This window comes from Microtus oregoni, unplaced genomic scaffold (genome assembly GCF_018167655.1).
Source record: "Microtus oregoni isolate MIOR12 unplaced genomic scaffold, Mior012 000001F_ref0000356, whole genome shotgun sequence".
Lineage (NCBI taxonomy): Eukaryota > Metazoa > Chordata > Mammalia > Rodentia > Cricetidae > Microtus > Microtus oregoni.
In genome coordinates, this window is record NW_024543060.1 from 8072399 (window position 1) to 8216577 (window position 144179).

At 39.7% G+C, this 144179-nt stretch overlaps 2 protein-coding genes across 2 annotated transcripts; both read right to left on the reverse strand.

Annotated features, from left to right (window-relative positions):
• Positions 1–16026: 16026 nt before the first annotated feature.
• On the reverse strand, positions 16027–32428 carry Adamdec1 (ADAM like decysin 1). Its single transcript, XM_041663199.1, has 14 exons — positions 32212–32428; positions 30268–30386; positions 29449–29525; positions 28317–28395; positions 27931–28007; positions 26189–26375; positions 25928–25987; positions 24271–24342; positions 23835–24004; positions 23390–23471; positions 22588–22718; positions 20117–20291; positions 18172–18257; positions 16027–16951 (listed from the first exon to the last, which is right to left on the reverse strand). Exons 1-14 carry the CDS (start codon positions 32258–32260, stop codon positions 16945–16947), a joined length of 1371 nt encoding a protein of 456 aa, XP_041519133.1. The 5' UTR covers positions 32261–32428; the 3' UTR covers positions 16027–16944.
• An 18550-nt stretch (positions 32429–50978) lies between these two features.
• Adam28 (ADAM metallopeptidase domain 28) lies at positions 50979–108643 on the reverse strand. Its single transcript, XM_041673984.1, has 23 exons — positions 108592–108643; positions 102510–102613; positions 98186–98262; positions 97384–97462; positions 95742–95818; positions 93848–94040; positions 91290–91361; positions 90206–90277; positions 87839–88008; positions 86151–86235; positions 84513–84643; positions 82446–82623; positions 80789–80878; positions 78910–79105; positions 73323–73425; positions 70311–70470; positions 67330–67410; positions 66960–67038; positions 55713–55821; positions 54722–54800; positions 53902–53976; positions 52540–52586; positions 50979–51105 (listed from the first exon to the last, which is right to left on the reverse strand). Exons 1-23 carry the CDS (start codon positions 108641–108643, stop codon positions 51084–51086), a joined length of 2331 nt encoding a protein of 776 aa, XP_041529918.1. The 3' UTR covers positions 50979–51083.
• Positions 108644–144179: the final 35536 nt, after the last annotated feature.

Consider the following 144179-nt stretch of genomic DNA (forward strand, 5'->3'; position numbering starts at 1 on the left):
AAAGAATATACCTTCTTCTCTGCAGCCCATGGAACCTTCTCAAAAATTGACCACATACTCGGAAACAAAGGAAACCTTCACAGATACAAAAAAATATCAGTGTCCACCTGTGTCTTATCAGATCATCACGGATTAAAGTTAGAAGGCAACAACCACGCTGCCCCCAAAAAACCGACAAACTCATGGAAACTGAACAGTCAACTACTGAACCACACCTGGGTCAAGGAAGAAATCAAGAAAGAAATTAAAGTCTTCCTTGAATTTAATGAAAATAAAGGGACAACATACTCAAACCTATGGGACACAATGAAAGCAGTGCTAAGAGGAAAGTTCATAGCACTAAGTGCCCACTTAAAGAAAACGGAGAATGCATACATTGGGGACTTAAAAACACACCTGAAAGCTCTAGAAAAAAAAGAAGCAGACGCGCCCAGGAGAAGTAGAAGACTGGAAATAATAAAACTGAGGGCTGAAATCAACAAAATAGAAACACAGAAAACAGTCCAAAGAATCAATGAAACAAAAAGCTGGTTCTTGGAGAAAATCAACAAGATCGACAAACCCCTATCCAAACTAATTAAACGACAGAGAGAGAACACGCAAATAAATAAGATCAGAAATGAAAAGGGGGACATAACCACAGACACAGAGGAAATTCAGAGAATCATTAGATCTTACTACAAAAGCCTGTATGCCACAAAACTGGAAAATACAAAAGAAATGGACATTTTTTTTAAATAAGTATCATATACCAAAGCTAAACCAAGACCAGGTGAATGATCTAAATAGACCGGTTTCTCGCGAAGAATTAGAAATGGCTATCAAAAATCTCCCTTCGAAAAAAAGCCCAGGACCAGATGGTTTCAATGCAGAATTCTACCAGAACTTCCAAGAAGAATTAATACCTATACTCCTTAAGGTATTTCACAATATAGAATCAGAAGAGTCATTGCCAAATTCCTTTTATGAAGCTACAGTTACCCTGATACCAAAACCACAAAAAGACCCAACCAAGAAAGAGAATTACAGACCGATCTCACTCATGAACATCGACGCAAAAATCTTCAATAAAATACTGGCAAACCGAATCCAAGAACACATAAGAAAAATTATCCATTATGATCAAGTAGGCTTCATCCCAGAGATGCAGGGCTGGTTCAACATACGCAAATCTATCAATGTAATCCACCATATAAATAAACTGAAAGAAAAAAACCATATGATCATTTCACTAGATGCGGAAAAAGCATTTGACAAAATTCAACACCCCTTTATGATAAAGGTCTTGGAGAGAATAGGGATACAAGGGTCCTACCTAAATATAATAAAAGCTATTTACAGCAAGCCAACAGCTAACATTAAATTAAACGGAGAAAAACTCAAAGCCATCCCACTAAAATCAGGAACACGACAAGGATGTCCACTCTCGCCATACCTCTTCAATATAGTGCTTGAAATTCTAGCAATAGCAATAAGACAACATAAGGAGATCAAGGGGATTCGTATTGGAAAGGAAGAAGTTAAGCTTTCGTTATTTGCAGATGATATGATAGTGTACATAAGCGACCCCAAAAATTCTACCAAAGAACTCCTACAGCTGATAAACAGCTTTAGTAACGTGGCAGGATACAAGATCAACTCCAAAAAATCAGTTGCCTTCCTATACACCAAGGATAAGGAAGCAGAGAGGGAAATCAGAGAAGCATCACCTTTCACGATAGCCACAAATAGCATAAAATACCTTGGGGTAACCCTGACCAAGGAAGTGAAAGATCTACTTGACAAGAACTATAAGTCTTTGAAGAAAGAAATTGAAGAAGACACCAGAAAATGGAAAGACCTCCCTTGCTCTTGGATTGGGAGGACCAACATAGTAAAAATGGCAATTCTACCAAAAGCAATCTATAGATTCAATGCAATCCCCATCAAAATCCCATCAAAATTCTTCACAGATCTGGAGAAGACAATAATCAACTTTATATGGAAAAACAAAAAACCCAGGATAGCCAAAACAATCTTATACAATAAAGGTTTGTCTGGAGGCATTACCATCCCTGACTTCAAACTCTATTACAGAGCTACAGTATTGAAAACAGCTTGGTATTGGCATAAAAACAGAGAAGTCGACCAATGGAATCGAATAGAAGACCCTGACATTAACCCACAAACCTATAAACACCTGATCTTCGATAAAGGAGCTAAAAGTATACAATGGAAAAAAGAGAGCATCTTCAACAAATGGTGCTGGCAAAACTGGATGTCAATCTGTAGAAGAATGAAAATAGATCCATATCTATCACCATGCACAAAACTCAAATCCAAATGGATTAAAGACCTCAATATCAGTCCGAACACACTGAACCTGATAGAAGAGAAAGTGGGAAGTACTTTACAGCACATGGGCACAGGAGACCACTTCCTATGTATAACCCCAGCAGCACAGACACTAAAGGGCATCATTGAATAAATGGGACTTCCTGAGGCTGAGAAGCTTCTGTAAAGCAAAGGACACCGTCACTAAGACAAAAAGACAACCCACTGACTGGGAGAAGATCTTCACCAACCCTGCAACTGACAAAGGTTTGATCTCCAAAATATATAAAGAACTCAAGAAACTAGACCGTAAAAGGCTAATCAACCCAATTATAAAATGGGGCACTGATCTGAACAGAGAATTCTCAACAGAAGAACTTCAAATGGCCAAAAGACACTTAAGGTCATGCTCAACTTCCTTAGCGATCAGGGAAATGCAAATCAAGACAACTTTAAGATACCACCTTACACCTGTCAGAATGGCTAAAATAAAAAACACCAATGATAGCCTTTGCTGGAGAGGTTGTGGAGAAAGGGGTACACTCACCCATTGCTGGTGGGAATGCAAACTTGTGCAACCACTCTGGAAAGCAGTGTTTCGGTTTCTCAGGAAATTCGGGATCAACCTACCCCTGGATCCAGCAATACCACTCTTGGGAATATACCCAAGAGAGGCCCTATCATACAACAAAAGTATATGCTCAACTATGTTCATGGCAGCATTGTTTGTAATAGCCAGAACCTGGAAACAACCTAGATGCCCTTCAATGGAAGAATGGATGAAGAAAGTATGGAATATATACATATTAGAGTATTACTCAGCAGTAAAAAACAAGGACTTCTTGAATTTTGCATACAAATGGATGGAAATAGAAAACACTATCCTGAGTGAGGTAAGCCAGACCCAAAAAGAGGAACATGGGATGTACTCACTCATATTTGGTTTCTAGCCATAAATAAAGGACATTGAGCCTATAATTCATGTTCCTAGAGAAGCTAAATAAGGTGAATCCAAAGACAAACACATAGGCATCCTCAGGAATATTAACCTTCATCAGGCGATGAAAGGAGACAGATACAGAGACCCACACGGGAGCACCAGACAGAAATCTCAAGGTCCAAATCAGGAGCAGAAGGAGACGGAGCACGAGCAAGGAACTCAGGACCACGAGGGGTGCACCCACACACTAAGACAATGGGGATGTTCTATTGGGATCTCACCAAGGCCAGCTGGCCTAGGTCTGAAAAAGCATGGGATAAATCCGGACTAGCTGAACATAGCGGACAATGAGGAATACTGAGAATTCAAGAACAATTGCAGTGGGTTTTTGATCCTACTGCACGTACTGGCTTTGTGGGAGCCTAGGCAGTTTGAATGCTCACCTTACGAGACCTGGATAGAGGTGGGCAGTCCTTGGGCTTCCCACAGGTCAGGGAACCCTGATTGCTCTTCGAGCAGATGAGGGGGGGGAATTGATCGGGGGAGGGGGAGGGAATTGGGAAGCGGTTGTGGGGACGAGGCAGAAATCCTTAATAAATAAATAAATTAAAAAAAAAGAATTCATGACAATCTACAGAACACACATTTCTAAAATAGCAAACCTAAATAAAGGATCTCTCTGCTTTGGGGAAAAAAAAAAGATTCTACCAAGGAACTTCTACGACAATGTAGCAAAATACAAAATTAACTTAAAAAAATCAGTAGCCCTCCTTTACACAGAAGATAATTGGCCTGAGAAAGAAATCAGAGAAACATCACTCTTAACAACAGCCACAAATAGCATAAAATATCTCAGAGTAACTCTAACCAAAGAAGTGGAAGATCTGTATGAACTTTAAACCTTTGAAGAAAGAAACTGAAGAAGACACTAGAAAATGGAAAGATCATCTATGCTCTTAGGTAGGTAGAATTAACAGAGTAAAAATGGCAATATTACCAAAAGTCATCTACAGTGTCAATGCAATGCCCATCAAAATTCCAGCAAAATATTTCACAGACCTTGAAAGCACAATAATCAACTTCATATGGAAAAACAAAATCCTAGGATAACCAAAACAATCATGTACAATAATGGAACTTCTTGAGGCATCACAATCCCTGACTTCAAGTTCTACTACAGAGCTACAGCATTGAAAATAGCCTGACTTTGGCATAACAACAGACAGGAGGACCAATGGGACTGACTTGAAGACTCAGATAGTAATCCACATATGTACGAACAGATGATTTTAGACAAAAAGCAAAAAATATAAAATGGAAAAAGGAAAGCATATTCAACAAATGGTGCTGGCATAATTGTATATCAACATATAGAAGAATAAAAATACATTCATATCTTCTATGAGGTTAAGTGTGGTTGGCTTTATGGTTAGGTCTTTGATCCATCTGACTTGAGTTTTATGCATGGCAATAGATACGGATCTTTCTTTCTAGATATTCCCTCTACTTAGAACAATTCCTCTGGAAAACTTTACTCTACAGGATGCACTGCAAGAATGTGTTGCAAACAGTGCTGTTGAGTAACTCAGGTACTAAATAAAACACAAATAATAGAAAATGGAGAATCCCTTTCAATCCCAGTAGTTTCTGGTGTATTTCTTTTCTTTATATAGTAGTTACTTTGATATAACTTAAAATGTGTATAAGCTGATTGTGGCGGTTAATGAGAATCATCTCCATACACTCATATGTTTGAATATTTGGTCCCTATTTGGTAGGACTGTTTGGGAAGGATTAGGAGGGATGGCCTTTTTGGAAAAGATACATCACTGGGAACAAGCTTTGAGGTTTCAACAGATTCATGTTATTCTCAGTGTGTTCTCTTTCCTCATGCTTATAGTTTTCAGCTGTTTCTACTGCCATGCTTTTTCTCCATCATCATGAACTCCAACTCCCAGGAACCATAACCTTGATTAAATGCTTTCTTTTATAAAAAAAAAAAAAAGAAAAAAAAGAAATTAGAAATTATCTTTACGTCACAGGTTATGAGTAATGAAGTTTTTAAAGAATAAATGACCAGGCTAGCATTTGGCTAAAATGTAAAAAATCACCATTAGAAAAACAAACATTCTGGGCAGTGGTGGTGCACGCCTTTAATCCCAGCACTCGGGAGGCAGAGGCAGGCGGATCTCTGTGAGTTCAAGACCAGCCTGGTCTACAGAGCTAGTTCCAGGACAGGCTCCAAAGCCACAGAGAAACCCTGTCTCGAAAAACAAACAAACAAAAAAAAAAGAAAGAAAGAAAAAAAAAAGCAAACAAAATCACACTAAGTGAAAAAAAAAAACAAGAAAAAGAATAGCAAGAATAGTTCTAGTTTCCCTGAGAAGGTCAAGGAATTGAGAACAGTTGTCTGTGAGCCACAAAGTCCATGCACAGTACTATCAAATTATGTTTTTTTCCCTTTCCCTAATCGTGCAGAATGGAGTGAACAGAATGATTCTTCTCAATAGGGAAGACCCACATGTTTATAAATCCTGACAGACTTACAGAGCTTCCTCCTGTGTAAAATAAGGATGTGGGGCTGGAGAGATGGTTCAGTAGATAAGAGAGTGCGTTGCTCTTTAAGAAGATTCAAGGTTAGTTCTCAGCACACACATCAGGTGATGTGCAACTGCTTATAGTATATAGCTAATTCTACCTCATAGTATAGCTAATTCTACCTCTGGGGATTCTTACTACTTTTCCTGGTCTCCCAGAACACGCTTACTTGTATGCATACACAGACACACACAAACACGCACAGAGATAAGTAATACACTAAATAAACAAAACTAAGAACAGGGAGGTTTGTTAAGATAACAAAAAAAAATGCGTTCATGGGTGAAATTTCACCATTCATATTTTTTTCTGTTTATTTTGATTTTATTTTTGCAATAGAAACTTGCTATAAAGTCCTGGAGAGCCTGATAGTATGTAGCCACAGCTCGTCTTGAAATAGAGGTAACACTTCAGTCTCAGCCTCTTGAGCTATTTATAGTTTTGAAGCAATGTGTATCGAGAGAGCACAAGTTAAACTTAGGTGTTCCTTTGTCCAAACTTTAGAAGTCTAACCAATGAGATTTAAAAAAGAAAGGGAGACTATAAACAGTCATGCGACAGCATCAAACATACCCATTTATGTGAGATGGATATTTCAGAAGAAAGCTGAGAAGCTTGCAAGCACTTCTTTGTAGATACACTAACTAGCAGCTCCTCAAATCTGAGAAAAGACATGGTTAAACAGCTGTAAAACTTCACATACTCATGATAGCATACCCGCCCCAAACCACATGGAGACACAGCACAATGGATGGAACTATCAAGAGACAAACATGGAATGAGGAAAGCAGTAAGATAAAAACAACTTGTGGTACAGTCTGGTTCCTCTGTGAGATAAACATATTTCATAGCAGAACTTTGTAGGTCAAAAGAGAAAGACAAAGGTATTTAAGCACTAAAGGAATAAAATTGACACGTGAGGATTCTATTTTTGGGAAGAACTGTTTTACAGAAGTGAGAGAGAAATTCATGTATAAACAAATGCTAATGATATTAGTCCCCTCCCTTATAAGCCCTTATAATATGAAATGAAAACACTAGAAATTAACCAGACACAAAAATGAAGTTCTTAGCAAGAATGAACACATAGATAGCTATATAAATGACATTTTTTTGTTTTTACCATTTAAGGGGTTTTAAGAACTTAGACTTTTCTCAACAATGAGACATGTCTACTTCTGGCAGCACCAATTACTTCAGAGGGGTTGATAGACATTGAAAAAACTCATTATGGAATTTGCCTTCAGTGTGACAAGGCTTAGGCATTTGGTCAAGAAACTGCTCTTGTCTGGACTGCTTGATTAGCTGTTGAAGATAATCTCTCTAACTGAAATATATCCCTGTATATCTAGAATACTTAATTAATGTGACGTCCCCTCCCTTTTGTGTGCTATGATTAATATTTAATTAAATTATTAATTAATTAATTAATACTTAATTAAAGGGACGTCCCCTCCCCTTTGTGTGCTATGATTACCATTAATGAATAAAGAAACTGCCTTGGCCTGTTGATAGGGCAGAACTTAGGTAGGCAGGGAGGACTGGACTGAATGCTGGGAGAAATAAGGGTGGAGAGAAATGCCATGAAGTTGCATGAAGCTGGAAACAGACATGCTGAAACTTTGCTGGTAGGCCATCACCTCGTGGCAATGCACAGATTAATAGAAATGGCTTAAATTAAGATGTAAGAGTTAACCAATAAGAAGTTATAGGTAATGGGCCAAGCAGTGATTTAAATAATATGATTTCTGTGTGATTATTTCGGTTCTGGGCGGCCGGTTCGAACAAGTGGCCTCCTCCTACACTAATGTAATTGAAAGTTTGATTATTATAGGTGACTACCTATTAATCTGTATTTCTTAACTATACATTATATTTTAAATGAGCTGCACAAACACAATACCTTAAGCAAGAGCAGAAATACATATACAGAGCATAAGAAAATCGACCTTAAATTTGTATCAATAAACCAAGATCCATACCAATGCAAAATATTTATCTCAATATCATATTCCACTTTAAATGAAAGCAAAGATGTATAAACAATCGTTTTGGGAATTTGGTCATCATTTTCTCCAAACTGCTTCTGGTTGTTTGTTGGGCAAAGTATTTTAAAGGTTCTTGGAGACCTTTCAGGGGGTCTTCTTCCATCAAACTACATTAATCTGGAAGGAACCCACAGGTTCCCAACCCCTGTGAAAACAAAAGCAGAATCTCTTTTGAAAAACTCAAATTTTGCAGTCAAGATAATTTAAAATTTTTTTTGTTGGTTTAGCTTCACAGGCCCTGGAATTAAATATCTCTCTACAATCAAAAATTCAAAGAAGACAGTCCAGATTCTTTGTGTATTTTCCATATTTCCATGGCTTTTTGCTCTATCACTTTTTAATATTTATTTTATTAACTTTACTCCTTTAATATATGACTGTCTGTACTCTTTTATAATACTTTTATTGTCTTTTTAAAGACTTTGTTTTATTTAAAACTTTTTCTTTCTATAACTGCCTATACCCATTTTTCTTAGCCTATGTACATTTATTTTTTAAACATACTGTGACTCATTTAGAAGTCCTTTATGTCTGAATTTTTCCCATTGTGTAGCTATAATCCTTTTCAGACCAAGAGCATTTTTTAAAATGTTAAGGAGGCATGGCTAGACCTAACGCTGAGGCTTTTCCTGTTGGCTCTGCTCCATCCAACATGGCAGAGGTATGTTCATCTCTGCAAGCCATGCTTACCACCCCAGCTCCAGGCATGCAGTGGGTCTATGTCACATTAAGCAACTAATAGTACACTCCTCACAAACCCTATTTAAGTGTAGGACCTCCTGAAAGGGCCAGAGCCATTCGTGCTGGCAGCACAAACCAGGAAGCTGTCTCTTAAAGAGTTCTGCCTCTGCTTACCACCAGCAAACCAAGTCTATCTGAAAATACACAGTTACCAAGAAGCTCCAATTGACTCCCATTTTTGTGGGTTCAGAAGCCATTTTTTTCTAAGCTTTCTTCGGCTTTATGTGGATGTGCATTGCTGAATGTTTGGCCCCATTTTGTAAATAGAAACTACTCTTTCATTCCTGGCTACCCTGACCCAAACAATCACACAGAAACTATATTAATTACAGCACTGTTTGGCCAATAGCTTAGGCATATTCTTGGTTAGCTCTTACATCTTAAATTAACCCATTTCTGTTAATCTATGTATCACCACGAGGCTGTCATCTAACAGTAAACTTCTGAAGACTTTTTCCTTTGGCAGCTACATGCCATCTGCCTGACTCTACCTTCTTTCTTCCTGCATTCAGTTTAGTTTTCCTGCCTATCTCTTTTCTGCCTTGCCATAGACCAAAGCAGCTTCTTTATTAACCAATGATAATAAAACATATTCACAGCATACAGAGGGGAACCCCACATCAGTGAAGTTCACATTAGCTTAAATTAGAACTATATATATATTTACTATGGTAAATTACTATGTTGATTACTATGATATATATGGCAATATATTTACTATGGAAATATATACTCTGTTTCCTTCATATATATATATATATATATATATATTCCATAGTAATCACAAAAAATAATGAAAATAGAACCCAGGTTCAGTTCTCAGCACCCACATGATAACTCAGAACCATCTGCAATTACATTTCTGACACCCTCCTCTAATATCTGTGGCTACTACATGCTCACAGTGCACATATAGAGAAGCAGGCACAAATATACATATGCATGACTAAAATTAATTCAAATAATTCGCTATTAAATTAGCACAAGGGAAAATAAGAACAGAAATTAAGGATAAAATCTAGCAAAAAGTGGCCATAAGTACATTTCTATTAGTAATTACATGTGAGTGAATATATTCTTCAACCAGAAAACACTGATGGTTGAGAGAACAAATGAATTAAAAGCAAGATCCAACTCGATGTGCTCAATGCACAGATCCACTGTCCCTGGAAATCAAGAGGAAGGGTAGTTTAACTATAATGAAGAAAGACTGTGCATTGGAGTTCCACCAGAAAGCTCAATCTAATTGCAATAGAATATGCATTTCCTGGATGGACCATGTGTCCATCCAATCTTAGTAAATCTGAAAATGCTGAAAATATATCAAATACCTTTTCTCATTGTGATATGTAAATCCAAATTTACATAGAAATGAAAATCTATTTGGAACCAATTATTAAACAGAAAATCAGAGAATAAGCTGAGAGAAATGACAAGAAAATGTAAAGCATCAAAATCTAAGAGAGTTCTAACATGTAGAGACAGAGCTGCAAAGAAGTTCCAAAAATCAGCAAAGTGACTCTTTACCTGAATAACTAAATAAAGAAAAATATCTTAAGTTGCAAGTAGGCAGAGCAGAGGGGTCTGCAGCACGCTGTTCCCTTCATTTTTCACAGTAAGTTAGTGATTTTCCCACATATGCCATACACTTTATGTTTTCAGATAATACTTTTATATATTTTCGGATCTAAAATTAGGAAGGCCAGACAATTAGGGATTGAAATCTCCAAAATACATTCAAAATTGGACACTCCCCTCCTTAAAACGGTATAATCACCTCAGAGATTTGTTGTAGTACCAGAAAACTGACCAATACACTACGTTAAGTTTTGTAGTAATGAATTATGTAGCAATAATCGGATCTATTAACAGATATAGCCTCAACTATGCTGAAAACCACGTTTGACATAGTGCATGTATTCTGTATGATTTTCTTTGCTTGAACTTGAAAAGATAGACTTAATTTACAGTGATAGAAATAAGGTCAGTGCTTTTCTGGGACATGGTTGAAGCTGAGGACGACTGGGAAAAGATGGAAGGGAACAGATGTTTACAGTGGTCCATGTGCTGATTAGGAGAGTAGGAAAATTTCTGTAGATGATTACAAAAGGAAGTTCTAATTTTCCATTTATCTGTGTATCTCTATCATCTTTCTGTCATCTATCTATCTACCATCTATCATCTATCAAACATCTCTGTCATATAGATATCTACCAACTTTTTCTATCATCTTTTTATCTATTTTGTCTACAATCTCATTTATCTGCTATCTATATTTATCACCTATTTATAACTATCTATCATTTATCTATCTGTGAATCATATCTATCTATCTATCTATCTATCTATCTATCTATCATCATCATCTGTCTATCATCTGTTTATCTATCATATATATGATATGTCTTTCTATCCATTCATTCATCTTATCATCTATCCATCTCTATCTATCATCTATCTATCTATCTATCTATCTATCTATCTATCTATCTATCTATCCATCCGTCTATCTATCTATCTATCTATCTATCTATCTATCTATCTATCATCATCTGTCTGTCTATCATCTGTTTATCTATCATATATATGTCTGTCTATCCATTCATTCATCTTATCATCTATCCATCTCTATCTATCATCTATCTATCTATCTATCTATCTATCTATCTATCTATCTATCCATCCATGTCACAAATCACAGTGAGGGAGCTAGGAAGTAAGAGACAGTGCTTTCTACGATGCCCCAAAATGTGTGAAGATCTTCAACTCTTTGTCTACCTAGTGGTCATTAAATTGTTCACCATCTCATCCTGAGAATGATATCAAGAGACAGGAAAGAGACATCTCTGGAGCTGCCTGCAATATTTCAGCACAAAACTCTACTAAGGATGAAAAGCTGACTGTTCCCTGCTCACCTTTCCCTAGAAGTCCGCATTTTGACAGCACGTCTGCCTTTTCAGCAACAGCCTGCTTTGGAGTGGAGTTCAGTTCTTTACTTTGACAGCAGGTGTCACAATTGCCTAACAAAAGAGAAGCATGACACATGCTTCTTCATGAAAAAGAAAGGCAATGCCAACTACAGCTTTAAAGCACACCTACCCGCACCACTAACACATGTACATTGCAATGTATAGGATGCCTGTCCAGTAAGCACAGGGACCTGGGTTTGATATTTAGTACGGGGAAAACTGGTGAATGTTCTTTCATGGGACAGTAGCTCTACATCCATTTTGTACAAGTAGCTGGGCCAGGAAAGTGCTTTGGTATATCCCACATGTATTTGTTATTTATCCTATACCTCAGTTTATCCAATGAAAAGCTGAAATATTTAACCCTAAATTAATGATAAACAGTAGTTTAAGGATAAAAAAATTATTTCCTCTGTCCACTAGCAATAGATGTGAGGCATCCCCACAAAACACACACCTGTCTCTAGATTAAAAAGTGGAAGGAAACCGGGCAGTGGTGGCACACGCCTTTAATACCTAGCACTCTGGAGGCAGAGGCAGGTGGATCTCTATGAGTTCGAGGCCAGCCTGGTCTACAGAGAAATCCTGTCTTGAAAAAACAAAGCAAGCAAAACAATAACAAAAAAACCCAGCAATAATAAAAAGCAGAAAAATCCATACTTTGCATTGAAATAGTGAGATGAAATTAAAGATCAGGAAACATTTGGACAGTGAAGCAGAGGGGATGATGTTCATGACAGTCTGTACCTGGAAGGAAGGTGTCATGTGGGCTCAGATGGTCACTGCATAGCAGGACTTGGGGAAGGCAGAGCATCAGGATACGAACAAGGCTCCTTTGCCTGGATCAGGCTGGACAGGTTTGGCATGGCTACCCTGCCAAGAGATGCTTTAAAAAGTCTTGGTGTCCAAGTAATATGACCAATCTCCAGAAGGACTGGAGGTACTAATAAGGTCACGAGATAGACATGTGAATGAGCAGAAGAGTCAAGCGGGACCAGAAATGGATGTGTACACATGTTTTGATCATACACCAAGAGGATTCAAGGGAAACAGACTACTTATTCTTTCAACAACACTGTTAGAAAGCTGGCTGTGTGTGGGGGGGAAAAAAACAAACACTGGGCTTTCACGGACACCGCACATGGACGTTTATTTGAAATGTGTTACAGACATCAGTATAAAATGCAAAGAATGCGATTTCTCAAAGAGCAACAGAAAGTCTTCCCAGTGAAGGAAGCAAAGCAGATCTGGTTCAGGACAAACACACATAAAAAGAGGAAAAAACAAACCAGATTTCCGTAATGTCAAAATCTGTGAACCTCGGAAAGATGGCCTTAAGAAAATGGAAAGGTTAGACTCTGCCTGGGAGAAATCACTCATGCACAAGTAGCTGATTTGTCTGAGATACTAGGGGTCTGCACTGGAGACAGAGGACTTGTGTCTAGGTCACCAGCCAACAAATGGCCAATCGGCAATAAGTTCACAGGTTGGTGGGAAGGAAAGTCATAATCAAAGGCACTGTCTACAGAAGAAAAGTGAGACAAAGAAAAAAAGTCACTCCCTCCTCTCTTCCTGTTTCTCTTGCCCTCTCCTTCTCACTCAAAAAGACTTTAGTTTTACTTTCTGAGTATTGTGCCTGCATGGATGTATATCTGGTTTCCACATGTGTATCTGGTTTCCTATTGCCCACAAAGGCCATAAGAAGGCATCAGACCTCCTGGAGCTGGCATTAGTGGCCAGGTGTGCTGTAGGAATTCCTACCACCAGTAGCCTTTAAGTTACCTGCCCACTTGGGTGTTGCTTCTTATACCATACATGCCCATGTAAAGAGCACCTCCGGCTTCTCTTCTGCTGTCAGATTCAGTTCCAGTTCCCCATTTGTGCAGAGGACTGTAATCTGTGAGTCTACACCTAAATAAATAGCCCTCTATTATACTCAGTTCTAAGCTAGTGTGGGATTTCTTTTAAGTGTCCATCCTCAGAGTTGGAAACCACTATGTGGGTGCTAGGAATCTAATCTGGGTATTCTAGGAAAACTGCAAATGTTCTTAATCACAGCTGTCTCTCCATCCACCCCACTCCTTACCCCCAAATTCTGCTTGCTTTTTGAAACAGTTGTTTAGAGTATCTGGAAAGTTTTATGCAACCCAGGGTGCTTTGAACCTATGGTCCTCATATCTCAACCTTATCCTGAATTGTTTGGCTTCAAACTGAGGTTGGAGAAACATGTACAAAGTAATGAGTTGCTTTCCTTTTGAATGAAAACCAGGAGAAGAAGGTAAACAGACCCGATTAGTCCCTGGGTAGACTAATTTTAATTCCCAGAGGAGACAACAGTATCATTTTGACAGTGCTTGCCTGATAAGTGAGTCAGGAAGTTCTATGAGGTAGAAATCCCCCTTACATGATTCAGTGGATTTTCCTGCACCTAGATGACTGGCTGGCTTGACCAGGAGAAACACAAAGGCCTGATATTTGGGGGAGGAATTCTGGTCCCTTTTAGTCTCTCCACAGGAATTGATTTGTTCTTCAAACCTTTCTACAGATGCTCAGTTTCTCTAATTCACCCCTTTTAACTCTTTTAATATCCACATATAGTACTTGATCCTTCCCTTTCACACTTTGGACTTAGAACAAAACAAACATACAAAAAAAAAAGAACTGTCTTTTTGGGTCTTCTGGTCTCAGCTCACCTTTCTATGTCAGTTCATAGAGTAAGGGATCAGATTCTTTCTTATGAACCCATCCCTAAGAAAATCTAAATAAAGGGCTATTCTAGAAAAATAAACACTTTACTATCCACATAATCATAGCTATAAATATAAACTATTACCAAATGAAGACCTGCACTCTATAGCTTATGTGTAGCATCTTTGTGGCAACCTGTAGAAGGCATGGGTATCCAGTGGGAGTGGGCATACGTAAGTTTATAATGTATGTATGTATGTATGAGGTGTGTGTATGTGTGTTTATATGTGTGTGTGTTCATGAGTGTGAGACCTTGTGAGTGTCTGTGTATGAATGTTTTAAGACTATCTGTGGACATTTCTGCTTCAACCCCCTGGGCACTTCGTAGTCCCATCTGGTACTCTTAGAATTCACCACATATTGTCAGCATCAATTGTTAATTACTTTCCAAATACTGTAGTTTGGGCAGTCCATCCATCTCTAGGGAGAACTCTATCAGACAGAAATTAGACAGTGGCCATCTTAGGTTCAGTGTTGAGGGAATGAACTTGTGTACTGTGTTTGCACTAGGTTTTTGATGACCTTAGACATGTCACTTGATCTTTTGGATCACAGAGTCTCCTGTAGAATATTCCTGCATAACTTATTTATTTAAGTATCAAACTAGGCAAAAATATAAAAAAAATGTAGAAAATTTAGGCATTTTACAGATGTTTGACAGTGTTTTGTGTGTTTTAGGGGGAGGGGATGTGGAAATAGAATTGTGCTCATGAAAAGCAGTTTCTAAACGTTAAAAATACATCACGTATAATCATGAGATTGCAAGCTACTGCCAAACACCAAAAGTTAATCCTGCAGATGTTTCGTCTTGCAACCTGTCAAGCACTCAGAGAACGTAATTCCTAGTCTCAGCAATGACACTTTGAACAATTTTATGACCTAGCAATGATTACCTTTCCTATATAATTCCATAAATATTACATTATTGGTTTGGTGATGTGTCGTTTGTGTGCTTTCTTTTTGCCGTCCAAACATCTAAGCTCGCTTTCTGTAAAAGTGGATGGGGCAATGTCTCAGAGGTCTCTACCCTACACAAAAACCTACAGGCAACCGAGTAAAGTTGGGAGTGGGCTAGGTGGCCATGCCCAGGGAAGAGCACATTCATTGATTGTGTAGTGCAAAACAGCTAGCCTTGCAAACATACATACAAATAGCATAATACAGACTCAACAGGCTATATTTAGTAATGTCTGTGGATATACAAATGCACATATGCATGCCATAGCAATGGATGAAAAAAAGAGATCACAAATTTGGAAGGGAGTGGTGAGGGATACATGGAAGTTTTGAGGGGAGGAAAGGGAAGGAAGAAATGTTGTAATTAATTAAACTTAAATGTGGTAATTAATACAATCTTAAAAATAAACAAAAGCAAAAATGGATCTTTCCATGGTAAGACTTATTGAATAGGACATTTTAATCCAGCATGTTCTTAGAACTTAGATTTTTAAAACATTTGGGGCTAAATGTGACATTTTATGCCAATATTTCATCTTGAATTGTATGTTATTAAGTAGAATTAGTAAGGAGCTTCCTACCACACCTCTGCCATGCTGCCCACTTATATCTAGGGTGGGAGGTAATTGAGGTGAACAATAGTCAGGATCTTGATTCATGTAAATAAGTTTGGAAATTTTCATTTTTGAAAATGACCACAAAGGATTCACTGTTTTTATTGATAGCACAGTTTATTACATCAACCAATAAATGAGGCCTTAGCTTTCCATTTCCACTAAGTTGCAAATAATAGACTTCTTAAAATAAATCTTACACATGACAGTGAGAGAAACATGAGAAACTATATTTGATCACATGGAAAGTGTTTGGATCTAATCAATATTCCATGAGATAGCAAAGCAGGGACAGGAGTTGGACGAAGTGAGGGACAGCAAGGGACTGGGGCTCTGCTCTTCCTATACTAGGAGAGGGATTCAGTGTTAAATCACTTGTCCTTTTGCAGTTTGGGATCAACTCAACCATTCAGTGGAGTGTGTTGAGGTTTCAGCAAAGGTTCATTTCTTTTGTTTCCCAAAGACTGAAACAAAAACTACACCTTCAGGGTTCTCACATTCACACCGCAGATAAAACCTACACATATAGGTAACATCTCACATCTGTTTACCTGTTGACTGGAATGCAGAAAGTAGGAGAAAAAGAGAAAAGCAAAGGTCTTTCTTCAGTGTCTAGTAGGGATTGGCTCCAGGAATACACAGGTACCTAAATCTTTGGACTGGAGGTCCCTTATAAGAACTGGAGTATATTTGTTTACAACTATTGAAAGTCTTCTAAATGTTTTGTCAACTCAAGACTACTTCTAACACCTAATAACTTCGACAATGAAAATGCTGTGCAAATAGTTGTTACACTGTATTTTTTAGGAGAAATTGAGAAACTGTCTACACAGTCACTAGAGACACAAGTGTGATTGGGGATATTACTGTCCAGTGACTAAATCTATGGATTCACACGCGACATTCAGAGGCAAGTCTACATAAAAGCATAAAGTGAAACTAGGCAAGACTCCTGGTGTATCAGGTTCTAGACTTTGGTCTCGGCAGAGCAGCTTCTCAATGAAGTACACACTGGATCATTTTCTAATTAAAGAAAAACAAAACACAGAGGTTGTGGTTATTATCTAATAAAATATTCTGGACTGCCACAAATGGATATTTATAGACTTCAAACAAGGCCAGCAACCTCACTGGGAGAACACATCAGTAATTTCATGGCACAAGAAGGGAAGGAGTTCAGTAACTTGTCTTCAATCCCACAGTGTTTTGGCAGAATTAAGACTGGAATTTAAATATCTAGATTCTAAGCTCATTTATATGTTCTTCCATCGATGCTGAACTTCCTATTTTATGTAGAAAGGAGCATAGGTATCTGTCATACCAGCCCTCGAAGGAACTAAGGTTTTTGGTTGGTTGTTTGCTCTGCATTTTGCTTTTCTGTACATCTGCTTCTGGTCTTGGCATGATTTCCAGAATTCTCTGCCAAGCGGACCCATAAGAAGGGTCACTGAAGTATTCAACATGCTTAGTAAATAGAAAAGGAATCCTCATTTTCCTTTGACCTTTGTTCCTTCCCTGAGGAAGTGATACCGAATGGTGTTGGAGTTGGTTATTGTATTTCACTGTCCCTGCACTTTTCATTCCTGGAAATGTCTGAGAAAAGGGCACAGAACAATTCTTCCCCTATCACATCTCCCGAATCCCAGCTTTCTGATACCTGTTGTTGCTATAGTCTTTATGTACAGAGACCACTTAATACTCAAACAAAAACCTAATGCCATATGCCTAACCATTGGTTTCCCTACCCCAAATCACACAGATCTTCAGGCCTTCCCAAAACAATACCTGGATTGTAATCCATCGAAACACTATGAAAGGAATAAAACTGTCAAAGCTTACATTGAGTTTTTAAAGATTATTGATTTCTGACTAACTAGCAAACAATCCCTATCATCTCCAATGGAGAATAAATTATGCTCATCAATCAAGTCTTGTTAGAAGTACACTTTAATTCTTTTCATGCTAGCATGTTAACTATAGGAAATGAAACCAATTTTGGCAGAAGTCCCTGGAGCTCTAATCTCATCAATGTCGGAGTAACCCATTTTCTCATATATACATGACCAACCACACAACCTTAATTTTGTGTATACTGCTTTCTTTCTTCTCTACAAAATTAAGTCATTTAAAAAGTTCAGGTGAACTTTGTTTTCAGTGTGTTATTGAGCCCAGGAGGACACCTTTTTGAAATCTAGAAGAAAAGCAGCAAGTCATTTGGGGAATGTGGACAAGACAGTACTCACGTGACGTGGTTGGATGCTTCTTCTCGACAGTCAGGTTGGGATTTCAACCTACATGTCAGGGGCTCACAGCAGAGATTGGTACATTCCTACAAAGAACAAACAGAACAGTCCCCGAGTTTACTACAACAGCAAATGAAAATTTCACTTTTGAAAGTATCATATTTTATTATTTGAGAATTTAATAGAATATATTATGATCATATTTAGCCCTGCTGTACCCCCAGGGGGATCGTTTCTCCCAGATCCACCCTGTTCCTTTCCATTTCTTCTCAACTTTGTGTCCTTTCTTTTTTCTTTTGAGACATCTCTCTATGTAGTACTGACTGTCCTAGAATTTCCTATGTAGAATAGGTTGGTCTTGAACTCATGGATTTGCCTGCTTTTGCCTCTTAAGTGTTGCCACCAGGCCCGGCTTTTTTTTTTTTTTTTTTTTTTTTTTTACTTTTAATAACCCATATACTCCTAAGTGAGGGGCTGTCTACTGCAGTGCAATCTAATGTGATGGGGGTAGCCAATTGCTTTCTGATTGGACACAGGAGGAAACTCATGCCTGGTACTGGAAACCTGGTCAAGAATCCGTGGCTGAGGAGTTTATAAGATCGAAGGCTAAAGCTTCTATTGTTTATCCTGCTAGAGGGACAAAAATTAAACTTCCCTGTAAGTTCTTATTTTTAGTGCAACTCTCAGACCTGATCATAGAAGTTTCTCTTTTTAAAGATATCCACTCTATTGTACCAATTCCAGAGGCCTTAACCAGGGAAAGGCAATTACAGGAGGAAATGCTGTGCTCAGGGAACACTGTCATTAAAGACCAAGAGGAGAAAAATAACAAAGAATTTCCTCAAATAAATTTTGTCTGGAAGGTACTGCACTTAAATCTACTGAAAATTTCAAGGATGAACCTTTCTGAACTATTCAAATGATGCTAAAATAGAGGAAAAGTTTCAATTAAAATTAAAATTTGTTTTTTAACCTTGCCTGGATAATAATGTTATTGAAATGTGTAATGATTACCTCCATAGAATAAATTGGGGTCAACTCTTAAAAATATTTGATAAGTGTCTAAGATAATAGTAAAATGACATCAAAGATAATATCAATGAATCGTTACTAGTATCAAAAAGAAAACCTTAGACAACACAAAAGAAAATATGAAGGTACTTTCAAATAAGTAATCAAATCCTGACACAACTATATGAAGAATCTGATACACAATTCAAACTTCTGCACAAATGTCCTGATTCTCTGAAATCTAAGATGCTTTCTACATTGTCAAAGAACTGTGAAAAATAATGGCTAAATCACAAATTCACATGGATTCACCAATTCCTAAAGCCTTAAAATTAGAAATTTCCAAATGTCTACAAGGAATGTGGCATGCTGTGGGCAATTACTCCTTTTTTATATTTGGCTTTGTGTTATCATGCCCTGAACAGATGTTGGTGGGTTTTATCAGTGGGTCGGAGGGTGTGTGCATGCACACTTTTCATGGGGTAGTTAACTAAAATCAAAAGCAAAGCACCAAAGCACCAATTTCATCTCCTGAACAAATTTCTAAAGGAACGCTGCAAAAAATAAATAAATAAATATAAAATAAAGGAGTCTAGAGAGATAGCTCAGCAGCTAAGAGCACTTGCTGAACAGTCTTGAGGACAAGGGTCCAGATCGCAGGACCCATTTTTGCCAGTTCAAAACTACCTGTATCTCCGGTTCCAAGGGGTCTGATGCTCTTTCTTGGGTCTCCATGTTATGTGTATGCACATCAACTCTCTCTCTCTCTCTCTCTCTCTCTCTCTCTCTCTCTCTCACACACACACACACACACAAAACATAAAATAAAATAATTTAAAGAAGAAAATGGAAAATTAACGTATATAACTTTTACCCAGTCATTCTGCTTTGAAATCTTGATAAACACAACTTTAAACATCATTTATATTCATACCTCAGGAGATCCACAGTCGCAGTCTTCCCCTGTTTCCAGAACTTGGTTCCCACATGTCAATTTTATGAAGTTTTTAGGATTAGGTGCCTGCAGCAGACATCTCCCACCTCTAGAGGAAAGGAACCCTTTAAAAAGTGAGCGACTGGCAGTACTGAAATCCTTGGGGAACTTTGAACTGTAACAGAAAAAAATAGATCAGCGTTACACACAGTACAGAATCTTATAGGTAATAAGTAAATAGAAAAATCTACTATATCTCACTGTGGACCAAGTTCAGTGGAAACACCAAATGCAGCCACTGTCTGGAACATCTCTATGCTTCCTATGGTGGCTAGTGAAGTATGTGTAATATTCTAATTGAATGTTTTCTCTTAGTACTCAAAGTTCTAGCTAGAACAATAAGACAACCAAAGAAGATTAAAGGGATACAAATTGGAAAGGAAGAAGTCAAACTTTTGCTATTTGCAGATGATATAATAGTATGCATTAGGTCACCCCAAAATTTCTACCAGAGAACTCCTACAGCAGATAAACACCTTCAGTAATGTGGCAGATTACAAGATCAACTTAAAAACGATCAGTAGCCTTCCTATATACAGATGATAAATGGCCTGAGATAGAAATCAGAGAAACATCACCATTTACAATAACCACAAATAACATAAAATATCTTGGGGTAACATTAACCAAAGAACTAAAAGACCTGTATAACAAGAATTTTAAGTCTTTGAAAAAAGAAATTGTTGAAAATATAAAAAAATGAATATCTTTTGGATAGGTAGGATTAACACAGTAAAAGTGGCAATCCTACCAAAAGCAATCTACAGATTCAGTACAATCTCCATCAAAATCCCAGCACAATTCCTTACAGACCTTGAAAGAACAATATTCAACTTCATATGGAAAAAAAAAAAACTAAGAATAGCAAAACAGTCCTCTACAATAAAAGAACTTCTGAAAGCATTGGCATCCCTGACATAAAACTCTGTTATACAGATACAGTAGTAAAAACTGCTTGATATTGGCACAAAAACAAGCAGGTGGACAGATGGAATCGAATTGAAAACCCTGGCATTAATCCACACACCTGTGAACACCTGAATTTTGACAAATAAGCTAAAACTAAACAATGGAAAAAGAAAGTGTCTTCAACAAATGGTACCAGTATAACTGAATGCCAACATGTAGAAGAATGCAAACAGACCCATATCTATCTCTGTGCGCAAAACTCAAGTCCAGATGGATCAAAGACCTCAACATAAATTGAGCCACACTGAACCTTATTGAAGAGAAAGTGGGAAGTAGCTTTGAATGCATGGGCACAGGAGACCACTTCCTAAATATAACCCCAGTAGTACAGACACTGAGAGCAACAATTAATAAGTGGGACCTCCTGAAACTGAGAAGTTTCTGTAAGGCAAAGGACACAGTCACTAAGACAAAACAGCAGCCTTCAAAATAGGAAAAGATCCTCAGTGACCCCACATTGGACAGAGGACTGATCTTCAAAATATGTAAAGAACTCAAGAAACTAGACATCAAATTACCAAATAATCCAATCAAAAATGGGGTGTGTACCTAAACAAAGAATTCTCAACAGAAGGATTGAAAATGGCTGAAAGACACTTAAGGAATTGCTGAACATCCTTAGCCATCAGGGAAATGCAAATCAAAATGACTCTGAGATACCATCTTATACCAGTCAGAATGACTAAGATAAAAAAGAGCAAAGAGAACTTATGCTGGAGAGGATGTGGAGTAAGGGGAACACTCCTCCATTTCTGGTGGAGTCATATTTGTACAACCCACTTTGGAAATCAGTGTGGTGATTTCTCCCAAAATTGGGAATCCGTCTACCTCAAGACACAGCAATAACACTCTTGGGCATATACCCAAAGGATGCACACTCATACCACAAGGACATTTGCTCAGCTGTGTTCATAGTAGCATTATTTGTAATATCCAGAACCTGGAAACAACCTAGGTGCCCCTCAGCCAAAGAATGGATAAAGAAAATGGGGTACATTTATACAACAGAGTACTACACAGCACTAAAAACCAATAACATCTTCAAATTTCTTGAAGTCTTGGGAAAGTAACTGGCAATATGAAATAATAAATGAATATGTTAAAATAGAAGCTCAATTGGTTATGGGGATGGAGATATGTTTATCTTGGCTGTCTTAGACTAAAATTAACATCTTAACCAGGATAGTCTTTTGGGGAAATAAGATACCAATTCAAATTAAAAGAACCTTAAGTTAAAATGATGTCATTGTCATACTAATAAATTCTATGATGGTATATTCAGAAATCTTAATGAATTTGGTAAAATGCATTAATGAAGAAGCTGCAGGTTAAAAGAATAGAACAGCCAGTCTTTGTGAAAAGGTGCTCCTACCACATATGCACAGTACATTTATTTGGGAATGGAAATGTTTTCTCTTTACTTTGGGACAATATCATCTTACCTCAGGTACTGATTCATCACACAGCTGCCAGAGGGACACTTGGTACTATAGACAACATCCTTCATACCAAGGGCATGGCCCAACTCGTGTGACATCACTGCTGCGAGAGTCACGCTATTCTTTCGTTTAGCCTGGACAAATAGAAACACCTTCTTGTTTTGTTCAGTTATTTCTCAGTCTGTGTCTCTGTGTAATGTCTAATATGAGTAGTTGGGAAAGGAAGAATAGTGTATCCTTAAGCCCATTTTCCAACTATAGCTTTTAGTATATCTGAAATGGTTGGCTCCTAAGCATACTCAGTGCTCTAGCTCAATTGGTGAATACTGAACTATATTATACCCTGAATTCTCAGTAAATGAGGGTTTGATTAATTGCATTCTTTATGCAAAGTACTATTAGGTGCTATGGTATGGCCACATCTATAAAACTGAGGTTGTAATTCTTATGCCATTGGTAGCAATGGCCACATGAAGGCCTTACATGAGGTTTTTCCTTGTCTGACCTCTGAACAGCTATAGCAAAGGATTCATTTAGGGCTCTCTGAGGCCACAGAAGGACCCTAACTCCTCTTTTGGTCTCAACCTTGTGAGCCTCATTCTTTGATATAAACTGAAGTAGAGGCCTTTGGCAAAGCTAACATTTTATCATCCAATGACTCTACAGTGCAATGGTCAAAACTGGTTTAATGTCTAACTTAATTTATCAATTCAGCTGATGGCCATGGTGATTCCTCTGGTACAGGGTATGACACTCATCTTCACAGCGATGGAATCACAGGGTGTCTCAGTAGAAGTATACAAACCTCAATAACGGACACTGATGATGTAGAACACAAGGAATTTGAAGCTGCCATTCCTACACGCCCTTGGAGGAAGCCAGATCCACTGCGTAAGAGTAGAGAGGTCCTATCACAATCTGACTCTGGAAACCAGAAGCTTGGGTAATGATATTATAAACATCCCTTAGTGTCCCCTAGCCTTCTGTATGTTAATGAGGGTCCAGCACAGATTCTACTATACCACAGGCCCACAATTACAGGTGAATATTTTGCATCCAAGATTGTGCTTTATTGATCTGATAATGACCTTCACATAATTTGTGGGTCTATTGCTAATGGTAGTAAATAGTGATCAAGCCACTTACAACTTATTCAAGAGATATGACTGAGCAGAAATTCTTGTCAAGCAACTTTGGAGATAACCACCCATTCTGCCTTTGTATCCCTGCCCTGGCAAGAAGAAATTCACCTGAGAAGCTGGGCATGGTTATGGAACTTCTTTTTTCCCACAACAGAGTAATGCCATCTCATGAAGCTTCGGAATGTGGTACCAATGTTAGGTACCACCTTTATCTTATCACTGTCAGACCAGATTTCCATATCCACCAAAGACACTTGAGTATCAATGGTTCTGAAAATCTGTGGAAAGAACATTTTTTTAATTGAAAACATTTAGGCTTAGTTTTAGCATCCTTGGGAACCACAGGTGATGATAAAGGGATGCAATAAATATCATAAATTTCCATCATGAAAACAGAAATTTTAGAAGATGCCTTTGTTACTGTGTATGATTTTCACCTTGATGAGATCTCACCCTTAGGTGAATCTTAGCCCCATCCAGTGTCTGTCACAGGGGAAGCCCTAGGCACAGGTGTAGAAACACACATACATGACAAATGCCTTACCACATTGAGCAAGTTCAGCACCTCAAACACAAAGCTTCTTATCCGAGTCACATTCCCATTATGCATCTTATACTGAAAAATACAAAATCAAAATAGAACATTAAAGTGAGAAGGCTGGTGGTAACAGGATTAAATAGAAATTTTACATGTTTTAACATAGTTACCATCTCATCAATTCATGGCTACATTATATTAGATTCTATTTCAACAAATTCTACCTCAAATATTGATGGAGGAAGGTCATTGGCTAATAAAGGAACTGCCTTGGCCCATTTTATTGGTTGAAAGATAGGTGGGAGGAGTAGGCAGAACAGGACGCTGGGAGGAAGAGGAAGTGAGGTCAGTCTCGACAGCTCTCCTCTTGGGAGCAGACGCCTGAGAGAGACGCCATGCCCCGATCCCGGGATGAAGCTCCGACCCAGGATGGACATAGGCTAGAACCTTCCTGGTAAGCGCACCTTGGGGTGCCATACACAGATGATTAGAAATGGGCTAAATTAATATGTGAGAATTAGCCTAGAAGAGAATGGGCCAAGCAGTGTTTAAATGAATACAGTTTGTGTGTTGTTATTTCGGGCATAAGCTAGCCGAGCAGGCGGCTGGGGTGTTGGGGACGCAGCCCCGCCGCTCTTATTACTACAAAATATAGAGGTTTTGATAAGATAAAAGTTAGGCATTCATAATAATGTCTTTCATCTTTCTCTTTGTTTATTTGGCTTGGTTTGGCATGAGGCAGACCACAGTCAAGATTTCATTAAACTTATGATCTTCCTGCTTCAGCATTCCGAATTTGGACTTTAGGATTAGAACTGGGTTTTCTTATTTATTTTTAATTTGACTACATTAAATTAATAGTTTAAATATCTTGCATTCACTAAATGTTAATTCAGGCTTGATTATGAGACAACATAAAGTCTAGCTTCCTTATATTTATATTTTTGTAAATTGTGTATAGCTTTGGGTTCCTATTTGCATAATACCTATTAAATTGACATCTACATTTTATAGTAAACTATTAAAACAATCTAATACTTTAGTAAAATATTTTTCTTTGATGTTTTTATGTTTCATTGCTTATAGGCACGTGCTGGTTAGTTTTTGTCGACTTTCCTCTTATAGGAATCACCTAAGAAGAAGAACATCAAATCAAGAATAGCCTTTGTCTCACTGTGGGCATCTCTGTAGAGCATTTTCTTGATTGCTTATTGATGTGGGAAGCTTCAGCTCACTGTGAGCTGTGCTAACCCCAAGCAGGTGGACCTGGGCTGTCTATGAAAGGAGGCCAGGAGAGCATGCCAGTAGCTGTTCCTGCATGGTCTCTGTTTCAGGCCTTGTCCTGAGTTTCTGCCTTGGATTCCCTTGACAATGGACTGTTAAGTTGTAAGGCACATAAGCCTTCCCCTCCCCAAGGTGCTTTTGGCCATGGTGTTTACCACAGCAACAGAAAGCAAACTTAGTCTATAGTACTAAGTCTATTACCTAAGATAAATATTTGATGACTGATTCATAATAAGTGGCATGGGATGTGTGAAAACTGTTGTCAACAAAGCAGCCAAAAAGTCTAGGTAAACAGAAAACAAACAAGTCTAATGGTTTCTTTTAATCTGACTCGTCAGTTGGGAGAACTAGGAAAGGGGCACCCATCCGTTGTACTCACAAAGGCGTTATCCAGCACCAAGAAGAGGTTAAGGTATTTCTGAACTTGAAGGGGGTCTTCCTGTTTTACAGATAACAAGAGAACCTCATTAATAATCATCTCGACTCACACTGATTCAGGTACTTACATTTTCTTCCCCAAAATAAATTTAAAAAGATGTAAACAGAGACTTTACATATATTAGTTGTTTCTGAATAAACCTGTGCACATTATGTCCTTGCTTAGACAGCCAAAATACATAGGCTTTACAGCTATACTCACATTTGGGCTTTTTAATGACCTGGAGATTCGAAGATGGCCTCGTTTCCTGCCAGCATGCTCATCAGCATGCTTGTATTTAGCGGTGCCTGGTTCCCCCTGGCTGTATGGAAGGACGGCATGTTCCCCCTCATCTGTGCCTTGCAGAGGCTTTATCTGATATCTTTGATCATGATGTGTGAAGTACCCTCTGTGGGATATAAGACTGTGTTTTAGGTAATGACGTGACTGTACCAGGATAGCTTGTTCCTCAGCTTAGCCACACAATCCAGTGGGTTAGGGATTAGTATGAACAATCCAAACAGTATGAAGACACAGGGCCTGCAAAGGTCTACACCTGATTGGGTCCTAGAGCTTAAAGGAGAATAGGCCACACGTCCCCATCTCTATCTCAGAAGCCATCTCTTTTGATAACCATTTGCAAATGAAAATTTAGCTTTCTCCATGGGAGTCTCACTGGGGAAACAAACTATAGAAAAAAACCTCATCTTTATCACTGGAGGTTCTTACTTCGTAATGCCATGTTAGGGTTACATGTACTTTGCCCATATATATTTATAGTTTCCAGCTTAGTGGTTTTTTTTTTTAAACAGGATTCCTGAGGGTGAGAATGAGTGGGTACCCACTGGTCTGGGTATTCAGATGAATGTAAATGATTCTTGTGTCTCTTCTTGAACTTCTTTCCTTCTCTTTTTTGTTGTTGTTTCATTTTGCTTTTTAAAATCCTATCCCTAAGTATTAGTTTTTGTTTTATTATAGTGTGGCATAGTATAATTATTCTTTAGAATCCTGTTTATTTTCTAATGAGAGAAAGAAAGGAGGGAGAACTGGATGGATGGAGATGGTGGAAGAATTGGGAGGAGTTAAGTGAGGAAAGCCACAATCAGGACACAGTATATGAGAGAAAAAAAAAGGCTATTTTCAAATAAAAAGAAAAAAAGGAAAAAAAAAGAAAGGAAGTCTATGTCATTTTCCAGAGTAGCCGCAAGAATTACTAAATGAAGCAATTCCAGAGTAATTGGAGTTAACACCTTGAGTCTATTAAATATTCTCCTATTGTTTGCTTTTTTATTTATCCACTATTCCTTGGCAGTTCCTATGGATAGAGTGGAGAAAGCAGTAAATGACTATTTAGACACCCAGAACCCTAGAGAGAACGAACACCAAGAGGTTCATTCAGAACAGCTGCATAACAAATCGGGACCAAGAATAACTTAAAGACTCTTTTCCTATGAAGATAATCAGCTTAGAAACAGGAAGTTGTTCGATATGTTGACATATTGTAAAGCCAATGTAAAGGCCAATAAAACTATGTCCTTGGAGGGATTTTTATAAAATAGAAAAAGTGATGTCATGTTCAGTATGAACCATGCTAGGAATCAATTACATGATTTATTTCACATTTTAATCACATGAGACATTAAAAAACTACACATACGGCATGTTAGTTAAGAAAACATGACACAATAGGTTCCAGGAGTGAGGTAAAAGCACTTGGTAATGGACACAGATGTCACTGAGGCCCAGTGTTCTGCTTTTACAGAGCTGGGGCTGACTCCTGGAACAACAGGTAATGAAGTGACTGTACCAGGATAGCTTGTTCATCAGCTTAGCCATGCAATCTAGTGGGTTAGGGCTTAGTATGAACAATCCAAACAGTATGAAGATGAGAGAAGACACGGGGAAGTCTCAAGACTGTGTGACAGAGTCACTTAGTACTTAATATGTTCTATGACAGTTCTCACCTCAACCCATCACATGTACTGATACTGGCAAGAGAGTCCCTTGCATTCAGGATGTGGCCTTCGTAGTAGCAGGGTTTCTAGAATAGAAAATATATCGTATTGTATAAATTTAGACATTTCACATACACGTGCACAATAAGCAAATAAAGAAACAAATATTTTTGAATGACTTTGGTTAAGTATGTAGGGATGTCTAGTTGAGTGTGTAGGTACATTAGCATTGTGTGTACGAGTGTTAGTATGTTCGCTCCTCTCTTTGAAAAGCTGTCTCCCTGGCCATGGATAATCCCTTCTCTTTCAAGTCACTTGCTGCATTTAAAGGCCATCCTCGGACCTATGTATTTTACAAGATAAATGGCAGATTCCAGGGTGGATTCGGAGCCTACCCCATCCTGAGAGCGTCTGGTCCCTTCTTCTCCTTTGGGTGAGTAAGATGTTTCAGTGTCCTCTGGCCCCAGAAGACGCCTGTGGAGAGCAGAAAGGTACACAATGCAGTCCTGATTCCAGCAAATACTGATTTCTTTGCATTCTCTTCTGTACTATGGGAATAACTGTGTATACAGTGGCACTGCATTGACTTTTGACCATTGATCTTTTCCCAACATTGGGACTTCCCTACTAAAATAAATCAAAGCATGTAGTCACATTTATCAGCCCCAAAGGGAGAAATTCACTCTATTACTTTTCCTTTGGGGATTCCTCTTCCACCATGAGTGGTTAGAGGGCTGATGTGATTCTTTGGAGCAAGGACACAGTTATTGCAGGGGGCTGAATCACAGATGTAGACAAGAGACCAACTAAGGAGGCTTACTGACTGTTAGAAAACTGTGGTGCCCCTTTCTTCTTCCCCTAGAATTTATTGCTAGGTTGTGTTCCCTGATTCAGGCTTAGGGATAATTCCTGCATATGTGTGGGTTGGGAAGGGGTCCTCTGTACGTGTGTGTTTGTGTGCAATTGCATATGGTGTAGCACACACATGGAGATCAGAAGACAAACCCATCTGTGAGCCCTCGCCTCCCACCTCTTTTGATACAGGGTCTGGTGCTTGCCTCTTGTCTCACTGTGTAAGACAGGCCAGCTTCTGAAGATCCTACTGTTCCTGCCTCTTATTGGGCATCGGATCCCCTGTGGACATTTATGGGAGATTTCCTGGGTGCCTTATTTTATGTGGGAAGACCAAGCCTGAAGTGAACCCCAAGACACCATTCCTGGATATGGGTCCTCAGAGGGCGTAAGAGTAGGCAAAGTTAGCCGAGCAGGAAACATGTTTGCATTCCTATCTGTGCTGCTGACTGTGGCTGAGACACAGCTGCTTCAAGGTCCTGACACTGTGATTCCCTGCAATGAGGAACTGCAGCCTAGAATTGTAAGCCAAAGCAACCCCACTCTCCCGCAGTGTGATTTTTGCCAGGATATTTTTATCTCAGCCACAGAAATGAAGCTACAGCCAAGGAGAAGTTTCCCAATCTTCTGAGAATATAACCAGTGGCTGGGTTTTCAGGAAGTAATTGTCCTTACTTGGTTCTCTTTAGGTCAAAGATAATTTCTTCTCCATTTAGTATGATCTGATACTGAACTTCAGGAGCATATCTTTCCTGAAAATATTTAATGATACAGTTATAAGCACATAATTCTCGGTCAATATAAAAATTATAAACATTAGAACATGTCAATTACGTACACTATACCTTGCAATAGCAAAGATACAAAAATTTAAAGTATTTCTCCTACATTTTATCTCTTTCTTATATCTAAAAATGTAATCTGCACATAAAAGGACTTCCTAAATTATAGCCACCTGACAGCTACACACATCAATCTATCTCTAATTTGTTACACAGAAACTTGCCATTAGCAAGTCAATGTATATTATCTTATCCTGTGTACCATAATAAATTACCAACAGGACACGAAATCATCATCTCTTGCAATGTATTTCCACTGAAATATATTTTAAAATGGTTTTAAAAATCCACTAAGAATTAAATAAAAAATATTATGAAGAGGTAATATCGGCAACATGGTAGAACACCTTCTACATTGTAGAAAAGCGTAGTCACTGGGGAATTGGTGGGTAAAGAGAAGGCAGAACTCTGAAAACGGAAAGTCTCCTTCTAGAACTGTTGCTTGTCTTTCCCACACCAAAGATAGACAGCATGGCAGACAGGTCTCTGAAAGGCAGTCAGGCTCAAGAGGGAAGTTTGGGGGTTCCCTTTCATAGATTTCTGAGGAAGTCGGGATGTCTACAACAGGAGTCGACAGCCAACTCTCTTTGATTCCCAGAGAGCAAGGAGGCTGGGGAACAGGATGCTCAGATGATGGTGAAACAGGACTTACCTCTTTGCCATAGCTCTCTGTCTGGTTGCTCTCAGTTCCACTTCTGGGTGAAATGTTTAGTTTTTTAGGATGAACTATTTCATGGAGCTTTACCTCGGGGCTTGACTTTGTATCTATCACTAGAGAAAGCCAGCAAACACTGATGAGAAAGGCTGACAGGGCTTGGGTTTGTTTGGCTGATTGCTTTGTCCTGTGGATGTGAATTAACCATTCAAAACAGATTGCTCCCTTGCTTCAGCTTTAATGACAAAGGATTGTTTCCTGTCTCCCTAACCTCTAGCATACCATGGAAAACTGTGCACCTCTTTGTACAGAAGTAGCTCATAAGAACATTGATTGGTAAATCTGGACTCTGCCTGTCGTAACTGAGCGCATTCCTTTGAGGTCCTTTTTGATTGCAATTTCTCTGACTACTCTCTCTCTCTCTGAATATGAAGATACCCACGTGCAAGTAATACTTTACTTAGGAGAGACCCTATTCCCAGTGATTTCATTCCTCTGTGGGCAATAAGCCAAGCCCATCTTTCTTTACAGTTTTACCCTCAAAACTGTAGGTTTCACAGGCTATAAAGCTCTTATTAACCCTTCCTCAGAGAAAATTTAAAGGAACAGAGAGCACGTGGGGAAAATTTTTTATAGTAAAAAGATCTTCTTCTTGTAACTTTAAGTTGTGCAAGGTAGAGAGTTTCTCTTATTTGCACACGGTAAGGGAGAAAGGTTTCAGAGTCAGAAGACGCGACTTGCTGTCCTAGGTAAAAGGCTTAATGACAGTCACTTTGCCTTTTATCCTTTGTTGTCTACATAGATTAGTATAAAAGCTGCACACATAAACTCTATGAAACTCTAAAGCACTGTTGTAGGAAAACACAGACACTGTTTTTTTGAAATTTTGCAATCGTTCACAGAGGTCAATCATACCATTGGATGCTTGTGTATCCACAGCTTTGAGACACATTCTTACTCAGGACAGCGATCAGAGTTCATTAGAGGTGTGACACTTAACTCAATTATTGTGCAAACCGCAGCCATAACTGCTACCACAGAGTTCACAAGGACTGACTAAATGGACTTAAAAAGATTTAATTAACACGCATGTTTCTCTGACACAAGTATTGCCAATGTTGTTCTACTTGATAGTCTCTTTGGGAACCTCACTAGGGCATAACAATGTAAGAAACATAAGATGCACAAAAGCCAGCCCTGCACTGAACAAGTAGAGAGTGTTTTGAGCTTAGGTAAACCCCTAGCTGCAGTCTTTCTGCTGTTTATGAATGGAAATATGCAGACTCCCAGCGTTTGACTTTCTAACACGATTGCAAAGCCACCCCTAGAAAGATAACCAGCGATTGCATCGGTGCACTTAGAATATACATGGTGTAGCAAAAGAGCTTCTAGTTAATTGTTATCAAGTTGTTAATCTCTCAATAATCAGCTTCAAACGGAGAAAGAGCTACAGTTCCACAACTTTTCTTTTGATTATGTTCTACTATAGAGAAACTTTTCCTATTACTGAGAAATATCCCAAAGTAACAACTCATAAATACCCTTGATTAATGACTATATTTATACAATTTCACTTCCTAATATAAATGTAAATCAAGCAATAACCAACATTTGTTTCATCTATTTGAAAAAATGTCACATCATATATATACATGATTTTTATTGAGTGAAGTATATAAAATTTGAAAACGTATACAGTGGGTTTTAGAATACATGTTTCACATGTGATCTAAAAAATACCATCACCCATACATATGTATGCATAAACTATTGTGAATATATGTAAGTATATAGCATACTTCACTAGAGAAAGACATAAGAAACATACTCTGCAAATGGTACTGACTTTTACATTATGAGTGAAAAGGTAATTTTTTTTCCTCATGGAAATAATCTGGTATCAAATAATCTGATTTTTTTCTACAAGATATCCATACTTACCTTGGGTTTGAATGATGAGCCACAGGACAGAAAGCAGGACCCACGACATGCTGGCCTCTGTGGGTAGCTGGGAGGTCCCAAGCAGCACACAGTTATGCTCTCTCCAGTGGCCAGTTCGATCTCCCTCTAGTTCTCTTTAGATGTTGAAAGGGAACATAAAGTCTCGAGAATTTAACTTGTGAGATTAAGGGATGTTTCCTAATTGTGTTGCAGACTGGCCAATGAACTGCAGCATCAAAATCCGGAGAATGTTCCTCCTTGAGAACAATGTTTACATCTGTTGGGAGGCTCAGTAAGGGTTCACAGCTGGGAAGCTGCTTGCCTTGAGTTCTGCCCTGATAGCAGTGTGAAGATGAGATTCAGGGACACTTAATTACATAATTACTTAATTACGTAAGCATTTGCAAATGTATAAAATGTCACTATTGTGCCCACATTTTAAGAAACTAGCAAAAAAATCATGCCGTCTTTTAATTTTTTTCTTTTATTTTATAAGTGTGGGTACTTTGTTTCCCTGTATTTCTGTGCACCACAAGCATATGCGGTGCCTACTGAAAAGACGGTGGTCTTGGAAATGAAGTTCCAGATGTTTATGAGTTGCTTTGTTGGTGCTGGGAATCATTGAACTTAGGTCCTCTGCAAGAGCAGCCAGTGCTGTTAACCGCTAAGCCATCTTCCCAGTTCCAAGAGTATCCTCTTAAAAGCATAACACCAAGCAAAATCTTACAAATGTTAATAATCTCTCTGTTTTTAAATGCAAAAGGAGATTCTGGTAACATCAACTACAAAGTTTCTCTTAAAGTTTATATGAGGTTACACAAACTCGTAGGCACAAACACACATACAGAACTGCAAAGAAACCTACATACATAAATACTCTGAACAGTGTTAGCTAACCCATCCACGTGCATATGAATCTAACTTAAGAATACAAGTGGCCGTCCAACAGCAGGAGATGAGCTTTGTTGACGTCTGCATAGCTCGCTTTTATTCACCTTTTATGCAGTGATATAAAGAAGGGACTAGATTGTCCATCCTACTGCATAAAGGCTTTAAGGTGTTTGTTATTTTTGTATAGCATTGTACTGTAAGAACCTTTATGACGTTAAATAGCAACATGACACTTGAAGGACCTTTGCATATCGCCTTGTGCACATGCATTACTTGTAGTTATGTGCATTGCTTTGACTCTTAGGATTAATTCCTAAAGATGACAATACACAGTTGAAAAGGAAAGAATGATCAACTGGAAGTTATTGCTCTAAAATGACTCAGTGCCTTTAGGCAGTTGGCCTCACGTTGAACTTCCACTTAGAAGACTTCCCAGCCTGCAAAGCTATGTCTTCTAACCACTGGCCATACCCTGTGTTGTCACACTTGAATCTGTCTGTCCTTGTGCATCTTCTTCCTCCTCTTAAACTGACGCTGTGCAGCCCTATATTTCCTTTTACTGGCCCCAAAGATAAGCATTCCACTTTTAATCCTTCTTACTTCTCATTAAAATATTACTAATGTACAATAATTTGTCTTTTAGCATAAAATGCAAGCAAGTTCCTGTAATGTCTTAACACTTATCTGTTTCCTATCTTGCATGATAGTCTCAAGTGTTTTAGTATCAAGGAAGTTGAGAGAAGAAGCAAGAGAGTACATGGGAGATGCTGGATGGAGGGAAGGGAAAGGAGAAAATAATGTAAATATGTTTTAATTTCAGAAGTTAAAAAAAATACAACAGTAACAAAGATACTTACTTCAAAGTTAAAAGGAAAAAAAAGAAAAGAAAAAAACCAAGATGTAAGTCTGAGAAACATTTATCTCATAAAGCTGTCACACTTGCTGACTGATTGGCTGAAGCAGCTAAGGGACACAGAGGTCTGGAATGGACTCCAGCCCTCAGCTTGACAACTGCATGTGTTTTATAGCTGACAACTTCCTATGTGGTTCATTGGTAAGAGCTGCAGTCTGTCAACCCATCAAAGATGGGAGCTACATCTCTTGGCATGTCCTTGAGAGACAGCATTTTGAAGATCACAGCTTAACAACATTCATTGAACAGACCGTCCATGCAAAGACTCTGAAAACAACTCTTTCATCGATCCTGTCGATGTTTACTAGAGGGATGAATATCAGTCTATAAATTAAAACTGTGGAAATAACAGTGAAGAAATTGTTTACTAAATGCATCTGGAGGGGATGAGAAATGGCATATGTGTAAAATTTTTATTGAATCTGATTTTCAAGAATCAGCTAAACATAGACCTTAACTTATGACCATAAAATTAAGGAATTTTAACCAGCATCCTGATTACAGAGAATTTTGTTCCAATAAAGTTTGCGACATTTCCAGAAATTTCATAATAAACTGTTTTGGGTGGTTTGGAGTTGATGTCTAAATATTGTCTATGAAGAAATTGAAACAATTTTCACACCCATAAAATTATAATAATCCCTTATATATTGAAAGACTTTCACTTTTTTTTAATTTTCTCATTTTAAAAACAGCTATGGAGTATAAATTCAAAGACTATTACTTTCATTGTATATATTACCGAAGAAATAAGAGATATACTCCAGTCTTTATGGACTATCTTAAATATATGTCTCTTAAGTCATTAAGGTGCGAGAAAGGGTAATTGATATCAAAACCAAAGGATTGCAAATATTTGATTGTAGACAGTTTTCACAATGGTTTCAGTTGTCTCTAGGATGAAGTCTATACTAATGCTATTTGAGTGGGCAGGAATTACTGGAATGGCTGACAGGTTTAAGGCAGGAAGGATCATCCTTCCTCTGAAGTAACTGCTCAGTAATTTATTTGCTCTTGACTGGTGTTAGGATGAAGACAGACCCATTGCCTCAGCTGATAAAACAGGACATTAGAGTTACTCTATAAATTTTTCCAAGCTGAACTTGTCCAAACACCGAGGGATCCATAAGATAGTTGTGTCAATGATGATCATAGCCAGTCACTGGACAGCCAGGTGCAAAGACTACTATAATAAACTTGAAAATGCGTGCATTTCTCAAGAATGCTCACTTCCTTTTCTTTGGGCATGCCGTCAGAAGTGGGACAGTTCGATAACACAGTGGCCTAATTTTAGCTTTGCAAGCAGTTTCCATAGTTCTCTAGCTCGCAAAGAATGAAGAAACTCTTGTTCGCGAAGGCTTACTAACGTACATCCCCATCAGCCAACAGAAAATGTACCTCCACATTCTCCAGCTTTTGTTATTCTAGTAATACCTATTCCAAATGGGGCAAAGTGATATCCCAGTATAACAGTCTTGGTTTCCATTTCCATGAAGCTAGCTGTACTGAACATAAGTACCTATCTGTTGGCCACTTGCCTTGCTTCTTTTGAGAAGAATCTATTTGGATCACTTGTTCATTGTAATGAGGTTGCTGGCTCTTTTGGCTAATTTTGAGCTGTTTTTATATATTCAATATCAATCCTTTGTCAGAGAAGTAGTAGCCAAGTATGGCCTCCCGGGCTGGAAGTTGTTTCTCATTCTACTGACTGTTTCCTTCACTGTGTAGATTTTTGAGTTGGGTGTCATCCCACTTGGCTCTGTTGCCTGTGCTGTTGGAACCATATGTTTTAAAAAGAAACCATTGCTTGTTCCAGTGTCTTAAGTATTTTACCTACATTTCCTTCTAGTAGTTTCAGAGTTTTGAGTGTTCTATTTAGGTCTTTTTTCCGTTGCAGGATGAGAGGAAGAGGTCAAATACTAACATTCTGCCCATGAGTAATTTTCCCAACACCATTTACGGTCATCTTTCCTGAGGTTTAGTTCTATTCTTACTTTTTATGAGTCAGTTCACTATGGATGTGTGGGTTTGTTTCTTGGATTTCTATGTTGTTTCCAATGATCTGAGTAATATTCTGCACCCAGTACCTTGCTGTTTTGGTTATATGTCTCTGTGGTGTGTTTTGAAAACACGTATTGTGATGTCTCCAGTTCTGTTTTTTCTTTTTATTTTTATTTTATTTTATTTTTTTTATTGAGAAAAGGAGAAAAAAAAAACAAGTTTCCACCTCCTCTCAGCCTCCCATTTCCCTCCCCCTCCTCCCACCCTTCTCCACCTCCTCCCACCCTTCTCCCCCCCCCCCCCCACTCCTTTCCCCCTCCCTCTCCAGTCCAAAGAGCAGTCAGGGTTTTCTTTGGCTTCTTTGGGTTCCTTTGTGCTCCAATATATATTTTAGGTTCCCCACCATCATCAGAGTCTATGAAGAATTTCATTGCTGATTTAATGGAGAGCACACTGAATTTGTAAATTGTTTAGTTGGTAAAGATATTTTAACAAAATTGTGTCATCCAACACATGGATGTGTATGTGTGTGTTTGTTTATTCCATTTTTTTGTTGTTTCAATGTGTTTCATTTTTAAAGAAGATTTATTTCTTTTATGTGTGTGTATGGGCATTTGCCTAAAAGTAAGCATACCGTATGAGTTCAGTTCTCGTGGAGTCCAGAAGAGGGATGGTGTTAGCCACTTTGTTATTATTGAGAATTGAAACCCAAAGAACCGCAAATGCTCTTAACTGCTGAGCTATGTTTTCAGTCCCATCATTTCTATTTATTAATATATAGCCTTCATTTCTTTTCCTTTCCTAATTTCTCTGACTAAGATTTTCCTACCATATTGAATAAGTGAGCTAAGGGTTAACATCCTTGTTTTATCCTTGATGTTAGAGGAAATGGTTTTCTCCATTCAGCATGGTATGGGTGGTGGGTTTGCCATGTATTTTTTGTTGTATATGTCATATATAGGTTTTAGTATACTGAGGTACAATCCTTTTATACATGACTCATTCATAGTTTAAAATGAAGGAAATTTTGTCTGAAGCTTTTCTATGCCTATTTAGATAATACAGAGTTTTGCCTTCATTTCTGCTTATAAGGTATACTAATTTAGTTTGTGTATATGTATTATTTTAGTCATACTTGGTCATGATGATTAATCCTTTAAATGTACTACAAGATTCAGTTTGTGAGTATTTTATTGGGGATTTTGCATCTGTTTCTTTGAGGATGTTTATCTGTAGTTTGTTGTTTTATTTTCTGGTTTGGCAGGAGTAGAAAAGTTGTTTGGAAGTTTTATGGGGTGCTGGCTCTCCCTTTCTCTTCTGATCCTTTGCCTAGGTTGGGTAGACTTTCTCTGGAGAGTGTTTTGTTTTTTTTTTGTTTTATTGATATTTCTAGGTTAATGACTTCTTCAAATCCAGTCTGGGCCAACAGAAAATTCAAGAAACTCACCACCCTATGTTCTTTGAACTCCGAGGTTCCAGAAGGCCTGCCTTCTGCACTTCATTTTCCACAGTCTTACAGCTTTGTAAATTCTGTCATGGTTTGGTTTTAGCTGTACTTTTTTTGGGAGTAAGATGATATAGGAGATTTTTTTCCATCTATCAAATGCAATTGTTTTCAGGGACTATTTTCTATCTTGTTTAAGATGTGTAGGTTTTTTATATATACTTTATTGTTTTTAGTTGAGCTATATCTTTCCCCCACTTCCCCCATTCTTTTTCCTTCCTCTCCTCACCTCTTCCACCTCCCAGTCCCCCATGATCCCAATTTACTCAAGAGATCTTGTCCTTCCTAAGTGTATTCATGTATTTCTCTCTTAGGGTCTTCTTTATTGTCTAGGTTCTCTGGGTTTGTGGATTGTAGGTCAGTTAACCTTTGTTTTATGTCTAATATCCATTTATGAGAGAGTACATATTATATTTGTCTTTCTGGGTCTGGATTACCTCACTCAGTATTTTTTTTCTAGTTCTGTCCATTTGGCTGCAAATTTCAAGATGTCATTATTTTTTTACTGCTGAGTAGTAGTACTCCTTTGTGTAAATATACCACATTTTCCTTATCTATTCTTCAGTTGAGGGGCATCTAGGTTGTTTCCAGGTTCTGGCTATTATGAATAATGCTGCTATAATATGGTTGAGCAAATGTCCTTGTGGCATGACTATCAAGAACTCAAGAAACTTGACATCAAAAGAACAAATAATCCAAATAAAAATTGTGTACAGACCTAAACAGAGAATTCTCAACAGAGGACTCTCAAATGGCCAAAAGACACTTAAGGAGATTACATCAGTATTGAATATGTATATTTGTCTGTTTTATTCCTTCAATGCTGTATTTATATAATATTTAGTATTAGCACTTTTAAATAAAGCTATATAAAACAACAGTCTTCGAAGTAAATTAATGAGTAAAAATAACAAATCCATATTTTACTGTAAAAGGCACATGAAACAAGATATTTAGATGCCTTCATAAACTTCATGTGTCCTAAAATAAAATTCTGAAATCAAATATCAATTAAAGCAGAAGTTATATTCATAATTACAGTGATTCAAAAGCCTTGGTTAGATGTCTGTACCAGAATTTCCCATGATGTCAAGTATCTACACATTCTCCTTCTCCACTGTGCCGCACACTAGCTACCGATCAATGGCTTCTGAGCATTAAACTATGGTTTCTATAACTCCCAATGTTTTCAGGACATCTTGTCTGTTTCCCCTTCCCACGGCGGATCCATGTATAACCCCAGCTAAGACTCTAAGCAACAGTGGAGAGGGTGCCTAATCTAGCCTTCCCCTGTAATCAGATTGATGGCTACTTTAATTGTCATCATAGAGCTTTCAACCAGCAACTGATGGAAGCAGATACAGAGATCCACAGTGAAGCTCTGGGCCAAGATACTAGAGACCAGTCCAAAAGAGGAATAATAATATTAGCAAAGGGGTCAAGACCGTGATGATGATACACACAGAAACAGCTGACCTGAGCTACCAAAAATTCACTGACTCTGGACTGATAACGGGAGACCCTGTATAGGACCAAACTAGGCCCTCTGAATGTGAGCAACAGGTGTGAGGCTGGGGTAGTCTGTGGGGCCATAGGCAGTGAGACCAGGATTTATCCCTATGTTTGAACTGGCATCTTGGAGCACACTCTCTTTGGAGGGACACCTTGTTCAGCCTAGATATAGGGGGAGGGTCTTGGTCTTGCCTTGAAATGAAGTATCAAACTGTTGACTCTCCATGAGGAAGCCTTACTCTTTCTGAGGAGTGGATGGAGGTGGGGGAAGGGTGGGACAGGAGGAAGGGAAGGAGAGGGAACAGGGATAGCTATGTAAAATGAGAAAAGATTGTATATATACTATCTCTGGATGCCTTCCAAATTTACTGGTTTCTCACACTCACACTTGCTTACACTTAAACAGATATTTTTAACTCTTTGGAGCAAGGAGAGAGAGAGAGAGAGAGAGAGAGAGAGAGAGAGAGAGAGAACTCAGTATTTGCCTTTCTGAGCCCAGGATCTCTCACTTAATGGAAAGAAACTTTAAGCTTTGGTAAAGTTAAATTTCTTTGGCCTTTAGTTGCCCCCAAGTACTTTTCAAGCAACCTGCATTTTCTCATGAGTTTGATTAGATACAAAACCCTAACCATTAAATTCCTTTCCTATCTGACCTTAATTAACTTTCTGTTAGTCACCTAGCAGAACTAGTCACTTCTTAATTAATATTTAAATTCCCACTAGCCATGTTTCCCTAAATACTCTTTTTAATATTCTTTATTTTATTTCAATTTTATGATTACAGAATTTAAATTGACTTGGTGGCAATAATATCCTGCATATTGACACAGTCTTTTAATAATATGCTTTTACTTAAGAGCTAATAGTCATGTCTTTCAAAACTAGTTATTATACTTTTAATATGCTTCATGATTTACATTCCATATTAAACAAACTTAAAAATGTCTTTCAGACTAATTAGTAATAGATAAGGAGCCCTCACACAAATTAGTAAAAGTATTCAGCATTGTAACAAGTGTTCTCCTTGTCAAGAAACTCATACCAGGCTTTTGAGTCTCTCCTTAAACCATCTCTGATTAATTCTTTATTTTATTTTTTAATGAAATATCCTTGGAAGATTCCTCACCATTGTTCTTTAGCAAGCAAACATCAATACCCGAGGTCAATAAAAACAGCCCCTATGTTTAATAAAGATCTCCTCATCTTGCACCAGCTCCTGAATAAGGTTTGCAACAATGAGGCCAATTCAGAATAAAATGTCTACATAAAAATGTTTGTTCAAAAATAAAACGATTGCTCATAGGACCGTGCCCTCCAGTCATGTGTCCTTCATTCTTTGCACAAAGGCCACTGGCTATATTCTCCTACTTGTCCACGCTCGGAATAAAGTTTGATTGTCTTCTCAATTGTTATAATCACATTACAGTATTTCATATACACATCACAGTTATTCTGAATACGGTCTGAGTAACCATATTTTTATTAGTCTCATCAAGTATGTTTTATTTTTAATAGATTTATCATATATATATATATATATATATATATATATAGTACATGCGTGTGTGTGTGTGTGTGTGTGTGTGTGTGTGTGTGTGCGTGTGTGCAAAGATTAAGATTAACTCTTTTGGTTATTGAGTCTGAATATAGATGCCATTCTAAATTCTTCCAAGTTTTTTTTCTCCTCTACATTGTAGATGTTTAATAAATTTGCGGTAAACCAGCTAAATTACTAACACTGTCACAGAAACAGTGAAACTAAAATTAGACTGCAAAATGTCTGCTTTGTGAAAAAAAGAGTGATCCCTGAAAACATAGTCTTCCTATACTTTAAAAGAGCTTAAACATTCATATATTAAATACAGGTTCACAGTGTTTAAGGCTATATACACATAATCTAAATATGTAAAGGTGAAACCTGAATATTTGCTATAGACACATTTATTACTGTATCTCCTTCTTGAACTGACTGCTTTTGAAGACTAAGCTTGGTTTGGTCCTGGCTTTTTCTCTGTGTTATACACTTCATCCTCCTAGAGGCTGGCTTGTTTGTTTCCTCTGTTTCATATAATTTTCCTAAATTTGTCTTAATGTTTCTTAAAGACGAAATATTTTATTTCATGTTTTATTTTCTATCTCCTTTGGTTTTCCATGGTATTTTCTTCTTTCCTTTTGCATTTATTTTTCTTAAGTGTAGACAATTCATCTTTCATGTTTCCTTACGTTCATTTTTGACATCTCTCTTTTTCAGGGTCTCCTATTACTTTAATTTCAGCATTTGCATCCTATATAAACTGTGTTCTTCCAAAATTTGTTTGCATTTTTGTTTCCTTCTTCTCTGTTTGCTAACTTGTTCCTCAATTTTATCTGCCCACCTGTGCATTCCACATACTTTATTGTATATTTTTTTTCATTCAAATACCAAGAACTAATCTTTTTCCTGTTTTGAAGTTTTCTTGTTATTTCACTTTTTGAACACACTCCCTTGTGACCATAATGCTCTGTTATCGTCACCACCATCATCACCACCACTGGTGTAGACGTTAAACTCTCTCATTTGGTGCAAAATCTTTCCATTCAGTTTTCACTTTTCTGTTATTTGTTGCTTTCCTAGTGTGATATCTAATTTTTGTATGATATTATTTCCACTTCTATTTAGCAGTGGGTGTAAGAAGGCCTCACACCTCAGCAAGAAAACCTTAGTCTATAAGGAAAACATAGATAAACTCTTCCCAGTGTGTATGGAAACTCTGGACCACTAGAACCCTATTGGTCACTTCCTACCACAGAGAGACCTCAAGTCATCTCCTCACCTCTTGGCCTCAGAGTGGTGGCATTATCAACATAAACTCTTAGTGTGACTTGTATCACTTGTATTGAGTGTTACCTCGCTTTAGAGGGGTTGGGTACCAAGCCACCTTGCATGGGTGTGTTTGACACATTTCCCTAGGCATTAAACTGCAGTTGTTTCTCTATCACACTGTTTCTCCTGAGCGCACCAAGCACATTCCCTGTTGCAGAAGTTGAAACACACAGTAGATGTGCTCGAGGCAGAGTCACTAAGCTTCCAGGGAAGTATCTGAGTGCTTTCCATGTCTCCTATGTCCTCTCAAAGAACTGTCCAGCTACTCTTGTTCTAAGCCCAGAGCCCAGGAAGGTACCAACAGCTTACCCTATATTTCTAAGGGTATCTTGGCTTTGGGACAAGAATAAACTTGAATTACATGATATTAGCAATTTGCTGTGACCATTGATGCAGTTTCCTGTGTTTTCTTCACAGCCAAATTTACTTTGATCTTTCTGAGGAGTGTATCCTTAAGACAACCATTTTTGATAAAAGCTTACTCATGTCATCTGAGCTAGACGTTTTCCTTTGTATTTCTCCATTTACATTCTGAGAAGAAAGTCTAGACCACACAGCTCACTTGGCTTCTGTGGTGAGACCCCGTTGCATGCAACCTCACCGATTACTGAAGCTGAGGTCATCTGAGCCAGTCCTTAGGGAAAGAGGCACAGTCTGCAGAGAAACTGAAGAACTCAAAATGTCTTTTTGTCTATTATCTCCAATTGCAGCAAAGGAAAAAGTGGCTGGATCAGTTCAAGAGGTCATCTGACAAACATGCACATGAAAAACACCTTACTGGAGTGCATGACCTTAGGAATTCCATATTGAAAGCGCATGACCCTCTCAAGGTGGTCCAGAACACTAGTAATGTGAATGCTAGTGCTTTAACATTACAGAAAATTTTGATGCCTTTATTTGGTCAGGAACCATCATTATATGATAAATACTTCCAAAGTTGACTGTTTTGGAATTTGAAGAAATTTTTAAATTATTTCAATATTTAATATCGCTCCATACAGAATTGACAAAGAAGTCATTGTAAGGATGGGAAAATAAGCATTCTTATACCCTCAATAAATATAAATTATCAAAAAAATCCAATAAGTCTAAGGATGAATGAACAAAATAATAGACTGAGGCCTTTCAAGTATTTCTTTAATTTGTTAAATTTACTTGTTTTTTGGGGGGAGGAGGAATATCATGATTTGTTGATATTCCTATTATCTAGATTTCAGAATTTCTACTTCTGCTGTTCGTAATTTCAGGAACCAAAGTACAGATGTTTAAGATGTTGAAAATAATGACTGTGCAGTGATACAAAATGTAGCTACAATCACTAAAATCGTCATGATTAAGCTTTACAGACAAGAGAAAATAAAATACCTCTTTTGATTTGCTCAGTGCTATGGATATGGAAGCTCCTGTTTGGGTTCTTAACCCATGGAACTCAGCTCAGTTGGAAACATTTGCTTGTGTGCCTGAAATCTCAGTACTATGGTGGAGGCAGGGAGACTGTGATCACTGTAGCCTGGACTCTCTCAACAAAGAGAGAAGAGACATGAAGGGAAGATGAATGGCAAGGGTCTTTATTTCTAGCTAATGATGAGAGGGATGGATAATGGATGCTCTATTGGAGCATCATTTCAAATGGGTGTGACCCGTGATCTGAGCATAGACCCTGTAAGCAGCCACTGACTGTGTTTACAGTGTCCCTAGACCTCCAAGTGAGAATCTAGGCAAAGGATATAGACAGTTCTTCTAGCTATACCCAACATGAGGACACCCTGGAACGTTTCAGGTCTCAGAGTAGAAAGAGCCAGGCTCCTTCTGCTGTACTGTATGTTCCAGCTCACTGGCCCTGCTTGGCTTCTGTGGTTTTCCTGTCTTTCATCACAGCTTTTTTTCCCTCTCTCTCACTTTATGGGCACTGTGAGTCTTGCATTGGCCACTTCTACTTCTCCTTCCTGTTTAATTAATACTTGTTTTGGAGGAGTTCTGGATAGCGAGTGTTGCTCATAAACATGTAGCGCTGTGTGTTTGATATCTCAAGCTTCTCATTTGGCTTGCTTTTCAATTTCTGAAGATTCCCTTATTTGTTTAATGTGTAATGTGTGTGTGTACATTTAAAGAGTGCCATTTGCAAATACAGAAAAGCTGCTCTGAACACAACTCTTTGGTTCTCTAGTAATCTTAGTGACCTTCATGCAGTGTCCTGAACTTGCCATACCTTTGCGAGAAGTGTGATAATTATTAATCCTAGTATCTCTCTGGAAGTCTGTTTTTCTTTAAAAGTATGTGATAAAATGTGATTCACGATCTCACATGATAACTCCACCAGTTAGTTTCTTTTGCCCTTTTCTGGTAAACATCCCCTCTGGGCTTCCTTGTAGCTGCTTATCCTTACTACAGCAACTATTTCATCTTTATGTTTATTTACATAAAGCTTAAGAACCAGGCTGGACAGCATGAAAAGAGGTCCAGCATTTTGCCCCTAATATCAACATGGTAAATGGAGGCTTTGTAAATATTTATGTTGGAAAAAAAGGAAAACAACCCGATAAGCATAAAGCATGCAATATGGTAAGCTTTAAGGAAGCCTTTCGGGAGTTGACACAGTGAATATTAGTAATGGAACATACATAAATATTGTTGATAGAGATAAAGTAGTAGAATCTGCATAACAAACATTATAGTATTATACAGGTTTTCTGTGCAAAATAGTTTTGCAATTGGCAACATGATGGTGCGGAGAGTAAACCTGGGTTGAGGTGTGAAGGGTGTGGCTCAATGGTAGAGTTCTTGCCTAACATGCGTGACCTCCTCGGTTTGATCTTTGGTGCTGAAAGAAAAAGTATGGAGAAGGATAGTTAAGTTTGTGTGCTGTTCCAATATGGAGTAGCTACATGAGGTGGGAGAAAATTACCTACTGCTGAAAAAGTATGAACTTTATCTCATTTTATAGATAAATAAATCTGACGGTGCACAGAAAGTTTAAATGATCTGTCTGCATCAGGCTAACAGCTGGCCGTTGGCAAAAGGCAGACTGCTGTTCCTTCCTGAGTGTGGTGTGCAGTCTGCCAGGAATGTTCGCTTTTCCTGTGTCTCTCTACTTCTTCCCATCATCATTCTAACACATTTTCCTCTCAAGTTCCCTTTGCTGCCCTTGAGATGCTTCTGCTTTTTGGTGGCTCTGCTCAGTTTTGCTAAAAGCGTGAAAGATTAAAGAAGTCCTGCTTTAAGCTGGATTCCAAAGGCCCCATACCATTTATAGGCACAAAAGACACATGTCTCAGCAAGTTACCATGACAGCCGAAGAGTTTAGGTCAATTTAGTGGGATGTATTGACTTACATGGGGGCAGGGAGGGGCCGTCTCTCTGTTGAGTCATAACACTTAGCTTGAAACCCTTGCAGGCCAGTGACTGTCGTCTCCATTTAAGAACGTTATGGGACATCAACGGGAAACTGACAGCCATACTCATTTTTTCTGTTTATTTTTTTTTCACTTAAGTGAATTTGTGAACTTCCTTAAACTGTCTTTCCCATGACAGCTACAGAACTGAGATGTCAACACAGGAATGAAGACAGGTGCTTGATCAATGTTTCCCAAACAACCTCGGATGTGGTTCTTGTTAAAAAAGAGGATGTCATGAACTCAAATTTAAAATGACATTTGTACAACACTAGAATAGAGGGGATAAAATCATCAGCTTAGGTTTGTCTACACAGAAGTATAAGTAAAGATGAAAATTAGAAAGCGTTCTCTTGGCTTAAAAGTGAGCAAAAATGAGAGTGGTGTTGATGTGTTTGAGCTCATAAAGGCATGTCTATAATCTGAAGTCTGAAGTATGAAATAAATACAGTAAGAGGGATTAGTTTGATTAAGCTTAAAAAATGATGTAATCCAAATAAATTCTGCAACAATGGGGGAAACATGAAAGCACTGTGCTAAGAGAAATGATCCAGGCATGTAAATACACACACACACACACACACACACACACGACCTTACTTACACAAAGTATTTGGTGTGGTAAATTCACAGAAATAGAAACTGAAATAGGGGTGAATGTGGACTGGGAAAGTGGGTAATGAGAAGGAACTGTTTGATGGATAAAGACACCCTGAGAAGATAGACAAGTACTAGGGACTGGCAGGACATCACAGCTGCACGGTATTGTGAATGTAGGTAAAGCCATTGAATCATATTATCATGTTATGTGTAGATATTTCACGAAATTAAAACCTAGTAGGAAATTAACTTAGATATCTGAAGCAAGAGTGTAGAGAAGGAGACTTGGTGGCTATGCAACCAAAATATTCAGATCACTTCATATAGAGTGGTACCCATCTCATCTCTGCCTCTGTCATGATGATATTGTTTGCACTAAACTAAACTTGAAGCAGCATCTAGCCCCACTGCCAGGGTTTTCTGAGGCCGCACTGCCAGGGTACTCAAACTCAACATCCCGTTCTCTAGCACTGCACACAACTCTGCTGTTTTATCTCTAGAGGGGTGCATCTGGAGTGCAGATTGTCAGACCCATTAATCCATACAATGAGGCTGGGGAAGAGCATATGGAATACGGTGTAAGTGCTGTAATTGTAGAAATGCTTCATCTCAACCAAGACACTCAATGTGGCTCTCCTCCAAGCATGGATATTATGAAGGGAAATAGCCACTGTTGTGATGTGGTTTTTTGCAGTCTTTTGGCTTTTGTGAAAGCTGGCCATTATGATGAACTGCGCTTAGGTAAAACTAGCCCTATCTGAGGTTTGCTCTTGTGACATAAGCCATGAGTGAACCAAGTAGCTAGCTGATGGTCATCCCTGACTACTGCTTGACAGCCACATTGAAAAGTATTCATCAAAATGCAAATCAGATGCCATGAAGTTCATTGAAACTGAGATAACGTATCTCTCAGGACTCCAAGTGCCAGTCCCTTCAGGCTGGGCATTTAGCACTAACTTCCCTGCGACCCTACTGTTTGTTGGTCCTCAATCTGAAAGCAGTCAGTTCTGAGGGCCCTGTTAAATGTGAACATTCCTTTGATTTATTGCTAAATCATTCTGGATTCAAGTGAGAAGCACCATGTTCCAAGCCATTTGGATAATTTCTCTTACCGGTGCAGTGGTTTATCCGTCACTAGCATTTTGAAATCAATCAATTTTCACCTACTGGTATCTTCATCTATTCCCTTTTGCTGTTTTTACTTTTTCTTCCTTTGTGTGAGTTGTGATAAACTGGGCCATTTGGACATCATCTTTGCTTTGCTTGTCATTTTGTTAGCTTCTATGTGAGGCAGACCTTGGGATGTAAACTTCTATAGTAACTCACCTTCAAAGGTATCCTTACCTTTTTCTCAGCTAAAACTCTAGGGACAACTAAGAGTATACAGTTATATTCCCATTGGTCATCTTTGTAGATGTTACATGAGTATGTTTAGAGCCATTTTGAATGCCATCCTTATGAGTTGAGCCAAGTATGTTCAATGAAATAAATAGAAATAATAGACCTTGCCAGCATGTGCCAAAGTACCCACTCAGCATCATAAACTCCCCCAGTGGTTGCCAATATTGCCTGCAAAGAGCCTTTGGGTTTTCTTAAAAATTACTCCCCAACCTCTCCACGAGGGGTGCACCCACACACTGAGACAATGGGGATGTTCTATCCAGAACTCACTAAGGCCAGCTGGCCTGGGTCTGAAAAAACCTGGGATAAAACCGGACTCACTGAACATAGCGGACAGAGGACTACTGAGAACTCAAGAACAATGGCAGTGGGTTTTTGATCCTACTGCAAGTACTGGCTTTGTGGGAGCCTAGGCAGTTTGGATGCTCACCTTACTAGACCTGGATGGAGGTGGGTAGTCCTTGGACTTCCCACTGGGCAGGGAACCCTGATAGCTCTATGGGCTGACAAGGGAGGGGAACTTGATTGGGGGAGGAGGAGGGAAATGGGAGGAGGTGGCAGGGAAGAGACAGAAATCTTTAATAAATAAATAAACGGAAAAAAAGAAGCCCTGAGCACAGTGGTTGCAGGGGATGCAACCGAGTTTATTAATATTGTAGTAAATTTGCAATGTTTTTAAAACCAAAAAAAAAAGTTACTCCCAATCCCAGAGTCATTCCCAAAACCTTATCCCTGCTGGGGACCACTGGTACTTGTGATTGATTGACATTAGAAAAGAAAGACCTTTTCTTTTGTCTTCTGACCTTGTACTGTTCTAAGAATAACTCCGTGGTCAGAGCTGGAGTGTGGCCTGTTAAAGCCTTCACGGAGGTATATTAAGACTTCTTCCTCACGCTGCTTGGTCTTACTTCCTCAGCTCCCATCACACTGATGGAAGCGTGAACACAGCTGTAACCAATTTTCTAGCAATCCTCCTCAGACAAAGCCTGCTCCTCCAGTAACCCCCATTTCAATAGTTGGAACCTCTGGAAGATGATGTCTGTCTGATTGGCATGTGAAGTTTTTGCCCTTAATCTTACACAAAAGGCTGAGAGGCAATACTGCATTCATTTTAGCACTAGACATTTCTGGAAAGGATTGTTACTGCTGAAAAAGCAAATATGGTGAACAATGGCAAAACAAATTAAAATTAAGGAAGAAGACTGACAACATAAAAATCAGTAATACGAAAACAAACTGAAGTTCTCCCAACCCACCAAGGAATCTTCCAGACAACAGTGAGAGAAAGAGTGTGTGTGAGAGAAATTAATTAGATCAACCAGGCCACTAAATTTTCAGAAAGAGAAAAATAAAGGACAGAGAAAGAGAGATGATAAAAGAGGTCCCATGTGATTAGAGCCCACTAGATGTATTTGGAACTTTTGAGCTATTTGATTGATCAAGGAGAAAATAACATCATTTAGAAAATCACAGCATGTTCAAACACTGCTCTTTGTGAGTATCTATGGATTATTTCAATCTCCAGGTATGACAAGGGGCTACTTGAGAGTTCTAAGTTCAAGACTTTACACTAACATTAGAAAAGATAAAGTGAGCGCTGGTGAGATGGTTCAGAAGGTAAAGGTGCTTGCAGAATAAGCCTGGAGACCTGAGTTCACTCCCTGGAGCCCACATAAAGATGACTAGGAAGACCTGACTTTACTAAATTGTCCTCTGATCTCCAAATGCACGCAGGCATGGGTGTGTGAACACATACACAAACACACACATATCACATCACACATGCACTCACTACATAACGTGGGAGTCAGCAAAATGACTCAGTAGGTAAAGGACCCACGTGGTGAATGGTGGATGGAGACAGCTAACTCTGGCAAGCTGTTCTCTGATGAGCACACACATACATAGCAAATAAATGCCGTTGTTTGAAAGGATAAAGTAAATCTGTGGCTGGGAAGAGTTATTAATTCAAGGAAACAAACAAATGAACAGAAACAATGGGGTTGGGGCACAATCAAATTAAGACTTCATAGGAAATAGGGATGTATTTCCAGGTTAGAATAAGGTGTTCTAGTTTATAGTCTTATCCCCAAGACTCAACCGAACTTAAGTAGTTCCATACTTAAGAAACTCCTACATGGAAAGAAGGGTTCCAATGAGAATTGTTTGGCAGGTGGGCTCTAGAATCACTGGATGTTGAACTGTGCTCTTGAGGTACAGAGTGAAAGGACTGGCAGGGACAAGTGATGTTGGCAATGAATGTCACAGCACAAATATAATAAAGGGAAATGTGGCCATGCATCTTGGTAACGGCAAAGCTACTTCACTCTTTAGGGCGACTGCAACTTCACATGAGAGAAAACCCAACTCGACATGTTTTGCACAACAAGGAAAATTTATTGATTGTACAAAAAGTCCCAGCAAAAAGTGGAGCCAGTTCAACAGTTGTTAAACTACCAGCTCAATAACATCTTAGGAAAGTTCAGCTGAATTCTGTTTATCTTTCTGCTCTATCTTGTCCACACCATCCTTGTCTTCAGATCCCAACACAGCTGCAGCAGGACCAGATGCCAACAAGCAGAAGAAAGGATGGATGGGAAAACATTCGTGAAGTTTTCCAACATAACCTCCTCCCTCATCTCACAGGGCCAAAGCAGGGAGTAACCCATTCACTTAACGAATCAGAGGCAAGGACATTCTGATTGTCATGAGTGGTTAACATAATGTGTATGGAGTTATATCAACTGTTCTAAAAAACAAATGGACAGCTAGGTAAAAGCAGGGTTCTTAAAATAAGGCAGGGGAGTGTTTGGTACCCAGCCAACCATGTTCATTTTACCATCTGTCAATGAAGATGAAGATGTTATGGGAAGTGTGATTCTGTTGTTGACAGACCCATCTGATTGTTACAATCCAGGAATCTGGATGTTTATGCAAGATCTCGCAATTTAAAAATTATTTCTTATAAACTCAAAACAATCTTGTTTTTTTAAAAATAGTGCTGTGTGGCCAGGATCCTTGATTTAGAGCAAATAAAACACATCTGCTATCCAAACCCTGCCCGTAGGTCACCAGTTTGCAACTCCTGGTTCATGTTCATTTCTTTAACTGAACATTCTCTGTTTAAAAGGGAAGTTCACTTTAGTCATGCCAGCAGTCAGCACACAAATAATCGGTGACTAAATTAGTTGATAAAAATATTTTACTCTATTGTAGGAAACTCCCCAAATAGCAAAGTTAATAAAAACTTCAGAAGGAAGGATATCAAAGACATATAGAAGAGGAGGTGCTACATAATTCTATTTTTAAATTGATGTTCTAATTTGACAAGTAGATAGAATCAAAACATTGCTACTTATTTAATAATGAATGCACCCTTCTCCAGTTTCTTATGATTTTGTTTTGTTTTGTTTGTATTGTTGTGTTTTCATTAGAGAGCACATTAATCCCTTCCAAAGGCGGAAGAAAATTCAGGTCGTCAAAAATATTTAAGCAGTCACCATCATAGTAAACCAAGGTGTTGGAACCAACTAATTAGAGTATTATAGTTTATATATTTCCTTTGCCATCTTCCTATGAGTATGGAAAGGAGATTATTTAAGTCAGGACGAAGGTTCTCAAAAGTATCTTTCTTACAAGTTTTAGTCTCTTCAAAATACAGCATCAACTAGGCAATGTTGACCTCTGAGTGCCAAGAGCAATAGTAATAAAGAAGTGAACACATCTCTTTTCCATCCAAAACATCCAGGCTTCCAATCTGATCATGCGATCATCAACCCTGGCTTAGCTGTTGCTTCAGACTTTTGCATTTGAATCCCTTAAAGAAAGAAAAACTTCTTAGATGATCAAAGCAACCTAAAAATTTATCAAAGTTCATAGAGAGATGTAACATGAAGCTAATAAAAAATTAAAGGAATTATTTAAAACCCAGCTCTCTACATTATAAATTATTTAATACACCAGCCATGAACAACTAGGAACAGCAGAAGGTCAGAGTAGAAGGAGAGACAGCTCTTTCTCTGGAATTTAAATGTTCCTGTGGACAGTTAGCAGAAGGAGGACAGAGGTGGGAGGAGTTGTGGGCATAGGAAAGTAGACCATGGCAAGTAGACTCCTAAGATGAGGAGATGCAGAGAGAGTTAAGGATCTAGGTGAGCATTTCTGTGGATGCTGCATCTACTCACGCAGTTCTTGTTCACTAGTATGAGAAAATAAAGAACTGAGTCACCACAGCTACATAGCTGTGCACTTTTTCAATCACCCTTTTCTTGTATATTGAAAAAAAAAAAAAAAACCTTCTCATCATGACACTAATATCAGGCCCTGCCCTAGAGTAGAAACCTTAGAAGACATGATAGAGGCTTTTCTCCTTGGCACTAGGGGTGATAAAAGACAATCATACTTTCATTATAGATCTCTTAAGTGGGTGAAGAAGTGAGCTTATTTTGAAAATAGAAAAATGATTTTGTGTTACTAGGACAAAAATGGAAAAAGTCAGTTAGTAGAGATGGCATGTTTTCCCCTATCGCAGCCAAGCTTAGTTTCTTCATGGAATTACTGCCTACCCCCTCACTACTCACTTCGGTGCTACCCAAGTGTCTGGGGTCAATTCCAAATACAATGTCAATGGCCTTCTGCTTCACCAGCTCCATTCACAGGGACACCACAATGGTTTCTCATTATTACTGCACACTTTGACACCAATAGTATTTGAGGAATTAGGCACACCAGGCATGTGTGCATTGTTTGCTCACTAACACTGCGAAACATCTTGACAAAAGGCACTTTGACTCTTTCTCTTTTACACACAACAGAGGGTTAGGCATGAGAACTACTAATGAATATCTTGATTCTGCCTTTTACTTAAAGAACACTTGCCTTTTATTCCAGTTTGCCTTCATGAATCTCCTTTTCATCTTCTACCTCTTAAAGAAATAACCATCATTTCATAAATATCTAATTTTATGCCCTCCTTAATGAGCATCCAGAAACAATTCCTTGGAAGACATTTACCTTATTCAATAAATTTATCCATTTTTTTCTCAACTGTTATGAACTGAAAGGACTACTGTGTTGTCATAAAGATTCAGTAGCCTTGTGAAATCACTATGGAAGGAACCCTTGCCTTTCCAGGTTCTCCAGAGCAAATGTGCTGTGATGAGGTTAGGTGATCCAAAGGAGCACTGGCAAAGAGCCTGTGGATTAGAGCCCATTGGCAGAAAATCCACCAGTGACTATCTCTGATACTTACGAGGAAACAGGAATTGGTGGTGGTGGGAAATTTGGCTTCGTGGATAGCTAGGAAGAAGATAAAAAGGGAGAGTCAGCTCGGAACAGGCTCTTCAAAATGTGTGTGCATGCTGAAAATGTTTAACTCATTATTAAGAACAGAGACTTTGGAAACTTAACCACGTGAAGAATTCTAAACCCACGAGTATGCAGACATAAGCACAGGATCCACAGCTATGTGATGAGACTGGTTAGTGTGGACTTAATTTTTGCATCCACACAAATCATATGCTTTTTTATTAAAAATTTCCACCTCTTCCCCGCCTCCCTTTTCCCTCCCCCTCCCCTACTCCCTACTCCCCTCCCCTTCTCTCTCCAGTCCATATGTTGATGCCATAATCCCCAGTGTAAAGGTTAGGTTTGAAGGCCTTCACCTCTTGGAGGTCGAGTTCTCAGAATTGGATTGATGAAGATACAAAAAGATAGTTGTATCTCTCCTTTCCCTAATCTTTCTCTCCTATCCCCATTTCCTTTCCATTATCCTCAACTGATGGACCAGGACTCAGTTCTCACCAAACACCAGGAAATTCCAGATCTTCAATCTTAGAATTCCCAGTCTCAAGAATGAACATAAATAAATGTTTAATCTATGTAGTCTATGCTACTCTTTACTGCATCAACCTAGGCTAAAAAATGGGTTCTGTGGAGCAAATGAATTGCACGGATTGGTTTTTGCCAACTTAATACAAAGCTAGATGTATCTGGGAAGAAGAAAATCTCAAACAAGAACTGCCTCTTTAGAATTGGACTGTATGTAGATCTCTGGACTATCATCTTGATTAATGATTAATGAGGGAGCGGGAGGGGCCAACCCATTGTGGGTGGTGCCACCAACCCATCGTGGGTGGTGCCATCCATGAGCAGATAGTCTTGAGTTGTATAAGACAGCAGGTTGAGCAAGTCAGAAAAAGCAATCTGAATAGCAGCATCCCTCCATGGCTTCTGCTCCAGTTCCTGCCCTGGGTTTCCCCAGTGATGGACATATAAGCTATAAGCTTAAATAAATCCTTTCCTCCAACTTATTTTTGTTCGTGGTGTTTTAACTCAGCAACAGAAACCCCAGTTAAGACATGAATATTCTACATTACCAACTTCCACCTCTAGGCTCTTAATTTTAGGGATAAACTCAGAAATAAAAATGTAGAGGCATATATTCCCACATTTTGCATTTTAAAGCTTTGCAGAAGAATTTATATTTTACATTAATATGCACACAAATCTCAACATTCTTCTGAATCAACAGTTGAGCACTATGGGTTATGTCTTTCGCGAGCATTTCCTTGAGTTTGGACAAGATGATAGAGAAGAGAAGTTGCTAACTCACAACATTGGGGGGAGGCTCATTCTCTTCAGTGGGCAGAGCTTCTTCAGACACGTGGAGCTTCTTCATCTGACTCATCTAAAACGAATAAATTAAAGTTTACAATGAAACCACCAGGTGTTGAAGTACAGTCAGCAGAGAAGTTACCCTTTCCCAGCCTATATGATAAGAGCGAAGCTGAAACATAGAAATAAGTAAGACAGGAGAGAGATCCCAGTAGCCCAGTTGTAGCATTATAGGAGGATTTCTCCAGAACTTCCAGGGATAACTTCTGTCACAACCATCACCACTGATGCTGCGCTAATGATCTATTTCAGCTCAAAGTCCTAAACATCTAAGACATGGCAAAAGCTGTAAGTGCCATGCATATTACATGCTATATGGTTGACCGTACAAATATACACATCCCTTTATGTACAGAGGAGTCCACCAGGAGTAATAATGAACTTAGAGTCAAAGTAGACAGAATGAGAGTGAACTGGAGGGGAGGGCAGAATAGGTGAAGAAGGGGGAAAGGGAGGGAAAGGGGAAGGAAGAGGAGGGAGAAGCTGTCAACATTTCTCCCCTCTATTCTCTTTGATTTTCACAAGCCCTTTCGGCAAGGGCTTTTTTGAAGATTCTTTCGTGTGTTAACAAGACACTATCAGAAGTTGACTGTGTGTGTGGCCACAGAGTCCACCGTCCTTACTGTCTGCTGATGTGGGGTAGATTTCTAGGCATTTCTGTGCACAAATGACAGACGTATGGTCAGAATAATATAAGAAAGGGGTAAATCATAACCTCGGGTGTCACAAAAAGAAAACCAGTTCAAACTTGAATTCACCTCCTGGGGTTGAACTGTCTTCGCCTTTGGGGATTTACTCTTCTGTTTGTGCAGCTTGGCATCCTTGGTGGGCAGTGGCCTAAAAGTAAAACCATGTCCTGTGAATTGCACAGCATCTTCAGCATGCCAGGAAAACTCAACAGAGGATGAACAACTTCCTTTGCCCACTGTGCCCTGCTTCACTACCAGGGTTCTGTGTGCTTCCAGAACATCCCTCAGTCTTTAATTGCAAGTTATCTACCATTATTATCCTGTGGCTAATAACTGGGTTCTTGGCAGAAACCTTATCCCAAAGATGATGATGATGATGATAAGTCAACTTTTATCTTAGTCATGACATTTATTTTTAATTCCTTAAATATTTCCCTAAGAGTCGTTTTGTATGAAATAAGTTCCACCAAAATAATTCAGTCTCGGAAAGTGATGGAAAATAATCTTGTTAAGATGGTTTGCAAGAGAAAGGATCTACATGCCAATCAAGCCTCAGTTTCTCACTTTTGAAAGATGTAGAGGCCTTTGTAACCTTCCTGTCTCCCTTACATTTATTATAAAGTGAATTCCATTATCTTAAGAGACATAGAGGTCACATTTCATCCAGAGAGTGAGAACACTGCAGCTGTTTCATGAAGTCTTCTCAACGATTAAAGGAGATGATAGGAAAACTTCAGCACAATGTCTACCAGACAACTCTCAGAAAATTAATATGATCTTTTCTATTCTAATAATAAATGCAAAATATTTAATAACGAGGCCCAATGTCACTGCTGTTATTAATTACAAAATTAGCTACTCCAAGGAGAAAAGAATTGTATCTGGGTGCAAAAGATTGCCCGATCGAAGGGACACCCAGTCTCTGGTCTGTGAAAAACATACCTGTGTGGTTTTCTTAATATATGAAGTAAAATAAAATTAAACCAGAAGGATTAAATCATAGAATCCAATGTCATATGAAGTAGAGGCTAAAGGGTCTCCAAAGCACATGAAGGCTTACCTCTGAACTCTCTTCTGATTCCTTCTGGCACTTTGATGCCGGATCACTATAGCAACCACCACAAATATGACTGCCAGAGGGAAGAGCACACCAACCACGATGGAGAAATCTACAACAGAGAGCACAGAAACCCTATTGAGGACCAAAAAGTGTGCCTCACTCTAATTTGCCTCCTTTTTATCTTTCCTTCTTTCCTTCCTTCTTTTCTTCCTTCATTCTTTTCTTCCTTCCTTTTTTCCATCCTTCCTTTTTTCCTTCCCTCCTTCTCTTCCTGATTTTCTCTCTCCCTCCCTTCTTTTCTCCCTTTTCCCTCCCTCCCTTTCTTCTTTACTTTTCAAAAAGAATCTGGCCATGTAGGCTAGGCTGGCCTTGAACTCATTGTGTAGCTCAGGCTGGGCTCAAACTCGCCTTGATCCTCCAGTCTCAAACTCCCATGTAACAGAATTGCAATAGAATGCCATTGCATCTGGCCTGACTTATTTGCTACAAATTTTATCTAGTTTTTACAAAATGAATCTGTCTTCCTGGAGAGTTATACTTGCTGATTAACTGTCATCTGGTCTGTAGAAAAGGAGGAGGGAAAACCCACCCTGAACCTGGACTGGCTTCCCAATCTGCACTGAAGAGGGGAATGAGCCAAAAGACCTCTGGGTACTGCATTCATCTTTCTCTCTCTGCTTCCTGACTGCAGGTACCATGTGACCTGTCAGCTCTCTGTTCTCCCACTACTATATCTTCCCTATGATAATGGACTGTAACCACAAAACTAAACCAAAGCAAGCCCTTCCTTCCCTAAAACACATTTATCAAGTATTCTGTCCAAAAAAAAAAAGAAAGAAAGAGAAGGAAAAGAAATCTAATAGAGTTAATAAAATGCAAATGGTACTGATCATGATCACAGTGCTAATGTCTATAAAAAGCAAGTAAAAGTATACAGGAGGTGGGTTAAATAACTTCTTACTGAAAATTCTTTAAATGGAAGAAGATTGGCAGTAGTAATAGGAGAGTGAAGGCTGGGAGACTACAGGAGGATATGGAATAACAAGGATGGCAGAGCAGGGAGATGGCATTTTAAATCCAGCTTTGGAATGAAACAAGAAAGAGATGGTATTGTCCCCTTGGCAAATAAAGAGCAAGGTAATGAGTAAAAAAAAATACAGGACATAATTCATAAATTGTTTTTATGCCCTAGTCTAAGTAATACATTTAGCCTGGATCCTGGCCAGTGTCAAGGTTTTGTTTCTCTTCTAATCATCAGAAATCAACAGAAACAAGAAAGCACACACATCTGAAGAGCAGGGGAGCCACTGCTCTTAGTACATAGTCCAGCAGCAAGACTGACAGTTCCGATAAAAGTATTGGAGAGATTAGGGATACAAGGGTCATACCTAAATATAATAAAAGCTATATACAGCAAGCCGACAGCTAACATTAAATTAAATGGAGAGAAACTTAAAGCCATCCCACTAAACTCAGGAACACGACAAGGCTGTCCACTCTCGCCATACCTCTTCAATATAGTGCTTGAAGTTCTAGCAATAGCAATAAGACAACATAAGGGGATCAAGGAAATTCGAATTGGAAAAGAAGAAGTGAAACTTTCGTTATTTGCAGATGATATGATAGTGTACATAAGCGACCCCAAAAACTCCACCAAAGAACTTTTACAGCTGATAAACACCTTTAGTAATGTGGCAGGATACAAGATCAACTCCAAAAAATCAGTCGCCCTCTTATACACAAAGGATATGGAAGCAGAGAGGGAAATCAGAGAAGCTTCACCTTTCATGATAGCCACAACAGCATAAAATATCTTGGGGTAACTCTAACCAAGGAAGTGAAAGATCTATTTGACAAGAACTTTAAGGCATTGAAGAAAGAAACTGAGGAGTATACCAGAAAATGAAAGGACCTCCCTTGCTCTTGGATTGGGAGGATCAAAATAGTAAAAATGGCAATTCTACCAAAGGCAATTTATAGATTCAATGCAATCCCCATCAATGTCCCATCAAAATTCTTCACAGATCTTGAGAGGACAATAATCAACTTTATATGGAAAAACAAAAAACCCAGGATAGCCAAAACAATCCTATACAATAAAGGTTTGTCTGGAGGCATTACCATCCCTGACTTCAAACTCTATTACAGAGCTACAGTGATGAAAACAGTGTGGTACTGTCATAAAAACAGAGAAGTCGACCAATGGAATCATATAGAAGACCCGAATTTTAACCCACAAACCTATGAACACCTCATTTTTGATAAAGGAACCAAAAGTATACAATGGAAGAAAGAAAGCATCTTCAACAAATGGTGCTGGCATAACTGGATGTCAACCTGTAGAAGAATGAAAATAGACCCATATCTATCACCATGCACAAAACTCAAGTCCAAATGGATAAAAGACCTCACTATCAGTCACAACACATTGAACCTGATAGAAGAGAAAGTGGGAAGTACCCTACAGGAGATGGGCACAGGAGATCGCTTCCTATGTGTAAACCCAACAGCACAGACATTAAAGGCAACATTGAATAAATGGGACCTACTAAAACTGAGAAGCTTCTGTAAAGCAAAGGACACTGTCACCAAGACAAAAAGGCAACCTACTGACTGGGAGAAGATCTTCACCAACCCCGCAACAGACAAAGGTCTGATCTCCAAAATATATAGAGAACTCAGGAAACTAGACTTTAAAATGCTAATTAACCCAATTAAAAAATGGGGCACTGAACTGAACAGAGAATTCTCAGCAGAGGAAGTTCAAATGGCCAAAAGACACTTAAGGTCATGTTCAACCTCCTTAACGATCAGGGAAATGCAAATCAAAACAACTTTGAGATATCATCTTACACCTGTCAGAATGCCGAAAATAAAAAGCTCCAATGATAGCCTTTGCTGGAGAGGCTGTGGAGGAAGGGGTACCCTCATCCACTGCTGGTGGGAATGCAATCTTGTGCAACCACTTTGGAAATCGGTGTTTCGGTTTCTCAGGAAATTCGGGATCAACCTACCCCTGGACCCAGCAATACCTCCTGGGAATATACCCAAGAGATGTCCTATCATATGACAAGAGCATTTGTTCAACTATGTTCATAGCAGTATTATTTGTAATAGCCAGAACCTGGAAACAACCTAGATGCCCTTCAATGGAAGAATGGATGAAGAAAATGTGGAATATCTACACATTAGAGTACTACGCTGTGGTAAAGAACAATGACTTCTCAAATTTTGCATGCAAATGGATGGAAATAGAAAACACTATCCTGAGTGAGGTAACCCAGATCCAAAAAAGATGAATATGGGATGTACTCACTCATAATTGGTTTCTAGCCATAAACAAGGGTCACGGAGTCTACAATTGGTGGTCCCAAAGAAGCTAAGTAAGAAGGTGAACCAAAGGAAAAACATATAGTTGTCCTCTTGGCTATGGGAAGTAGACAAAATGGCCGGGGAGAAAATTGAGATCTTGGGGGTGGGGTGGGATGGGGGTAAGGAGAGATGGGGAGAGAAAAGGGAGAAGGGGAGAATGGGGGGAACTTGTGGAAAAAGGAGGATTGGGATAAAGGAAGGTTAGATAGGGGAGCACGGAAGTACAATTCTTAGTTAAGGGAGCCACCTTAGAGTTGGCAAGAGACTTGAACCTAGAGTGGCTCCCAGGTGCCCAAGCCGAGGTCCCCAGTTAGTTCCTTGGGCAGCTGAGGATAGGGAACCTGAAATGACCCTATCCTATAGCAATACTGACGAATATCTTGCATATCATCATAGAACCTTCATCTGGTGATGGATGGAGATAGAGACAGAGACCCACACTGGAGCACTGGACTGAGCTCCCAAGGTCCCAATGAGGAGCAGAAGGAGGGAGAACATAAGCAGAGAAGTCGGGACCACGAGGGGTGCACCCACCCACTGAGACAGTGGAGCTGATCTATTGGGAGCTCACCAAGGCCAGCTGGACTGTGACTGAAAAAGCATGGGATAAAACTGGACTCTCTGAACATGGCGAACAATGAGAGCTGATGAGAAGCCAAGGACAATGGCACGGGGTTTTGGTCCTGCTTAATGTGCTGGCTTTGTGGGAGCCTAGCCAGTTTGGATGTTTACCTTCCTAGGAATGGACGGAGAGGGGAGGACCTAGGACTTACCACAGGGCAGGGAACACGGACTGCTCTTTGGACTGGAGAGGGAGGGGGAGAGGAGTGGGGGGAGGGGGAGAAGGGTGGGAGAAGGGGGAGAAGGGTGGGAGGAGGGGGAGAAGGGTGGGAGGAGGGGGAGGGAAATGGGAGGCTGGGAGGAGGTGGAAACTTGTTTTTTTTTCTCCTTTTCTCAATAAAAAAAAATGGGAAAAAAAACCTGACAGTTCCAAAAATACAGGAAAAGCTGAAAAATGTGAAGACAAAACACACAGGTAAAGGTAGACACCCCAGAAAGTAGAATTCAAAATAAGAAAAAGGCATTTGTTCAAATATCTAATTCTTTTCAGCTTCCATAATATTCTTGCTCAAGGAAATCTAAGAAAAACCAAATGCTGTGGCATTTCTGCGAGACATAGCTTAGCTTAAGAATGGGGAAGAGCGGACGCATTAGAACTAATTTCAGAATAATATGTATTTTAAAAAAACATCATATCAGAGTATTTGGAATACTGTCAGTGCTTACAATCATGCCAAATCTGAGAGGACATAGTTGTGGCTTGGGGTAAAAAAAAATATTATTAACAAACAGTAAGTGGGCAGTTGAAGATAGAAATAATTGAACAGCAAATCCAGCTTCTTCTATTGCTAGCAATAGTGGTCTTGATCAGCATAAAGTTTTTACAAAACTCCTAAATCCATGAAAGTTCTAAAAAAATAGATTTTTTTAGATATTAATGAGGTAGTAAGAATTTAGAAAAGTATAAAAGAAAGAGAATCAGTTTCTTTAATGGCATGACCCCTAGTAGGTCAGCATACTCCAGGGCTCCAATAGTGGACTAGATGGGGAAGAAGAACAGAAGGCGATGCCAATGACTCGAAGTTGGATGGATTGGGCAGGTAAGAGGGTTGAATCTTGGGGGAGTGGGAGAGAGGAGTAAATACTATCAGAATACTTTTTATGGGATTCTCAACATACTAACAGAAATATAATTTTAAAAAGGCCGAGAGGAAGAAGAAAATGATCCCAGCAAAAAGGTTCAGATGTAACTTGGTGGAAGAGCCTAGCATGCATGAGGTCCTAGATGTCATCTTGAGGACTGACAACCAAAAATGAGAAGCAGGAAGAAGAGGATGAGGAACGTTTAGAAACACGGGAAATGAGAAAGAGCAAATGAATCAAGAGCAAACGCTGACAGGAGCTGTGCTTTGAATGACAATGGTATCTCAATATATGTTTATTGGCGGTCACTAATGTACCACTGTACAGTGGGGGTCCAGGGGTGCAAGTGAACCCCTGCACACTGCACTCAGTGTTGCTATGTATCTACAATCACTCTATAATCTTGTTGAATAAATAAAGAGATATGGAAATTTTTAGGACAACTAATAGAATGAAAAACTTCATACCCTCAAAATTCATAAAAAGAGCAAAATGGTGAACAAAATGGCCAACTGGTTTGTAATACAGCACAAAATATAAATAAAAAAGAGCAAAAAGAAGAAGCTTAGATGAGACAAGACACATAGAAACTGCCCAATATAACTGATGATTTGTGTTCCAGCACTTTAGTAATTTGTTCTCCAAATAAATTTTGAAAAATAAATCCAAACCCAAAGGTATGTGAGATAACAAAGATTTTTTAAATGCATAATTTTCTTAACTTCATAATTTAAATGCATAATATTCAAGTTTCAAGAGGATTAAAAAGGATCAATGTAAATGTGAGGATATTATAAGGATGAATGTAAATGTGAAGATATTATAGCAACACAAACAGATGCAGAATTATGCTTCAGCCGTCTTGGTCTCCGGGAACTGCAGGCTTTAAAAGGCAAGCAGCAATAGAGACAAGCACAGCAGCAGTTCACAATGAAGCCAGAGTTAATCCTCTGAGGAGATATGACTATTCTAAATATGTGTATGAATAATACCATGTCGTCTAATCTGATAGTCACTAACAGTACCAAGTTATAATATCAAAATTAAGTCAAAGGTTTATTTATTTTTATTTATGTATGAGTGTTTAATTGCATGTATGCGTGTGCACCCTGTGAAGGAGGCAGAAGAGGGTGACAAATCCCGTAGAGCTGGAGTTAGTGCTGGGAATCATGCCAACATCCTCCGTAAAAGCAACAAGTGCTCCTCGCTACTGAACCATCTCACCACCCCCGAAATACATCTTCAGAGTGGTTATTTTTAAGATTTCTACACAGTAACTGGTAGAATAAAGAAAATAAACTAGTAACTGGAATTATTTAGGAGCAATGGTACAGACTAACTTGGCACACGGAACACATATAGACACAGGAGGACACAAGTGTAAACTTCATGTTATTGTGTTTTCTGTTCATACACAGAAAACCTGCACACATGACTATGTGCTAAGCCATAAAGTTAGCTTAAATTAATTTCAGAATACATTCCACATAATATATTCTTTGATTACCATGTAATTGTTGTCCTAAGTATTAACTAAATAATAACTAGGAAAACCCCATTTTCCTGCATGTTAGGAAGCAGATGGTGGTAGGGCACTGGTAGGGAGACCCAGGAAAGGGTTCGTGGGATTTGTAGTTTGTAATCTACAAATGAACTCTGATGTATTACACACATGGGGTAGCATAGATAAAAATTCACTGCACAGTTGAAAGACCTGCAACAAGAATTTACGAGGGCCTTTTACCATCGAGAAATGATGGATATTCTTCACTGCACTTTATCTGATAACATATGTATGCAGCATGTTTACTTCTTTACACACATATTATGGCTCTTTTAATGTGTAGAAGAACTTAGTTCTACTCATGTTTTTAGAGACTACAATAAGTCTTGAGGTAGTGAAGTTGTAACATGACAACCGTGTTTATGGAAGAACTAGAGTCTGTCCAAAGATAAGGCTGACCCTGACTTTGCTAGGATGAGAGTCCAATTAAAAACAGTGATTTGCCTAATATGTGTCTAACTCTCAAATACTATATATCAGGGTGAAAAATTAATGATATGTTAATGTCTGCAAAGCACACTGCTTCCTACTTCTGCACATGAGATAATACAGTAGAAAATACATGTATGTGGTATATGACTTTATACAGACTTCACCAAGTAAATTTTAATTATTTCAGTCTAAACCAGAAAATGTAACAGCAGATTATAAAATAAAACAATTATCTCAGCCAAAATAAAAGAAATGATAAATGTCTGAAGAAGCAGTTGTGTTTAAATTGACCTCAAGATTACGTAATGCTGCCGGGCGGTGGTGGCGCACGCCTTTAATCCCAGCACTTGGGAGGCAGAGGCAGGCGGCTGTCTGTGAGTTCAAGACCAGCCTGGTCTAAAAGAGCTAGTTCCAAGACAGGCTCCAAAACCACAGAGAAACCCTGTCTCGAAAAACCAAAAAAAAAAAAAAAAAAAAAAAAAAAAAGATTACGTAATGTAAACATGTGACAAAATACCACATGGTATTTCATAAGTACATACACTCTTATGTTTTTCCCTGTCAATTGTCAATTAAACAGGACAAAATAGAGCAGTGTATATTCCAATACAGTTATGAAAGAAGACCTGACTTAACAGTCTAATGTTATTTCTATGGATCCCTTGAAAATATTTCTATTTAGCTCTATGTCCTTGGGCTTCCCACAGGTCAGGGAACCCTGATTGCTCTTCGAGCAGATGAGGGAGGGGGACTTGATTGGGGGAGGGGGAGGGAAATGGGAAGGGGTTGCGGGGACGAGGCAGAAATCCTTAATAAATAAATAAATTTAAATTAAAAAAAAAGAAAAAAAAGAAATATTTGGAAATAAACACTCTTAAATACAATCTAGAAAGTTGAATGAATACAAACCTCCTGAAAGATTACGCATAAGTTTGTGTTCTTAAATTATTTATTTGGGCATGAATTTTGCTACAAGCATTGCTTATATTAAGGGTGACAGTGGAGCCAGAGAATGCTGTGTCTTCTCCAGGCTGAATGGTAGGAACACCCCACTGAATGGTGGATCTCATGGCCCCTTCCCAAGGCCATAGCTCTTGCAGCCTGCAGAGGTCAGCCCACCCATCTCTCTGTGCTTGTGGACTGGTTGGGTGATCCAATGGGTGTCAGTATTTCTTCCGTGCTTTATAGAATGGATCAATGAGGATGTCAAATTTTTATGTGGAACCTTCACCAACCCAATAAGTGTTCAAAACTCCCACAGTTGAATAGATGAATAAAAATAAAGTCTTCAAAAAGAGAAACAATCACACTTTAAGGTTTTTAGTGAAAACTGGAATCATCGAAGAGCTTTCTAATTAAGTAGTTGATTCTGTGACTCTGTTCTGAGTTACCCTGCAAACCCACCCCAAACATGATAAATTCAGTTAATAATATATTGTATAATAACATCTTATATCTGCTCGAAGAGCAATCAGGATTCCCTGACCTGTGGGAAGCCCAAGGACTGCCCACCTCTATCCACATCTCGTAAGGTGAGCATCCAAACTGTCTAGGCTCCCACAAAGCCAGTACGTGCAGTAGGATCAAAAACCCACTGCGATTGTTCTTGAGTTCTCAGTAGTCCTCATTGTCCGCTATGTTCAGCTAGTCCGGATTTATCCCATGCTTTTTCAGACCTAGGCCAGCTGGCCTTGGTGAGTTCCCGATAGAACATCCCCATTGTGATAGGGGGGAGGGGGAGGGAAATGGGAAGCGGTTGCGGGGAGGAGGCTGAAATCCGTAATAAATAAATAAATTTAAAAAAAAAGAAAACAAAAGCATGACCTCTCCCCCAATGCAATAAATTTTTTGAGTCCCCCCCCCCCAAAAAAACAAAACATCTTATAATGTGAAAAGGTAATGGAGTTTAGAATCTTCAGGAAGATAGGAAGTGAAGGAATTGGGTAAACAAAAGAAGTAAGTTGAAGCATAAATATTAAAATTAAATGTTATTCTTTTGTTTAAAATGCCTAAAGAGTATTTGAACTTGGGACAAACAGTTCATTCAGGCCCATCCTAAGCACATCTCCATTCCCATCCCTGTGTACACAGAATGATATAGTTTCACAAACCCTGGGACAAAACTCCAGAAATTTCTCTCTGGAGACATTGGTGCTTGGTACAGGAGTACCCAAAGGTGGCTGAATCTGGCTCCAGACACCCACCACGAGCCATGTAAAGAAAGGCATTCAAGGAGGGTGCTCAAGAAAAAAAGGGAGGGGCGCAGGCAGGGGTGGCGCAGGCCTTTAATCCCAGCACTTGGCAGGCAGAGGCAGGTGGATCTTTGTGAGTTCGAGGCCAGCCTGGTCTACAAGAGCTATTTCTAGGACAGGCTCCAAAACTACAGAGAAACCCTGTCTTGAAAAAAAAGAAAAGAAAAGAAAAGAAAAGGAATTCATAGAGCTCTCTCTCAGCTTTGAGTATTCGTGATGATGACAACTGAAAGTCAAGGTTCCCTTGTGGCTCATTCCCTCCTTGACGACCTTTAGGGTGTCCTGCCGTCCTGCCTCCTACTTGAGTCCTATCTTCTACCCAAAGAAATGTCAGTAGGAGCAACAAACACTCCAAATGCAAGGAAGACTCATTGGACCAGTTTGAGTCAGCTTATCCCCTAGTCTAACAAAGATCACACATGCCAAAGGAAAAGAGTCAAATGAAATGTGGGCAGCGTGTGGATAAGCTGGAGAGCATCTGGAAGCAGGATGTGGGTGAATAAGACAGCCAACCTGGAGGCAGCATTTGAATGAATAAGACAGCACACCTCAAAATAAAGAAAACTAACTCAGAAAGCAGAATCTAGACCTACCACCATAATCCAAGTCATGTTCTCAGAGAGTCTCATGAGTTAATATTAGCTAACAATTGTGCAGCATTGTGAAAATAGATAAGACATAAAGCAAGCAAGAAAACAAGATATAGTAAAGTAATATTACAAATGAATTTATCTTTTTGTATGAAGTTATCTTTTTGTATGACGTTTGACAATGTAAGAGTGTTGAAAACCTTATTTGAATATTGCTAAAGAAAATTTGGGGGTGAATAGCATATGTTCAATAGCTACAGAACAGAAATTTGATGAGGAAAGAAAAAAGACAATGAACCCTATATCGTAGGGTCAAAGACAATACTGTCAAGGTGAAGGAACTAGGATCATCCAGAAGACAAACTCCAGGACTATCTGTGAGTAAGTTTCCAGATTAAATGAGGTAGGAAGATCTACCCTAAAAGTTGGTGGAACCATTCCTTGGGCCAGAGGCAGAGATCAGTACTAAATGAGCTGTCTTTATCAACCCTTCACCTCAAGGCTCAGGGAGCTATGCAGAAGAGGATGCAAAAAGACTGTAAGAGCTAGAAGTGATGGATAACTCTGAGGAATTGGAACCATTTAGACACAACTGGATTAATACAGATGGACTCACAGAGACTGTGACAGCATGCACAGGACCTGCACAGGTTCAAACCAGGCATACTCCCAGCAGAAAGAAGAGGAAGTAGACACAACATCCCACCCCTAAACAAAAAATTATCTACAATTGATAATCACTAGGAAAGCCAAGGTCAGTTTTCTCAGTGAGTTCTCACTGTGTATATTAATCTCACTCCAGGACAATTCCCATGTCTGGGAGTAGTTGGCCAACACAAGATGGACTCCATGTATTTCTGAGTAACTTTTGTTTTGTTTTGGTATTTTTTGTCTTATTTTTGTTTTCTATATTTTTTTCAGTTTTGGTCTTTTATTTGAAAGAGAGAGGAACAACATGAAGCTGTCTGAGTAGGACTGTAGAGAGAATCTGGGAGAAGTTAGGGAAGGGGAAAAGATATATTCAAAATACATTCTATGAAACAGATTTTAATAAAATAATATTTTTTAAAAAAGAAGAGGCAGAGAGGTGCCCACCAGCAGCCATCTTTTTGTTTCCTGATTCTGGAAGCAATGTAACCAGCTGCCTCATGCTTCTCCAGCTACCAGGACTTTCCACCATAATAGAGGACATCCTTAAACAAGCCTACCTCTTCTCAAGTCACTTTTGTTGGGCATTTTTATCACAGCAGCAGGAAAGTTACTAATACAAAAACAGAGGAAGAGCTTGGCCAAAGGGGACAGGTTTTCAGGCCAGAGACGCAGAGTTACCTACGGAAGACTGCGGCAGAATCCTCACAGTCAGGAGGGGCCCATCCTTCCTTGCACTGACACTGCAGCTCATGGTCACACACCTAGTGGAAGAAGGATGCTGTGTCACCATGAGACTTAGTGTACCATCCAAGGTCCCATTCTTTCACAATGAAGTGGATTTTGACATGAGAAGGACCCCTGCACTGAAGTAGTAATGACAAGCAAAGATTTCGATAATGGTCTCTCAGAAGCAGTGTCCCATGCTATATACTCCGGAGGATCAGATAAACATGGTAATTGTGGTCACTGAGCACTGAGCATATGAGTTCAGCTTTATAGCAACAGAACTGAAATGGCATATCAAACCGGGGATACCTGCGTTCCAAACTTACTGCATGCCCCTTGCACTTCAAGGAGCAGTTGGTTGACTTGTATGTCTTCTCCATGTCCACACACTCCGCATTAATGCACACCTGAAACGACATGGAAATACGAACTCAGCAGAGCGCTTCCAGCGGTTCCACCTCTGTCAATGACTGGCAGAAATTAAGTCTGAAAATTTGCATCAGTTCTATGTCGTTAAACTCATCTTTTTAAAAGAATTTTTTATTACTTCCCTGTTCCTTGAGAATTTCCAATATGTTCTGATCGTATTTTCTCCCCCAACTTTTTCCAAGTCCAGGCCCAACCCACCCATATGATGTCTTTAAAACAAAAAAAAAATCAGAATCAATTTACACTGTCAAAATATTCTTGAATGTGTGGCCTTCCACAAGAGTGTCATCGGCTTTCCAGGGAATATAATTTTAGAGAAAATCATCTCTTCCATTAGCCATCAGATGCCAACAATAGCTCAGCTAGAGGTAGAGCTGTGTGCCTACCTCCCAGCTATCTGATAAGATTTTGTCTGGTTGAGCTCACACTAGTCTTGTTCATGCTGTCACAGCAGCTTTGAGTTCATATGTGCATATGGCCTGTTGTGTCTACTTAAGATTTCTTACTATTATTTTCATCCATGTGTCTGTGAGTGAATGTCATATGTATGCCAGTGGCTGCAGAGGCCAGAAAGGAGTTTGAGATCCCCTAGAGTTGCAGTTTTGTGCAGTTGTGAGCTCTATAGGTTTGGGGAACTAGGAAATAGCAGCAAGAGCTGCTGACCAATCAATTAACAGCAACTAAACTCAACATTTTATTAGGTAAACACTAGCAGGTTTTCAGACAGACCAACGTCTATAATTTTTAGTATATAATAAAATATTTAGAAAGCCATCTTAAGATAACCTTTGCTTCCTTCCTAATAGGTATTTCTTTTCACCTAACAGCTCCTCACATTTGGACCTATTACTAACCACAGAACTATGGTCATCACTGATGAACTATGAACTATGTTCATCACTGATGTAATGAACATCTGGAAGGGAGTGCTGGAATCCCATTACATATGATGCTACAACAGTTACTACTGTGAGTAGAAAGTAAATGCCATACTTCTTCTTCTATGTACCATTATTAGAAGCACTGTCATTGACTGGGCATCTGCCAGTTTTGAAGCACCAGAATTGACAAAGTTTGTCTTTATGAGCCTGAATCACCTCACTCACAATAATTTGTTTCATTTCTACCCATCTATGTGCAAGTTTGGTGCTTTCAATTTTCCTTGCCACTAATATTCCATTTTGTATAGATACTGCATCTCTGTTGATGGACACCTAAGTTGATTCTATTTTCTAACTATTGTGTAGAAAGTTATAATTAGCATGGGGATTTAAGTGTCTCTATAGGAGAATAAAAATTGCCTTTGTGTTTATGCAAAGGAGTGCTAGAGTTGTTTCAGTTTCCTGCACAAGGTCTGCATAAGATCAAGCCAACCAACATTTCTGCATGGATGTAGTAGATGATCTTCAGTCCCAACATTTATTAGGGAGCTATTGGCAATTGACAGCTTCTGAAGAAGAGAGAGTTGTTTTTCTATGAGTGTGTGACAACTGGTGGATTTTATGTTCCATTGTATTGTATGGCCCCATATCCTTGCACCTATGAGCAGCACTAATAGTACTTAGTGAGCTATTAAAAGGAGAAGGAGGAATAAGATGACGAGGGCAGGGGAATAACAACGAAGTCATAAGGGGAAGTGTTGGAGAGGATACTGGGAGAGTTGGAGGGAGAAATGGAGGTGTATCTTGTCATATTTCACTCCATACATGTCTGAAATACTCAAAAACTAAAAAAAGAAAGATGTAAATACTAAAATATTTATCAAGTTTGATAACATGATATAAGCATATCGTGGGCACTAATTAAACACTATCAGAGAGATGGGTGCAGGCACACATAAATCAAAACACAAACATGTGAGCGTGAAACTCTGTGGAAGATACGAGGGGCCACAGGTGTTGGCTGTGGCTCTGTTCTCATCTTTTCTCACATTTCGATTTCCTGTATGATTGCATTTGAATAAAATGCTCTGTCAAAAGCAAATGGGAAACTTTCAACAGTAAATATCCAAATGTATTGAAGTAGAGTTAAGGGTCATTACTAATCTGAATTGTTTGGCACACAAGGAAGATGGCTGTGTACACCTGACTTTATTAATACACTGGTATCTATGTGCTTCCTTGTATGACAAATGCTTTCCAGTGTCCTGTGGGTGAGTTTAAACAAACATAGGCCACGTGGTACTTCCCTGTCCTTTGTCAGGTACACTGCAAGCGATTGGGTGGTAAAACTTTGGGCAATGAAAGCTCACGACACCTCGGTGTTCATAACTATGTCTCAGTGAAATTTCCTTTTCTTTTTTTTTTATCTTTAAAAATAGGATTTATTGGTTTACTGTCACTTACCCTTCCCATTCATCAATACAAGAACAAATTAGAGTAACCAGGGCACATCATTTTCTGGGGGAACAATCACACACACACACACAAAAAAAAAACACTAAATGAGAAATTCTAAATGCTTTTAGAATATTTTGTTCAAAGACACAATCTGGAAATTTCCTTTTCTTAAGAAAAGATGCACACGGGACAGCCTGCTCCTGCAGTGCTGGATGGTGAGCATCGTTGTGAATGTGTAGAATGGCATACTGGAGATGGCAGGAGGCAAGGAGAGACATTTTTGGGCCTTGGTGGTGGCATTGCTTCACTGGGTTTACCATATAGGCTGTTGTTTCTCTGAACTTACCACTGTGTGAGATAATAATTGTCCTATTTATTTCAGCCTCTGTTAGTTTTTTCTCTGTTCCTCTACATCCTATATTATCCTAGCAGTGTGTGTACTGTGATTACAGAAACTGGAAGAAACAGTACTGAGCTAAAAATCCAGGTACGTGTGTGGGTGTCAGATAATGAATCATGGAAGCACAATTTCAACTTGCCTTGTTCTGTCCGCACTTGGTTCCATTAGCCACCATGCCTATTCTTTGACTGGTGTCTTCAGGAGCAAATAGTTTACATGTCAGAAAAGATACTGTAAGTCCTTTCCACGGCAGATTATGTGACCCACCTTCACAGAACAACTTCCCACACATGGAATCTCTACAAACAAGAGCACAACAACAAAATCAAAAACTTTACCCTAGAATTCAAATTTCAGTCTTATACAAGTGCAAATCAACCTTTGTTTGTCAATATTTAAAAAATAATATTTCCCTAACAGCAGCAACTTCTGGTTGTACCTTTGTACAATGTCCTTATTCCGCACTCATAGGACCCTCAGATATTAGCAAAATGTGTTGCTTGTCAAATACAGATCCCTTTACAACTAATTTTTGCCAATTATCCAAGTTATGGCTAATAGGGGTAGGGGAAGAATCTTGGGCCTAAATTCTAGAAGGTGGCCTTGAATGAGGGGACACGCCCCATTTATGGGCATCTTTCCCTCGGTTTAAATGATGGAAAATGTGTTGGTTAGTTTTCATCAACTTGACACCAACTGCAGTCACCTAGGAAGAGAACATCTTAATTAAGGAATTGTCCCCATCAGACCAGTTTATGGGCATGTCTGGGGGAAAGTTTCTTGATTAATGATTGATGCAGGAGGATCCAGCATCACAGTGCTGTCCCTCGGAAGGCAGTATTGGGGTGTGTAAGAAAGCAAACTGAGCAAGCCATGGGGAGTGGAGACAGTAATTAAAACTCCCCCATGGCCTCTACATCAGCTTCTGCCTCCAGGTTCCTGACTTCAGTTCCTGCTCTGATTTCCCTCAGTGATGGACTGGAGCCTGGAAGTGTAAGTCACACAAATCCTTCCTTCCAAAAGTAGCTTTGGGTCAGAGTGTTTCATCACAGAAATAGAAGGTAAACTGGGGCTGGATGTGATAGGTGGAGATGGTGACACAACCACTGACAGAGAAGAGCTTGTGGGCAGAGCTAGAGGATACACAAAGGGTAGGTCCCTGACCTTACACAGGGGCCTAGACAGTCATTTATTTCTACTATTTTACTTTCCTCAGATAAACTCTAAAAGATAAAAGCCTCAGTTTTCCACAACAGAGTGGTCAATACAGAGCCAGAGATCTCTTGACAAATCCAAGCAGTCCATGTGGCCCTCAGAGCTCTCCCTCTGGATGTGCAGGCTAAACTGCTCAGGGAAGCCATTCACTGACCACCAGAAAATCCAGAAAAAGCCAAAGCCAATATGGTCACAGTTAAGTGATGTATGCGAAATTTGGAGGATGCCTGTGAGCAAGTTGTCTAGAAGTGGGAGAACGGGGAGAACAGGCTTTTCTATTACTGCCTGCGGTTGGAGAAAATAGGGTTGGTAAACTTAGGAAGTCACAGCTTCTCCAGACTCCACTGGGTGCTCTTCAATAGTCAGAGGCTGATTCGTGACAAGCCTGTAAGGATGGTGCTGGGCACAGGAAGTGTGGAGATAACTGCTCAACACAGGTCATGGCTATTAAGTGACTAAATGGTTCTGGAAGAGGGTGAAATGTCTGAGCTTCTTATTATACTCGTTATCTTCTGTTAACACAACTATCAAAGCAAAAAAGATACTCGCAGGCTATAGAGGAATGATGAACCAGCCCTGCTTCCTTCCCACTCTATGGACCACTTTGCTGAGCCTGTGTATGGCCTTTTCCATAACTGTTTCATTTTTAATCTGCTCTGTGTTCCTATAAAGGAAAAGTCATATGACAAAATTTGCCCTTTAGGCCCAGATCCCCTCAATGGGTCTCTACCACCCAACTAATCTGTTAATATTAATTATCTAACAATGTCAGTGTTCAGTAGGAAAGCTTTGAAAAGGGCTCCTGCTGTTCAACCTTTTGTTACAAATTCTGTCTACAAAATTTGGAACAGGCATGAAACATTTGATCCTCTATTAAACACCTTAGGGGGCAGGAGAGACACTTATTTGTTCATAGAAAGCCAACTAGGGCTGCTCTTTCACAGGATGAGAGTTCTGTTTCCAGACGCACCCTTGTAACTCCGGCTCTAGGGGCTATGATGCCCTCTTCTGGCCTCTGTGGGCACCTGCACACATGTGGCATACACATACACAAACACATCTTAATGCCTATATTTAAAATTGAAATGAAAAACAAAATATTTGAGTTAAATTTGAATCTTAGAGTGGCAGAACATATATGTAAAAAAATATCTCAAGTTTATTTGGCATAATTTTTTACCTTTCTTTCAGGATACAGATACTGAAATTAAAATGAGCACTTCAGGTGACTTGTTAGCCACATTTCTTAGTATAGTCTTTCTCATGCAAATGTCATGACAAATTTAATATATATACATATATATACATATATACACATATATACATATACACACACACACACACACACACACACACACACACATATATATATATATATATATATATATATATATATATATATGTTGGTGGTTTCTTTGGGTAGATAAAATTTCTATCCAGAAACTCATAATGAAAAGCACCTGATTGAAAAAGTATCTTTTAAAATACTTTTCTAGATATATTTATATTAAGTGTCTGTGTGTGTGTGAGTGTGTGTGTGTGTGCGCGCGCGCGGTGTGTGTGTGTGTGTGTGTGTGTGTGTGTGTGTGTGTGTGTGAGAGAGAGAGAGAGAGAGAGAGAGAGAGAGAGAGAGAGAGAGGCCATTTGGCCTGCATGTATGTATGTGTATCATTTGAATAAGGAAGTCAGAAAAGAGTCAGAAAAGGGCTCTGGTTTCCCTGGAACTGTAGCCACAGGTGGTTGGAAGCCTCCATGTGGGTACTGAAATTGAACCCAGGTCTTCTATGGTAGCAGCAAGTGCTCTCAACTTCTGAACTATCTCTCTAGAACAGACATCATTTCTCTTGAACTAGAATTAGCCAGGATACGTGGGAGGAAATGTGCCGTTGTACCAGAGGGGACTGTGGGGAAAGATTCAAACAATACCGTCACTTACTTTGCTTTGCAGGGCACGTGCGTGCCGTTCTCTATGTGACAGTATCCATACTTTGAGCCACCTTCATTGTGCTGGAAACATGACTGATCTGCCACCTTGGTTCCTGGAGTCAGGTGCAGATGAAGGTGACATACGTAAAGAGAAAATAGGTAGGAAATGGGTTACTATATAATACGACCAAACTATAAAGTTAGCATTAAGAGTACAGACTTAATAGACCTTATCCAAAATCCTTGAGATTGGAAATGTTCTGGATTGCAATTTTTTATACTTTGAGGTATTTTCATATATACCTTGAGAAAGCTACAGAATAGGACCCGCCCCAAAAGTAAAATTCATTTACTGTTTCATGAATACTTTAGACACATAGCTGTTGGTCCTTTTACTCATTTTAAGAGTGCCTGAACTTTAACCTGTTACATGAGTGCCATAGGTAAATGCTGACATTCAAATTTTATATTTTAGAGCATGTAGTATTTAGCTTTTTGAGATCAGGGATATAGGTTTGTGCTATTTGGGCATACTTCTTTTGAGAATTTGCAGACACAAGCCTCAATAACTTAGTATCAGAGGAGTTAAGTGGAATTTAAAATGGTCTTTTAAATATTCTGTTATAATTGCTCTTTGGGTATTTGAAAATATCTGTATGACTTGCTGAGGGTTGAAAAAGATTTCATCCAAATAAAAGACGTAGCCAGAAGGATGTTGCCATTGCATTATTATTTTAGAGGCCCACAAGCATTAATAATCAGATACAAAATGCAGCCACAACAACTAGTGGTTATGTTTAACCAAATGCCTCCTGTGTGCCAAGCACGGTGCCAAGAAGCACTCCCTCCACTTTCCATGGAATCAGCCTCAGATAGCCAGCAGATGGGCACTAAGCTCAGCAGTTAAGAGTTCGGGTTTTAAGCACAACTGAGCTACTACTTGACCTACTTTGAACTTAACCACCGAGCTTGCTCATCTATAAAATGAGGGTGTGTGATGTGGTGTAGTCCATAACTCATAGGCTTGATGAGATAATTAAATGAGTTGATATGTGTAAGCCACTGAGAACAGGACCCGTTCAGTAGTATATGAGTTCTTACTGCCATCCTAAGTGAGGTATCAGTAAGGAAATGGAGACTCACGCCAAGTCACACAGGAATATAAGAAGCCAACTTTACCCAACTCTCCCCAAGCCTCAGCCTCAGCCTCACCCCATGACTCGTTACCCTACTCAATGATCAACAGCTCTTAAACTCTAGCAAGCTGGATACAAACCTCTGAGGGACAATTAACAAAGTAAAACAAGCAAAAACTTATGAAGAGTTTCCTCTATTTTCAAGAAAAAAATATGATGTTGATTTCTATACTTGAAACACTTTTAACAAATTTCATGTTTTACTCATTTAAGGTGATAAAAAAAAAACCTTTCGACTATTTCTGGGATTATTTGGGTCTTAGCAACATATTAATTACTTATTAAAACAATATAGATATATTCCTGGAACAAGTAATTTCATGTACAAATAAAGGAAACGTCATAATCAAAATCCCTAACTTCTGAGTTACAGATTCTAATATATTTGAAAGTATCATTCATGTACCCACCATCAAGTACCTTCACATCTACCTTTCCCTAACCAGTAACACTGTGCTTTCCCTAGACTTTAAACTTTCTACAGTACAAGAGAAGCACAGGGGTGGAGAGATTGCTCAGTGGTTAAGAGCACTGGGCCTTCAGTGCCCCACAACCATCTATAGTGGGATTTGATCCTCTCTCCTGGAGTCATGCAGATAGAGCACTCATGTGCAATAAATAAATAAATAAATCTTAAAACAAAAGAAGAAGCAGGACTAGTGTTAGATTAATGTATTATTGTTTGTTTGATCCATCTTTATTCTTGGGTTTTAAATTCTTCTTCAAATACTCATTGCCATAAAAACAGTCTCGGAGGAAAAATTTTCATTGATAAATATTTCAGAGTTCACCTGCTAGAGGAAAGGAGGGCAAAACAGTGTCTTCGGCTGTGTGTCAATTTTCCAAATCTTCATTTCTGTAAACGTTTTACTAATCCACATTTTCCCAGCAGTGTGTGGGATTAGGTGAACATTCGTGCCATCTTTCCTAACACCTGCAGCCAGTCTTTGCAGGCTCATAACTGCAGAAGGTCAAAGGTTAACTAATGCTCATTAATGCTCTTTATAGGGCTGTGGAGTGTAGTCGGCTTTAGTTCATATTGGTTGGACATTTTCATTTCCTCACTATAATGAAGTGCCTGTTTATAGCATGATGTGGGAGTGTCATAAAATAAAGAAACTTCTTGGCCCTCATAGGTTAAAACATAGGTGGGTGGAGTAAACAGAACAGAAGGCTGGGAGAAAGAAGCTGAGTCAGGGAGTCACCATGATTCTTCCACTCCAGGCAGACACAGGTTAAGATCATTCCTGGTAAGCCAGCTCTTGGGCTACATAGATTATTAGAAATGGGCTAGTCCAGGTGCGAGAGTTAGCAGAGAAAAGGCTAGATATAATGGGCCAAGCGGGTGTTTAAAAGAATACAGTTTCCGTGTAATTATTTTGGGGCATAAGCTAAGCTAGCCATGTGGGCAGCCGAGTGCCAGGGACGCAGCCCCGCTGCTCCTATTTCAACAATAGCATAATCACATTTCCAGTACTTCGAGATTTGATTTGCAGGAATATCTTGAACCCAAAAGTGTGATTTTTTTTTCTTATGAATGCATCTTACAACCTTTTGCAGATTAATTTAAAATAAATATGATCTTGTACAAATAAAAAAATGGAATTTGATAACAAATCTACTTTTCTAGTATTTTATGGTGACTGCCTTTGAATGATCAATTTAATAATGGTCTTCTCTATCCAATACCTAATAAATATTTTTAATATCAATTCTATGAATAATTTTGACCTCAACTAAAGTCAGGCACTGAAAAAAATAAACTGTGGAGAAAATGTACTGGGTCCCTAAATGAGGAGATAACAAGACTTGGGATCGAGCCAGACAAAACTTGTGATGGAGTCAGACAGAAGTCAATACTCAACATAACTACACTCATGTATAACTAGATAATAAAGTCTTAGGTCAGTCCCATGCTGGCTCCCTAGCTGTCTGTCCAGAGTCCTTGAGTTCCCACAAGCTCAGGTCAGCTGTCCCTCTGGTTTCCCCATCATGATCTTGACCTACTCCTCTTGCTCATATCATTCATCCATTCTCCCCTCCAACTCTACACCATGAACTTGGCCCAGTGCTTAGCTGTAGATCTCTGCATCCACTTCCATCATGTACAGGATGAAGGCTCCATGACGACAGTTAGGGTAGTCACCAATCTGATTACAGGGGAAGGCGAGCCATCTTAGAGCCTTCAGCCAGTGCATTTTATTTTAAAGCCTGTGTTATGATTTCCTTGGTGTGGCCACTAAACTTTGAGTGGACAAAATGGTCTTTGAAATGTTCTCGTGCTCCCTCACTGCTCTTCTGCCTTCCATGGGTCTTCATTTACTTGTTTCCCACTTGAGCTCATGGCCTGTCCACCAGCACCACTGTCATGCCTGTGTGCACAGATGAATTCAAATCTGAGATAAAAATGAGTTTTGAAAAGCTTTTTATGGTCAGAAAGGTAAACAAAAAAAATGTCAATCTCAAAGTAAAATTTCACTAGAGCAGCCTTTTTATTTGCTATCTTTAAACTTTTGGTCTTAAAAATATGCCTGCATCCAACTTGATTCCTCTACTTTCCTGGATCTGAAGTGTGTGGTGTCCTCAGCAAAATGTCTTACCTTCAAGTTTTGAGAGACAACCAAGGGTAGCGTAAAAGCATGTGATATTTAAAGGGGAGGTTGTCTATGGGACAGCCCATGAGCTACACCACCAAGGGACTGCATTGCCTGTCATTAGGGTGCTTATTAGATAGTCTATGATGCCTGTGAACAAGTGTTATCACTCATTGTGACACAATTACACACACACACACACACACACACACCACATCTTAGGTTAGATTATACAACATGTGTTTCTATAATCTAAAATCAGTTTTCAGAAGTATCTGAAGGTACCATGTAAGCTGCCAAGGGAGACTAGTTCTGCACAGCTGTTGTGCCTTTGACTACAACAATGACTAGCCCAACAGGATCTCCCCAATGGTGCAATAGCGGCACTTATATCTTGGAGTTAACTAACAGCTATCTAGATAGATTTAATAGTTAGTTAAATACAAGGAAATTCATGCCTGGTACTATCAATAACCCGTGGCTGGAGAGGTCATAGACATTAAACAAGAAATTACTTTTACCACTTTTCCTAATCAATACAGTTGCTACTTTTATTTTAAACATTTATCCTTATACCCATAAACAACTGCTCTTAATCCCTTATCAATGAAGCTTTTTAAAGTTTATTTTATTTTTGCAGCACGCAGAGACTACTAAAGAGATACAAATATGACCAAAATGCAGGGAATACATGACTATGGGGTCCCCATCCTTAGTTAACACATCTACAGTACAATTCCTACATCTCAGGCTCTGGAAACATAATGGAAAGGAGAGCCGAAAGACTGTAAGAGCCAGAGGACCAAGATGTCGGCTGCAACATAGCATCTTCTAGATATGACCCCATGAAATCTCAATAATGCCATTGCCTAAACAAGATCTGTATAATAATCACACCAGTCAACACACAAAAGGAATAGGAGAACCCACCAGGCCATGCCCCTAGATAAAAATTTTCAGGAACCAATGGTTGGGGAGAGATGGAGGGAGAATCAGTTTTCTTCACCTATGAACACCCTGTATACCATCCCAAATGGTCAGCTCTAAACACATGTGTATGTATGAACATCACTAAATGGAGTCAGTGGTGTGTGTGTGTGTGTGTGTGTGTGTGTGTGTGTGTGTGTGTACGTTAGTAGTAATATAGAAAAAGGAAAATCTCATGAGTCTGAGAGCAAGCTGGGGGAGGGAGGAGCTAAGGAAAGGGGTGGGATTGATGTACATACAGAGTACTCATGTATGAAACTCTCCAATTAAAAATTTAAAATACACTTATTTCTGATTTTGAGAAGTGACACCATTTCTAGGAAGAATGGGATAGCTTGGTCCTTTGGTCAAGGCCAAACATCATCACTGGGATGATGTAGACATGGAGAGGAACTTGCCACTGTGATACTAATCTTCATTGCCAACCTAATAAGTGCTAGGTTCACCATGGGAACACACTTCTGGGTATAGCTTAACTGAGGAGGGAAAGTCCATCTTGGGTGACATCATCCTAAGAGCTGTAGTCCTAGACTGCATAAAAAGGGAAAACTAAAGGGAGCATAGGCATTCTTCTTCTTCTGTTTCCTAACTGGGGATACAGTATAACCAACTGGGGATACAGTATAACCAACTGGGGATACAGTATAACCAACTGGGGATACAGTATAATCACCTGCCTCAAACTCCTGCAACCTAAGATTTTCCACCATGAAGAATTTCTGCTGGAACTAAGAGACAAAAACCAACTGTTCTTTCCTTAAGTATTCTTCTTTGCTTTATTGTCACAGTAGCAAGAAAAGTAACAAATACAGTATCTTACCTGGGCCCCACATCTCGATGCACTGCTGCTGCAGGGTGGGACAGTTGCCCTTCAAGCAATAGCCATGCCCATTTTGGCAAGGAAAGCCATTGACTCTAAATCTGTCAACTGGGCAGTGGCTGGATTTACCATCACACATTTCAGGCAGATCGCATTCATCTTTTGCTGCTCTGCATACAACCCCAGCCTTTTTAAGCTGCAAGAGAAGAAAAATAGAAAATATGTATCACCTTGCCCCTTGCACGCCCTGACATTCAAAAGTAACATAAGCAAATCCATTTGATCTTCTGGGCTATGACATTCTTTTATTATTGTAATTTGTTTTTGCATTACATCCTTGTCATGTCATTAGTGTTGATGTTGACCAATACTCTGAGTCCTTAAGCAATTAATATTTTGAATTTACAATGCAAATACTAAAGAAGCATAAAGTAAAATAGGAAGCATGCCAGGCAATGTCTCAGATGGAGAGCAAAGAGTTGCCAGTCTCATTTTGTTGAATGCTTCTTTTTGTCATGATTTATGACTTTTAAGTTGGCAACTTCAGGATTTGCTGGTTAAGTGAACCTTCTGCTGGAAAAGGAGACAGCCTTCCAAGTGCCAGATTCGCATACCTCAAGACTTTCCCAGGCATCAAGTTTCCTCAATTCTTTTCATTCTAGATTCGGGTATTTCTTGTCAACTCTTGTTATGGAATGTTGCATTACGAAGAAAGAAATAACCAAGGATGCTCTAGTTACGTGAACTCTGTTGAAATGGTACTGTAAATTTTGCCCCTATTTCCGCAGAGAAACTTTGATTAAAAAACAAACTTTTCAGTTCCTTTCTGCTTCCCAGTCATAGGAAATACTGCTTTCAGGTGAACTGTTCTCTCATCTCTCCAGTATAAATTTCTGCTCTTTTTCTCCTCCATATAGTGAGGGTGAGCCCTTAAATTTAGATTTAAATAATGTGTTTTTGAATTTGGGTGCTGATTTAAGATATGAGAAGCACCACTAAGTTCAAAACACTTTATTAACAGATCTATCAGTACAGGTAAGTTCCATCCACTGATATTATGCTGTCTAGGGGAAAGCCTGAAGTTGTGGGTACCCATGAGAAGAAGCAGAAGGAGAACCTCCCAATGGCCTTGGAGCTGGTCATATTTGCCCGTGTTGATTTGTCTACTAAATAATGACCATGTTTTATATTTCTCAAAAATCACATTGTATGAATTCAAGATGAACAATGTGGCATTTCAGTGTGTGTGTGTGTGTGTGTGTGTGTGTGAGAGAGAGAGAGAGAGAGAGAGAGAGAGAGAGAGAGAGAGAGAGAGAGAGATCTGTGTATCCGGGTTGGCCTTGACTTCTTTATGTAGCCAATGATAATTCTGAACTTCTGATCCTGCTTCCTCTACCTTTTGTTGCTGAGATTAAGGGCATGAATGACCATACCTGGCTCATGCTGCATTGGGGTTTGAACCCGGGGCTTCATGCATGCTAGGCAAGCACTCTGCCAGCTGAACCACATGTTGAGTCCTAAAGTCAACTTTTTTAGAGTCTGCGTTTACAAGAGATCGCACAGCCTTTGGCTCTCTGAGTCTATTTTCTTTCACTTGCTATAATGCCCTCATGGACTATTCTGATTGTTAAAATAAGAGACATACTATTTTTTTTCACATTTTCTGCTCTAAGACTCCTTTCAATCAAAAGAAAATTGAGATAATATCTCCTTTGCATTGTTGGGAGACTGGTTGAGTTGGAAAAATACCCAATGAGTGATTGGGTCATTATTTTCTACGGGGAAAAACATTTTTGTGTCTGTGCGACTTAACATAGTCACTGCAGCATTAGTACAGAAGAAGAGTCATAGTTATAAAAGCGGCACGAATGACCCTTACTTGGCACTTCTCACAGCACTCCCCCAGGGCACACTGGAAACCTGCTTTGATTTTACAGCTCTTCGCATCACAGCATCTGTTGGTACACTCCTAGAAAATATCAGGCAGATGAAAGTGACATATTATTTCAGGACAATTCCATGTATAGCTTGTTTGCTATACATTACTTGGCATCTTTTAAAAATTTCCTATAGTGAAATAGAGATATGCCCAGATCTTAGAAAGAGTCTGAGCGGCTGATGGCTTATGTGTACCTGACTTTTCTTACATATTTTTTAATCGTTTTACATACCAACTCCAGTTGCCCCTCCCTACCCTCTTCTCACCCTCTACCTTCCCCCACCCCCATCCATTCTCCAGAAAGGGTAAGGTCTCTCATATGTTTTAATGGACATATGCTTTCTATTCTTTTGAACAATACGTTCCTCACAAGTCTTTAATAGGACTATTCATAAGTTCTATTTTTCTTGATAAAATATAAAAGAAAGGGGGAGGGAAATGGGAAGCGGTTGCGGGGAGGAGGCAGAAATCCTTAATAAATAAATAAATTAAAGAAAAAGAAAACAAAAGGAAAAGCATAGATTTTTAGGACAATCCAACATAAATAATCTTACTCATTAGTTGTGGCTCTATCTCATCTTCAATTTAATTCCATTTTCAATATAGATATTAAATATTATTAAATTAGTCATCAACATACATATTTTGGCCATTAATTCAATTCTAGTACTTGTCCCAGAATAAATTCTAATGTGACTCAACATATCTGTAAGTGACATCATATTGCAATGTCAAATGGTTGGACACCCACGAAAGCATCATAATTTCTTTGGCTTTTGGGTTTTTTTTTTTTTTGAAAGATCCAAACCCTTTTTCTACAGTTGGAGAAACTAGAATCTCAGGCAATTTCCACTGTACCTGTCAAGACTCCTACTGGAAAGCGAGACTTCAAGAGTTACAATGCTTTTTGAGTTAAAACTACTTCCCTAAATTTAAGTAAAGCCATCATCAGAGGAAGATTAACCTTGAGAATAGAAGGAATAAATCTTTAATCTTATTCTGAAGTCATTGCAATGCCAGTCCCCAGAGGGAATCATGCATTACACCTGTTAAGTGCTAAAAAATAAAATGGGGGTAGGGTAGAACCCTATTTAGAGTTCTGGCCCGCCTGTGAATAGGATGAGAGTAGGGTGGGGTTTGGATTGTGATGCCAACAAGTTCTGAGTCTTGACAGATGTGAGACTTGTGATGTGGCTGTGAGAGTCAAAAAACAAGACCTGGGTCTAGATATTGACTCTCGCTCTGGCCAGGTCTGTGGGCACGGGGAAGCAAACGATTCACTCTCTAAACACTGCTGTAGTGCTGCCCCCAAGGTGATGCTCACTGATCCACAGTTGCTTGAGCTACCTGAAGAATATAACCAGAATTTTAAGGATGAAGACATTGGGAGGGATGCTACAAAGTGAGGATGGAAAGGGATCTAGTGGGAAAAATCAAGATACATTAAGATCCACACGTTCCTTGGCAGACTAGCCTGAAAAATACCTACCAATCCAAAGTCTGAAGAACCATTCAGTTGTATGATATAATCTTGTATGCTTTATGTTCTCAGCAACTGATAAATGAGCTAGGTGGTTGTACAAAGGGCTAGAAGTACCTGGGGGGAGCCACAGTCACATTCTTCGTTCATCTCTAGTATTTGGTTGCCACACACTGGGATGGATATGATATCAGAAGGCAGTGGGGTATTATAGAGGCAATGAGACAATTTGCCTTCAAGAAACTGCCCATAGTTGACATGGCTGCAGGAACTGAAGTCTGTGGGCATATGGAACCTATGTAGATAAAGAGAAAAAGCAGTACCACCATGCTTTAATTATGGGAGGTAACGACAGGGGTTAGCAATAATGATACTGACTAATAACTGCAGAGATCAAATCTAATACACTGACCAAGTACTAAGTTAAGCAAACATCTAAATTTCTAAATTCGCCCACTTGTGTGGACATTAATATCTCAGCCTAGTGGGTAAATATGACCATTCTCAAAGTATAGCATATTGACCACTTTTAATGAAAACAAAAATGCTTCTTGGCCAGCTCATGTAGTCTCTCTTGTTCCTGGATCGTTATGGAAAACAGTCCAATTTTATGCATAAATCATATTCCCTTAGGTAAGTACCATTGATATTCTCTTCATTTTATAAGTGAAGGTGAGCCTTAAATATGCAATAATATCTGGGAGAAATGATACTAAATGTGTAATTGGAGGGAATTCAGGTTCTTAATTATTAAAATAATTTAATAATAGAGTTGGCAGAAAGATAAGAACAGAAAAGAGGAAATATATATATATATACTTATATGCATATATGTATATTCATATATAAATACACATATCAGCCGGGTGATGGTGGCGCACGCCTTTAATCCCAGCACTCGGGAGGCAGAGGCAGGCGTATCTCTGTGAGTTCGAGATCTGCCTGGTCTACAGAGCTAGTTCCAGGACAGGCTCCAAAACCACAGAGAAACCCTGTCTCGAAAAACAAAACAAAACAAAACAAAAAAAATAAATAAATACACATATGCATAGATAGATAGATAGATAGATAGATAGATAGATAGATAGATAGAGAATTGGATAAGATTATGTGGAAATTTTTCCAGAAACATAGGGATATAAATATCTTTCCCATTTTTCCCTCTAAGAAGTTCCTTATTTTTTTCTTTTATGAAACAGATTATTTTTTCCTCACATAATATATCCTGCAGATGGTTTCCCCTCTCTCTACTCTTCCCATTTCCTCTTCAATGCCCATCCCACACAGACCCACTCACTTTCTGTTTCTCATTAGAAAGTAACAGGTTTCCAAGATTTAATATTAGAATATAACAAAATAAAATGTAATATGACAAAGCAAAAACTATTTGAAGTTGGACAGGATAATCCAATAGAAGGAAAAGAGCCCAAGAGAAGGCACATGAATCAAAGACCCAATTATTTGTACACTCAGGAATCCACAAAAACACTAAACTGGAAGGTACAATATATACACAGAGGACCTGGTGCAGACCTTTGTAGACCCTAGGAATGTTGCCTCAGTCTCTGTGAGTTCATATGCTTTACTCTGGTTGATTTACAAGGATTTTTTTTTTTTTTGGTGTCCTCCATCCCCTCTTGCTCTAACACTTTTCTGCCCCATCTTCTGCAATGTTCCCTGGGTCCTAAAAGGGGGAATAGAATGGAGGAGACATCCCATTTAAGACTGAATGTTCCAAGCTTTCTCAGTCTCTGTATAATGTTGGCCTATGTTCCCATCTGTGGTAAGAACCTTCTCTGATGATGGCAGATTATATTTGTCTCTCTAGGTCTGGGTTACCTTGCACAGGCTGATATTTTCCAGTTCCATCGATTTGCCTGAAAATTTGATGATGGCATTTTTTAACAACTGAGAAATACTCCATTATGTAAATGTGCCACATCTTCTTTATTTACTCTTCTGTTGTTGAAGGACATCAGATTTTTCTTCAAACACTCTGTACTATAATCACTCTTTCTGAGTTTATGGAAAATTTGACAACAAATGTAAACTTCCTGATTTTGTTAAAATTCTTCCAATTCTAAGACATAAAGTCTTGAACAAGTTGTTGACTATTACCTTGAGGAGAGCACCAACCATAGTACATCAAAACCAGGGACAGACAGCATGCCCCAACACCCTCACCTTAGTGACTGCTCCATTACACAGACTTCAGATGGACACTTGCAACTCAAATAGTCATGGATCATACCGAGGTTGTGCCCCATTTCATGAGCCATTGTCCCTGCAACTCGAAGATGGTAGTTACTGTGATCCTAAGGGTAATAACAGGGGAGAATTACGTGTACTTCTCATGATGACATACTCTTGGTGTTGAGTTCTGCTGAATCTCTCTCTCTCTCTCTCTCTCTCTCTCTCTCTCTCACACACACACACACACACACACACACACACACAAAACACACAAGTAAGTAAAGATATTGATTATTCAAACAAAATGTTGGTATAACCTTTTCAGCATTATACAAAGTGTACACTAAAACAATCAGCACTTTAAGAATGAACATTTGTGAGGATTGTGAGATACTAAAAGTCAGCTCTTCAGGGAGACAGTGATTGTACTTATGTAAATACCTGACCACAGAGCTTCAAAACCCATGAAGCAAAAATATACAGTTGGAAGATAAAAAGAACAAACCCCAGTAACTATGTTTAGGTATTTTAATGCCTACTTTTCATTAAGACTGAACAAATCTCAACAACACTAAAATTACCTGGATGTTATTAACAACTATAGAACATTCACAGAAGATACTTTCATGTCAGTTTATATGGAACCATTAACTAAAGACAAATATAAAAAATCAAAATTCTACGGACTGCACTCCAGTGCATAAAAATAACAAATTTTACATAACACTAATAGGTAATATAAGAGTTAAGTCTAAAAAGAAGAATTATGAATTATTTAAGGTGAAAAAATCTCAGTGTACTGATGCACCTAAAACAATATACAGTGAGGCAGTGATTGAATTAAAGAAGAACAAATAAAATGCAATATAAGTAAAGGAAAGAGAATTAGTAAGACAAGGCCGGAAACAAATGATGTTTAGAGGAAAAACTATTGGAAGTACCAATGATTTTTGCATAGAGCAAAGAAATTGATAAACACAAACTAAAATTGATCACAACAAAAAAAGAAAAGGTATTTACAATCAATATTATAAGAGGATAAGCTTGTAAGTTAGCTCCATATAGAAAAGATTGTAGTGAATATAGTCAGTCAGTGAACATCTTTTCCCCCTGAAAGATGGAACTATCGAGGTTGCTCAAATAAAGATAATCTGAACAGTCCCAAAGTTGACTGAACCAATAAAATTTGACTTCAAAATTCTTTCTAAAAGAAAACTACAGTACCACACAGTTTTACTGGTGTATTGTAATAAACATTTTGGCAGAAACAGTAGCAAGTCTACCCAACAGTGCAGAAAATCAGAGCTGGAAATATATTCCAAGTCCTTTAGTGTGGTCAAATTCACTGTAACAACCAAACCTTTAATAATCACGCTATAGTAAAAATCAAACTCTAGATTGATATGACCCTTGAGTCTAGAGCAGGGATCCTGAAGATGTACTAGCATTGTGAATGATGACAACACTTTATGAATACATCAGATTTATCCCAAAATGCAAGATTAGGTCAATGTTTTCCTTTCAGTCACTGTATTTACCCAGAAGCAGCAGTAGGAAACCCTTAACTCCATGGACAGAGTAGGAAAGTTTGGGAGATGCATAGAACCAATATTTGATTTTCAAACAGACCTGAATGATGCCAACAGAATGATAAGGGGAACACATTGAAGACATGAAAGCGAGGCCCACTGTTGATCCAGAAAAGTCTCTTGAGCTGTAAGGAAGAAAAGATTGAATGTAAAAATGGGGAACCTGTATTTTTATAAACAATTTATTTAGAACTCTAAACAAGTACTGGAGCAAATTAAATTGCCAGCCATCATTTAATCCATTCAAGAAATATCTTCTCAGCATTCCATTAAAATTTACCTACACATTTAAATCCTGCCTATGATTTTCATCTCTCTATGCCATTGCTCTTAGTATATAAATATACAGCAATTTGACTGACTTGGAAAAGTTCAAATCGCTTAGGTTCTCTAGTAACTAAGGTCATTACTTAGGAACTCATTACATTTCTCCTTAAGGAACAGACTCCACCCAAAAGTGTGTCTCAATCTAGAAGTCACTCTTCCAAGCTAAGGAGTTGTGCTTGTTATTCTCCAACTGTGCCTTTCAATGAGTCATTCCTGTAGCACTTATAGCCCAATGAGCACCTTTATCTTGGAAATGGGTTGGTACTGTGGTATGGGATTTTGGTTAAGACCATATAAGTATTGTGGCTAAGAGCATACATCCATTGTGGTTAAGATCATACACTCATTGTGGCTAAGAGCACACATCCATTGCCATTAAGATCATAATCCATCGTGGCTAAGAGCACACATCTATTGTGGTTAAGATCACACATCTGTTGTGGTGCTGTGTAAACTTTAAGGCTAGGTCACAATGAGCCAAATTTCTCCTGGACTTCAAGGAATGCTGATGTGAGAAAAGCCAAACACTTTTTTAAAATCCTACTGCAATAAGACGGCTACACTGGAGGAAATCTACGCTGACCACATGAAAGATTGTATATAGAGGAATACAACCTGGCCTGTTCCAGCCATACTAGCCCAAGTGTGTGTGTGTGTGTGTGTGTTTGTGTGTGTGTGTGTGTGTGTGTACATACATATGGGAATTAAGCTTATATTAAACTCATAAGTTTTGAATTAATTTGTTATGATCAGTACAAAATATAAATTAATTCTACAGGACATAGGCCACCCACTTCCATGTCATGCCCTGTTGCCTGAGGAAGCAGACTCTTTAGTCATTTCAAATCCATGATGGCAGCTTCCTCCTGTCGGAAATGACTGAAACTATGCACCTGTGCAGAGGCACATTCTTGATCTCAGAAGTCAAAGTTCAATGAAACTTTCATTCCTTGTATTATTTTATCTCTTGTTTTCAAATGATCCTTCAGCAGAGTAATCCCAATCCGGGGTTTTAATACAACAGTCAATCTTACTTTGATTCTAGAAGTTTCTCCTATCTGGTGGCTAAAGTGAGTAGGTTCTTCTAAACACAGTCTAAATCCTTCTTTTCATGGTCTAAATTTGTCCTTCTTCTGTGTAAACACAATAAAACAGAATTCTGATAAATAATAACTTCCTTATCTTTACTTTTTTTTTTTTCAAAAGCCAATATGTGGACCCAAAGTAAATCATATTCAACAAGGACCCAGTTGAGTATTTTTTAAAACCCTTTCAATTTCCCTTTTTCAATTTTCTTTTTATATCTTACATGTGCCCCAAGATATCACTTCATTGCTGAGGCTCTGACAAGAGAGTCTATGGTACATGTCATGCAGAGTGCAAAGAAGAAACTATACATACGAGATTAACTGGGCAATATCATGATGCTTCCGCTTTAGTAGATCATTTCCTCTCCATCTAGAGAAGTTATCCAGGGTGGTGTTGGCATCTGGGGTTATCTTTATTTTATCCTCATCGGTCCAGATTTCCATTCCAACTAAGGCTACATGGGCATTAAGCTTTTTGTAAAGCTGTCCAAAGAGAATACATAGAAAAGCAATGGGTTATAATAGTGAGATTACTGTTTAATATTTTCAGTGCACTTTATCTTTCAAAAGTGTCATGTCCTTTATCACTATGCACATTGCTATAATTTTTCAGATAAAAATGCTCATCTGGAAATTATCTTAAGTAACATTTTGAGGGTTGTTTTCAAGATTGAATGAGCTAATATGGGTAAGAAAGGTACTAGAGTTCTGGACTTAATGGGTCTATTTTGGTTTTTGTTTTCTTTTAATTCCCTGGAATAATTTTCTATTGGGATTTGGATATCAGTATTGGGCTAGTTTGAATATATTTGACCCCATAAGATCATAGGGAGTGGCACCATTAGGAAGTGTGGCTTGTTGGATGAAGTGTGGTCTTGTTGGAAGAGGCTGAGTGAGACACACCTCTAATCCATACCTTGAGGCTGGAGGGCACATATTTAATCTGAGCCACACCCGCTGTTGGAAGTGTATCACTGTGGGGGCAGACTTTGAGGTCTTTTTCTCAAGTCTCACTCAATGCAATAGTCAGTTGTCTTCCTGTTGCTGCAAGATACAGGACACTTGGCTACATCTCTAGCACGATGCTTGCCTGCATGGCCCCCATGCTCCCGCCATGATGAACTGAACCTCTGAACTGTAAGAGAGCCACCACAATTAAATGTTTTCTTTATAAGAGTTGCTGCGGTCATGGTGGGGAAATAGTAAACTCTAACTAAGACAAATAGTTTCTTAAGTGGATTTGGGGGAAAACTCTTACTAAATAAAGTTTGATTTGTTGGTTTTGGTCTTGAGCACAGGGTGGTACTAATATGATGGTGGGGATATCAGAGGATGTCAATTTAGCTTATGGAATACAGCCCAGTAGATAGATAGCAAAGTTATGCTGGGTACATTCTGCAGAGGCAAAGTCCCAGGAGGATTGTTTCCAGAGTACCCCTTGCTCTTACGCTTCCTTCTGCTTGCTGCTGCTATGTTCCTGCTGTGTATGGTGGCATGGTGTGATTACTAAATGAATGGACCCCACTGTATCTAGAAGTATGATTGTTTCTTGAAAAAATCCCACTCCTTTCTGGGCAATTAACTTTCAGATCATGATGAAGATGATTTTTTATAAGGGCTATGGTGATTAATTAGATCTATGATTTAATTGGAAAGTATCAAATACTTTTGAAGTTAATCCAAAAGATACAAGTGGTTAGAACAGTTAATAAAGATGACTAGGGAATCAGTTTAGGTTACTCTGCAAATTGCTCCAATAAGAGATAGAAAAAGAGCACAATTAGGCTAGAAGCTACCGTGTTAGATATAAGATTTGCAGAGGATGGAAAATAAGAACAGAGATGTTTTGTGCACTGTGACCCATAAATTCTGCCCATGGAAAGAAAGTATTATGACCACCCAAGATTGAGCCTGAGTTCCTTGAACATATAGCTTAGAGAATTAATCACAGGACCAGGCATGCACCTTGAAAAAACAAAGTTGTGAAAGAAAATTAAATGATTCCATTATGTGCAAAGAAAAGTTGATGATCAGCTGACCACTTGTTTAAGAGTAAAGAATAGAAATCTGCTACATTCACTAAAGCTCAAGCAGCTGCCTGTTAGTACAAAAGAACTGGCTGACAAATACTTGACTTGTTAAAAACTCTGCTAATAGGTAATAAAAGAACCATTGCTTTGGGGTGAAGATGTTATGTTGGGAAAATTAATACCAAAAAATAATTTAGCTACGTATGGGCTTCTAAGGAAAACATGTAGTTTCTGCTTATAATGTGATTTCTAAAATAAGTAGCTTGTGATGAGGAGGTGATCTTTCCTTGCATAGAAATCTTTGTCTTGTGTGGTATAAAAGGGATAAAGGGGAAACATAGAACAGAACAAGCTATAGAAAGAAAACTATAATGAAGAATTAAGCTCTGGCCCTCAGAAGTCTCCTGTGTGTATACAGCTGCGCCATCACTATACTCTTCTTCATTCTCACTGGCCTGCTGGAAGCTGACCTTTCAGCAATATTAATACCTACTGAAATAGCAAAACCCATCATCATTCCTTGGAGTCCCTTTTAGCCTTAGCTTCAGGGGACTTGACTCCCCGTCCTGGACTCATGCTCATTCATAGAAACATTCAAGGTCATCTCTTAACAAAGTGTTTAAAGTTATATTTAATAAAATATAACATACCATGTTGACGTAATTGGCCATCTCAAGCACTCTCTTTCTTATTTCAGTAAGATTTTTATTGTACTTCTTAAACTAAAAGGCAAGGAAAAGACAGAAATAGAAATGGGAGCTGATAGCAATTAATATAATTGGAGACAATTTAACTTACTTTACAGTGATTATAAGTAATTATCGCTTATTAATATTTAAAAGATAAAAGCAAATTAATTCATCTTCAATGGAAATTAACATTAAATTTTCTGGGAATAACATATTTTTCCTCCCTTGAAATAGCAGGAGAGCATATAGCTCTTAAAACTTTAGCCATGCATGCTGGTCCACCTGCCATCTCAACAGTTGGGGACCGAGGCAAGAGGACCATGATAAGGACAGTGTTGGCTGCATACCAAGACTCTGTCTCAAGTAAAACCGTGACACAGTAGAGCAAAGGATTTATTCTAAATGTGCTTTAAGTTTCATGTTTTCCCAACTGTGCATAATCAGAAAAAAGCACAGTTTATCATTATAAATATATGCATAGTAGATGTATCTAATGCAATGAGACCAGAGATTTGGGTTCTGGGCTAACTAATTTCCCCATAGTTTTGATATCCAAGCATTTTTTTTTTGCATTAAACACACAGAGTGCTTGTTTAGAAACTCACAATTAGAAAATGTGTTCCTAGAAAAGAAATTGTCTTCTGGGATCTATCACCAAAGGTTGCCTTTCTTCAAAGAGCCCATCCACTGGGCTTCTGCACTTATGACTGCCTTCTCCAGAACATAAATCCTATATTACAAATTAACTGCCTTACCAATGACAACATGATGAAGGAGTTTAAATGGGAACTAAATTTTATCTCTAAAGATAGTAAGAAAAGAGATTTATAAGACCAACAATGAGATTTATATATATTTGTCATTTGCTTATTTCTGAGGAGAAACACTTGTCTATTTTATTATAAATATCAATTTCATAGACTTAGAATAATTTCTCTAAATGGTTCATATTTTTGAATACCAAATGGACCTAGACATTTATGTTTCACACAATAAGTTTATGCACAAGAGAATTTTGTGAGATGCATTTATCCGATGTAATTACCTCACCATTATCCAGGACCAAAAAATATTCAATATATGTCTTAGGTTCGTGAGCCTTCCCACCATTCAGCTTCTGAAATAAAAGGAAGACCATGACTAAGGCAACACGTTTCTCTGTGGATCTTTTACTTAGCATGTGCCACCTTAGAAGAAATTAGATGGTACCTGACAATCAAGACAGAAAATATTGCTGTTTGAACTCTCCCACCACATTCAGGCATGCAAGCAGACAGAGTTCAGAAATGCTTGTCTTTCATGTTTCCATCATCAGAAACAAATTACTGAAGGTAGACTCTTGCATACTATCTAGTGAGATGTATATTTATCTCCCATTTTCCATAGCAATAGAATATTTACCAGCAATTTCTATGCAGTCACAGCACTCTGGGTACTGGGAAAGATAAGTGCACTTGGTCCATCAGCTTAGTAACTCACAAGAGACAAATACACACTTGCACCCACACTGGCAGGCACACCCACACTCACATCAAGTGTTATTAGTGCTGTGGGATGGGTTCAATGAGTGATTGCAGCTGGGTGATTAGATGATGATTACAAAATAGAGAGTTAGAAGGTGCATTTTTAAAGACTTGAACTACATGGAATACTCATAAAAACAGGAACTCAAGAAAAAAAATAATTGGAATGTAAACCAGAAAAGAAAAAAATGTAAAATCCTGATCTCTTTGGCTAATTGACAGTGATATGTTTAAAAAATCAGGGGAAAAAATGTTGTTTTTTCATCAGAATAATGGAATAAAAATTTATAGGAGGCAGACATACAAAGTAGGGAATGCTAGACAGACTCAGACAGACATCTGTAACTAATGGCAGTGGTTGGACCTGTCTGCTAAATGTGATGAGTGGAAAGCCACCCAGGGACTTTAGCATGATGCACTTTATAACAAAGCATCACTCAACCTAGGCCAGGGAGAGTAGATTCTGCTAGGATGGAAACAGACGTAGAAAGGATGGATGCAAGTTGTTGTCGTGGTGATCTTGGAATGCTCTCCGAGAGCCCAATGCAGAACTGAAATATGTAAAGAGATGGAAAGCAAGCATTCTACTAACTGAGCAATATCCTAGCCCTACAGTGTTCCACTGAAGGGTAGAAGGTGTGGGACAAGATAAGATTACCTGGGAAGAATTCACCGAGAAAGCAAAACGCAGGGAACAGTTTGCCATGGGCTTCTAATATCAAGTGAATAACCAGAAGAGGAGTGAAAAGAAAGGTGTTCCAGCACACAACACACAGCACACAGTAGCAGGTTGGGAAAGCAAGGCCATTTCTACATGATCCCTAAGAATCAAGATGGGAAGAGCAGAGGCTAGTGCCAACCAGAACCAGCATGATACTGAGAGAAACATGTAGCCAGGGCAAATTCTTCTGGTTTCCTAGATAAGGTTGGTGAAGATTCAATCCGTGCCAAAGAGATTGGCCTCCAGTTTTACACAGAAGCAGTCTGCCTGGTGTTCCCAGATTCTGAGAACACTTGGAAGAGATCATCAAGCAATGTAAGTAAACGGACAGGAACACGTTAGTGCACACCACACAGCTGGAAACAGCTGGGTTTGTTTCTTCTTCTGTGGTCAGAACAGGATTCCACGCAAGAAAGAATATTCTTTGGGGCTGAAGAGACAGTTCAGCAGATAAGAGCACTGGCTGCCCCTCCAGAAATCCTGAGTTCAATTCCCAGAAACTACATGTGACTCACAAAAATCTATCATGGGATCTGACTCTTATACACAAAATACATAAGTAAATCTTTTAAAAAATGGTTCTTCAAAGAAGAGAATATTCTGTGTTCCTAAGGGTAGACTCTATGTTTATATTGCTTGTTTCTGCATTTCTAGCACACTGAATATCTTTGAGCACAAATCCATCGTATTTCTACCACAACAGAAAAGTCTTTGCACGTGTGTACTTTGTGGAGAGCTTCAGAGGGCACTGTGAGTGCTGTCTGCTCCTCGCTGTCCTATATCATAGCTCAGATTTCTTTTTAGCCTTTGCATATGGTTGATGATAACAGTTTGTACACAGATTCATATTAAGTGAATTAGTAACATACAACTTTTCCCATTAGTAAAAGTATACATTATTAGTTTCAGTGGTGACTATAAAATGTGAACTAAGCACACTGCTAAGATCAGAACCAAGGGCTGGAAAGGGGGCTGAGCTGATATAACCCTCCCTGTGAAAATGTGAGTGCTGGAAGTCAGATCCCTAAACCCACTGTGAAAGATTCGTGGGTGTGGCAGCCTGCCTTTAATCCAAGTACAGAAAGGGCAGAGACAGGTTATTCCTGGAGCAACCTAGCTACGCAGAGAGTATCAATAATGGCACACTCTGGGTTCAAGAAACTGTGGCTCATTATCGAAGCTGTGGATCATTTGAGGAAAACACTTGACATCAACCAGGGGTCTCTACAGACACACATAGGGTCATGTATACACATATGCCTGGACATACAACACACATACATGAGAAGCAAAGGAAAGGGTTAGGACCCAGGTTAGGACACAAAACTAAAATACCAGTAACAATCAAACTCTACATACAATCAGTCTGGTGGCAGATGGGACCACGTTCCCATGCAGCCCTTGTTGCCACCGCACATCATCCACGCCACAGCTGCTGTTAGCCTGGTCTTCGTTGGGGTCGTTCTTGAAGACTGCATGGGCATGTTCATTCAGACTCTCAGATCTCAAAGGTTCGATAAAATATCGTTCATCTCCTTGACTGAAGTAGCCCCTGAGGAGCACAAGAATTCAGACTTCTTAACGAAAAGTTTTCTTTGAAGTTACACAGACACAGTGTCTTCAATGGCTTCATGACTTCCTAGCCAAGGCCAAAGAAGTTTAATCTTATGGTAACAAAGTAGGCCAGCTTTCTTGTTTCTGGAGAATGTTTTCTGATTCAAACTTCATTTTTCATCCCGTTCCTACACTACAGGGGCGTAGAAAGGGATGGTCGCTTTGGAGTCCAATGAGGGATTAAAATTCTAGGCCTGTTCTGATTAACCAAGAATCCAGAGAAACATTAATTCAGCAGCCTCATTTTTTGGTCTATAAACTAGAAAATAGAAGGGCCAGGAGGAGGGTGGTATGGGTGGACAGACAAAGTGGGTGAAGTGTGTGGCCAGGGAACATTTCCAGCATCTTCACAAGCCCTGGTACTGAAGTCTGAGATGATTCGTGGCTGGTTGCTCACTGCGTTGTTTTTAAGGCTTACTAGCTTTTGTGCAAATGACAAGAAATTCCAGTTGTGTTTTCACTCCTTAATTAATCTAGAGCTCCAATGGCTTAAGATTGGTCTGCATCATATTGAACGAGACTATTAAGCCCTGTACTGAAAGTGGGAAATAAAAGATCTCACAGTCTCTTCCTTTGTGAACCTTATATTCAAAATGAGGAAAATGGGTGTGGAGAAATCATTTAAAAAGTATATGTGGTTATTTAGCAAAGGCATATATATGCAGCTATATCTAATTAGTATGAAGTGGAAATGCATGAGTATACAGTGTCTAAAACTGGAAGAGAGCAAGTGTGTTTGCTTATTTCAGATGGTTCAGTTGAAGTACATTGTAGTGGAAGTAGGACAGTTGAGTAGAGACAGATGTAGTGAACCAACAGGATGTAACTAGAAGACATAATCACTGGAGCTTGATAAGGAAATGGAGGCTCGAGAGATGAGGCAGGGAATCTTCAAGGCTTCATGATGCCTGACTGGCTAAGTTGTAATGATTATTCCACTCATGAGGTCAAGAACACAGGGAAAGCCGGGCGGTGGTGGCGCACGCCTTTAATCCCAGCACTCGGGAGGCAGAGGCAGGCGGATCTCTGTGAGTTCGTGACCAGCCTGGTCTACGAGAGCTAGTTCCAGGACAGAGAAACCCTGTCTCGAAAAACCAAAAAAAAAAAAAAAAAAAAAAACAACACAGGAAAACACAGGGAAAGTAATGATTTGTGAGACAATTAATTGACTTAGTTTAGGACACATTAAAACTTAAATTCTTCTTTAAGGTATCCAACTAAAAGTGTGGAAAAGGCAATTGGTCAGTTCTTGGTATTGCTGGGGTAGACCGGAACATGGGGAGTCACTTGCCAGACAGAAAGACACAGATGTTCTTAAGAATAAAACTAGAGATTAATAAAAGTGAGGAGAGGTTAGAGGAGCTACTCCACTCTCAAAGAGTCTGACTATAAAACTGAGTCTAAAAAAAACTCTTCACTTTTAAATGAGAAAAAGAACAAAATCAAAACGGAAGGGGGTTCAGTCATATAATTTTCATACTTTAAAAGAAATGGTATGTTGGTGTGAAATTTCAAAATTGTGTGGCCTTTAGGAATCACACTTAACTATATTATGTAATTAGTTATACTTGAGGATCTTCAGACTTTTCAGACATGAACTCTATGCCAGTGGGATGTGGAAAGATTCCTGAAGTCTCACCGTAGACCGTCACACATGCTGATGCTGGCTTCAGAATCTTTCTCATCTATGATGTGCCCTTGGTAGTAACAGTTAACCTAAGGGGAATGAAAGATATTTTGTAAATGAAAGTCTTCAGACTTTCAGAGGTTTTAGACTCCACAATCAATTGGAATTTGAAATCTTTGCATAGGAACAACTTTCTGCTGCACAATAGTTATGTTAGAGACTTTTTAAAAAATTAAATACAAGCATTTTATGTATTAAATCATTTATGATAGCTAATGACTCCCTAAATTCTTATATTATACAGTGTGTATTATATATAGTACTGTAAATATAGTATACTATATAACATTATATAGTACAGTCTACATATTATTATAATGTATTATTAATGCTGTATTACTAATAATATATTAGTAATAATAAAATAAATGAGTACCATGGATTTAGTTATCTAAACTTAAAATCTGAGTCTCCAAAAATCTAACTTTTACTTTCCTTCTATAATAATGTATTACTCTCTGCACTTTTTCCAATTTGGAGTGACCACTCCCCTATCCCATTTTAAACCTATGGGTTATTCAGGTTGTGTGTCCAAAGAATCAAACTAGATTAAAATGAACCTGCACAACAGGCCATGATTCTATTTGGAGCAAGTTTCCAGAGTTATTTCTCCATGTGGCTGTTCCACACCAGAGCCTCCTATCTTGAAAGGAATGTGACTACATAATCCCAGAAGGTTTGAAGGCTTGCAACATCAAAAGAAGATCTGAGGTAGATGCTTTGCCACACAGTTATGGGTTCCATGTGTCAAGCTCCACATGGGGAACTCAGGTGACAGATCAAGAGCAGAATTACTTATGACAATATAGAGTTCTGCAATTGATGTTGTATAAAAGGTGACTGAGCCTTTGTTTCCTGTTGGGTGTCATTATGTGAATGGAGACTGTTCATTCATTTTCCAACTGCCAAGACCCGAATAATCACACAGAAACTTTATTAGTTACAACACAATTTGGCCAATAGCTTAGATGCATTCCTAGTTAGCTCTTACATCTTAAGTTAACCCATTTCTATTAATCTATGTATCACCACAAGGCTGTGGCTTACCAGTAAGGATTCAAAGTCCTTCTCCCTCAGCAGCTCCATGGTGTAACCCTGACTCCACCTCCTCTCTCTCTATATCTCTGTTTGAATTTCCTGCCTGGCTTTATTCTGCCTTGTCACAGGCCAAAGCAGTTTCTTTATTAGCCAATGATAATGAAACATATTCATAGCATGTAGAGGGGAATCCCACATCAATGCTGAAGTAGTCTTCAGTGTGACAGACCACATAATTTGGAGGTGTGATAACAAATATCTAAAAATACCAGGCATACGTATCTCTTCTTGTTACAGAGTTCCTTACAGAAAATAAGTCTTTAAAAAAGTATGAGCTCCTACTGCTGGCCTCCCATGAAAACTGGAAAAAGTTCCTGGGGTCATCCTCCATTATTCTTAGGAAAATATAATAATGTGAGAAGTTCAATTAAGTAATTATTGCTATTGGAGACCAAGACTGCAAAAGCAGTTCCAGCCCTGTTTGCCTGGCAAGGACACTGGAGGTAAGCCTGCAGGGTGCACTCCACTAGTAAGAGACTTGAGAGACTGTTTTTACCATGATCTGTGGGCTTGTGGTGACCTCCTTTCCACTGGAATTATAGTATGTTTCCGAGTAGCCTGGTGCTAGGAGCTTGCTGGAGAAAGAAAAAGGAAGAGCGTGGTTACACATGTCAACTGTGAAAGTCCAGCAAGTGAATAAGCCTTCCCAGGCTGTGAAGACAAGTGTTAACTCCTCAGCTTCCCCTATGGGCCCCACAAGTCTACACAGGAAAGCACTGCTCACATTGGTCAGGATGGAGGGGTAGGGAGCGGGGAGGGGCAGGGACATTCCAGAGGGCTGTGGAAAAAGCCCCTCATCACAGGGGACTTGGTTGCATTTCCCAGGAGAAACTTGAGAAGAAGCAGAACCAAGGTCAAAGGCGGTAGAAAGCAGTTCCTGCAAGGAGTTTGGCACAAAGGCATAGCATTACCCGCCCCCCACTGCCACAGTCCTTTCTAAAGGACAGTAATGTGAGGCCCTCTCTCCAGCACACAAATGGACAAACTAGCAAAACTCAAAGCAAATTATATTGGAACCACTCCAGTCCTTGGTAAAACAATCTAACCTGTCTTCTTGCACTTCATTGTTGGGTTCTACTTACAAAGTTTCAAAAGCCTAGTAAACTATTAATTTACCTAATGCCTTTCTACAACTCAAGAGAAAAGCGCATTCATTGGCTGGCTCCTTGGGCTCATTGGGAGTGAAGGCTGGAGGGGCAAGAATTGGAGGCAATAAAGCTCATGACAGCCCCTGCTGGCACACGTTCCCACTGTAGCCTGTCGCGGGGGAGGACAGCAGCAGCTGGACACATACTCACTTGTTCTTCTTCAAGTACAGGATCGCCACCTTTCCATTGATTGTCATCTGGTACTTTAGCTCAGTTTCAAATGCTTCCTGCAAAAAATACACCAAGAGTTACTTATGATCAACCAGTGACAATTTCTATCGATGTAATCCTTGGTAAGTAATGCTTGATTTCTCTAGCAGTGGACTGTGAAACCAACTGTCTATCAAGAAGTGTTCAACCTGTGGGTCATGACCCCTCTGTTGGGGGGTCACACATCAGATATCCCACATATGAAATATTTACATTACAATTCATAACAGTAGCAACATTGTAGTTAGGAAGTAGAAATAAAAATAATTTTATAGTTGGGGGTCACCACAACCAAAGGAACTGTATTAAAGGACCACAGCACTGGGAAGGTCGAGAACCACTGGTCTCTACCCTGGTCTCAATCCACCAACTAAACAGACAAATAAGCTCTGTGTGTGCATGTGTGTACATGTGTGAGTGTGTGCTGAGAACTCACCCCAGAATCTTGGAAATGCTGGCTAAGGACTCTATCACTGAGTTCCATTCTAGGCCCTTTATCTGCTATCTTTATATATAGTCTTGATATGCTTGGCAAGGCTTTATTTGGATCACCAAGTGTTTATGGAAACAAATATTTATATTCCGGAACATAGGTTAGAGGATAGGATGAGGGAATGGGGGTGTAGGGATATGCTAAAGACATAGAAAGTGCCTTTAACTAGGGCCAGCTTAGGAGTGGGTGAAGGGTTGCCTAGCAACCTGAACTCTGTCACTAGTGAATGAAAGCATGAAACAGCTCCTGCCTTTCCACTCTGAATTCCACATAAGCATCATGCCATGAGCACCCCCCACACATTTGTACATACATACACACACATATAATATGTACATATATGTATATATACTCATGTATGTATGCACATGCACATACACACATATACACGTACTAAACAAATAGATGTAATAAAAATTAAAATACCCAAGCAAATAGCTTCAAACTAGAAGGGAAGGTTGCATTTACTCTCATAGACACATGCACACATATGCACACACCACCCTATATTTTGTAAAACCAACGTTATTTTAGATTCAAGAACTAAATTGTGTAAGGCAAGCCATGAAGTGTGATTTCAGGAAATGATCCTGTTAGTCTGCTCATTAATATACCACAATGACTTTACAGAATATATAAGGTGATCGAGAGAGAGGGAGGGAGAGAGACAGAAATGTGTGTGTGTGTGTGTGCGCACGCGCACATGTGTGCGTTCATGTGTGTGTTTGTAAACATTTAAGTGGCAGAGAATCCACAAGAAAGGGTAGAGAGTCAGACATAAGCACTGGCGAGGAGAGAAAAAGACAGCATCAACACTGACTTTCAAATAGCTGATGTCGCAAAGAAGAAGTGAAAAAATCCCATTCACAGAAATCAGAAAACCCTTGAAAATGTGTCATAATGCAAGTGACACCATGGGTACCACAGGCAGAGTAGTTATTTTCAACCTACTTCACTTTGTGTAAGTTAAATCTTCCATTTTCCACACAGTACCACCACCATTATTCACTTGAAGACAGAGGATTATCTAAAGTCAGAGTTTTCAACAGGAGAACTGGCAAAGCTAAACATGAACACACACTCACCCTTGCCACTCGGTCACCATATATCAGAATAATATAAGGCTTGTGTGGCTGTTCAGAGGTAGCCTAGACAAGCAATGTGTCTGCAGTAACAACAAGCATACAACATTATACACATCACTCTGCAAAACCACTCTAAAGATCAAAATTGTGAGACTGGAGGAACAATTCCTTTGTTAAAAGCACTTGATGCTCTCTCAGAAGACCCCGGTGGGGCTTCTAACACCTAAGAAGGGTGGCTCACAAGAACCAGTAACTCCATCTCCAAGGGGTCTGATGACCTCTTTTGACCCTTACAGGTAACTACCTGCACTTGCACATATATACACACAGACACATGGCACATATGTATAAATAATTTAAGAACTCATTGACCATCTACCGCAGCCAGTAAATAAATTTATGGTTTCATATCAAAATATAAATTTCAAATAAAAGCTTTATTTTTGATTGTTTCATAGCTGTGATAAACTCACGTTATCCATGTTCAAATTTCCTTAAAACACTTAGACAAAAATGTAGCTGACATTTTTGATATTGAAAGAAGTTATTAAAGAAAACTTCCTTGAGGAAGCCTCTGCTGCAGATGGATTCCATTAGAATTGGTAGGACATTTTCCTGATAAAGATGCTTTGGGAAAGAGACTTGTTGTGACAATTACTAGGTAAAGATGTGTTACATTTGTTTATGCTGCATTTGTTTAATTATGGAAAGATGTGTTGCTGCTTCCACCTTGCCCACCTAAGGCGCCTGATTTGACTAATAAAAAGTTGAATAACCAATAGGTAGGCAGAGAAAGGATAGAAAGGATTGGTGGGCAGAGCGAATAAGCAGGAGGAGAAATCTAGGCTTGAGAGAAAGAGAGAGGAAAGAGAAGAGAATGAGGGAGAAAGAGACCCCCCGTCCCAGGGGCAGGAAGCCTGGCAAGTACAAGACAGACAGACATTAGAGGAAGCAGGAAAGTAAGACAGACAGACAGAAAGAAAGAAAGAAAGAAAGAAAGAAAGAAAGAAAGAAGGAAGGAAGGAAAGAAAGAAAGGCCCAAGGCAAAAGGTAGACAGAAACAAGTTGATTTACATTAAAGAGCTAGCCAGAAATGAACTTAAGCTAGGACAAACATTCATAATTAATAAGACATCCCCACGTCATGATTTGGGAGCTGGTTGGTGGCACCGAAGGAGAAAGCCTGGTGCACAGACTCTACTAAGAGCTCTGCTAGCACCAATTGGAGTTGGAAGAAACTGAATGAAGAAATTTCTGATGGGGGGATATGCACTCCTGAGTAGTTGCAGTTTAGATGATTTCAGTTATCAGTGACATCCCGTCTATCTCTGTGTTTCTGACTCCCATCAAATGTTGCAGAACGTACATAATTAAAATGTTGTTGTTGAATGGGACATCATATTTTACTTTGCAGATAGGCCCTCTAAGTATAGCTCAGGATGGCCTACAACTCACTATATAGCCCAGGCTCGTATCCAACTCACAAATATATAGACAACCCCCCAGGAATGTGCACTGCCATGCCCAGATCTGCATATCATGTTTTAGCTTTCTTCTTGTGACTAATTAAAAATCCTAGCTACTGCTGCCTGACAATGTGTTATTTCATTACAATATAAGAATTATACAAAATTTAATGCTTTCTACATAGAAAAGGTACAAATTTCAGACAAAATGCTAATTTATAGTCTTTTGTAATTTGTTTTATTTTCTCATTCTGGTTTAGAATCTAGTTTAAGGCAATAATTATGTATGTGGGTAGATGGTAGATAGGTAAATAGTAGAACTTGTAAGTTATACATAATTATTTGAAAGCCTACAGCATAAATTATTATAAAATATCAAAGTTTGTACTCTGTAACAACATATATCACTTATTGTATAAAATGAAGTTAGAAGAACTTTGGGCTGTAGTGAAAATTAAAAGTTGGAAAACAAACTAATATAACAGTTAATACCATTAGTCTCCAAAGAAATAAATATGCATATATGAGTATATAAAAAACACAAGTGTGGTAGGATCAAAAACCCATTGCCATTGTACTGGCTTTGTGGGAGCCTAGGCAGTTTGGATGCTCACCTTACTAGACCTGGATGGAGGTGGGTGGCCCTTGGACTTCCCTCAGGGCAGGGAACCCTGATTGTTCTTTGGGCTGACGAGGGAGGGGGACTTGATTGGGGGAGAGGGAGGGAAATGGGAGGCAGTGGCGGGAAAGAGACAGAAATCTTTAATAAATAAATAATTAAAAAAACACAAGTGTGTTTGTGTGTGTGTGTGTGTGCGCGCACGCGTGTGTGTGTGTGTGTGTGTGTGTGTGTGTGTGTGTGTGTGTATTCAAGAGTCATTGAGAAAACCAGAAGAGTTATCTGGGAGATGCTCAGTTGGTAAATGTAAGCATTAGGACTTGAGTTCCTTGCCCAGAACCCAACTCTTTAAAAAGCCTGGCATTTTGGTCCATGCTTCTAATCCCAGCCAAAAATATATGGAAACAGGTAGATCCTTACTGTCCAGCCTAATAGTGAATGAGAGTGTTCCAGTTCATTTGTTGAGAGACTCTCAACAAAGTGAATACAATGAAAGACAATGTAAGAATGACTATGACCCCCCCCTCCATGTATACATATGTGCCCAGGCACACACATAGGCTGCATGTACAAGAAAGAAGACAATCACAGATGCACTAACCTTTGGCTCTGGCTCTTTGGTTTCTCTTTTACGCAATGGGTGAAGTCTTATGGGATAAACCACTTCATAATTCTTGGCCTTAGGGAGTTCTTTGGCTGCACTCGCTGGGGGAGAAAGAAGGAAGAGAAGACAAAGCTGTGGGACAGAAGCAGCTGTTCAGAAGTGGCCACCATGATGGGTGATGCCACACAGAGCCCTTCAGCGATTTGTGTCCTGACACAGGAAAAGCTGGAGAACACTAGAAACCCATTCCCCACCCCACCCCAATATTTAATCTCTGTCCTTTGGTATTGCTCAGGGAGGTATTTCCAAATGTCTCTCTGAGGACAACATTTTTTGTTAATGTTCCCACTTCTTTTTACCCTTTTGGATCTGGGCAGTGACTCTACAGCAGGAGAACGAGACAAATACAAGCTAAGCAGCATTCCGTTCCCGTGGATGCCGGTTACTCCCATGATAACACAATAGAAATACTCCAAGACCTCGCTACTATGAAAATGAAATCAGATGCACACCCTTTCTGATCAAAACACATGTTCCTTGGAAGTTTCAATAGTAATATTTAAAACATAGTCCCCGTGAGAAAATGCTCTGATGCTAGGATTGCAGAAAGGGCTGTCATGAGCAGTCCTGACAAGCCTTCATTTTTGGCATAGAAAAATAAGAAAATTAGAAAAGTAGAGAATCTAAAACAGAGGCACTGATCTGGGCAGGGCTGGTGGGAGGCCAGATTCACACCGCGAGGAAAATAGAAAGTCACCTCAAACAACCAATTCCCATCTCAGAGGCTCAGGCCCAAGCCTTTTCTGGAAACTAGGCTAAAGAGAAATCCAGAGCTTTCCATATTTTTATTTTTTCTTTTTGTTCTCCACATGGTGTGGTCCCAGCTCTCTGCGGGTACCTCCAGAGGAAATGTGAATGCTCCCACTCTGGCTGCTGTGGGTGCCTAAAGGCCCACTTGGGATGAAGACCCAGTGGAGCTCAGAGAACAGAGGCGGGATGCCTGCAGCGGGGTTTAGAAAAAGTTTCCTTTTCTTCTCTGTGTCATCATTTGGAGTTTCTCTGAGGGCAAACCTAGCTCCCAGACCAAGCACTTACGGTTAGATAAACCAATACTACTGTTGCCCACCCAATAGCAGACGTAAATGACAGAGTTCACCAGGCAGGATGGCACTAGACAGCTTAGCGCAATGACTTCTTAGAGAATTAGCACTCATGCTTTTTCGTTTTATTTTCAGGAGAATTGAAGTAAAAAAAAAAATTCTAGCGATGTCAGTTTGGAATGTTTTTAGCTCATTTGATCGCGCAAGAATCATTTAACCCAGGAGATTAGGAAAGCTCACTAAGCCCCAAGGATGCACTCAGAGTCAAAATAGCAATTAAGGTAATGAAGGAAAGAAGCTTTCTCTCCACGGCTTGCTGTTTACTGAAGACATTTCAAAAATAAAGCTAAGGCTGAAGAGGTGGCTCTGCAGTTAAGAGCTCTGGCTGCTCTGGCGGAGAACCGAGGTTCTATTCTCGGCACCCACAGGAGAAAGCAACTCACAAATCTGGGTAACTCTAGTCTAGAAAATCCGAGGTCCTCTTCTGGCCTCCTTGGCCACCAGGCCTGCAAGTGGACTGCAGACATGCATATAAGCAAAATATCCATATACACAAAAATGTAAAATATGTAAATAAATAAAAACATTTAAAGTCATGTGCAGATACTACAATATCTTAATTTTAGATGTGGAAAATTTTAACTGCCTGGAAAGTTAGGGAAGATTAAGACATGTCCAAGTAGTCTATAATATTATACAAACAAACACAAACCACTATAATGTATTCAAAAGGACCACGCTCATTAAAATACATTTTCATCAGCTGTGACAAGTAAGTTTTTATCATGCTTCTATAGTAATACAAAGTTTTTGTTTCTTCCCTTTTTGTCTTTTTGTTTATTTTTCATTTTTTTCCAGGCCCCACTAGGCTAGCCTCAAATTCAAGAGCCTTCTACTTCCAGATCCCAAAGCTGGGCTTCTCTACCTACATCTCTAATCCCAGTCCACAAGATTCTTGGGTTGCTCGTTTCTTGCAGTCATGAGGTAATCATTGTACTTTTTATTTTTATGAAATGAAATACAAACTTTTATTAAATATATACGCAATTCATTTCAATGCCAGTGAAAAAAAAGTAATAGTATTGGGCACAAAAATAATATTTTAATGTTCTAAAATATGGGATGGTCATTCTTGCCTGCTAAAATTTTGTGATTACTTCAGAGCAGTGAGAAGCCGAGAGGTAAAAACCAGTCTTGTCAGAAGTGAGCTAATGGCATGGGTACAATTCCCTGCAGGCTCTTAATTCACTGCCACAGAACAAGCACACCATACGGTGCCAGTGTGTTGCCTGGTGTGTTATAGTGTCTAATCGTCGCAATTAGTCCGGGGATGTTGAGTTATGAAGCCATCTCTCACTAATACTCGAGAAACAATAATTCTTTTCTTTAAACGCCATACCAGGGGAGGGGTGGGGTTGGGGAGATGGCTCAGTAGTTAAGAGCACTTCCTGCCCTTTCAGAGGACCCCAAATTCACTTCCTATCACAACTGCCTGAAACTCCAGTTCTGGAGCCTCTGTTGCTCTTTCAGGGTCTGCACAGATACCTGCATTCTGCATACACACACACACACACACACACACACACACACACACACAGAGAGAGAGAGAGAGAGAGAGAGAGAGAGAGAGAGAGAGAGAGAGACCCTCACAAACTCACAATTACAAAGTGGAAATAACTTTTTAAAATGTTTAAATGCCATATTGGAGGATTGTAGCAATGGCACAGTGTTTAAGTTACTCTTCCTAAGGATAAAGCACCCACTTAGATAAACTTTTTTTTAGTTTTTTTATTTTTGTTTTTTGTTTTTTTGTTTTTGTTTTTGTTGGGTTTTTTTTTTTAGTGCCAGAAGGTAATATCGGTTGGGCTCATCCCCAACACGTGTGGTTCTAACAGGAAACCCTTTGAGTCATAAATTGATGTCAATATCCACCTGACCCTCCTATAGAGCGAATGTGACAACAGCCCCACTTCTCTTTGGGGAGAAAGTGAACAGGGAACTAGGTCACCCCATCCAACAGCAAGCACTTTTGGGTGCCCTATGCATTGAACACACACTTCCAGTTAGTTGAAAGCCTAACACTTCACAAAACAGAAAGCCACCAACTTGTTCTTAACTTTGGACTCAACGCAGTATATGCTACTCACACAATTTATTTCCAACCCACTCTTCGATGGGGAGGCACTTCCAAGCAGAAACCCAAACAAATAAAAGTGTATCTTTTTTAGCAACTTCGCTTAGCTATATAAAATAAGCTAAGTTTCCAGTTCATTCCAAACTCTTGCAACACAGTTCGTACTCTAAAGAAAACAGATAGGATTTCTCTTAAAAGGCTCCGCTTCTCCCGAAAGCTAGAATACCCTAGAAATAGGATGTCTGAGGTGTTGGGATTTCCACAGCATGGAAAGGAATGGATCTTGTTTGCCTCATGCATCCTCTCTTTTCATGGCAAGAAGGCAGCCTCCTCCCAGGTGAATAAAATCAAGTTCATTATTTAGAAGCCAGTGGCATAAACAGAGCTAACAGCCATCCAGGGATTACACAAATCCAAGGCGTAACACAATATGTTTCTATTAAATTTGTCTGAATGCTTGTTTGCTTTCTCTCTCCCACAGAACTCATGTGTTGAATTAGTGTTGACTGGCAAAACTGGATCAAGAGAGAGAAGGCAGCCAGTTTGGCTTGAGTGAGAGGTGCGAGTCTGTGGTTGTGGATCAGACGATTTTCACTGTTTGTTAGTTTAAAATAAAGCAGGACTCACTAATGAGATTGACATGGCTGACCTCATTCTAGAATGCTGTTCTATCTGGGTTCGTTTGGGGGACCATTTGTGCATAATATTGGCATCTGCATGTTGCTCCAATTCTGTTAGAAATTGCGTCAGGGTTGTCTTTCCAAATGAGGCATCAAGCCTTTAATGCAAGTTTATGCTACGACATTGACTCTCTGTCCCCCTCAGACTCTTGAACTTGTGAACATTATTCAGGAAAAGTGAGTAGAGGGGGAAACTAGAGCCCATATCCTAATGAAGTCTATTATTTGGCTATATAGGTTAAATTGTGAATAATAGCTTACTTTTTCCAGTCACTTTATAAAGGCCAGAAATAACTGCTAGCTAAAATAAATGTATTTTTAAAGCCACTGCATCCCTGGACAAACGAGATGGAGATTTGTCTTTTGTCAATGCACTAATTTATTTCCTCTTCCCCTAAACATTTCCCGTGTCTTTTTACATATGTGGTTTTTTTTTCTTTTCTTTTTTCGAGACAGGGTTTCTCTGTGGTTTTGGAGCCTGTTCTGGAACTAGCTCTTGTAGACCAGGCTGGTCTCGAACTAACAGAGATCCGCCTGCCTCTGCCTCCGAGTGCTGGAATTAAAGTCGTGCGCCACCACGCCTTTAATATGTGTTTTTACTTTTCCTATGATGAAATCCCATGTCACTTTTCTCAGGGAATGGTGAAGTTCATTACAAGCATCTGGCTTTTTTAAAATTTTTTTTTATTTTTAATGGAACCAGGTAAAAGATAGGGCCAGAAGGCACATGCATGGAGGACGGATGATGTGGAGGGAGAAATAAAGAGGAAGAGGTAAGAAAACAAATCTTTTGTTTCTTGCATTCTGGCTGGAAAACCCTTGCTAGACTCCCAGTAAGGATTGGTTTTTCCAACCAGAATGACGTCAGACTTCTAGAGAGGATTCTAAGACTTTGCATCTCTTGCTGCCATGTTCTGATGTAGAGAGGGAGGAGCAGAAACAGCTTTGTTTCTGGAGATTTCTACCTGGTGTCCCTGAAATGACAGAAGCATGCATGCACCCCCATCACCCGTGAGACTGTCACTGCATCTGCTGAATCTTTCTCCCCTTGAGCAGAGCTGACTCCCAAACAGTTCTGTTCCTACTAAGAGTGGTGTCCCCAACAGCACTGGGGATAATGTTTTCAGAAATATGAGGAAGGAATCCCTACAAACACTTCAATTCCTGCAAATCCAAATAGGAATTTTAAGCCAGGAGCTCACATAGTTAAGAATATAATAGTATCCTAAAATTCAAGGGTGTTAAGTACACTTTTTACAAGTCTGAGAAACAAAGGAGAAGCCATTTTTAGTAAGAAGGAGCAGAGCGGGTCGGGGAGGAGGACAATCTTTTTGTGCTTGACGCTGTCACTTCTGTTCACCATTCATTCACTACTCCTGGGTCCCAGCAAACAATCCATGATCCAGGAAAACATTTGCCAGCTAGGATGAAGATTCAAGCTCCAGACACAGACATAGAGAAGCTAGAGAAATGTGTTGTCAGGTCCCAGGCGTGTGAGCCTAAGCGGAGAATTTTTTAAATGGTGCAACCTACTTGCTAGAATGTGTTATGAAGAAGAATTCACTGCATCCAAATTCTTAGGTGTCTGCTGTAACCACTGTAAGGGAAAGTTATCAACACACCTATCTGAGACTCCTCCTCACCAATAACATCACAATGCTTTCTCACAAAATTGAGCATGTTACCCTGCCAATTAACTGTATCCATTACCACTGAGCCTAAAACCATGCTGTCCAAAGTGTTTTAAGTTGCTGAATTATAAGAGCAGATACTTTCTCAAATCCTTGATGGACGTAACCACTCAAATTTTGAACTAAAAATGAACACAATTGGTTTTGATAACTGTGTGGTTTTCTGTTGTTTGTTTGGTTTTTTGGTTTTGATTCAAAGATCATATTCATGGTTTAAATATAAATATAAGAGCTTCCTTTTCTCTTTTAAGGTAACAGCTGAAAATAAATGCTTCACACAAACCTCTATTTACCCTCTTTCACATCCATCACAGCCTTCAAACCACAGCTTAAAACCAGCCCAAAAGGCTAGTAAAACTGGCAAAGGGGAAGAAACAGCTATCCAGTGTATTATATACCTATGACTAGGAGCGGTTGGATAGCATGTGGTCCTGAGACACGTTGAACAGAGCCCAGAGAAGGGTTAACACCTACCTGGAACTGGAGAAAGGAGGAAAGAGACTACCAGAAGACTCCATTGCAACATGCTGCGGTCCCAGGAGCAGTGCCTGCCTCCGCTCACACCTGTAAGGCTGCTTCTGCCCCAGCCTCCTCTTAAGGGAGACAGAGTGAAACTCCCTGCTTCATTGTATACGCATGAGCAAGTGTTTACTGAAGGTGTTGCACAACTTGGGAGCTGTGGTCCCGCCGCAATGGCATGGCAGGAGGAAGTCCTGACCGCCTCTTGGCTGGCTCTAAAATTTCCTCTATTAGCAGCTATTGTTTCCCTCTCTTTATTCTCTATGAATTTACCCACTCAAGAGTAAAATAGCAAGTTTTCAGTGTATTGTTACAGCTCAGTAGGTCACAAGGAAGTTAATTGCCTTGAGGTATTTTGATATATATGCCAGGTTATATACCATATATGTCATTATATTTGGAATATGCACATGCTGTATACATATATACATGCATATTATGCATACATATGTTATATATAATATATTTAAATATATGGATTTATCATTTTCAGCTAAATAAATAAAAAGTTATGGAGAATATTATTCTTTGTGTATATATTTATTTTATAGCTATTTTCTAATTCTTTTTAATATCTATGTGATATCTTAGGTATATAAGATATCTATAACTAATATCTTATTCCAATTACTCTGCCCTGTAATCTCACACAATGATGTTCACAAGAAGCTTTGACTGTCCTGAAATAAGAAACTTTTGAAGACAGGACTTCATAAATCCTAGGCTAGCCTCCCACATACTGTGTAGCACAGGATGAACTTGAACTCTGCACTCTTCTGTCTCTAGCCCGAGGGCTGGGATTGCAGGACCTTCACACTCAGGGTTTTACATAGGGCTGCAGATCAAATGCAGGGTTTCCCACTTGCCTAGCAAGCCTTTGGCCAACTGAATTACTCCCCTTCCCCTCAAAATTTTGCCAGCACAAGTACAAGACCCTCCGGACCATCATGGTGTTTGCAGCCTCACTAATGACCTGGGTGAGACGGGAATGTCAACCTAAGGAGGGAAGAGGAGTGGTCTCTGGGCCTGTCACTTGGATATGTGCAGAAATCATACTCTGAAACGAAAAAGGAATGTGTTTAGTTGCTTATTAAATTTTAAGTACCCTCTTAGATGATTATTCTTGTTATATTAGTCCTACAGACACATTTGTCTGTCAAGTACCATTTTACCTCCATATTGTCTGTGGAAAAATGGAGTTTAAAAACATAAAAGTGTCCACAAGAGTAAGATTCTGCGGTCTCCATTGTGTGGATTAAGAGGATTAGGCTGTTCTCTCACATTGCCCAGGCAGGAATAGAAGAGGTGGAATTTGAACTCCATGCTGTCTGATCTCGTAGTCACACACCTTTATGTTTCTTAGTTCTCTCTCTCTCTCTCTCTCTCTCTCTCTCTCTCTCTCTCACACACACACACACACACACACACACACACACACACACACACTTATTTCTATTGATAAGATCCCTGTGGGGTAGAAATCACCCTGAGAACAGATTGTGAATGCATAGCCCGTAGCTGGAACATGTGCCTTATACACCATCTTAATACAAAGCACAGTTTGGTGCTGAAGAGATGTTAGTACAAAGGACTGTTTGTCAGTGACCATAAAAGCACCACCAACCACAACAGGATTGTAAATCTGACTGACAGCATTTCAAGATGAAGGGAGCTCGTCTCTTCAACCCACACTCTATAGCTTTTCCTTTCCCAGGCAACAGGGAGGCTATATTCACTTTCTTATTTAGTTCTTTGAGAATTTCGGACAATGAGTTTTGACCATATTCACCCCTCCCCCAACTCTTCCCAGATCCACTCTCCCCCTGTTTTTGTTTTTGTTTCGTTTTGTTTTTACCCATCAAGTCCAGGATGTGACCATATCATCTTGGATGTGTGAATTCTCCTCTAGAGTGTGACTGACTTACCATGGAGCAAAGAAAACTGGTTCCCTCTCCCAGAAGCTATCAACTGCAAATGACTCATCAGCTGGGGTGAGACTTCCCGTTCACCTCCATTCTCTGTGCTGGAATTTGCCCTGGCTTGCGGTTGTACATGCTGTCACAATCGCTATGAGTTCATGTACACCCTGCTGTGTCTCAAGTCTTGAGGGTATGGCTTCGTTGCAGTCACCCATTACTTCTGGTTCTTATATGTTCCTCCACCCCTCCCAAATGGATCTCTGAGCCCAAAGGTATGGGATGTGATAAAAATGTCTCATTTAGAGCTAAGAATTCTTCATTTTCTTATCCTCTGTGCATTGGTCAGTCAGTTGTGGTCCCTATTAATCACAATGTGCTGCAAAAAGAAGCTTGTATGATGAAGCATTGCTCTATGGGTATGATAATAAGTCATTAGGAGTTAGTTTAATACTATGTTCATTTTATTTTTTTTCATTCATTTTACTGCACATTAATTAGTGCCTAATTTGTGTCACACAATAAAAAGACCCAATCACTGTTTGAGATGTTTCCAGTCTGGGTAAGAGAGACAAGACGACTTCCATGGAATTACAGAAAGTGAGGGAACAAGCTGCAAGTCAAAACAAACATAAGCATGGGGGAGTGGGAACTATTGCTTTCTTGGCTCAGTACACAGACCCCTGATTTGAGATCGCAAGTGTCAAGTCATACACAGAAACAACATTCCCCAGCATCTCTCGGACACAGGACAAACTAGCTCTACTCAGGGCAATGATTAAGTGTTCCACGGTCCCAGTGTACGATGTCAGAGCAGAGATCCGGACCAAACTAAACTTGCCATCCTATAAAGATGCAGTGATGAATAAAAGTGAGGGGGGAGAATAAGGACAGAAATTGTCAGAGTGGATCTTTGACACTTTTTGGTGAGTTAAGAAGTACCACAGCCCTGCATGATGCAGCAAAGGAGCAGTCTTCTTCACGCCATCCCAGGAGCCAGAAGGTTTACAGGAGCAAATGCTGCAGCTGGAAGAGAAGGAGCACGTACTCGCTTGAAAGGGAATTTGGAGTTCAATTCCTCACTGTATCACTTTCCATGCTTCTCTGAATTACTTTGTCTTAGATCTTGATAGGTAATAGTACGTTTCTAATTTTGCACAATACATACAGTGAGAAGTTGATTCTAAAGACCTTATGGGGAACAATGGCAGTGTATATTGGACAAGTGTTTGTAAAATGACTACATTATTCCATACAAACACCAACTTCTCTGAATTAAAGGTCATCTGGACAAAGATCCCTGCAAGATGATCAGTTTTCAAGAATCACATTAAAAGCAGTAGGATGAAACTCAACCTCTGTGCAAAGGCCATTGGTGCTTTGAATCTCATGCAATTGTACAGCTCCTGTCTACTGTAATTTGTGGAAGGGATTCTGGGAAAGCCACCTCCTTCAACATGCCTAATACCATTTTGGGTACATTTTTGTAATTACACTAATTCTTTTTTTCTTATTTCATTCTTTATTTGTAAGTGTGTATGTTTTCCAGGTGTGTGCAGTGACCACCGAGGCCAGAAGGGGGCATGAGATATCCCGGGGATGAAGTTAAAGGAGGTTGTGTGTGTCTAGATGTAGCTGTTCAGAGCTCAACACAGGTCCTCTTGCAAGAACAATGAGCACTCTTGACTGCGGAGCTCTCTCTCCAGTCCCATAAGGCATGTTTATGAAAGCTTTATGATATCGGAAACCTCAGTGAATATGTAGAAATGGAGGACCAGTGGAACTGTAGGAGTTTGAGGTACTCACCAGGGTGGTCTATCCAGCTCTTGGCCCCCACATTGAGGAGGTGCAGTTCACTGGGATGTCATTGTGAGACAGTCCTTCAGGGATGCCAGCTGGGATGTTCTCGCTAGAGAAAACACCCTGCTAACATCAACAAAGATAGAGGAAATTGAGGCTGTAGATTCATTCTGCCACAGGCTGTACCTAAGAAACTGCATTTTGTTGTCTTTTGAAAAGCAGACTTGGAGCAGTGTCTGCAGTAGGTTATAATGCCCCTTTAGCCGCTCCCTTCCCCGTTCAGGTGCCCATCTCAAAAAATAAATTGCTGGAGAAAAGACTCAGAGAAGTGGAGAAAGCGTATTCAAGATCTTCATGGTTTACTCTTCCTGTTCTGGAGACAAAATCCCTGACAGAAACAACCTAAAAGAGGGATATTTACTATGGTTCATAGTTTAGAGGGTCTGGTTCTTCCGAGTGGGAAGGGCATCGGAACTGGAGTAGCCATGGCAGTGAGTGACTGGGGTGTGGATTGTCAACATCTTATTAGCTCATGTAGTAAAGGGAACTCAGGCTGGAAGTGGGACTAGGCCATACCCCTCTAATATCCACTTTGGGGACCTATGTCCCAAAATTCCCCCAAATTTCCACAGCAAAGTTACCTGCTTGATCCATACACACATGAACCTGTAGAGGGCACTTCACATTCAAACCAGAGTTAAATGTATTATACTTGTGATAATTCCCCATACCCAGAAATAGGAAGACTGACCCAGTTTGGGTTGACTCCTCAAGACTTATAGATGGATTCCAGTTCAAGAAACGCATTGCTGCGCTGCGTTCTCTGTATGTTTACCTCATTTAAAAGCTTAAAGATACTTTTCAAAATTAATTACTTAAGTGTTTAGATCAGTGGTTCTCAACCTGTGGATCGCAAACCCTTTGGGGCAAAATGACCTTTTCACAGGGGTTACATGTTAGATATCCTACACATCACGTATTAACATCACAATTCATAACAACACTAGTAAAATTACAGTTATGAAGTAGCAACGAAGATAATTTTATGGTTGGGGGGGCCATCACCATAACATGAGGAACTGTATTAAAGGGTCTCGGCATTAGGAAGATGGAGAAACACTGGTTTAGACAAATGATCTCTGATCAAATGCTTCATGTCCTGAACCAGGGAAGCTGAACCCCTTCTTTTCCCTAAGTCCGATGACAAGCAAAGGATGGCACAGTACAGGATAACGTTTTACCATCTTCCGTGTCCCAGGAGTCCTGTTGGTGAGGATGAGACAACTGAACACATGACATTCTACAGACTGGCAGATGAGATTGACACAGTCTCCCCTTCTATATAAAAGGGCACCGTATGACATGGGGGACCACCCAGCCTACTTGGAAACGCTGAACAATCGGAACTGTGGGAAGAAGACTTTGGTCATCGGAAAAAGAGGTGAAGCCCCGTTCCTGTGACTGACTTACCTGAGTGGTTCTGTAGCTGGCACGGAACTAGATCCCAGCATCCATGAATGAGCAGGAACTGAGAAGGAGAGCTCTTTGACCAGAGAGCCACATCTGTGGTAACAGAGTGGAGAGGGAGCACAGCTTGTGGTTAGGCCATCTTGGTCCCTTCCGGATTCAAAAGCACCAGCATACTCATAACATTGAGCTTAATTGTGTCTTTCTACCATGTAAGAAGGGAGGGGTGGGCATAAAAGTATCACAGCTCTGTGGATGAGCAACATCTGTCCTCACTCTAGGTAACAGCGTTCTGCCAAGATGTAAGTGATGTTTCAGCTTGATCATGCTCAGAGCATCTCTGCTGATCAGCTATCGAGATTTAACCAATGTGGTATACTGATGGAAGCCATGTCTTACTCCAGGGGACCCAATGGAAGGTGATATAGTTGAACACTTGGCTTTGTAATCTGGTACTTGAGGGCTTGTTGACCTATCACAGAATTAGAGCCTAAGCAAGAAAGTATCAGCTTGTGCAAACACAGGTACCTGAAGGCCGATAACAGTCTCATGGCTTTCTCTTGCAAAAATGTATTTACTAAGCTGGGAATCAAATAGTTTCAGCTTACCACAGGCAGAACCTATATTTGAACAAGGAACAGAAAGGCTCTAAGTTGTTTTTGCTAATAAAAGACTCACAGCCTCTTCCTGGCATTTCTTCTGAGACTCAACAGCTCTTGACTTGTGGCCTTCTGGTTTACTTCTTTTTTCTCTTCCAACTATTCTTCCTTTAATCATAAACCCAGCATGTGAATATTTGTTTTACATGTACTGCACCCTATTCTTACCTGTGTATGTGTCATGGGTGTCTAGGTAGGTATAGTCAGTAAAACTGAGAGAATTCAGATAGAAGAGTGGGTTATCCCTTCTGATTTGTGTCTCTGCTGTCTCCAAAGCAGTTTACATGTGCCTCCTGTCACTGTATGATATTTATGCAAGCGTTATGTATGGATGGAAGACATCTACATTTCATAAATTACATTCATTTTGAATTGAGCAACAATAAAGCCATTTCTGAAAGTGGTTCAATAACAGAAAAAATAAATTCAACTGAATATTAAAAATGGAGAGAAGAGTTCAAAAAAATTAAGAAACGAAAAAACCCAGATGATACTGTGGTTTTGTCTCATATATCAACTGGATTGAGTCTTGGTAGTCAGATATTTGGTCAAATATTCTTCTCCATATTTCTATGAAGGTGTTTTAAGGTGTGGTTAAGACTTAACTTAGTGGATTAAGAGCAGAATGGATCACTCTTCTTATTGTGAGTGAGCTTTGTAACACAGCAAAACTGGCTTTTCTGAGTCGGGACCTCCTGTGGACCTAAACTTCAACCTTTCTTGAGTTTCCAGTCTTCTGCTAACTGAGAAAGATTTTGTATTTAAGTATCTCTAGTTACCATGTATGTAGAGATTCATGTACCCCCCAATAGTTGGTTTTCATTCTTTGAAGTATTTATTGATATAGAGTATATCATGAATATAATACTCTCCTTATAAGTGGACAGGCTCCTCCTTTTACCACTTAAGATGAAAACAAGAAAAGATGTGCATAATATTTTCACCAATATTCTCCCAGCAGCCCCATTCAAAAGTTTGTTGGGTATGAAAATGAGCATACTCTAACAACACTCATGACAGCATCCAACAACTACATTCACTCCAAGAGTGCAATGAGGGGAAACTGAGTCTTGAACAAACACCTAAAAAAATAAACAGGTCAACGTAATCAGAAATTAGCTAAAGTGTTTACAGAAGAGATTTCCTACATAAACAAAGTGTTCAGCAGCACCAGAAATCTCCCAACAAATTAAATATAAAACAAGAAACTGAGGATGAGATGGGTACAGGTGTATTTCTCAAAGACAGTGTCCACGGAGAGGGAAAGGCACACTGAGCAGACTGTCCATGAATTATTATTTATAAAGCTGTGCTCTGAAGGGTGGGAGATATAGCATCCCTCTAATTAAAAAGCAATTACAAGCTGAAGGAATCCAAGAAGGAAAGAGAGAAGAGAAAGAGGATGGAATGAAGGAAGAGAGGGAGGCGGAGGGAGGGAGGGACAAACTTTATAGGAAACTTGATGGGAAGGGAAAACGATAACCCTCATCACTTTTGAAGTCCCCTGGTGTCATCCCCAACTCCTGATAGGGAGTCTTGTCCAGTGGGAGGACCCCTCATTGCTGCTGCTGCTGGGTAAGGATTGGGTTCCCTCCTTATCACATCAGGAACGTTTCTCTGAGACCGGACGTTCTCTTCTTGTGTTCTACTCCTATCCCTGCTCCCCTCAGGCTGAGATCCTAGCCCTAATTTCTCAGTTTCTGTTAATACTATATTTGCTAACTTCTTCAATGTTTTCCCTACTCTTGAAGCCTCTGGTGTTTCCTTTCCAGTACTTGAGATCATATCTCTAAAATCACAATGCCCCCTAGACTGAGAACCCCGTTTGCTCAGATCCACTGAATAACCTGCTCCATTCTGCTGCATTGCCTACTAAGCTGGTCCACTGGCCCACAGTGATGGCCTTTGTTCCTGGCTTCCAGGGGGATGACCAAGGGAGGCACTGATAGGAAAAGGAAGATTATACAAGGGTGTGACCAGGGGATTTTCCACTGCACCTTCCAAGCTAGGTCTATAAGGTGACTACTTCCCAGTAAAGGAAGTAGTCACCTCTATGGGAGACTTTTCACCACCCTTCTCTGTGGATTCTTGCAGAGAACCCTTCTCCTTCCTCGTTGAGTTTATTAAACATAAAGTTTTCCTACTTTTATCAAACTCATGCCTAGACTTTAGTCACCTTAATCTCTGTCCGTGCTTTCTGCTTTAACAAGGGAAGCCTTGTTAAACTCTTCTCATTTTCAAGTGCCATCTGTTGTTTCTTCCCCTAGAACTTTAACAGGCTTATCTGGTTCCTCTGCATCCTCTTTATTTGTAGGTCTGTTTTCACGTGTGCAAAACAAGCCGCAGACTTCTTTCTTGTCTCACAATTGTATATAAGGTTGAGGCATAAATACTGGAAGAGACCACACCCTGTTTGCTGTGCTTAATGTTGTTCTCAAGAAGAAGAGGCAAAGAGACAAAGGACTTGGAGGACATTTTACCCAAGTGGTTTGCCGCTGACCTCCTTATCTGTGCAGGGAAGAATACCCAGAGAGGAGAGCACCTCTATCTCAGCTGGGAATGCAGAATTTTAACTGGTTTTTCTTTCTCCTCCAGATGAGTTTTGAAGAGGATTTTGACGAACTATTATAATAATGAGAATTTGAAATTGAATGGGGTTAAGAAAGAGGGCATCATTGACCCAGATAAAATTAGTATCCAGAGACCAGAAAACCAGAAGATGAGACATTGAACTTCAGCTCTATAAAGGGCTCAGTTTCCCTTGAGGTCTGGGTAACAGTGAAGTCTCTTTTGGTTCATAGAACACTTAGAAAATGAGAGGAATGCTGTGGACTTTATCCCCATCTAAATGAAAACCTAAAAACTAACAGGCTGTTTCATAAATTTCTATGTGGGGAGTGTTGTTGCCGTGAAGACCATCTGTGGAGCCATCTCAAAATCAGCATTCTGGGGGCTGGTGATAGATTAGTGGTTAAGAGCACATACTGCTCTTCCTGAGGACCGGAGTTCAATTCTGAGCACCCACATCAGGTGACTCCCAACTGCCTATAACCCCAGTTCGAGAGGATCTCACACCTCTGACCTCTGTGGGTGTTTACACTTATGTGCACACGCCTCCCCACCCCACACGTACACACGTATACATAATCAAAATAATAAAATGAAATCTTTTTAAATAGTCGGTGTTTTGGAACACGCTGACTCTGGTATCACAGGCAAGCTGTAACACAGGAGGCTGCTGAAACTGGCCTGTAATGAATACTCTCCCCCTGCTAGCCAGGCAGGCAGGACAGAGTGAGGGCTGCCCTCCAAGGAGACTCCCACTCTGTTCCTGTCAGGAGATCTGCTAGGCCGGGGGACTGCTCTCGGATCATTTCACCCATTTCCTAGAACGTCCTCTTTCTCAATTGCAGCTCTTCAGTCATTTTTAAAAACCAGGCTGCTCCATACAGAAAGAGGGGAAGGGAAGAAAGTGGGGTCAAATTCTGACTTGAAGATAATGGGGTTCTGCTTCAGGACAGTGACCATATAACATTAGACACTTTACCTAACTTCTTTACCTTAAAATTCTCTCTGGACATCAATACAGCCAGATAAAACAATGAGTTTTTTTTCAGGTTTTTTAATGTATTTCTTTCTTGTGTATGAGTGTTCTGTCTGCATGTATGTCTGTGTACCACATGTATGCCTGGTGTCCACTAAATCTGATGAGGGTATCAGATCATCTAGAACTGGACCTACACAATTGTGAGCTTCCATGCTGGTGCTCGGGACCGAACCCTGGTCCTCTGCATATCCAACAAGTCATCTTAAATGCTGAGCTGTCTCCAGTCTCAAGATGACTTAAAATTTTCTTTTTTGAATAGTGAATAACTCTATTTGAGGCCAGTCCTGAGTCTGGAGGGTCTCCTAGGATTAACTAACAGGAGAGGTAGCCAAGTGTACTTTTTTGTTAACTTTTGTTGTTTCAAAAGTGAATTAGAAGTTGGTATTAAACATTTTCCAAAACAGAAAGAGCAATAAACACACTTACCTGTAGCTACACATATTCTCCATTCTGCTGGTGCCCCTGGACAAGTTTCTCTCCACCCACCGGCTCCTGCTCACTAGCTCCTGCAGACGCTTATGAAATAACCATTCTGAGGCTTAATAGTAATCACATAATCTTTGGCCTATTAGCTCAGGATTCTTATTAACTAACTCGTACATCTTAAATTAACCCATTTCTATTATTTTATATTTTACCACTAGGCTCATGGTCTGTTGGGTAGCTACATGGCGTCTGCCTGAATTCACCTTCTTTTCTCCTCTATCTCTGCTTGGGTTTTCCCACCTTGCTATATTCTGCCCTACCATGGCTAAAGCAACTTCTTTATTAACCAATGGTAATAAAACATATTTACAGCATACAGGGAAATCCCACATCATTTACCTGTCACTCTTAAGGTGATAACAAACTTAATGGCAGTCCTTTTTTATTTATAAGCTATATAGACACATATATTTTATGCAGTTATATATGTATCTAGTATGTATGTATACACACATGCATACACAAATTCACACGTAAGATATGTCAGCTCCACATCTTAGAGCCAGTGGCACAAGAACAAAATATGTTACCTCCTGAAAATGAAACAAAACACCCCTCCAGGCACCAAGATGGTGGCTGTCTGTATTAGAATTAACTTATGCCCCGAGCTGATCCAGATCACCTAATATTTCTGTAAATTACACACATTATAAGGACCCTAAGATTTACATAGCCATATGCAATATTACAAAGCTTTATTGTCAGTTCTTCAAGTCTGTAGAATGCATCCTTGATAGTGTCGCTCTCCTTGTGTAAGCTAAAAGACCATGGCAATCAAAGAAAAGACCCTATCCCTGGTCACTTTGTTTCTTTGGCTTTATTTCTTGCCTGACAAAGTACTTTATGTGTCCTGTGTAAGTCTAAGAAAGAAAAAAAACAAAGTATCAGTTCACAACTTTTACATGATTTACATTAAAATGAAGATTTAACTTTTTTACATTTATTGATTTCTTAGAAATCAGAGGAGAACCTGGGAGACCTGGTTCTCTCTTTCCACCATGTGGGTCCTGGACATCAAAATCAGGTCATCAACTCTAAGCACACCTGCACACTGGTACTCAGCGAGTTGTGAAAGCCCTTGCCAGTCTGTCTTATTCTCATGGTGAGAGGAGAATGTCTGCATATTGACAGAACAGCTCATGGTCTTATAACGTCACTGACATGTAAGCAAGAGACTCTGTTTGCAGGACATTTTTAAGCATGTTTCAAGCTAGTGTCAATCAAACCCATGAAAAACTATAGAAAGCAGACCATGAAAAACCACATGATTCCACATGAACCCAGCTCCAAAATAGAATTGTAAGTACCAGAATTTTTTTTTTTTTTTGGATTTTCAAGACAGGGTTTCTTTGTAGCTTTTGGTTCCTGTCCTGGAACTAGCTCTTGTAGACCAGGCTGGCCTCGAAGTCACAGAGATCCGCCTGCCTCTGCCTTCCGAGTGCTGGGATTAAAGGCGTGTGCCACCACCGCCTGGCCAGAATTTTCTCTTAAAAAAAAATTCACAATAGTTAATTCTGGATTCTCATAAGGAAATTTACAAAGTTGGGTATTAGTCTCCCTAAGACTTACTTGGCCTAAATTCTTAAAGTGTCTAAAGTCTATTATACCCAGGCTCTTTCAGTCCCACCTCCCATCACATTCCAAACAACACATGACACCATGCAGCTATCTGACCTGTTTTTATGCCTCCTTGTATTAACTAGCTGTTTGTAGGGGTGTGGTCGATTGATAAATAACCAGACCAGCTCAATACAAAAGATTCAGTTTTTAATAATTGAGGAAAAAGGGAAAACTTACACGACCAACGATCCCGTGAATGCCATGAGCGCAGGGAACCAAAGAGGAAAAACAAGCGCACATCAATGGTTTTATAGGCTATTTTGGGATCCCAAGGGGACACACCTTCTACAGCATGTGATTGGCTGAAGCCCCCCATCAGTTGTTCGTAGAACCAGTGGTAATGGTGGAATAGAATTATTCGAGCTTCAGAAGGAAACTCATCTCATGGTATTTTTGGAAGAAGGAATAATTAAGTCAAAAGTAGGACTTGTCAATCTCTAGGAAAATGGATAGGTTACAAGAAATGCATGGTGGAAACACACAGTAGGACATAAATTCTGCATTAACTTCATTTCCTCCTTGCTAAAAGCATCGGTGTTGTGTCTGAGCTTGGGAATAATGAGTAAATAAACAAAATTATTTCTGAACTCATTTATTCTGTTAATAATTCTGCCTCCAGCCCTTCAATTTGGGGAAAATTGTTTTTCTCATTCTTTCCCAGTCACTGAATGTCTCTGTAACATTAGGGGCTGTTTACAATGCTGCTACCCCTGGGTAATATGTGAGAGACTCTAGATGAACTAGAAACTAACGCCATAGTTGCTATTGAGGCTTCACATTTAAAAAACATCAAAATATACAATAAAGACTGGGTATGATTGTACTATGAAAGAAATGTGTACTATATTAGATATTTTACTTGCTTAGCTCCTTACCAATTGCTTATAAGGCTGTAGTTAATTCACACCTTTCTTCCTATGAATATAGTGTAAGCGAATGAAATTATTTCTTGTAATTTATTTCATACTAACATTCACACCATATTTATGTTATTTTCAAAGTACTTTTCTATTAAATATATATGTATACACCCAGACACACTCACTCTTTTGGTTTGAGATAGCTTTTAATATGCTGTTGGAAACAACATTGACCCGTTTCCTTGTTAAAAAAAAAAAATTACACTCAGCTAATTTCCTAAAGAAGTGAGAGAATAATGCTATAAAGGTAAGAAGCAAAGCGTTATTAAAAGAAACGTTTGAAAACTTGAGGCATTAGACCCCAACGTCTCGCTCATCATACGACAACTCTAATCCTCCTTTTCAACTGCTCCTCGACTCTGCTGTGATGAACAGACTGATTGATTACCCAAAACTCTGCAGCCACACCTGGCCTCACCTCTTTGAGCTACAGCAATTGCCCATTGTGGAGGGTTGACCGGAGCTGAGCCTCACCCCACTTGCTTCCTTTCACGGTTCCCGCCACAACTTCATCTTCAAGAAGGAATGAGTAACAGGACGCTGACAGCCTAGTTATAAGAATTGCCAGTTCCTTCCGGTAGACCCCAGTCAGGAACTTGGGCTACTATCTGATTTTTGGAAGAACACCCTTGCGGTTTAATACTTACCAAAGACCACTGGTTATTACTGAAATAACTGTTCCCACGTGGGGAATTTGAGCAATGGCCTTTAAAGACCCCGCTAAGGACCAAATGCTCTGCGTTTATCTAGAGCCCAGAATCATCCCAGAGTTTTATTGTGTTTGTGTATTTAAATGGCATCATTTGCTGGAAATGAAGGAAGTTAAGGAACAATTAATCTGAACTTCCAGTAAAAACTCAAATAAATGGGCAGCGAGAGTATTTCACATGGTTATTTCACATGAGCAAATGAGACAGTTACCAAGGCCAGTAATTCTCACTCCTGACTGCACATTCTATCTGTCTGGAAAGCTCTTAAAAATACCAATCCCCAGACATCACCCCCATCGACAGGATCAGCAATCCCAGAGGTGAGGGCCTGATTTCCGTGTGCATCTAAAACTCCCCGGAGGAGTTAAACTCGCAGCCCAATTTGGGGGTCCTTAACCTCGGCCTTTTGTCCCATCAGTCTACTTGGCCAAAGTATCCAAAGCATCTAGTTTTGGGGAAATTTGGGATAATGGATTTGCTCCTCTGCCTTGACACATCACTTGCTAAATACCCACTACTTATGGCATCCATTGCTCTTGCTTGTCTGATTCACGCTGTCGCTCTTTACCGGAGTGCGCTCTGGAATCTACAGAGACGTGACTCAGAGGGTGAAATTCAATGAAAGCCTGCCCTTCAAACTTCCCTGGGAAACTCACTCAAGTGGAAACTGAAAATGTACGTGGAAGGGCACCCGTCCTCGAGTACACAAAGGCCAGGCTGTTTCACAAGAGACTTTTACTAACATTTTTGAAGATTTAGAAAGCCACACGTCCTGCCTTCTCTCACTGATGTGACCACCCAGGTCACCAGACTCGAGGCCATAGAATCAAGGGAGACAAGCACAAATGAGCCAACTAGACATGAGCTTCCTGGTACCTGCAATGCACAACCTACCATGGACCTTCTCACTTTGAGAAATGCCGGTCCTTCTTAAAGGAGTAGAAACAATCATAGATTTGTATATAATCTTACTAAAAATGAAAGAAGCCAAACTAATTTGATTCTTAAACAGCATTCTTTCATATTTATTTCTAGTCTACCCTACCTCCTGTTTAATGTTTCATGTTTTATCCAAACCCAAGTCTCCCACAAAGATGCGAGAACACACACGCTCATAGAAGCACATCCTAGACCTTTCAACTCCAAGAAGCAAAAGAAGAGAGAGAGAGAGAGAGAGAGAGAGACCTTCAGAAATTTTTGTTAATGATTATTCATCAGCATATTTCTTAATTATTTACATAAAGTTAGAAGTCTTTTAAAAATCAATTGGATGTCTTGGGATCAAAACAAGATATAACTAGAACTGAACAAAAGTCTTCTACCAGATTGGAGTCAATACATCATTTTCTTCTCTAAGAAGCTTCTAACAAAAGCATATGCATATGTGTGTACATGTTTATGAAGATCAGAAGATGACCTTGATTGCTAGGTCACTGGAGCCCTGGAGCCTGACAATTTACTAGGTTGGCCAGTGAGGCCAGGGATCCTCTCTCTGCCTCCCAGTGCGAGGATTACATGGGCATGCCACCACATCTGACTTTTTATGGATCACGCTGAAGACTGAACTCAGGTGTTTTTTGACCAAACCATTGACCCACCACCCAACAAAATATGTTTTACTAGTGATCCAATTAACAGCCAGTAGAAATAGAAAGATACTTCTTATAGTTGCTTCTGCCTTAGTAAACAGGAACCCCACTCAGAATTTCACAGCATTCAGGCAAGGGCTCAAGAGCAAAGCAAAGACTTCAGCCCCAAGTTCTCACTTCAGAGACCAGTCTTTCTTTTTCTTCTAGATGATCGTTGAATTTGTGTTTGTTGTTTTTTTAGTAAAATATGTAAGTGTATTTCTTCTTTCTATGTTTAAGACTAGATTAAAGGCACACACCTTTAATCACAGGACTCAACTCTGGTCTTGAAAAATGGAAAAAAAAAAGAATAGAGTTCTGAGAAGGGATCAGCTTAGGTGAATGCCCAGTTGCTCGCTGACAATTAGGAGCAGAAAAGCTAGCTTCATGACTCTTAGGAAAATTACAAAGAGTTGAAAAGTTCCACCTTTGTAATTGTCAAGGAGGTGGAGAAGAGTCCGTGATGGCTTTGTGGTCATTGACTCACAAGGCAGAGTGTCCAGAGTGACTGACTCTGGCACCTTGTGTTATAACAGTTCGGGAAATGTGTGCCAGATTCTTTTCCAGTTTGGAAAGGCAACATTACAGTAACTAGAGATATAGTTTTGATGAGAGACAAGAACACAGTTGTGAGTGTAAAGAGATGTGGAAGGAACCACTGCAGTGACGCACTCTGCTCCTGCCCTTTGCTGACCCCACTTGGAGTGCTCACACATTTCCCTATGGACACCTCAGCCTCTTAGCTCACCGACTTGACAAACACATCTCTGACTTTTGGCTGTCAGGAAAACAAGCATAACTATGCTGTGCTTCATCCCAGTTCTGGAAGTGCTTCACTGTTAAACCTTTATCAAGAGACTCCAGGAAACAGCGATTTTTTTCTTCCTTGCAAACTTGAGTCCATAAAGTGGCACAGACACTGAAAGCTAATTTTAGTTTAGACTACCATGTAACACTGTTATTAAAAGGCCGCCAGTTAGTTCCCAGCTGCTCAGCCCCAAATTAATCACTCAGAAACCATATTATTTGCAATACTGTTTGGCCAATAGCCAGTTTTGCCCTGCATCTATCTCCAATAGGGGCTACAAGGCTTCTCTCAACTCTGCCTTCTTTCTCCCAGCATTCAGTTTAGTTTTCCCTGCCTAGCTCTGTTATGTCCTGCTCTGCTATAGGTTCAAAGCAGTTTCTTTATTAACCAATGGTATTCACAGCATACAGAGGGGAATCCCACATCATAACACCTTTGAAGAGTAGCTGAATAAAACCCCAGTATTTATTTTACCACTTTTTTACTTTTGAGATTATAATATAATAACATCATTTTCCTCTTCCCGTTCCTCACTCCAAACCACATCATATCCCCCTTTTTGCTCTCTTTCAAATTTATGGCCTCCATTTCTTTAATTGTAACATGTATCAGATAATCAATTGTGCTCTCCCCTGGACAAGACTATTTCTCCCACTCTCAGTATTTCTTAATTGCCTCTAGTTCTTTGAGGAAAGCTCAGGCCTCTGGAGCTTTCCCAGCCCACTCTGTCACGTCTATTATTGCCCTTTACCTTCTCATGCTTAGGCGGTCATGTTGAAGAGACATCAATGGTGTAGCTTCTGATATCACTAGGCGATAAAATCTCACAACAAACTCCCTAATGCTCTCTCTCTTACAATCTTTCTGACAACTCTTCTGCTGTGCTCCCTGAGCCTGAGATACAGAAACTGCTTTGTATCCATTGGGACGGAGTTCCACAACTCTGCCTTTTGCTTGGTTGTGGTTTTCTGCTATAGTCTCCATCTGTTTCCTGGAGAAGGAGACCATGTTTTCTTTACTGATGGGCACCTAGGATGATTCCATACCTTGGATATTACAAATACTCTCTAGTAAATACATATGTGTAAATATCTCTGTAGTGTGTGGACTTGGAGTCTTTCAGGTATGTACCCTAGAGCTGGGCTTTATGGAAGCTCAAATTTTAGCATTGTTAAGGGACCGCCATACTCTTTCCATAGTGAGGGAGTAAGAAAATCGTGTCGGTTTAGATCAGCAGTTCTCAACCTGGGGGTCTCGACCCCTCATGGGGGTCGCATATCAGATATCCTACATATTAGGTAGTTACATTATGATTCATAACAGGGGTTATGATGTAGCAATGAAAATAATTTTATGCTTGGGACCACCATACCTGAGGAACTGTATTAAAGGGTCGCAGCCTCAGGAAGGTTGAGAACCTCTGTTCTAGATAAGAGAGGGTTCACAAGCAGGCTGGGGTTGGTTAGGCTTGAAAGTGTGGGGACAGCAGACTGTGAAAGTGATTGAGAATAAAATCTCAATGGTTTTCATTATTCCTGCAAAGATAATGCATAGATAAAGGTGGTGTTAGGAGCAGGGTACCAGATATTCACAGTATGGGAAAATATTGCTATGTCTGGATTCGTATCTGATTATGTAGACTTACTTTACTGTTTTTATAGTTGGGACAGTGTCTCACTATGTAGTTCTGCCTCTGCTTTTCAAGTGACAGGATTATAGACCTATACCACAATGCCTGTACCCAGATTTACATTCTTTTCATACCAAACCTGAGAGCCAGATGAAGAAGGACACTGAAAAGAAATCCCACACTAGATCAGAACTGAGAATAATAGACGGTTATTCATTTAGGGGTAGACTCATAAATCAGAATCCTTTGCTGGAACTGAGAACAGAAACTGAATCCTGCAGTCAGAAAAGAGATCAGACACGTGCTTTACTTCGGCATAAATAGTATAAGAGGCCACGCCCCAGTGGGCGGGTAACTCAAAGGTTATTGGCTGTATGATTTCCTACAGCACCAAAGATAATCCTGATGTTCTCATGGAGAGGATGGTATTTCTGTACATTCACTCATAATTAACAACCTGTGTGTGTTGTTAACAAAATTACCAGTGCATATTTCAGGCATGTGTTTACCCAAGTTTGAGATTAATTTATATTTTTAGCTTTCAAATTATAGACCTCTGAAAATGTGTATTTACACACACAAATATATTTATATGTGTTACACATATACTGTGTATATATTTAATACACAGTGGCATCTTGCAGAATATTAAAGGCAAATATTAAATTTACCTAACTCAGAATGGGAACATGAGGAAACCATATCCTAAAGTCATAAACTGCTATAATAATTTATTTTTACAGGAGCTTTTTAAAGTCAAGTATGATAAACTAAAAAAAAAATAAAGATTTTTAACATTTTTTTGAGGAAACTTTGGAGAAAAGACTGGAGTTGGAAAGATGGCTCAGCATTTAAGTTAACTGCTCTTCCAAAGGACTGGGCTTGACTGCCAGCACCCACATTGTAGTGTACCACCATCTGTAACTCCAGTCCAGGGAATCTTATGGTCTCTGCTGGCCTCTGCAGGTACCAGACATGCATGGAGTACACAGACATGCATGCAAGCATAACACCCATACACATAAAACAAAATAATAATTTTAAAATCTTTTTCAGGAGAAAATACTATAAGACAAGCTGTACACGGGCTGTGGACAAGACCCTCTCTGAAGGCTGAAGTTTCATGATGTCTGATTCAGCCAAACTCCTGAGGATCATACGGTGAATATCAAAAGCCTCCAGAAGTGAATAGCAAAACCACTCGCAGTTGGCTCAGTTCCAACACAGAGAATCCAACAATCTGAAGCTTTATGGGCTGGAAACCATTGCTTTTGTGGCAGAGGTTTTATGGGGAAAACATATATATATATATATATATATATATATATATATGTGTGTGTGTGTGTGTGTGTGTGTGTTATTGTGTCAAATCTAAAAAGTTAGTCTTTTCCTGTATGTTGCCTTTACAATAATTTAAGGATGACATAATAGGGTATAGTGGAAACTGATACACTAAGCCTCCACTCTACTTAGAGCCAGGAACAGGAGCCAGGAAGAGCTGGCCCCAGGCTGAAGAGCATAGGGAAATGGATATGTATTGCCCTCGTCCTGGGCAGAACTTAAGGGCCAACATTGTGCATCAAGTCTCTTGGGCTCTGTAAGCCTATCCCTGGGTATGGCCAGACCCAAGGGCACAGCTTTGCCTATAAGTCAAAAATTGACCAGAAACCCTCAGATCCCAGTTTCTCAAATGTGAATGAGCAACACTATTGCAACATTTCAGTACTAAAGCCTATATAAACCTCTCCAAGTGACCTGATGCGTGGTCAGGTAGAGGAACCTGGCTTATTCCATGCAGGTTTGTTGTTCAAACTCACGTTTCCCTCTCCTCTCCGGTAACACCTGGTGAACTTTCATGAAACCCATTTCCCTAGAAAACTCCACCCTCAGCTCAACTTCTCAAATTTTAGACTATCCGAGGAAGGGAACATTTTTGCTCATGCAGCAAAAAAAGCAAAAAGACAAGGCTTTTCCTTTACTTTTTTCCCATGTCCCAAGGAGGAAAATGAGTAGCTAGGAGAATAACCTGAAACATTAGGCTATGAAACAAGATTAAAATGAAAAGCTATCTAAAGAATAAATAAGAGAAGGTTCTTGCCACTGATGCATAAGAACCATTTCAATCCTCAGCATACACTTAAGAAGCCAGGTGCGGTGGTTCTTGCTTGTAAACTCAGCTGACTTGTGACTTCTCCAGGGTAGATGTGAGGAAATATCTACTCATTGAAAACAGGCAAAGTCCACCACAATCTGTCTTTTCTAACTAGTCCATTTGTCGGGTTTCTTACAGGGTCGTGGGTGAAGGTTTACTTACAGGAGAGTGGATATCTCAAAGGCAGTCCTAACAAGGGGCTAACAAGGTGTTTTCTGTCTCATAATCCACGACTATAAATCTCTTCTTTGTTGGCGATGCCTGTTGTGTAAAATATTTAGCTGCACCTCTTGCTTTTAACCTCTAGGTGTCAGCACTACCATCCTTCTCTATTTGTGAATCAACATAGATTCTACGCTCATAGATAAGGGAACACTCTCCCACTTGGTGTAGACTTCCCGTAGACTGGGACCTTATGAGCAGTAGTCAACGCTGTTAGCCTTCATATCTTAGCTTCCAGAAGTCCCCTCTCCCAGCCTTGAAAGTATGAAGAGATAAAATGAATACTGAGTAGTAAGGGTCTTAGATGCTCTCTTAGTACCGAGGGCACCTGGAATTATGTCTTGGAATGGCTTAGCTATTTTGATCATTCTGGGGTATCCGCTGGCAGTGACTCCATTCCCAGTTAGTGGATGTCTATGTGGAGGAAGGCAGAACTCTAACAGCAGGACCCCTTCAAGTTAAGAAAGTCATTGAGGACAGCGGGCTCAAGCAGATGCAGAGCTTTCTGGGAAGAAATTTAGTCCCTAAATCCATTAAAACCCCTAGTATAGTTTCTATTTCTACTGGAGCAGCTCTGTGCAGCACATCCCCTTCAGTCCCTGAACAGGTTGGAAATTGGTTATCTCCAAGGTACTCTAACTCTACTCGCCCAGTTCTTCACAATTCAAGTAGTTTAAGATCCATTATTTGCACTGGTAAAAACTCTTCAACTCAGTAATCATATGCTTAGTAAACATGTTTAGGCTCTGGTTATTAAAATCTAGCATATTAGATATGATTCCTCATGAAAGGTCCTGGTACTAAGAAAAAAATCATGTTTTAAATCCTACTGAAAATTGAAAGGGTTTCTTACCCAATATTAAGTCTCTTCACTGATGCAATAAATCATATAAGGCTGAATTAATAAGACCAGGGTCCAGGTTTTGTTGGACTCTAGTGTCCAAACACCGAGAAGGAGTCACCCCCAGAGACCATCTCATACACCACAGCCGATGCAAAAGCATGAGGATTTTATTAATTCTGTCATGACAGGGTTTCCCAGCATTCAGGAAGCTGAGGGACCTCGAATAGCGGGTACAGTCTACTTTTAAAGGTGCCATAGAAGCAAGGGGGGTTGTTCTTTGACTATTCTGATTGGCTTATTCGAAAGGGCTATTACCAATACTTGACTGGAGAGCTGTTGCCAGATCAGATGAGGTAAGAGGTCATTTTGACCCGTTTCCCAGGGGACCGAACCAAAGCATACGTATATGGGTAATTGTTCAGGAACTGAGTACGAGTATAGCTGTTAGGTCCTTGCTTCCCAGGGGAGGAGGGGAAGCACTATGGCACAGAGGTTGAGAGGATACAGAATTGTCAAAAATGGCTTCAGGATTGTCTTAAAGTCTTACAGTTTAATCTGAGCACAGCAACTCCAGGTGTTCTGGGGAGGGGAGCGAAACCGTGTAGCAAATCTACAGTCCGGGTCTTAAAGGTCTTCAAAACCCTGTAGGCATGGTCTTGAGCATCAAGAGGGAGGATTCTCTGCTTGGAGGGCTTTCTGACGAGCAGGGCTTGGGGAGGGAAGTGGGGCTTGGCTGAAGCCGAGCTTCCACCTAAACAAAAATGTCAAGGGAAAGGCTAGCTGTGAATAAACAAGCATGAAGAAGTAACAACTGGCAGGGAGTCATTGAGCAAGTCTGAACTCAGAGGCACAGTAAAGAGGGCACTGTTAGCTGACAGCTGTTGTGGGAGGTCCTCCCAATCCTCCAGCCTATAGCCGCTGAGATACCAGCCCACTGGGGAGTGGTCTCTCTCCCTTTAAAAAAGCGGCCACTTCCCTCTCATCTCTCTCTTCACTTCCTGCTCTGCCGGCTGAGACTAGACTCCCTTCCTGGTTGTGCAAAGGGCTGTTGTTTGGGACTGTGATCTGTAAGTTTTTTCCCCTTTAAATAAATATCACCCTATTAATCATAATTCCAAACTGGTGTGGCATTGTTTGTGACTTACGCCTTCAATTGGCGCCCAACGTGGGGCTGAGATGAAACTAACACACAGATTATACCATGAAAGACCTAATTAACGACGCCCCCATTCAGCAGGAAGCAGTTTGGAGAGAAAAAACTGCACCCATGTTCCCAAATATGGTTTATAAACGTTCTTTAACATTTAAAGGGGGATATGATATAGATATGAATAATTTGTATTAGTATAGATTTTGCTTTATTGATAGAGATTTAAGGTCAATTTTGTTATATGTATATGCATATTTCTGCTATTGATTAAGATATTGTGATTGTGTAGTTCATTAAAAAATGTAATGTATAATTAAGAAATAGGTTAATGGATAATCATCAGTAATGGTCAAGTTTATAGTCATGTTAGTTAGATTTTCTAGATATATAGATATATATTTCAGTTAGATCGGCATTCTTCATATCTTTCAATGACTAAAGAATAGGACACTTAATGTTTTAATAACTTAGGATTTTTCATGACAATGAGACACTCTGCTCCTGGCAGCACCAATCTACTTCAAGAAGAAGATGGGCATTGAAGAGGATCCTTATGGAGTTTGATAGCCATTTGGGCAAGAAACTGTTCTTGCCTGGACTATTGCATAAACTGGACACAAAGAACCCGCAGAGAGAGGACTGCTGAACTTGCCTAAAGGTGAGATGGTCTTTCGGGGTTCCTGACTCATGAAGAAGTCTGCGAGACATTCTACAGGACACAGCAGATAGTGACTGAACTGTCTTTGAAGTTTCCTGCTTCATTGAAATGTCTGCTGGATACTATGGGCCTAAAGGCCGAAGATGGATGCCCCAACGGTACAAAAGACTGTCCAGGCAGCGAGATGTTTCTGTCATTTCTAGAGTTTTCTTATTTCTTGTTTACTTAGGTAGTATTATATCCTTCTGGAGTCTTTGATGGAGTTGAAGAATGAATAGATAATTATAGTTTTCCTTAGTTATGATAAAAGATAAAATAGATATAAATATTGTAACTGTAATTCTTGCTTGATAACTGTTTTGCTATATGTAATTTTGCTATGTTAAAGTTAAAGCCTTTTTTTGTTTAAACAGAAAAAGGGGAAGTGATGTGGGAGTGTCATATATCAATCTGTTGATTTCATTGGTTAAGCAATAAAAAAACTGCTTGGCTGGCCCTCATAGGTTAAAACATAGGTAGGTGGAGTAAACAGAACAGAATGCTGGGAGAAAGAAGCTGAGTCAAGGAATCGCCATGATTCTCCCACTCCAGGCAGACGCAGGTTAAGATCATTCCTGGTAAGCCAGCTCACGGGCTACAGCAGATTATTAGAAATGGGCTAGTCCAGGTGTGAGAGCTAGCCTAGAAGAGGCTAGATAGAAATGGGCCAAGCGGTGTTTAAAAGAATACTGTTCCCGTGTAATTATTTCGGGTAAAGCTAGCCATGTGGGCGGCCGGGTGCCGGGGACGCAGCCCGCCGCTCCTATTTCAACAGACAGCTTTTGCTTGAAAGTATTCAGAGCATCCTCAGTGCCGTTATTCTAGCTTGTGGCTTAGAAGGGATCAGCCCCTTCCATCTTTCAGGATGACACCAGTGGTTTAAAGTCAGTCATTTAATCCTACATCCTGCTTCTGGATGCTTTTGGGAGAAGTTGCAATATTTAGGTCAAACCACAGAGAAAAACAGATCCCAGGGTTTGCTTACTTCCTCCCTTCCACCCCCAAGTGACACACTGCACATTGATGTGATAAATTGAGAGGTTAGAACTGGGTTACAGCAAAGATGGTAGGCAGAAATAGCTTCACCTGGAGCAGAGGAAGATGCCCACACTGCATGCAGTAGCAGAGAACATCCATACTGAGCATCTTCTGAAATTATATTCAGGAGTCACCACAGTTTCCTTAATGTGAAAGACAGGGTGGCCTGGATGTTCAGTACAACTTTTGGTGATAAAGAATTTGACAAGGGTATGCCATTCAGGTCAGATGAAGATATGTCCTTCATTGGTGGACACGTTACAAGTTTCTTTTAATAAGGGATGGTCCCTGACAAGACAGACAACTGGAGCCATTGTACTAAAAACAGAGAAAGACAATGTAATCCCAGTTCATGGGAGGCAGGAAGATTGTGAGCTGAGTTTATGGGGTTCACAGAAAACATTGTCTCAGAAACAAAAATCAAAACCTATAAGAAACATCCTCATTTAAAGCTCATGATATAGCTATAAAAATAAATTAACGAGTAACAAGCATGCCATGTCAAATAGAAGTGTTCTAAGTGTCCCGTGCGACAATATGTGTCACTGACAACATCTGAAATTCCTAACGGCGTGCTGACACTGCAGTTAAGTGTTAAAGGGCATCTGTCCAAAAGTTCATTTTCACTGACCGGAAGCACTGAGGCTGATGGCAGGGATGGGGAGATTGACAGCCTGACTGCTTGGACAGAAGCAGCCACCTCCCAGCGCCAGGCAGATCGTCTGCACGTTGCTGCCACCTAGTGGGCAAATATTTATGAGCCACACCAGGATCTAAGAGAAATCTAAGAACTGTTCAATTATCTTTACTTTTATGCTGTGTGAACATACCAGGTGGGGCAGAGGTGTGATGTGTTCAATAACTGGTTACATCAATCACACATCTGGGTTCTTTGGGATATGCATATTGATGGATGTTACACAAATAAAGCTTGCAATTTATTGATTCAAAAATTTAAAGCGTGCAGTATTAGTAGTACACAAAATAATTGTGTTTCCACCATACTTTGGTAGTTTTTAAACATAGGAATAACTCCCATCCATATATTCTCCATTGTGGGAGGCAGTGGGCTTTGTGTTTAAGACAAATTACACTGTAATGCTCAAAACTCACTCTGAGGAAAGACATTGTTGGGCTGGAAAAATAGCTCAGTGGTTAAGAGCACTTGCTGCTCTTCCAGAAACCAGAGTGTGGCACCTAGTACCCAGGTCAGATGGCTCACTGCTGCCTGAAACCCCAGCTCAGAGAATCGGATGCCCTCTTCCCTCCTCCATGGGCACTTGCACGTGTGACATTCACACACACAGACCTACATGCATAAAAAATAATTCTTTCTTGTAAAGTAAGACGTTATTTCCATGCTAACTGTGACAAAGTTTACTTTTTTGAAACTCTCTGAGGACAACACAAGGATTGGTACATACAGCATCCAGGCTCACGTAAGCAGCAGCTGAGGTCAAATTTGTAATATTTAGAACATTACTACTGTCTTAGTGAATAGTAATGCCATCATTATTATTGCTATGATGAAACACGGCCTCCAAAACAACTTGAGATGAAAGGTATTAGTTGGCTCACACTCCCATTTCACATCAAGGAAGTCAGGACAGGGACTCACACAGGGCAGGCTCCTGGGGACAGGAGCTGATGCAGAGGCCCTGGAGGAGTGCTGTTTACTGGCTTACTTCCCATGCCTTGCTCATGTTGCTTTCTGATAGAATTCAGGACCACCAGCCCAGAGAAGGCAGCACTCACAACCATCTGTGCCCTGCCACATCAATCATTAATTCAGAAAATGCCCTACAGCCGGATCTAATGGAGGCATTTTCTCAATTGAAGTTCATTCTTCCCCGGCTTGCATCAAGTTGTCTTAAGACTATCTAGCCCAACTACGCTGGCAAATGTTTAATAACCACAGATACTTTGTTCCAAAGCCACCATGTCCTCAATTTTATTAGGTTCTTACTCCTTCCTTCACCAGACTGCATGTTTTCATGCCCGTCTTACACTGCACATTAATCTCACGGTAAATTCAGGTAAATGCAGCAGGCATGTCACAGCCTGGATGCTATGCTGGCTTTAAGTTTCCTTCACCAAACAATTGAACCTGTTACTTTTTAATTGGCTTCACCCATGTTCCCAAGGCAAAGACAAAGAGCAGGCTGAACTCATGAGAACAGAACACGAATGGCCTCTAGCCCAATCCTTCCATGCACAACTGAGTTAGCGTTCTTGTTTTCAAAAACCCCATCAAAATAACCCACTCACTTTTGCAACTTTAACTGAACGTCAATTTTATGATTCTTTATTCTTACCATCATAAGTTTATCAACAGGACTGTAGCAGATGTAAGAGTCTAAATCACCGCCCCCTGCAAATTTGATGAAAAACATGAACGTTACCATCCAAAAACTCGGTCAGTTCTCCAACAACTTTGAAAAGGCATGAATTTGAATGAAAAGTTATATTTATTTGTTTATTTATTTATTTATTATGTATACAATATTCTGTCTGTGTGTATGCCTGCAGGCCAGAAGAGGGCACCAGACCCCATTACAGATGGTTGTGAGTCACCATGTGGTTGCTGGGAATTGAACTCAGGACCTTTCGAAGAGCAGGCAATGCTCTTAACCTCTGAGCCATCTCTCCAGCCCCTGAAAAGTTATTTTTTAATTACAAGGACCTGTTAATGAAATTACCCTTTCATATTTTTCATCAGAACAGAGGAGGCTGGAAGATTAGGCTAGCACACTGAAAGTATTGAAAAACTAAACAGACCATCCATTAGGATTCTCCATCTGAAAAACGCATCCAAAATGTATGAGATACCGAAACATTGTCAGGTAGGAGAAACCGGAATGCTTTCAATAATGAAAGTGATTTATAAGGAACAGAAGAGAAGGTCTCGGGAAGATGCTTCAGAAGACAAGGACACATGGTGCCAAGCCAGACGAGCCAGGTTTGATATTTTGATACCTGAGATTTGTGGTAAAAGGAGGGACTTTACCCCTTCAAGTTGTTCTCCGGCTTGTACACATACTCTGGTGTATGTCCATACACAAATGCACACACATACACACACATGAACATACACAGAGAGACACACACACACAGTGTAATAAAAACGAGAGCCCAAAAATCGATGAGAACCAAATAATGATTTACAAATAAACGAAGAATATCATTAAAATGACATATAAAGGCAAATTCCTAACTAGAATAGATGAGTGGGGTAGGCCATGTCTATTCCCACATGAGAGTTCCTAGACAAAGCTGGAGCTGAAAGAGATAACTTTTGAAAAGAGATCCTAATAGCCAGGACACCTTCCTCTATCACATCCTCCAACCATCCTTGTTCCCTGGCATAAATTCTTTAATCTTTTGCTTAGAAAAATGGTTTCTTAGGTATTCAGTGTTATAAATTGGATAATCATGATTACAACTAAATTAATACATGTTACCACTGGAGATGATTGCAGCCAGAAGCTTTCCCACCAAGGAAGTTGGTAACATTTAAGATTATTACGTGGTATTTTCAGTACTGTTGATGATTTATAAAAAAAAAATACAATATTCATACGATTAAGGGCTGAAGGCTGTGCATGGGCTGTTAAGGTCCCCTGTGACTTTTAACCAAGTTTTAGAGGTGGAGCACCTGTGGATTTGAGGGAGTCAAAGCTAGAAATTCTTAGGCATTTTAAGGGGAATGACTTACTTCTGATAGGGGCAATCTAAACAGAGAGTGTCTACTGAAAACCCTCAGTTCATCCCAAGGTGGAGAGTTTTTGATAGCTATCAAAATATTTTATCAATTTGCACCACCAAGGGTGAGGAAACAAATTTTCCAGGTTGCGTAAAGACTTGGCTCCACGAGGGTATCTTCTTACTAAGGTTTATGCTTCGAAATTATTTTCTCTAAGGTAGGGTTCAATTATTCAACAGTTTCCTAAAATGGGTTCTGTATTTACCCCATTCACATTACGAACTGTTGTTGCTTCCGTGAAGAATATAAAGACTATCTACCAATTTTTAAGTACAAGTGTCATAATCAAATCGGGCCTAAATAATCATCAGATTTCTCTTTTGTTGATATCGTTTGGTTTTTCATTTGTTTGCTTGTTTATTGTTTGTGAAAGGACCTCACCGTAATCTAGGCTTACGCTGTCTGCACTGTGTAGCTTAGGCTGTCTTTGAGCTCCTGGCAATCCTCCTGTGTCAGCCTCTTGCATACTGAGATTGCAAGCATGAGCAACCACATTAGGGTCCAGTAATTTCTTGATTCCCTTACTAGATATTTAACCTGTATGGAATAAAAACTAACTGTTCTCCTTTTAAACACTTACATACCATTTTTTTTGCTAGAAAAAAAAATGTTAACTTGAATTTATTTCAATTCCAACTGTACCAAAATACTTTTCATCTGTGGACAGCAAGATTTTATTTCAAATAGCTTCCTAGTGTCTTTGGGATTCCCTTGTTGGTGTTTCCTTTGGCCTAACTAAGTGATGTGTGTGAAGCCATGACCTTCGACCACTGATTTGTTTTCTTCAGCTGGGAGCACAATGGTTTTCCAAGACAAGTCAGGAGGCTACACTGATGTAAGCAACTATCAAGAGCTGACTTGAATCAACACCTTCATGTCCTCAGCACTTCCTAGTGCTGAGCTGGGAGGAAACAGGGTGGGAAGAACAATGTTTCCTGTCCTCAGTCCACTCCCATCCAGAGCCAGAGGCGTGTGAGCCGGGGCACGAAGAGAAAAAAATGTAACCATGGCAACTAAGGCCGAGCAAGCCATTGAAACTGACTATGTTATTTGCGAACGGGATATTTAGTGTTCCCTCACTAAAGAAAATAGAACTATGGTTTGGTCACAGGTATTAATTCCCTTCCACGTTGCCGCTTACATGTCTGGGTGAGCTTTGTCCCGGAAGGTGGCACATGAATAGGATACAGGATGAACTTTTTTAAAACTTGCTTGTACATCTTATACTCGGAAGTTTGGATTTCACTTCTTGGGTGTTCAGTACCTGTGATGCTGTCTGTGTAGAGGGGTACAGACCTAGAACGCACAGTGCCGTGGGCATGCATACCTGGCAGGGAGAACGTCATCCTAGAATAAACACACTCACATTTGAGAATGTGGTAACAACTCCTCACATTGTGTAACGAAGAGTAAAACAGAACTATCTTACAAAAGTGATATACCCATAGTCACGGTGGAAATTTAAAGATCAAATCTATTTTTCCACTTTTCGCCTGTTCAAAATAATATGCGTGGATCCATTTTCTTGATATGATCATTTAGGAGAAGAAATGAATGGGTTTGGGCATCAGACAGCCTGTGTCTGAAGATTCTTTCTCTGACTCTTTTTTTAAAAAAAATTATTTATTTATTTATTATGTATACAATATTCTGTCTGTGTGCGCCTGCAGGCCAGAAGAGGGCACCAGACCTCATTACAGATGGTTGTGAGCCACCATGTGGTTGCTGGGAATTGAACTCAGGACCTTTGGAAGAGCAGGCAATGCTCTTAACCTCTGAGCCATCTCTATGAGAATTCATAATCCCAAAGTCCCTGTCCCTCTTCTGAATACACAGCTCCACCCACCATGTCCACTCCTATTCTGGGTTTCTTAAATGGCTTTATGCTCCAATACTTGCTGTCCACTTAAAGCCTTCAAGGCTCAGGACATGACACATTGTCCTTTTTCTGTAAAACCTGCCACTCTGTACCCTCTAAACAGCCACAAATCTCCAGGTTGGTGCATTTCGGCGCTCGAGTACGCTTGAGTATCATCTGGCGTGCTGTGTCTATTGCACTATACTGTGTGGCCTTGTTTCAACGAGCTGCTCTCTCCTGCCCACATTCAGCATCAAACTTTCTCATCAGCAGAAGTGTCCATCCGGTCATAACGTATCAAGAGAAGGAGCAAAGAGAGGGGACTCGGGGGAACTTTTCCAGCTTTATTACCTGTAGCACTGATGACTGAAATGGTAGAAATTTACTAAAGAATAATAGAAAAATTAAGATCTAAGTACCAGTAAGGCAAATTTATATGAAGCATTTGAATTGAGTTTTCAGGGGAAAAAAAAGATAAGTGAACTTTAAGCTGTTTTCCCCGAAACGCTAGTGTTCTTCAAAGAGGTACCAGGACCTTTGGAAGAAAGTAATGCCTGCTAACAGGATGAGGCTCAGCTTCCTGGGCCTCAAGCCACAATGGCTGTACTGTCTTGAGAGAGAGAGAGAGAGAGAGAGAGAGAGAGAGAGAGAGAGACTTGCCCATTGAAAGCAATGAATAGCTTTTCAATCTCATTCTTTCAAAGCTTTCTCCGTAAGAATGTAAGGCTCTCTGGGGTCAGTGGAGACCATCGGCTTGCCTTATTAGCTCTCACCCACAGAGACCGTGGTGGGTTAGAGATAATACAAAACTCCAGGAAACATACAGAAAACATTATTTCTCTGACAAGTGCTCCATGTCCCCTAAAACTGTCTGAAATACGGGGTCTTATTTAGGGATGGAAACATTTAACTTAACAATCTGAGTGGCTGAATTACCAAGAAAAATGTCTGCACCTTCACCGTTCAGAAGGCTAGCGCACTCTATTTAAATAGTTGTGAACATCGTGCGGTATTTTCACAGAAGACATGATTTTGTTTTAAAATGTTAATCTAGGAGACTGAGGAGACAGCCCAGCAGTTAAAAGTGCATGTGGCTTCTGCGGGGGACCCAAGGTTTCAGAACTGAAGTAACAGGGCTCACAACTGCGTGACCCTTGCAGCTTCAGGATCTGGCTCCTTCTGACTTCATCCGACACCTACACTCATGCACACAGACCCCAAACACAGACTCGCAGACATACACATAAGTAAAATTAAAAACTAAACCTTAAAAAATGAAGAAGGAGAAGGAGAAGGAGGAGCAGAAGAAGAAGAAGAAGAAGAAGAAGAAGAAGAAGAAGAAGAAGAAGAAGAAGAAGAAGAAGAAAAGTTTTAAACTAGGACTAAAGATTTAACTCAGTTGGAGATTGCCTATCACGGGCCTCTGGGTTCAGTCTCCAGCATCACTTAAACCTGGTGTGATGGCACACACTCCTACATGCCTCAAGTGCCCTGGGGGTGGAGGGAGGAGAAGGTAGAAATTGGGATCTTAAAGAAGGTTTAGACAATTTTGGTGTATCTGTTCCCCTCAAATAGTGGACAATGAGGACTACTGAGAACTCAAGAACAATGGCAATGGGTTTTTGATCCTACTGCACGTACTGGCTTTCGGGGAGCCTAGGCAGTTTAGACTCTCACCTTACTAGACCTGGATGGAGTAGGCGGTCCTTGGACTTCCCACAGGTCAGGGAACCCTGATTGCTCTTCGAGCTGATGAGGGAGGGGGACTTGATCGGGGGAGGGGGAGGGAAATGGGAGGCGGTGGCGGGGAGGAGGCAGAAATCCTTAATAAATAAATAAATTAAAAAAAAAACTAGCATGTTTTAGGAGAATAATTTGTCAGACTCCAGCTACCAAAAGAAATCACTAGGGGGCAGCAAAGGTACTGCTCTTGATCGCGTACTGGCAAGGAAGAGGCTGTGGTTGCAGTCACTGTAGAGGAAGTGGGTGGGAAGCCCAAGGTCTGGGAAAATGACCATAATAACAGTACCTAGTGTTTATATAGCACCTTTCTTCAATTAGCTCAGCGTGTTTGGATATGATTATTCAGCTGGGAGCTTCCAGTTGTGGGAAATGAGGCACAAGGCAAACACGTGGCCTAGGTGGGACAGAGTGGAAGACTAATTCTTACTCATTCCCAGTGCCCATTCATTATTCTTACCCGGAAACGCTGATGCGTGATTCTTCCTGGGCATTTCCTTAGAGACAATAAGGTTAGAAGTCGAGAGCCCCAAACTGAAACGGGTTAAATTGAAAGCTTTCTAAATTCTACTCGTCGGGGGAGGGATCACCTGCGTCAGAGCCAAGAGAAAACTGAAATAGAACTATATAAATCGTGTGCTGGGCTATAAGCTGTCAGGCTGACCACATCACTTTCCAACATGCATCTTAAAAAAATGTAGATAATCCTGACTTTTGAGCAAATTTTTATTTTTAAGCAATTGTAGTCTAATCTTAATGTAAATGACTCATTGTTCATCCACACTCTGCCACAACAGACCCAAAAAATAACTAACAACGACCAAAATGAACTCGTATTTTAAAAGCTAAACAAATCTTTATTGCGCAGAGAACATGCTATGTGCCAACATAGTTTAGTAGAACCACTTTGTGACAGGTAACCCAGATTTGATTAATGTACAAATAAGTCTCTGCTTAGTCACCGTGGGCACATGGCCCCGTAAATGCTTCCAGGGAGAACATTTGCGAGACCGGGGTGTGGTGCGTGGTTAAGATGTCATTTAGGGCATCAACTGCTGAGTTCGATACTTGCTTCTGTAAGGTGAAAGGCTTGCCCAAAGCACCTGCAGGAGGAAGGCTTGATTTGGGTTCACAAGTATGGAACAGCAGGAAGAGACAGATGGTCACACCGGGTCCACGAAGCAGAGACATGAATGCTGAGGCTCCGTTTGTTTTCTCTTTCTCTTCAGACTGGGTCCCCAGCTCATGGGCAGCTGGTGCCCACATTTAGGTCAGGTCTCCATATAGCCATTAACCTGGAATCAATCTAGAAACTTCCTCCCAGTTACACTGGAGGTCTTCTCTCGCTAGATTCTAGATTCTGTAGTTAACAATATTAGCCATTACAGCTGCTAATAAAAAGTCTACACTCTTTTTCTTTTATTCCTTTCTCAAAGCACTAGCGATGCCCCCAGCCCCCACCTCACAACTGGGATGTTAGACAATGGCTGCCCCTTTAAAAACTTAACACCAATAGACTCGCCCTCCAATTTCACCAATACATGCTTTTCTTTACATTTCAGAAGGTGCTTTAATACGGTTCCTAAATAGTTCGCAGGCTCTTCCTATAGGTCTAAAATCAGGAATTGTCCAAAAGTGGTAGACAGTCCACGTTAGAAGTGAACTGAGCTCTGCGTCATGAAATTACACACTTCAGAGGCTCCGTGTCCTGAAATAGGAATCATGTGTCATTATTTACGAGTTATCTTTTTTCCTCCTACATGTTCCCTGGATTTCAGAAACTCCAAAGATTTATTGGATTTTATTTTATATATCTGGTGCTCACCTCAGCTGTCTGGTCTGATGTGGGTAAAGACTGACTCCAGCTTAAACTGATTGCAGTTGCTCCCTCCCTCCCTCGTTCCCTCCTTCGCTGTCTCTCTCTTTTCCTCCCTCCATCCTTTCTGCATACAGATGTCTATGAAGGATCTGTCTTGGAAGGAGGGGACTGTGATGCTAGACCCTGGCAGCTGAAGAAATAATGCCACTGTGTCAGCATCTTATTGCCACCCAAACGTGACTTAAAATCACCCATCCCACAAATGTTAAAGCTGTAAAATCAAACCACACCAAGATAAAGTTGTCCTGACACAGTCAGTAGCAGATCCAAATCCCTCATCTAAGTCTCCCACTTCTGAAAGAGTGTTGAATCATGAGTGTGGCGGGGGGGGGGGGGGGGGGGCATGTGAGTGTGGCTGCCCATGGAGGTCAGAACAGGTCATTAGATCACCTAGCATGTGAGTGTGGTTGCCCATGGAGGTCAGAACAGGTCATTAGATCACCTAGCATGTGAGTGTGGTTGCCCACGGAGGTCAGAACAGGTCATTAGATCACCTAGCATGTGAGTGTGGCTGCCCATGGAGGTCAGAGCAGGTCACTAGAGGACCTGGAAATGGAGTTCTCTAGTTGTTGCCCTGGACTTTGTTCCTGGGAGTCAAACTGGGGTCTCCTGCAAAATCAGTAGTAGGTCTAACCTAACCACTGAGACACCTTTCTGACCCTCAAGCCTCATCTTATTTGTATTCTATATTGACTTCCTTTTTTAAATAATTTTTTGAGATACAGTCTCATTATTCAGCCTTGCCTGGACTGGAACTTGTAGACCAGAAAGGCATCAAACTCATAGCAATCTTCTACACTGCCTCCCCATGTGCTGGGATTAGAGGCATGTACCATCATGCATAGATTCCATACAAATTTTTCTTAGTTTTTAACTGATACATAACATTATATACATTAGCTATATCTATAGAGTATCATGAAATGGTTTGATACATATGAACACTGTGTAATGTTTTAATCTGGTTCAACGTATCTACCTTCTCAAAGGAATTTATTATCATAGAAATGAATTGAGAGAGTTCTTAATACACAATGACTCAGAACAAATTGATATGCTTTTAATCAATTGAGAGAAAATTAAGAAAAACTAAACCTTGATGTTTGTCATTTTAGATTTGCGGACTTGAAAATTTCTTCTTGGCTGGGAAATAGACACATGCTATTTAATATATATATATATATATATATATATATATATATATATATATATATATATGTCCAGTTCCCTGATCCCTCCTCTTTGTAATGGCCCTCCCCCAGAGTTCTGATGTATGAAGATCTGGGGAACAAATTTCACCAGAAAGTGACCATATAGAAAATTTCACTCAAGTTTTGAGAACAAGCATCATCAGGTTTTTTTTTCTATATTTTAAGTAGAGTTTTCTAAGAATGAATATGAATTGACCAGATTTTAAAGTCCTACTTATTGCACTCACTGGAATTATAGATTTGGGGGGAGCCAGGGTCCCACTTCGTAGCTCAGGCTGGCTGCAGACTCCCTGAGATATTCCTGTTTCAGCTTCCTGAGAGTTACAAGGCTTTCTCTCAAACAACACATACATTAGAACATGCAGCTCATTTTGCCAGAACTGCCTGACCTTCATCTTTCCAGCTAATCTGGGACTTCCCTGGAGGTAGGAATGTTCTTATTCACAAGTTCCATTGAACGAATAAGACGTGATGCACAGTCTATGAATGACGGCTGGGAGGGTATGTCGATAGCTGAGTATCGTCATAGGGTCATCCGAGGGCGGAGAGAAAAGACAAAATGAAAAATGAAACAGGATGGAAACTTCAAAATCTGCTGCACTCAAGTCATGGCAAACAGAAAAGGCTTGGTGGCTAATACAATAAACAATCGCTGAGCTAGAAAGAGAGGCCATTGGTGTTTTGTGTTGTGGAAAAGGAAGAGAATCTTTTAGAGGTTTGGGTTGGCATGATTGCAAAGGTTAGAAATGATAGGAAATGTGGTAGCTATTAGAGCAGTCCGCAAATGCTCAAGCCAGCTCCTGCTCTGTGGTACATTAAAGATCGTGCCTCCCTAACTGGGTGAGCATAGTGAGACACAATTGAAAGTCATGTGTCTTCTCCCACAGAAAGCTTCGAGGGCTGGTGAAAATGTCCCCCTTTTCAAAGTCCCTCTGCCATGATGATTACAGATTTAGGGCATGGTGCAGGGCTAAGGACTAAGTATGACACCGTGTGACACAGTCTCTGCTGCCACCTACCCTAGGGCAGGCACAATGAATTAAAGATAGACTGTAGCTTTTCCACTCGATGACTGTCATGCTGGTGACCGCAGCATACACTCGCTTGTTCTGACACAGGAACTAAGTGAGTACCTGTGTTGTTAGACTGAAACTGGAAAGAAAAGCCAGAAATCAAAATTTTTTAATTCTATAATCATTTATTACACATTAAGGAAAAGAGTATCGGTGAGTAACATTTGGAAATATTTACTGTAACATGGAAAGAATCATGTCTTACCTATTGTTGTCAAACTCTTTTGGGGGTAAAAAAAGATAACCTGTAGTAATAAGGGTGGCGGGGCTGCATCCCCAGCACCCCAGCCGCCTGCACGGCTAGCTTTACCCGAAATAACAACACACAAACTGTATTCATTTAATCACTGGTTGGCCCATTTCTATCTAGCCCTTACTGGCTAATTCTGATATCCCGATCAACCCATTTCTAATAAACTGTAGCACCGGTTCTTACCGGGAAGATTCTAGCCTATGTCCATCCTGGGTCGGAGCTTCATAGCATGCGTCTGCCTGGGAGCCGGGCATGGCGTCTCTCTGAGGCGTCTGCCCCCGAGAGGAGAGCTGTCGAGTCTGAGCTCACTTCCTCTTCCTCCCAGCGTTCTGTTCTGTTTACTCCTCCCACCTATCTTCTAACCAATAAAATGGGTTCCTTTATTAGCCAATGACCTTCCTCCATCAATAAC

What these genes read in the sequence shown, in the direction of transcription:
- Adamdec1 (XM_041663199.1), bottom strand. Translation starts at nt 32,260, where the DNA reads ATGTCGTGGGTCCTGCTTTCTGTCCTGTGGCTCATCATTCAAACCCAA. An exon ending in TTTGACCTAAAGAGAACCAA is followed by an intron (nt 28,396 to 29,448) that starts GTAAGGACAATT and finishes TGCTCTCCACAG; the next exon opens with GCGTCTTCTGGGGCCAGAGG. An exon ending in GCGACTGTGGATCTCCTGAG is followed by an intron (nt 18,258 to 20,116) that starts GTATGAATATAA and finishes TGTTCTTTGTAG; the next exon opens with GAATGTACCAATCTCTGCTG.
- Adam28 (XM_041673984.1), bottom strand. Translation starts at nt 108,643, where the DNA reads ATGTTGCAATGGAGTCTTCTGGTAGTCTCTTTCCTCCTTTCTCCAGTT. An exon ending in CTGTACTTGAAGAAGAACAA is followed by an intron (nt 97,463 to 98,185) that starts GTGAGTATGTGT and finishes TTCTTTCTCCAG; the next exon opens with CAAGCTCCTAGCACCAGGCT. An exon ending in TGGTCCTGGATAATGGTGAG is followed by an intron (nt 90,278 to 91,289) that starts GTAATTACATCG and finishes CTTGCCTTTTAG; the next exon opens with TTTAAGAAGTACAATAAAAA.